This window comes from Marmota monax, unplaced genomic scaffold (genome assembly GCF_021218885.2).
Source record: "Marmota monax isolate L192 unplaced genomic scaffold, Marmota_monax_Labrador192_F-V1.1 WCK01_AAM20220418_F8-fsc00338, whole genome shotgun sequence".
Classification (NCBI taxonomy): domain Eukaryota; kingdom Metazoa; phylum Chordata; class Mammalia; order Rodentia; family Sciuridae; genus Marmota; species Marmota monax.
Genome location: NW_026693035.1, coordinates 447,267 through 570,108, shown reverse-complemented (window position 1 = coordinate 570,108; position 122,842 = coordinate 447,267). Strand labels below are relative to the sequence as shown.

General features: G+C 46.9%; 4 protein-coding genes and 1 non-coding gene across 18 annotated transcripts; 4 read left to right on the top strand and 1 right to left on the bottom strand.

Annotated features, from left to right (window-relative positions):
- The first annotated feature begins 18,938 nt into the window (after nt 1-18,938).
- On the top strand, nt 18,939-30,176 carry Zdhhc4 (zinc finger DHHC-type palmitoyltransferase 4). Of its 5 annotated transcripts, XM_046453812.2 has the most exons (9): nt 18,939-19,035; nt 19,609-19,939; nt 20,422-20,546; nt 21,322-21,395; nt 21,711-21,889; nt 23,966-24,091; nt 26,434-26,678; nt 29,571-29,891; nt 30,053-30,176. In XM_046453812.2, exons 3-8 carry the CDS (start codon nt 20,427-20,429, stop codon nt 29,859-29,861), a joined length of 1,035 nt encoding a protein of 344 aa, XP_046309768.1. In that variant the 5' UTR covers nt 18,939-19,035; nt 19,609-19,939; nt 20,422-20,426; the 3' UTR covers nt 29,862-29,891; nt 30,053-30,176. The 5 variants fall into 5 exon arrangements, with proteins under 5 accessions (XP_046309768.1, XP_046309767.1, XP_046309770.1 ...); XM_046453811.1 differs by lacking the exon at nt 30,053-30,176 and having other exon boundaries at nt 19,609-19,778; nt 29,571-29,935; XM_046453814.1 differs by lacking the exon at nt 30,053-30,176 and having other exon boundaries at nt 19,609-19,912; nt 29,571-29,935.
- Trnaa-agc (transfer RNA alanine (anticodon AGC)) lies at nt 28,455-28,528 on the bottom strand. Its single transcript has one exon. It is a non-coding gene; the product is annotated as a tRNA-Ala (tRNA).
- A 1,059-nt stretch (nt 30,177-31,235) lies between the features above and the next one.
- On the top strand, nt 31,236-44,462 carry Ints15 (integrator complex subunit 15). 4 transcript variants are annotated; one of them, XM_046453808.2, is made up of 7 exons: nt 31,415-31,552; nt 31,710-31,911; nt 32,005-32,226; nt 34,656-34,821; nt 38,884-39,411; nt 40,276-40,315; nt 43,680-44,462. In XM_046453808.2, the coding sequence occupies exons 2-7, from the start codon at nt 31,828-31,830 to the stop codon at nt 43,879-43,881; spliced, it is 1,242 nt and encodes a 413-aa protein (XP_046309764.1). In that variant the 5' UTR covers nt 31,415-31,552; nt 31,710-31,827; the 3' UTR covers nt 43,882-44,462. The 4 variants fall into 4 exon arrangements, with proteins under 4 accessions (XP_058438451.1, XP_046309763.1, XP_046309764.1 ...); XM_046453809.2 differs by having other exon boundaries at nt 31,430-31,522; XM_058582468.1 differs by lacking the exon at nt 31,710-31,911 and having other exon boundaries at nt 31,236-31,522.
- An 11,236-nt stretch (nt 44,463-55,698) lies between these two features.
- On the top strand, nt 55,699-70,431 carry Znf853 (zinc finger protein 853). Of its 6 annotated transcripts, none has more exons than XM_046453794.2 (3): nt 55,699-56,337; nt 56,873-56,990; nt 59,420-63,256. In XM_046453794.2, exons 1-3 carry the CDS (start codon nt 56,326-56,328, stop codon nt 61,858-61,860), a joined length of 2,571 nt encoding a protein of 856 aa, XP_046309750.1. In that variant the 5' UTR covers nt 55,699-56,325; the 3' UTR covers nt 61,861-63,256. The 6 variants fall into 6 exon arrangements, 4 of the variants coding, with proteins under 4 accessions (XP_046309750.1, XP_046309751.1, XP_046309752.1 ...); XM_046453795.2 differs by having other exon boundaries at nt 55,700-56,337; nt 56,868-56,990; XR_006853713.2 differs by lacking the exon at nt 59,420-63,256 and adding an exon at nt 69,573-70,431 and having other exon boundaries at nt 56,321-56,337.
- Nucleotides 70,432-86,071: 15,640 nt separating this feature from the next.
- Nucleotides 86,072-104,213, top strand: Znf316 (zinc finger protein 316). Of its 2 annotated transcripts, none has more exons than XM_046453788.1 (7): nt 86,072-86,185; nt 89,392-89,569; nt 89,870-90,261; nt 90,511-90,620; nt 91,397-91,523; nt 92,004-92,117; nt 98,742-104,213. In XM_046453788.1, the coding sequence occupies exons 2-7, from the start codon at nt 89,556-89,558 to the stop codon at nt 101,069-101,071; spliced, it is 3,087 nt and encodes a 1,028-aa protein (XP_046309744.1). In that variant the 5' UTR covers nt 86,072-86,185; nt 89,392-89,555; the 3' UTR covers nt 101,072-104,213. The 2 variants fall into 2 exon arrangements, with proteins under 2 accessions (XP_046309744.1, XP_046309745.1); XM_046453789.2 differs by lacking the exon at nt 86,072-86,185 and adding an exon at nt 86,435-86,785.
- Nucleotides 104,214-122,842: the final 18,629 nt, after the last annotated feature.

Below are 122,842 nucleotides of genomic sequence, written 5' to 3'. Positions count from 1 at the left end.
GTGCCCCAAGGAGAGCTCTCTACAGCCTTTTCAGACAAGACATGTTGGCCTTGGGAGAGAGACATTCTTTTTCTGGGGCCATTAGCTGCAAGGACATTGCAGGCTTGGGGTTGTTGGCCACATGTTGCCGCCTTATGAAGGATCCGTTCTTATAATATTTGTGAACTCCTGGATTCATTTGCTTGAAATTCACCCAATTTTCATTTGAAAAAAGGACTTGTTAGTGTTTCTGGCTCACAAACTTCTGCTTATTTTTTCCTCCTTTCTTTCTTTTAGCTGCTGGATTTCTGTTGCTTGCAACTGATAAGATAATGAGTAATAGAAATGTGTAAGAAAGAGAAATGAATAGGTATTAGTTGGAAGTGCTGTCTCCTTCCCTCATAACTTTTGGTGGTGCTGCTGGGATTTGTTTTTTGAGTTGGGAGGCTTCTTTTTTTTTTCCTGAGTACTGGGGTTTGAATCCAGGACTGCACATGCTACCATGTGTAGGCCACTCTCTTCACCATTTTTATTTTTTATTTAGAGACAGGGTCTTGCTGTTCTGGGGCTGGCCTGGAACTTGCTGTCCTCATGCCTCAGCCTCCTGAGTATCTGGAATTACAGGCATAGCATCCTGCTGACATGCTCCTTGACCTCCCAGAGAAAGGATGGTGTGGCTGATTTGAGATCTGTGGGTTCTTGACTCGAGACAGGCTCTAGGGAGGTGGTGTCTGTCCTCCAAAACATGTATTGCATGGGCTGGTAACGTATCCTGAGAACGTAGACACAGCCCGACAAGGAAGGACTGTTCTGGATGGAATAGTCTGTGTATTTCTGTCTGTTTAGGGTGGAGATTCCTTATAGGATTCCATGGAGGGCCTCTGGCATTTTAGGTAGTGCATGGGGTGAAGGCTTATTGTTCTGGTCAGTGTCTGAGGGCTCCCTGATGCTGGGACCTTTGAAGGCTTTGAGGGACCTTTGAAACCTGAGCTTCAATGCTATGGTTTCAGATGCCCCTCAGCCCTCTGCAGATGCTTGGAGACATGCCTATTGGAGTCATCTTCTCAGTCTTCCCTCTCCGAGGAAGCAGCCTTCCCCAGAAGGCCTGGGGAACTTCTGGGAAGCTGGTGCTTAGGGAATGGAAGCCCAGGTTTCCAAAAGCATGATTAACTGGGAGAAAATGTCCCTCAGTCACATGCAGAGAGAGTCTGTGCTACCTGGCCATCAGTGGGCATGATGTAAGAACTCACACTGGGGTGGCATCCTGAGGCTGGTAGGATCAGCCCTAAACTGCCAGGCTATGGTGCTGGCCACTAGGTATGGAGCCTTGGGGAAACTCCTCTATCAATTGTTGTCAATGCACTGGACTCCTGGAGACCACTAGGCACAGGACAGGTGGAGGCATCACCATATCTTGGAGGGGCCTGAGGTCAGTTTTTTTTTTACCATGAGAGAAGCAGAGTCCTGCAGGAATCATACCCTTCCAGAAACTAGAATGATGGAGTAGAAAGAGGACCCAGAAACCACTTAGATCCTGGAGGTGAGGGGTTTATAAGCATCCCAGAAAGTGGAGAGTCTGTACCTTGAGTTAGGAAGGTCCCAACCCAAGGTCACCCCTCTGGGAAATGGCAGAGCTTGTCCCTCCCTCCAAAGTTCTTGCTACAATGCCCCCCTCCCATCTCAGACAAAGCTTCAAACCTTTCCAGAGGGCTTAATAAAGAGGGGCTGGCTGGAAACTGAATTTAGGGCCAGGTCCCACACTCCCTACCACTCCACAAGCACAGCTATTCTGACCAGCACAGCCATGCTGGGTGGCAGAGCTTCCTGTCAGAGTCCAGAGCAGGCAACTCCTAACACCTCTGCACCCAGCCTGAGGAGCCCACCAGGCCAAGGAGGCTACCAGCACTCAGACACCCCAAGGCTTCTGAACTAAGTCAAGCCCTCCAGTGTGTTCCCAGTCCTGCAGACTGATTTAAGCCTTCTCTTCCACCTACCCACCCAGAGTCCCCTGTCTGGGCCATTCTCCTTTCCTGAACCCCCTGGATGCAGGAATCCAGGCTCCTGATCAGGCGGACTGGGCTGTATCAGGGCATGAGTGGGAGGCATCTTGGAGGACCCCAACCCAGATTACTGGGTGCCACACCTGCTTCCCCCATGTACGCTCACCTTCCAAGCTGATGACTGCAGTGGTCACGGAGGACAAAGCACAGTGCTCACAGAACACCCAGGGACGCTCGCTTGCTGCTGGCTCTGCTGCTCAGAGCTTTGGCATCTGTTACTGATGCACCCGAGGGGACAGCTGGAGTTTCTAAGGCAAAGTGATCCTCTGAGTAACCTGAGAAGGCCCCCCGTTACCAGGTAGACCAGCAGGACGGCTGGACAGCTTGGCCAGAACACAGGTTGGCCAATCCCTGTTGCACGGTCCTGGGGGACGAGCAACATTCCTCAGGCATAAGAGAAGACTTGCTGAGGTGGGCCTGGGGCTTAACTGCCCACGAAGTCATGGGGATTGGCAGATAGAGCAGGAGGATTAGATTGGGTTGTTTTGAGAGGGCAATATGAGTTGGTTCAGCAGGATCAGTGATGGTGAAGGGGACTAATGAGACCCAGTAGGAAATGGAATCCAGTTCCCCATGGAGAATGTCTCAGTGGGAGCCACACAGACTGTTTATTGGCAGGAGGAGAGACCAGGCCAGAAAAAAATAGTTTGGGTTGGGGAAAAAAGTGTTGACTTAAGTAACTGGAAATGAGTGGAGTCCATAACCTGAAGGCAAAAGAAACTGCACATAGCACTCTAGTCTAGTCAGTATGGTTGTTTCCCATGGAGGTACAGGTTCATGATGCTGAACCACACCACACATACAGACTGGAACTGAACAATGCAGTAAGTGGATGGTGGGTGCCGGGTTCCTCTGTTGAAGTGGAAGGTTACAGACCAGCTAAGGAGGGAAAGCTGGAATGATCCATTTGGTACTGGATGAGAATTAGGGCCATCAATGCTAACTCAGGTTTAACTCACTATATACAGATGGATGCATCTAGAAAGCTTTGTAGATGTAAATACATAGACTGATACATGCACATGTACTTATATGTTCTGTCAGCTGAGAGGACCTAGAAACAAAGACTCCAGTAGTAACCAGCACATCCAGTGCCCAGACCTTGATTTCTAGTATCAGTGTCCAATTAAAGGGGTCCTGGCTTCCTGAAGAAATGGCTGATTATGGAAGTGGGGAACAGGATCTTCTGAGACTAGAGAGTAAGAAGTGTTAAACGCACACAGAGACTAGACTTGTCAGAGGGACAGGGCCACCTGAAATTGTTCTTGATAGCTAAAGCTGGAACAATTTGAGCAACAAAATAAATAGCATAGGCCAGGCGTGGTGGCACATGCCTATAATCCCAGTGACTTGGGGGGCTGAGGCAGGAGGAGCACGATTTCAAGGCCAGCCTCAGCAGGTTAGTGAGACCCTCAGCAACTCAGAGAGACCCTGCCTCAGAATAAAAAGGAGCTGGGGATGTAGTTCAGTGGTAAAGCACCCTTGGGTTCAATCCCCAGTACCAAAATAAATAAATAAATAAATAACATAGCATAGTCATCTCTGGGTACTGATGGGGGGTTGGTAGCAGGACCCCTTCGATACAAAACCCCGCAAATCCTCAAGTCCTTTATATAACATGGTATAATATTTGCATATAACCTGTTCACATAAACCCACATACTTTAAATCATCTCTAGATGACTTATGATACATAACACAATGGAAATACTACATAGATAATTGTTATATTGTATCATTTAGGGTTTAGCAGTGGGGGAGCCTGTACATGTTGAGTGTAGACACAACTTTTTTTTTTTTTTTTGTGGTGCTGGGGATTGAACCCACTCTACCAGCTGAGCTATGTTCCTAGCCCCAGACACAACTTTTTATGTTTATATTTTTGCAGTACTGGGGATTGAACCCAGGCACTCCACTGCTGAACTCCATCCTAGCTGAAGGGAAAACAAGGAATGAGAGACAAGTGAGTGAGAAATGAAAGACAGAGACCAGGCAGAGATACACAGGAGAGTATACTTGTCAGAGCTGACAAAAGCCATCTTTCTATAGTGGAGACAGGCAAAACAGGCTTGGGTTCCAGGATTTTTATGAGGCAGGCTCAGGAATCAGAGCTGGGCAGGTCCTAATGCAGGTGGTTAGGAATTGGGTTGGTAGGAGGGAGTGGTGAGCCTTTCTCAGAAATGCCCTTGGGTGGGAAAGTGAAACTTTTTCCTTAAAGGGGTGGCTGTCACTTAAAATGGCCATCCAGATGTTAAGCAAGGACCTTATACTAGCCCCCTCCCCCCTTTATAAAAAATTTTGAGACAGGGTCTTGCTAAGTTGTCCAGGCTAGCCTTGAACTTGTGATTCTCCTGTCTTAACTTCCAGAGTATCTGGAATTACAGGCAAGCACACCTGCATCCAACTCAGACATGATTTATTTTAATTTTTGGTTTTTTTAGTTGTAGATGGACACAATACCTTTATTTTGTTTATTTATTTATTTTTATGTGGTGCTGAGAATCGAACCCAGTGCCTCACACATGCTAGGCAAGTGCTCCACCACTGAGCCACAATCCCAGCCCCTCAAACACGATTTTTAAAAGTGTTTTCAACCCATGGTTGGTTGAATCTGTGGATGCAGAACCTATGCATATGGCAGGAGGCAGCCATATTGGGGTCTGACCTAAAGTATAAAACAAATCCCCACAAGTCCCTACTAATAGATGATTTATTTGATAAATAAATGAGGGAAGAGACAAATCTCTCCATGTTGAAGAATTTCAAATAATTTACACTGAAGAGGTGGAGCATAACTCTCTACTTGGCTAGTGATTTCCTTTCAGAGTGTCCATATGAAGGGGTTGGAGCAGAAAATGTAGAACTTTACTGACAAACACTACCTTAGGGGATTGATCAAGGTCAATGTCAAGAGTGATAAATCACAGGTGTAGTACACACCCTTGACTTCATGGGATGAGAATGACATTTTGCATCTTCTCTCCCAGCCCATAAGTAGTCTGAGAAAACAGCAGTAAACCCCAATTGAAGGGCCCTAAACAGAATTCTTGACTCTCTAAGACAGACAAGATCATTGAAAGCAAGTGTTTTAGTCAGATTTTTCATCTCTATGATCAAAAGACCTGACAAGAACAACTAAGAGGAGGAAAAGTTTATTTGGGGCTCATGGTTTCAGAGGTCTCAGTCCATGGATGGTTGACTCAATAACTTGGGGCCTGAGGTGAGGCAGAACTTCATGGTGAAAGAGTAGATAGAGGACAGGAAAGCAGCTCAGGACATGGCTGCTAGGAAGCAGAGAGAGGTCCATTCACCAGGGACAAAATACATACCCTCAAGGCACGCCTCCCCCAGTGATCTACCTTCTCCAGTCAACCCCACCTGCTTGCAGTTACCACCCAGTGAATCCATATCAAGGGATTAAGCCACTGATTAGGTGACACCTCCCATAACCAAATCATTTTATCTCTGCACTTTCTTGCATTGTCCACACATGAGCTTCTGGGGGGATACCACCTATCCAAACCATAACAGCAAGAAACTGGCATAGATTGGAGGAAACTAAGGAGACATTTTTACTATCTAGGGGTATTGGTTTCATTGTCTCTGCTCAGCAAAGAACTGTAGAATAGGACACAGAGATAGCAAGCAAGCAGCAGGTATTGCAAAAGCTACAGCGACAGACTTCTCCAAAGAGAAGGAGCCCTGGAGTCAGGAGTCTGATGGGGAAGTTTTGGCTTGTTCTTTTTATGGTCCCTGGAATTTCCTCCTTTCCTGATCTCCTCCCCTGTCTTCGATCTCCTCACTATTATTCATTGGTGCCCTCTGTGTCCATGCATCTATTTTAGTTTTTCTATTGGATCCCCGGCTCAGTAGGACAGAAGTGTCTGACTTGTTCCCTACTTGTATCCACGAGTATTTCATCAACTGGGAAGTTGACCTCATGGGAAGACCTTCTTCATGCTCCTTTGGCTTGGCCCTGGGCCTGACTTCCTCACTTGCCATCTTACCCTGGCTGCCTACATCCTTCTAGATCTCCCTCATCCAGTTTAGTCTCCTGGATGGGACTCTGGAACAGAGAAAGGGCATTAGGGAATAAGTGAGGTACTCTGAGCTAGTTAATAATAATGGATCAATTTTGGTTCATTGGTTGTGACATGAGATGTGTAACATGAGATGACATCATTTGGGGAAATGAAGCGCAGGTACAGGGGAACTTCATCCCATCTTAACCATTCTTCTGAGAATCTAAAACTATTCTAAAATTAAAAGTGTATTTTAGGGCTGGGGTTGTGGCTCAGTGGTAGACCTCTTGCTTAGCATGTGTGAGGCACTGTGTTCCATATTCAGCACCACATATAAATAAATAAATAAAGGCCCATCAACAACTAATAAATTTTTTTTAAAGTGTATTTTAGGGGCTGGGGTTGTAGCTCAATAGTAGAGCGCTTGCCTAGCATGTGTGAGGCACTGGGTTGGATCCTCAGCACCATATAAAAATAAATAAAGACATTGTGTCCATCTACAACCAAAAAAAAAATTTAAATGTATTTTTAAAATTCTTTTCAGAGGGGTACTATGGCATGTATATGTAATCCCAGCTATTTGGGAGGCTGAGTCAGAAGGATCACTTGAGCTCAGGTTCAAAGTCAGTCTGGGTGACACAGAGAGACCCCAGCTCAAAAAAAAAAAGTGTAAAAAATGCTCTTCTCAGGGTGTGGGGGAGGAGTACCAGATAGACTACAAGGTATTTGTAATAAGCTTCATGTTTTTCACACTTGTTTTAGCCAGAGGTACTCTCCAAAGGGTACACACCAAGGTTATTCTGTGTGTGTGTGTGTGTGTGTGTGTTTGTGTTTGTGTGTGTGTGCATGAGTTTGTGTTTGTGTGCACATGTGTGAGAAAGAGAAAGAGATGGAGAGAGGGATTTGTCCATATGTTTTCTTTCATCTCACATACATTATCACCTCTTTGCTGGGAGCGAACAGTATATCTTCATGGGAAAAAAAATAAACACAAGTGAACAAAAGTGATCTCAGAGCAGTATTGCAGCATCTGATATTGTAGTAGAATACATTGTAGAGCATATCTCCAAATCTTAACAGGCTGCATAATTGTTGTGCTGCATGGTAATTAGACACAGACAGTGGCAGGCACATGGGTGACTTGGCAGGTTCTTTTGTCTTTTTGCAATAACAAACGGATGTTTCTCCAGTATTGAAAAAAAAAATGGAATCACCTGACACCGCTGCTGGTAATGTGAAATGGTGCAACCATTATGGAAAACTGTTTGGAAGTTTCTTAAAAAGTTAAACACATGACAACTTCCCCCACTCCACTCCATCTCAGTCTCTTTGATCTACTGTAATAAAAATACCACAGTACTCTATAAATAATGGAAATTAACTGCCCACAGTTCTGGAGGCTGGGAAGTCCGAGATCAAGGCAACTTGTATGTGATCTCACATGGCAGAAAAGACAAGCCTCCCAAAAGTCCCCCCTCTTGGGCTGGGGTTGTGGCTTAGTGATAAAGTGCTTGCCTTACAAGTGTGAGGCACCGGGTTTAATTCTCAGCACTGCATATAAATAAATGAATAAAGTAAAGGCCCACCAACAACTAAAAAAAAATGTTTTTTCAAAAAAGATCCCCCTCTTAAGAAAGTCACATTAGGAGGCTGTGGTTGTAGCTCAGCAACAGAGCCTAGTGCGAGGCCCTGGGTTCAATCCTCAGCACCACATAAAAATAAATAAATAAAATAGAGGTACTATACTCAACTACAATTAAAAAATAAATATTTAGAAAAAAGAAAATCACATGAGGGATTAAGCTTCAATTTATGAATTTGGCGGGGCACAAACTTGCAGACCAGAGCACCACCCATTCCATCTGTTTTTGCTTGGCCTGCCATAACAAAATACTACTGACTGGGTGGCTTGAATGTCAGACATTTATTTGATTATGAAGACTGGAAGATCATGATTAAAGAGCTGGCCAGTTAAGTTCCTGGTGAAGGTTCTCTTCCTTGTCTGAAGACTACCTACTTCCTTCTCATGGTCTTCAATGACTTCTTAGTGTACTTTCAGAGAGGGGGAGACAGAGAGAGAAAGAAAGAGAGACAGAATCTTTGGTATCCCTTCTTATAAGGGCACTAATTCTATCAGATTAGGGCCCCATCTTTATGACCTCAATTATCCTTAATTACTTGCTTAGAGGCCCTATCACCAAATACCAGCACATTAGGGTTAAGGCTTTAATGAATGAATTTGGCTGGGAATACACGCAGTCAGACCAGAACACCCCTTCTAGGCATTTATCCAAGAGAAATGAAGACATATGTTCACACAGAGACTTGGACATGAGTGCTTAGAACAGCACTATTCACAGTTACCAGAAAAACTGAAACAATCTAAATATCCACCTGCTGGTGAATGGATAAACAAATTATGGTACATCTATTTAATGGACTGCTACTCAGTAACACAAAGATATGAATGACAACAACATGGTTGAGCCTCAAAAACATGCTAAGTGAGAGAAGCCAGAAACAAAAAGCTCTTGGATCCATTTATATAAAATTCTACCACACGTCAGCTGTGGTAAACTCCTGTAATCCCAGTGATGCAGGAGGATAGCCAAATTTGAGGCCAGCCTCAGCAACTTAGAGAAAACCTGTCTTAAAATTTAAAAAGGACTGCGGTTGTAGCTCAGTGGTAATGTGTTCCTGGGTTCAATCCTCAATACCAAAATAAAATAAAATAAAAACCTACTGGATTCACACCTATCTGTAGTGTCAGAAGTCAGATCAGAGAGGACTAAGGGTGTGGCTTAATGGTAGCGCTCTGATGCTTGAGGCCCTGTAGTTATACTTGACCCCTAGCATTGGAAGAAGAAGTGTGGGGAAGGGAAGGAGGAGAAGTAGGGGAGTGGGGAGGGACAGGGAGAAGGACCAGGAGTCTGGTCAGTGATTGCTGGGTCTGGGGTGGAGGGAGGGATAAATTGCAAAAGGGTGTGAGGAAACTTGGGGATAAAGAATAAAATATCCTGTGTTTTGATAATGGTGGTAATTTACTGGGACACACATGTCAAAACTCATTGAACTGTTCATGTATGCAAATTGTTATATTAAATTACACTTCCAAGCAGGGCCCAGTGGTACACGCCTATAATCCCAGTGGCTCAGGGGGCTGAGGCAGGAGGATCTCAAGTTCAAAGCCAGCCTCAGCAAAAGTGAGCTGAGTGTCCCTGAGTTCAATCCCTGGTACCAAAAAGAAAAAAAAAAAAAAAAGGGCTAGGGTTCTGGCTTAGTGGTTAAATGCCCCTGGGTTCAATCCCCAGTACAACAAACAAAGCAAAACAACAACAAAAACTTATATTATACTTCCATAAAGTTGATTTTTTAAAAACTTGAATTCTAGGAGGAGTATATTCCTAATCTGTAGCCAATGGGGATGAGGAAAGTATCAGATGATAGACATTTATTTTACTTATTTATTTTTATGTGGTGCTGAGGATGGAACCCAGTGCCTCATACATGCTAGGCAAGCGCTCTACCACTGAGCCACAACTCCAGACTCAATCTTGTGCCAGACGAATTTCAAACATTTTTTTTTTTTATCTCATTCAATTGTCAAAACTCTCCCAACAAAGCCCAAACTGTTAGTCCAGTTTAGAGATGAGAAAACAGAGATTCAGAGAGATCAAAGGACTTGTCCCGGGCCACACAAGCTCATGAGTGTCTGAGGCTGTATTTGTGCCTGGCTCCAAAGTTCATGGATTGCCCAGAACTCCTTGCTACTGTGAAAAAAATGAGAAATATATAAGGTGGTTCCTGCCCCCAAAGACCTTTGTAATTTCTTGAGCAATAGGAGCTTTTGAGAAAGAGTCCCTAAATCCCTTGGAATTTCCTGTGTGATAGAAGCATCTTTTGTTCTAATGAGATGACTCCTGGTGGGCTCCTGAGTAGCTTCAGGATGGGGGCTGGTTGCCAGAGGAACTAGCCAGCTGATTAGAGGGTTGGAACCTTTTGCCGAGGAGAAGAGCTGACAATTGAGTTCATCACTGATGGCCAAAGATGCAATCTCACCATGCCAACAGAATGGAGCCTCCATAGACAACCTAAAGGAAGGCTTCAGAGTTTTATGAGTTGGCGGACAAGAACACATGCTCATGCTGGGAGGATGGTAAACCCTGATTCCCTGGGGACAGAAGCCGTCCTTCTTGGGACACTTCCGAAACTGGATCTCCTTGCTTGGCTGTTCATTTGTACCTTTTTTTTTTCCCCCGTGTGTGTGTGTGTTAGAAAAAATGTGTGAGTTGTTCTGGTGGATGACACATAATAATTGCACAAAATTATGGGCATTGATCTCCTTCAAAATATCCTTTGTAATAAACTGGCAATGATAAGTGTCCCCCCAAGTTCTATGAGCTGTTCTTGCAAATTAAGTGAACTCTGGGAAAGAGTCATGGGAATCTATAGTTTATAGCCAGTTGATCAGAAGTCTAGGTGCTGACATGGCACTTGCAATTGGACTCTGAGGTGGGGCTGTCTTGTGGGACTGAGCTCTTAACCTGTGGGATCTGACTTTAACTCCAAGCAGTGTTCAAATTGAATTGCATCAGGGGACACCCAGCTGGTGTCTGCTGGAGAATTGCTCGGTATAGGAAAACCCCAGACACCTGGTGTTAATGGTCAATGTTGAGTATTGTATTGATGTGAGTGAGAGTGGGCAAAACAGTGCAGTTGTCCCATCTCTTACAGCCACCTGGTAGCCCCCAGAGGGGACTCTGAGTCAGGTAGGTAGTCTTCTATTGACTGCAGAAGAAAGTACATGCTGAGCTGCCATTGGGCGCTCCTCCATGTTCTGCCATCTTGCCAGCAGGTGGAGGGAGGAAGGGAGGGAGGGAGGGAGGGAGGCCAAGCCAGCAGGGTTATTTGCAAGTATGGAGAAAGGAACCCCTGGAGACACTAGGTGGGTGCTATGGAGAAAGGTGGGCATCTCATACTCAAACACCAGCAAATCTTGGGAGGCTCAACCCTCTACTTTCAAACTATAACCAGAAAACACCCACTTCTCTCAATTCTCCCCTCACCAGTGTAGTGCCAACTGCCACCATCTCTGTCATGGACTGGTTCCTTGATTTCCTCACTGGCATCCCCTTGCCCCCTGCAGTCTGTTGTCAACACAGCTGCCAGAACTAGCCTGAGCCTGACTGTAAAGGAAAATTCAGATCCTGGCTGTTCAGTTAAGACCCTCCCCATTCCTTGAATCCTCCAGTAACCCACTGGGCCCCATCCAGTCCAGCCCTTTGTATATCTCTGAATATCCCTCACCACGCCACCCCTTGTTTGCTTATTCCTTGCACAGGCCAGGCAGGTTCCCACCTCAGGGTCTTTGCACTGGCTTTTCCCTCTGCCTAGACTGTTTCTGCCGACATCTGCAAGTCTCTCTCCCCTCCCATCTCACAGTCTTGGTTTATAGGTCTCCTGTTCCTGCAGCCTCCCCTCAGCCTCCCATCCTCCCTTTCTCTGCTTCTGTTCCTTCGCAGCACTTGATGCTGCAGGTCATGCCAACCACATGTCCTACTGTCTTATAGTAGAGCATGGGCTCCAGTAGGGCCAGGATTTCTGCCTGTTTGCTCCTTGCTATACTGTAGGACCTAGAATAGTGCTTAGCACATCATGGGTGCATGATAAATATTTATCCAATAGATACATTAACAAATTCCTCATTGAGGCCCTACACGTCCCAACAGAAGGGAGTGGATCCTCCCTTATGGGGGATGGATCCAGGCGGCCTTAAGTCATCTTAAGGAAATCTCAAAAACAGACCCCATCCCCGTGTGAAACATGGTAAGCATTGTTTTTTGACTATTATTATAATCACTAGATGCATACTAGGTTGAGCTACACCCCCAGCCTGCAAAGTGTGTTTCAAAACAAACTTTTTGCTTGGAGGCTAAGGTGGGAGGACCATTTGAGCCCAAGAGTTTGAAACCAGGTTGGGAAACAGAGTAAGATCTCCATCTCAACAAAACAAAACAAACAAACAAAAACATAAACAAAAAGTTAAAAAAATTTTTTTTTGATTGAGAGTATTTTTAGTTTTACATTCACCTCTTGTAGGACATCTTGGTTGCTTTCAGTTTAAGGCAATTTGGAATAAATCTGCTATAAACATTCACATGTAGGCTTTTTATAGACATAAATTTTAAAATCAACAAATCAAGTAAATACCTGGGAGAATGGCTGCTGGATCATATGGTATAGCTGAGTTTGGCTTTGTAAGAGACTTTCAAACTCTCTCCAAAGTGGTTGCACCATTTTACATTCCTATCAACTGCTCTGCATCTTTGTAGGCAATTAGCATTATTAGTGTTTTTTGGGGATGGGGGTGGTGGTGGTTAGGCATTCTAATAGGTATGTAGTAGTATCTTATTGATGCTCATTGATTTTTTTTTAAAATTTTGGCACAAGGGACTAAAATCTGGGGTACTTTACCTCTGAGTTTCATCCCCAGCCCTTTTTTATTTTGAGGCACGGTTTCATTAAGTTGCTTAGGGCCTTATTAAGTTGCTGGCCACCATCTTTTTAAAAAAATTTTTATTAGTTATTGATGGACCTTTATTTATTTATATGTTTACATGTGGTGCTGAGGATCGAATCCAGTGACTCACACATGTTAGGCAAGTGCTCTACCACTGAGCCACAATCCCAGCCCACTGGCCACCATCTTGTGATCCTCTTACTCAGCCTCCCGAGTTGCTGGGATTATAGGTGTGTACCACTGAGCACAGCTATTTATTTAATTATTTATTTTTAATTAAATATGAGGTCTCACTATGTTTCCAGGCTGACCTTGAACTTCTGGAATCAAGCAATCTTCCTGCCTCAGCCTCTCCCTTCCTAGTAGTTGGGACTACAGGCATGCCATCATGCCTGGCTCATGGATATTTAAATTTGTCTTTTCCTAATGATGCTGAGCTCCTTTTCATGTGCCTATTTGTCATCTGTCTTCTTTAATGAGGTGTCTGTTCACATATTTTGTCTATTTAAAATTTTTAAATTGTTGAGTATTGAGAGAGAGAGAGAGAGAGAGAGAGAGAGAGAGAGAGTGTATGTATGTGTGTGTGTGTGTTGGAGAGACGTCCTTCATCCAGTATGTGATTTGCAATTATTTTCTCTTAGTAGGTGACTTGTCTTTTCATTCTCTTAACAGTGTTATCCATAGAGCAAAGGTTATCAATTTTAACAAACTCAAGGTCATGTAAATTCCCTCCTAATATTTTTTTTTCTTGCAAACTCTGGAAAATACCCAACTAACCATGGTACTCTGTTAAGAATGTCTTGTAGTTGGTCAGAGAAGGGTCTTTTTTTTTAGTTTTTAATATACTGAGGTACAACCCCAGCCATTTTTATTTTTTATTTTGAAACAGGATCTCCCTAAGTTGCCCAGGTTGACCTTGAACTTGGGATCCTCCTGCCTCAGCTGTCCAAGCTGATGGGATTACAAGTGTGCTCCACCATGCCCAACTTGAGAAGTGTTTTTTTTCCCTCCTTAAATTACCCACAGAAATATGACCAGGAACATCACAAAATGGACCCTTCTTGTTATGGGCCAAGGTGTGTCCAAATTCATGTGTTGAAGCCCAGAGTCCTGGTACCTCAGCATGTCACTGTATTTATGGACAGGACTTTTAAACAGACCATTAAGTTAACATGAGGTCTTATGGGTTGGCCCTAATCTAATAAGATTGGTATTCTTATAAGAAGGGGAAATTTGGACACAGGCACACATGGGGGAAAACCATAAGGAGACACAGAGAAGATGGCCATTTGCAAGCCAAGGAGAAGGGCCTCAGAAGGAACTAGTATGCCAACACCTTGATCTCAAACTGTGGCCTCCAGAACAGGGAGGAAGTAAATTTCTGTCATGTAAGGGACTCAGTCTGTGGTATTTTGTTATGATGGCCTCAGCAGACTAATGGCCTGCCATAGTAAAATTTTATCTGAATATGGCTAAAGGCCCTTCATTCAGGATGTGTTGAGGGCACTGGAAAGAGACTGTCTGAGGAAAGCGAATGAAAGCAGACAGAGATTGATTGGGAAAACCCAGACGTTGGCTTAAAACTGGCTGGTGTCTCTCCTCTCCCTGCCAAGTCTCCCCCGACATATCCAGCCACTCAGGGATGAGGAGATGGAGTCTAAAGTGAGGATTTATATATTGCAGTCATGTACTCCTGCCCAGATCTCTGTATGTCTGCATTGTACCCTTACAACCTTGATGACAAGGGTAGGGTGGGTGTGACAGTCTGCAGGAGTGGGGGAAGGGGTTGTTCCAGATGATTGTCCATCCCCATGACTGAGCTGAGGTTGACCAATGGCATAATGGCATTTCGAGGGCAGGCTTGATGGGTGGCACTGGGCTGTGCTATCGCTTTCACTACCACCAACTTGGGTAGTGTATTAGCATCATAATGATAGCTGTTGTAACAAACAGCCTCCAATCTCAGTGATTTCATATAACCAAGTTTCATTTATCACCTACCTCACAGTCCGGTGCTGGTCCATGAACCTTGATGTTGGCCTCTCTGAGCATCTAACTTCCTCCATAGAGTGGGATCAGCTCCTGGCTTACCTTGTGTTTCTTACTTGAATTCTCCCTTTGTCTTGTTCTGCCCTCCACTCACTTTAAAGTTGTTTTATCTTATTTTCTGTGTCTGTGCAAGACACCCCCAATCATGCCTGGACAAAGTGATGTAAATAAATGTAGCAAACAACATTGCTCCTCCTGACTCCTGTGGTCAAGGTAGCTTTAGAACCTGGTAGGTTAGTCTACAGTCATCATCGGGGCAGGATGGCAGGCTACCTTGCAGTCCCCTGGGGACATTTCTTGGAGTCCATGGGTGGCTCCTACTAGCCCCTCCCATTGCTCTCACCTGTTTGCACCTCCCTGGAGAGATCAGAGTGGATTTCTTCTGTTTGGCTTCCACAGTGCCCCTCTCCCCTGGTTCTCCTACTTCTTTGACAATTTGAACTTGGTCTTCTTTGCCATCCTCTTTTCCTGTACTCTGTGGGCTTGGAGCACCTCCACCTCTTCTCTCTTTACATTCTCTTGCTCCTAAGGAATTGCATCCTCTGGGGGTGACCTTGGACCACTGTGCGACTGCAGCTTTGTGGATAAAATTTCTTTCCCCTGCCTTTGAAGGCACATTTCCTTGAATCTGCACCAGGAGGTGGCTGCCAGGAAGGGATTTTATTAATAGATTTGCCTTTGAGTCTGGGAAGAGAAGGACACCTAACAAGTTACTGCTGGGCCCCAGAGCTTTCCACATTTTCGATGTTGTGCCTTTATCCATACAGGGCTTAATCTTAACTTTGGGAGACATTTTTTGACATATTTCTCTCATCGTTCCAGACATCACAACTTGTTAGATGCCCAATTATCAATGGCCTATGCAGAATGCATGCTTCTTCCTAGTATCATCCAGGCCTTTCTGAAATTCTCCTATTCCCTGAGCAGCTCATGTGCTGTGGGAGAAACTATCTTCCCTGCAGATACAGCAGGGGACCTTGTTCAACTCACATTAAGTGGCATATTCCATTTTCTGACTCTATCATTGGTTCAGGAGTAAACCTTTTTGACCCAAGACAGTCCAGTCAAAGTTAATCTGAGCACTCCTATCTGGAATGCTAGGGTAGACATCCTCCCATTCTCCCTTCATTGGATATGAGTATGGAAGCATGAAGTCACAATGGTGACTGGCGGCTATTTTACCACCAGGAGGAAGGCTGGTTTGGAGATGGAGTTGATACTCCACTGGCAGAGTGAGGAACAAAAACAGCTCTGTTCTTGATGATGTCATTAAGTACTGACTCAGACCATTCCTGAAGTCACCCTGTCTCTTGGCATTCCTGTGGCAGAGGACAATAAGTCTTATTTGTTATTTAGTCCAGATTGAGTTGGGCTTACTATTACTGATAACACAAAGTGTCTTGATATGCCAAATATCTTGCACCAGAATTACTTTCTGCTTTGTTTTTCTGTGTTGATCATATTTGTTAATGTTGAGGATTGCATCTACAATATTATGGTCAATATTTATTGAATTTCCTTTAGGTGCATTATCTTATTTAACCCTCGTAACAACCCTTTGAGGTAGATTCTCTTATCCTGACTTTAAAATGAAGAAACCAAGGCTCAGAGAGGTGGAGAAACTGGTTTAAAGCCACATGGGCAGAAGAAAAAGGTCCTTGACTGGAAGTCAGGAAGCCTGATGACCAAAGAACACTGAGCTGTGCCAGTTCAGACCAGTTCAGAAATAAGTCAGGCAGTGGAGATTCTGCCCTGACCACTCCCTTCCAGAGGTGCCTGAGCACAGTGCTTTAAGGGACAGAAATCACAGTAGCAATGGCAAGTGGGAATTCTAAAGTGTGAATTGGGTACCCATATGATGTGCTCCAAGTCAGTTAACAGCGACACTTGTCGCGCCACCTACTGGCCAGAGCACTTTTTCTTTTAGTATTAGCTAAGACACAGATTTCTTTCCAGTGTGATTTACCCTTTTTCTTTCATTCAACACATTGAGTATCTACTATGATCTAGGCACTAAAATAGTTACTACTGACATAATAGTAAGCCAACACAATCCAGTTCTTGCCCTTCAACAAAAATACTTTCCTTGCAATTCTTTTTTCTTCTTTGTTTCTCTGTTGCAAAATTCTCACCACTAACAAATCACTGTAAAGGAGCAGCGCTAAAGTCCTGTATCCCATTTCCAAAGTATTGGAAAAGTCATTCCCTTGGGGAGAAGAGAGCATGGTGTAAAAGGTGATTGATCCTGTCAACTGATCTTGCAGCAGGTAAAAAACTGATACCACAGGTTCAGTTTCAGGGGCTGACAGGAAGGTTCAGGAATGCTCCTAAGAGGGATTATTTGCCACATGCATCAAAGGTGATACAATCCTTCCTATCACACTTGAATTAAATTTTTTGTTTTAGGCTTGGTGTGTTTTCTTCTATTCTACTTATGAAATACAGGCCTTAATATTTGTGATTGGAAGTTTTGAAGAACAGAAAGGAAAAATAAAATGCTAGAAGTACATGATTTTCAGGAACTGACCAACCACTGAGAGATTCATCTTAAGTTTTTGTTTGCTTTTATTTTTGCAGTTCTAGGGATCGAACCCAGGGCCTTGCACATGCTAGGTGAGCACTAGCCCAAGAGAGGGGTTGGGAAGCTATCAGTCTGGGGATGTAACTTGGTGGTAGTGCTTGCCTAGCATGTGTGAGGCCCTGGATTTGGTTCTTAGCACTGAAAAATAAATTAAAAATCAACAAATAAAAGCTGTAAATATGGGCTGGGGATATAGCTCACTTGGTAGAGTGCTTGCCTTGCATGCACAAGGCCCTGGGTTCAATCCCCAGCACCCTCCCCCCCCCCAAATAAAAAGACTGTAAATATGCTAGTTGTAAACTACCCATAACATTAAAAAGTATAAAATAATACAATGTCCAACAATAAGAAAATGTTAAGTTCATTATACTGTAACTGAGTAATAAACAAAACTACTTTGTTAGATGAAAAATACTTGTGATAAACTATAAATAAAAAATCAAAGTTCAAAATTGTGCACACTGATTACAACTATGTAAACCTTATAAGTGAATAAAATTCATATTTTTGTAAGTAAATAGAAATACTCAGTAATAAAGTAGAAGTACTATATATACATATATGTATATACACACGTGTGTGTGTATATATATATATATACACACACACACACACACATGTATTTGTTTTAGATAGTTTCGACTCTTTCACGGGAAGAATATATTGTATTACTTGAATACATTTTTTTTTAAATTAAAGGAAGGCAGCACAGCACAAAATACAATAGGTGATCAGATCAAGATTCAAAGTCTGAACTGAAGCCATCCAGAGAAAAGAAAAAGGGATAAAAAATAAAGTTCTGCATTTATGAGCAAAAATGAAAAAAATTTTTTTAAACCACCAGATATTAGCTCAGTGTTAACCAACAGGGTGAAATCAGCTGGAGACACGGATGAAATCCAGCCCGAACTCTGGATGTGAGATTAAGCTTTATCCATTACTTGGTCAAGGCCTTGAATATAATGTATTCAATAGGTGCGCAGCTTGGTAAATTTTTTCTTAAAAAAAAAAAAGTAGAAGTGTGGGGGGGAGGAAATTAAATAGCTGGGTCAGGCAGCAAAGACAAACAGGAAAAGAGCTTTGAGCCCAGTGTTTGGAGACCAGATATTTCTCCTCAAAGGAAGAACCATCCTGGCTCAGGTTTTCAAAGGTATCAAGAATAGACGGTTCTCAGCGGATTTGGAAGCTAAGGAACACTCCACAGGGGCCTTCTCCATGCTATGTTTGGAAGCAGCTCTTCTCGCCCCAAGACTGACTATCATCAAAACAGCCTTCTCTTTCATCCTCAAGGCTTCCGGTCAAGCACTAGTCACTGCCTCCAGGGGGAGGATGCTCAGAGCTGTACAGAGAGCAGAAGCAGGGATGCTCGAGGAGCGGACTATGACCCAGGCGGTCACATAGTGTGCCTTCTGCGGTGGAAGATGCTGGAATGGTTCGGAAAGATCCTAACGGTGATGCTGGCTATGAGCAAGCAGTCCGCCGCGAAGGCACGGTAATAGGACAGGAGTCTCCAAAGCGCGGCCGCTCTGGGCCCCCTGCTCGGCTAGGACCCGGGCCACGGTTGCGGCGGCCCGGCCCGATTCCCAGCCGCGGTATCCTCCCGAGTCAGACCCACCACGGTCCTCTAGTAAATCTGCAGACAGTTTCCAAAAATCCCACTTCCTGGCGGCACCAAATCCCGCAACCCCACAACCCACGGCCTCCGGCTCCTACTTCCGCCGGAAGTAAGCCTTGTGGGGCGGGGGCGCTGCGATGACGTCACCGGTTTGCCGGAAGTCTCCTGAGGGCGCCGGCTTGGTCCCGGCTTTGTGGTGGAGGCTGGGGGTAAGGTTGCTTCTGCGGGGTTGTCACCCCTGCTTGCTCAGGGTCTTCGGTCCCCATTTTTGAGCCTTCCCCCTCTCCCTGGTGTGTGAGAGTGCCTCAGTGCTATCTCCATCCCGCCCGGGCGCCCCTGTGTCTCCTCCAACCGCTGCTCCCTGCGTTCCTCCAAGTCAGCTGTCACCTGCTCCCTTTCCCGGGCCTCACCTGTCCTTGCCCGGCCTGCTACAATTCGCTTCCGAGCCTGCTGCCACCTGCCTCCCCCTACCCCCTACGCAGGTTCCGGCATCCGGGGAAAGCTCGGGCCAGGCCTGGGAGCCTCGGATAGAGAGTTCTTGGCCTCGCTCTGCCTGGCCTCCGGCGTGGGTGCCTCAAGGGTAGGGATAACGAGGGGTAGACCCAAGGCTCCCGGCCTATTTTTTCCTAATTAGCTGTTTCTTCAGAAGTCATTATAAGTCGTTCACGCCTCGGGGGGCTCAACATCCCCTACTTGCAAATCCTTTTCCACAATGCATTCCGCTGCCAACTCCAACACTTATCTCAATATGCGAATATTGAACCCATCTGTCGTCTCTGCAGTCCGATCCGACCTCCTGAAGGAACCACGGCTCCTGCAGTTTTGGATGCTGCCTGTTGTACCAGGGGCACACCACTTGCGAAGCGGATCTGCCACCTTAAGTCTCCGTGGATGTTTGGAAAGAGGAATGCCCGAGCCACCAGCTGATAAAGCATACAACCAACAGAAATATGTAGGCGGGAGACTTTGAATTACTTCATGAGTGCGAATTGCTGCTTTTCGTTCCTTGTCATATCATGAACAATTTCTAGTTTGATTATCTCAAGTTTCAATCCCGGTCCAGAATCCTGTCTGCGAAGAGCCAAAGTAACCACTTCCAGTTTCTTAATACAGGTCCATATATTGTTTCCTATGTGTGATCCCTGAGAGTTGTGGTCACTGATCTGAAGGGGTACTTCATAGAACATGATGCCTGGTGCTGGGTGTAGGCCCCCTGACTTCCTCCAGGAGCTACCTGTTTGGATGATGTTGTCATCAGATTTTGGGGAGTACTTTCTGTATCAGTATCTATATGAATATTTAAGGAAGTAAAAGAAAGATTTGTTATTGTGGGAAAGGAAGGTGTACCCACATTTTTCTTCACTTTATCTTGGAATTTGCAGGCAGGAAATGCCCCAAAGGCAGGCCACAGTGTTCATCTTGAAAAAGAGAGCTCAGGATGATCTAAGAGGCCCCAGTGAAAGTAGTAGGGCTCTGTGGCATGTGCCTGAGGGCAGGGAATTCTGTTTTGAGAACTGGAGTTGATGTCTGAGAATGTGTACCATAATGTAAATCCCTCAGTAGTAACTAGTCATACTCTTTCTGTTCCTTTACAGCCACCATGATGGACTTCCTGATTCTCTTCTTGTTCTACTTGGTGTTCATGCTGGTTAGTGTTGTTATGGTCTGCATTTGCTCCAAAACCCACCGTTTGAAAGGTCTGGTCCAGGGAGGAGCACAGGTAACACTCAAATTTGAACATTGCCCTAATCTAAAGGACTTACTGGTTTCTCAACAGGACAAGAAAGAGATGCCATTTAAATTCATTGGTTTATTTAGTCTTTCATTTATGGAAGTTTTAGTGTATTCCACAGTTTATCTGTTTTGTTTTTGTTACTGCTGAAAGTAATCTTGTGATGATGCTCTGAGATAAGATAGCATTCTTAAGTTTGGCTCTTAAATTCTGGATGTGATGCCTGTAATTGGGCATAGACATGAGCAGAATTCTTCTGGAGGTACTTGATAGGTGAAACTGAGGATGTGTGCTCTGAAAGCTGAGCTTCTGTCTGCCTTCTCTCCATTAAGGGTCAAAGTGAGCAAAATTGGGGCAAGCTGCTCATGGGAAGAGGTTGATGTGGGAGGGACCTAGGCTACTGGTGATCTGGGGGTGGACTGAATCCAGGGCAGGGGAAGGAGCAGCCTTCACATCAGCATTTCCTGAACCTCTGCTTACCTTTCTTTCCATGAAGGTATACCTGACAGGTATCATCTTTGGGATCAGGGTAGGAGTGAAAGAATTGGCATCATAAGGCAAGCCAGTAGAAGGAAGCCCTGCGCGCGCGCTCGCTCGCTCGCTCACTCACTCTCTCTCTCTCTCTTTTAAAAATTCTCTTTTAAGTTGTTTTACTACCTATAGGAGGAAACAAGTTGCCAGTTGTATGTGGAGTATTGAAATTGTGGGAATGGGGGTGGTGGTGAGAAATGAAATTGAACTTTTTTTAATTTTTAAATTTTAGATATGTTCCTGTATAATTCCAGAATGCATTCAGAGAGCCGTGAGAAAATTGCTTCATTACCTCTTCCATACACGGTATTTACAGTTCAGAGTTCAAATGGGATCCTCTGTTTTTGTCTTGATTATTAATTGTTGCTAATCTGTAGCTACAGGAAGCTCCTGTGGTTTCCAGCATGGGAAGGATGCTGGGTTCAGAGCCTCTCTACTCATGGATAATCTGCCTTCTGTCTCTGGGATATTAATATCTACTTTAAAATACATATTTAAAGAGTGGAATGGTTTCTTAGTTAATTTTTAAAGGACATGGTTGGCCCTTGGTTAGTTTTTTTCCTTTTGTACAGTTTCTTAATGGAGCAACCCTATGAATAAGCTGTGCTTGTTTCCTTTCAGCAACCATGCCTTCATTATCCTGCACCTGGTCTTGCAAGGGACAGTTTATACTGAATATACCTGGGAAATATTTGGCTACTGTCAAGAGCTGGAATTCTCTCTGTATTACCTTCTTCTGCCGTATCTGTTGCTAATTATATGCCTGATTTTCTTCACCCTAACTTGTTTAACCAATCCTGGTAAGTTGAGGCTCTTAGCATACAGACTGAGACAGCTCAACTATTTTACTGATAGTGCTGCAAACAAGTAGTGGTTTCTCTGAGAAGTTTGCAAAGGATTTTGTGTGTCATGGGTTTATTAACTTTATATTTCCAGTTTTTTCTTTTTCCTCCTTGTACCAGGGATTGAACCAAGGGGTGCTTAACCACTGAGCCACATCCCTAGCCCTTTTTATTTATTTATTTATTTATTTATCTATCTATTTATTTATTTATTTTTATGTGGTGCCTAGGATGGAACCCAGTGCCTTACACATGCCAGGTAAGCACTCTGCCACTGAGCCATAACCCCAGCCCTCCCAGCCCTTTTAAAATATTTTATTTAGAGACAGGGTTGCTAAGTGCCTCACTAAGTTGCTGAGGCTGGCTTTGAACTTACAGTATTACTGCCTCAACCTCCCAAGTCACTGGGATTACAGGAATGCACCATAGCACCTGGCATATTTCCAGTTTTTTATTTTGTCATTGACCGAAGGGTTACTTAGAACTCTTTATATATATCTTATTTTTGGTTGATTGTATATGTGTAGAACATAGGTTTAGTATGATAATGTTCCCTTTTAAAAATTTTTTGAGACTTGCATTATGCTTGGGTATGTGGTCAGTTTTCGTAATGATCCATATGTGCTTGAAAAAAGTTTGTATTTTCTAAGTTTTTGGCTTTTTTGTTTGTTTGTTTGTTTTAGTTGTTGATGGACCTTTATTTTATTTGCTTATTTGTATGTGGTGCTGGGAATTGAATGGAGTACCTCACATATACGAGGCAAGCGCTCTACTGCTGAATACAACTCCAGCCCCTGTTTTGTTTTTTTGTACTGAGGATTGAACCCAGGAATGCTTTACCATTAAATGGTGTCCCCAGTTCTTTTTATTTTATTTTTCTAAATTTTGAGACAGGGTCTTGCTAAGTTTTTGTGTGCCTCACTAAGTTGCTGAGGCTGGCCTCCAACTTGTGATCCTTCTATCTCAGCCTCCCAAGTCACTGGGATTATAGGTATGTACCACTGTATTCAACAAGAGTCGTATTATATCAGGTTTGTTAATTATGTTCAAAACTTTTATATCCATACTAGTGTTTTTAAATTAGTTTCTCAGAGCAATGTTATCTCATTCTGATGGCTTTTCTTCATAGTTTGTTAAATATTTTAAAACTATTATGCACATATATATTCTTACTAAATACATTGTCATGTTTAGAGTTGGTATTATCCTTTCCTTGTGGATAATACTTCACAATCTTTCAGTCTTTTTTTTCATAATAAATCAAGCCTCTTTATCACAGCTAATGCTCTATGCTCTCAAGTCTCTTTTGTCTGGTTTTAATTTTATTACACTGTGCTTAGTAATTTTTTTTCTGTCCTATTGTTTTACTTTTATACTTTAAGGTCCTTGAAACACCAAATGTCCATTAAGTGATGAATGTGAAAAGATGTGATAAACCCATTTAATGGACTATTATTCAGCCATAAAAAAGACTAGAAGCTGTGGTGGGAGCCAGTGGTAGAGCACTTGCTTACCATAAGAGAAGCCCTGGGTTCCATCTGCAGCACTGCAAAGCAGAACAAGAATGAAGTATAGATTCAGGCTCTAACTTGTCTGAACCATAAAAACATGCTGATGAAAGAAGCCAGACACACACACACACACACACACACACACAAAAAAAAACCCATAAATTATATGATTTCATTTATATGAAGATCCAAAAAAGGAAATCCATAGAGAAAGAAAATAGATTAGCAGTTTCTAGGGCCTGGGGACCTTAGAAGTAGGCAGTGACTGCTAATGGGTTTCTTTTTCAGGTGATCGTATTCTAAAATTGATTATGATAATGATTGTATAACTCTGAATATATTAAAAACCAGTGAGTTGTATACTTTGAATTGAATCTATGGATTATATGTCAAAGCAGATATAAAAAATGAATTACCTAAAATATTAAATATAGCAGTTTTAGTTCTGTTGTATTGGGACAGGCTTTGTGACTATCCCACCTACATATTGCTTGAAACTAGCATTCGTCCTTATCTTTTTCAGGCACCATAACAAAAGAAAATGAATTATTATTTCTTCAAGTTTATGAATTTGATGAAGTTATGTTTCCAAAGAATGCAAGGTGTTCTACTTGTGACTTAAGGAAACCAGCTCGATCCAAGCACTGCAGTGAGTATGGCTATTGGGCTCCAGTGGACCCTCCCAAGTGCATGCATGGGCTTTATCTGTAAGGTGGTATTTCATGAGTCTAAAAAGACAGCCATTTGATTCCTACATGTGGGTTGTCTGCTTCTGTTGGAGGCCAGATCGTGGTTTTTTCCAGATGACTTGAGGGTAAGGTTGTATGTTTTTGCACAGTGGCCATCCTCAGCCCTAGGCATAATAGCTCTCTTTTGCTATGGGAGAGATGCTTTTATGGTCTGCTGTGTGCAGATTTTAGCCCTAGCTAAGCCTAGTATTCTAGGGAATGCCTAAGGTTCTAGGCTGTTTCCTATCTGACAAAAATATTACATGAGTCACATATGTGGTTTAAAATTTTCTAGTAGCCTTATTGCAAAAGAAGCAATTACTTAATCACATATTTTATTTAAACCCATGTCCTGAAATATCTTTTTTTTTTTTTTTTTTTTTTTGGTGGCCCTGGGGATTGAACCCAGACCTCATACATGTCATGCAGGTGCTCTACCGCTAAGCTCTACCTCAGCCCCAGGCCTAAAATACAATTTTGTTCATTGTACTATCATGTGTAACAAATTAAAAAATTTTAAAAAATAATAAAATACAATTTTAATGTGTAATCAATGTAAAAATATTCATGAGGTAATTTATGTTTTTCCTTTTTGTTTTTTGGTACTGGGGGTTGAACCTAGGAGTGCTTTACCACTGAGCTACATCCCCAGCACCTTCTTCCCCTCCCACCCGTTTTTTTGTTTTGTTTTTTTTGTATTGGAGATTGAACTCAGGGGCCCTGAACCACTGAGCCACATCCTCAGCCCTTTTTTCATATTTTATTTAGAGACAGGGCCTCATTAAGTTGCTGGGACAGTTTTTTTTTTTTTTTTTTTTTTTTAGTATTTTTAGGTGGACACAATAGCTTTACTTTATTTTTATGTGGTGCTGAGGATGGAACCCAGTACCTCACGCATGCCAGGTGAGCGTGCTACCACTTGAGCCACATCCCCAACCGCTGGGGCAGACTTTGAACTCATGATCCTACAACTGCTGGGCTTACAGGTGTGATCTGCCACGCCCAGCATCAGTCCGTTTTTAAATTTATTTATTATTTTTTAAAAGATTTTTGTTGTTGTTGTTGTTGATAGACTTTTATTTTATTTATTTATATGTGGTGCTGAGATGAACTCATTGCCTCACATATGCCGGGTAAGTGCTCTGCCACTGAGCCACAACCCCAGCCCTTTAAATTTATTTTTTATTTTAATTTTTTCCCAGTACTGGAGTTCTAATCCACGGGTGCTTTACCACTTGAGCTTTGTCTCCTGTCCTTTTTACTTTTTTTATTTTCCTGAGGCAGGGTCTTGCTAAATGGATGAGGCTGCCCTCAAACTTGTAATCCTCCTGCCTAGCTTTTCCAGCTGCTAAGATTAGGCAGGGCCACTGCACCTAGCTGTGTTCTTTTTTTCATACTAAGTCTTTGAAATCTGGTGTATTTTACTTTTATAGCACATATCCATTCAGGTACTAAGTTCTCATTGGAAGTTCTTGACCTGTATTTAGATTTCATAAAATTTATAGTTGAAAGAGTAGACTTAAACACTTATACTATATCCAGACACTCTTAAAAGTTTTCCAATAAGTGAATTAAGTACCAAAACATTTTATTTTACTGTGAAAATCTACATTGACTAAATGGTTCATCTTTATCAGAAGAACTGACTTGATTTTAAAGCAAAGCCATCAGTTGTTTTTGTTTTTTTTTAGTGGATCTTTTACTTTATTTTTTTATTTATATGCGGTGCCGAGGATCAAGCCCAGAGCCTCACACATGCCAGCCAAGTGCTCTACCATTGAGCCACAATTCAGCCCAAAGCCATCAGTTTTAAAATTATATTTGGGGCTAGGGATGTGGCCCAGTGGTAGAATGCTTACCTGTCAAACACAAAGCCCTGGGTTTGATTCCCCAGCACTGCAAAAATAAATAAAACTATACCTGTTCATGTTAAGTAAGTTCACCACCTCTCATGTTACCTCAGAATTATTCACACTGAATTCAAAATAGTATTGTATAAATTGCAAACAACTGTAAAATTGTCAATATTGACAAAGTATTCTTTCATATTTTTCTTTTAACTATATTGCAGTGCTCCATACCCACATGTGGCTAGTGGCTACTGTAGTGGACTCTATGGTTCTAAAAGCTTGGTGATAGCAACTGCCACTGCCCCACCTTCCTCCACACACTCTTATTGCCATTGGTCACTTTGTAAAAGTGCACATGGTGTCATGTCTCATCAAGGACAAACTCAGTCTGTGGCTCCCTCTTCTCCATGCAGGTGTGTGTAATTGGTGTGTGCACCGTTTTGACCATCACTGTGTTTGGGTGAACACCTGCATCGGGGCCTGGAATACCAGGTACTTCCTCATCTACCTTTTGACGTTGACTGCGTCAGCTGCCATCATGGCCATTATAAGCACCATGTTTCTGGTCTGCCTGGTGACAATGTCAGACCTCTACCAGGAAACTTACATCGATGACCTTGGACATTCCCAGGCTGTGGACACAACCTTTCTTATTCAGGTAATTATGCAGTGGCTCTCTGAATTCTGGTTTCAGAATTGTAAAAATGATGTTTCTTTTCCCAGTGAAAATACGAAGATGTTGTTTTTCTTTAAAAATTGATACAGCCAGTTTCAGTAGCGTATGCCTATAATCCCAGCAGCTCAGGAGGCTGAGGATGGAGGATAGAAAGTTCAAAGCCAGCCTCAACAACTTAAGAAAGGCCTTAAGCAACTTAGCAAGACTATGTGTCAAAATAAAAATGGGCTGGGGATGTGATTCAGTTAAGTGCCCCTGGGTTCAATCCCTAGTACCAAAAAAAAAAAAAGTTACATAAAATCTCATACCATAAAATCCACTCTTCAAAATATATCAGTGGTTTTAGTATATTCACAGAGTTTTACACCCATTACCACTATATCATTTCAGAACATTTCATTATCCCCAAAAGAAACACCCTCTTCTGTCTTCCCCTAGACCCTGGCATCTGTAAATCTACTTTCTGTCTTCATAAATTTGTTTTCTGGACATTTCATATACATGGCCTTTTTGACTGACTTCTTTTTAGTAGCATAATATTTTCAAGGTTCATCCATGTTGTAGCATAAATCTGTACTTCATTTCTTTTTATGGCTGAATAATATTACATTGTAGATATACCACATTTTATTTATTCATAAGTTGATGGATATTTGGGTGTTTCCACATTGAGGCTATTTTTTGAAAAATGCTTCTGTACAAGTTTTTATGTGGAGATAATTTATATGAATATATTGCTGGGTCATATAGTACCATTTAAAGAACTGACTCTTTTTCAAAGTGTCTGTACCATTTTACATTCCCAGAAGTTGAGTATGAAGGTTCTAGTTTCTTCACTTTTTATTATCTGTCTTTAAAAAAAAATGAAAAAACTTTTTTTTTTTGTTTGTTTGTTTGTTTTGAAAAGGAGCTCTCACTGAGTTATAGAGGTTGACCTTGAACTCTAGAGCCTCCTGCCTAAGTGCCACCTGAGTAACTGGGATCACAAGTGCATGTAGTCACACCTGTCTTTTTTTACTGTAGCCATCTTGATGGACATTGAAGTGGTATCTCATTGCAGTTTGATTTGCCCTTCTCTAATGACTAATGATGTTGAGTATCTTTTCATGTATTTGTTGGCCATTTGTATATCTTCTTTGAAGAAATATCTACTTAAAACCTTTACCCATTTAAAAATTTTGCCTTTTTATTATTGTAAGAATTCTTTATTCTAGGACAGAGGTTATGGCTCAGGGGTAGAGTGCTAGCCTAGCATGCATGAGGCTCTGGGTTCAATCCTCAGCACCACATAAAAATAAAATAAAGATATTGTGTCCACCTAAACAACTAAAAAAATAAATATTTTTTAAAAAGAGTTCTTTATTCTAGACTATTATCAGGTATATGAATAGATTATCAAATATTTCTTCCTGTTCATGGGTTGTCTTTTCACTTTTTTGACAGTTTTTGTTGTTGTTTTGAAAAAGGTTTTATATTAATGAAGCTCAATGTATCTTTGTTTTTTTCCTTTGGGGTGGGGTGCTGTGTATTGAACCCAGAGGCACTCAACCAGTGAGCCACGTCCCCAGCCAATTTTTGTATTTTATTTAGAGATGGGGTTGCTGAGTTGCTTAGGGCCTTGCTGAGTTGCTTAGGGCCTTGTTAAGTTGCTGAGGCTGGCTTTGAATTCACAATCCTCCTGCCTCAGTGTCCCAAGCTGCTGGGATTACAGGCATGGGACATCCTGCCTGGCCCCAGCCATATTTTTTATTTATTTTTTTATGGTGCTGGGGATTGAACCCAGGGCCTTGTGCATGCTAGGCAAACACTCTACCAACTGAGCTATATCCCCAGCCCTGACCCCAGCCATTTTTTAAAGATTTATTTTATTTTGAGACAGTTTCTTAGTATGTTATCCAAGCTGGCTTTGAACTTGGATCCTCCTGTCTCAGAAAAGTGAGAGTTATCCATTCCCCCAGTCCCAGTTGCACTTCCCAGAGGCAAACACTTTGAAAATTGGTATGTATATTTTTAGGCCTTTTTCTGTTTATTTGTTTGGCTATATACCTTCACAGAGTCAGTTGTTTTACTGAGTGTCTTTACACAAAAAAGATTACAATTTGGCCAGGTGGAGTGGCACATGCCTGTAATCCCAGCAACTCAGGAGGCAGAGATAGGAGGATCAAAAGTTAGAGGCCAGCCTGGGCAACTTAGTGAGACCCTGTCTCAAATGAAAAGGGTTGGGGATGTAGCTCAGTGATAGAGCACCACTGGGTTCAATCCAGTGGTGAAAAAAAAAAAAAGATTAAAATGTGATCCTTGAACTTTGCCTTTCTCATTGGGCAATAAATATATCATAATCTTTTCAAAATCAGTACATAGAAATTACCTTGGTTTTCAATGACTCTTTATTATTCCATAGTGGTAACTATCCCAGAGTTTATTTTGCTCTTCCTTGTAGAGGAATATTAATGTTTCTTTTGGGAAGACAGGCTGTTAGAATCAGTACCATAGTGAATATTCTAGTACATGTATTTTTGCGGTCAGATTGTTTTCAGATAGACATTGGTTTCTCTTGTTCATCTGGGTTTTATTTTGGTTCATGAACTAAGGTCTGTGTTTGTAAATTTTCAATTGCCACAGCTCCATTTCCTGGATAGTCTTTCCCTCAGTATGAATACTTGATTCATTCCAGAGTAAATGCTTGCACATCAGGGTGATTCCTGGGCTATTTGTGGGTGCTGATTATGGCTCAGTGGGTTATATTTAGACACATGTAGATGAGTTGAGGTTGTGGCTCTGTTGTGTTCATGGACCAGATCTGGGCTAGTGGGTGCTGACCTTCATGGATGTCACCGTTTTCTTCCTAACATTCTGCATCTTCTTTGCCCTTAGTACCTGTTCCTGACATTTCCAAGGATTGTCTCCTTGCTCGGCTTTGTTACGGTGCTGAGCTTCCTCCTGGGGGGCTACCTGTGCTTTGCTCTGTACCTGGCAGCCACCAACCAGACCACAAATGAGTGGTACAAAGGTGACTGGGCCTGGTGCCAACTCTGTCCTGTGGTGGTCCGGCCCCCATCAGCAGAGCCTCAAATCTACCAGAACATTCATTCCCACGGGCTTTGGAGCAACCTCCGAGAAATCTTTCTACCTGCTGTTCCATATTATGAGAGGAAGAAGAAATAAGAATGGAAAGAATACTCCTGCCTTTTAGATGTACACACCTTTATTTATACATATGGATACTTATTTTCTCAGCATTGTTTTGTTTTCTGCTGTGATTATTAAGCAGCTGTTGTGGTCTGTGCTGTGTGTATACATGGGCTTTCAGGGGGGAAGGGAAAACTCATGTTTATTGAGTGCCTGATCTTTGCCAGCTGCTGTGGCAGATATCTTGTTTGCTCATCTTATGCTGGCACTGAGCACCTCCGGTCCCAGTGTCAGGGTCAAGAGATGACTTCTCTGAGGTTCCAGGTGACAATGAGACCTCTCTACAGTCTAGGTATGTGAACAAGGAGGGGATGTACAGCCTTGCACCCAGGTGTGCAGGGGTCTCAGTGACTCAGTGTCTTGGGATTATGCCTAGTTGTGCCCTCTCTTATGCCCTCCCCTAGTCTGTCCCTCCCAGCCAGGGCATTTTCTTGCTTTATTCACATCCTCACTCAGACCTGCCTTCAGCCAGCACATAGGCCTTTACTCACATTCCTGTACTTGTGGCCTCCGGCCTTGCTCTCCACTGGCTTCTGGCCATATTCAAGCTTTTGTTGCCTTGTTTTAAAATTCCAAAAGTAAAACGGTGACTAGTTCAATGCAAAGAGATGGATGCCAGAAAAGAGGTTCATATAAAGTGCTGATGGGTTTTAGGGTGAGAGGTTTTTCAGAAGCAGGAGGCAGTTGGGCTAGACTTTGCAAGCCACCCAAATGCCAGGCTACACCTAGAAGCCAGCAGCTACAGAGGCCAGGCGTCTAGAGAGGACTGGGGAATAGAGACCCTGGGGCCAGAAGGAGTGGTAGGAGACAAAGGGTAGGGGAATGCCTTTACCAGCATCACCTGTCCTGGCAGCCAGTGGGTTCAGAAAAGATGAAACTTTAATGGCTGGGGCAGGGAGAAACCCAAGTCCACTGGCCCCCAACCCAAAGCCCTGTACTACTGCCCTATCCTTGCTGGTGGAAAGCACTTTTCCACGAAGAGCAGGAGGACTCCTGGAAAAGTTTCAAGACGCACTCTCGGGAGGGTGTGGCGGCTCTTACCACGCGCTCACGACCGGAGGCGGTCTCCAAAGGGGCGGGGTCTGCCTCCGCTGCGCGGCGCCCCTCCCGCCTACTGCCCGGGCTGCGCCACCAGGGGGCGCCCTCTGGAGCGTGCGCGGCCGCAGCCTTCACGTGGCCCCTGCGGGCCGCCGTCGTTGCCCGGCATTCCGCCGCCGTTCGGCTGCGCAGCGACGGCTCCCTCGGCTCTGTGCGGCCCGGCAATCGGACCCCGTTCGCCCGCTGGCCACCGGTGGCGGGAGCGATGGCCCCCTGAGCGGGCCGGCAGAAGGTAGTGGCGGGCGGGCGGGCGCCGCTGCTCGGCCCGGGTCGGGGCGGAGGCCGGGTCGCGCCTCTTTGTCTCCACAGGCGGCAGCGCGTCCCCGGCTGCCGGGCGGAAGTGGGACGCGCGGGTGCTGGGCCACAGCCACCGCACCATGAGCGACATCCGCCACTCGCTGCTGCGCCGCGACGCCCTGAGCGCAGCTAAGGAGGTGCTGTACCACCTGGACATCTACTTCAGCAGTCAGCTGCAGAGCGCGCCGCTGCCCATCGTGGACAAGGGCCCCGTGGAGCTGCTGGAGGAGTTCGTGTTCCAGGTGCCCAAGGAGCGCGGCGCGCAGCCCAAGGTGCCTGCCCGATCGTGCCCTTCCCCTCGGTGACAAGCAGTTGCCAGGCTGCTGGGTTCTCGCCCTTGGCCTTGCTCCTGCAGCGGCCCCCCACCCCCAACCCAGCCCCCTACCCTGCAGTCCTGCAGCATTGCTCAACCGCGTGCCTGTTTTGCAGGCGTGTGACAGTCCGGCTCAGAAGTGTTCTGGGATGAGACTTCGGGGACTGTCCGCTTACCTCGCTAAAGGCCTGTTACCTAGAGTCTAAAACTGTGTGGCCTCCGAGATGATACTTGATGAGATATGACTTTTTCCTGAGCTTGGCAGTAGCGTTCCGCTCCCCAGGACCCGGGATTCAGAGGGGCGAAAAATATCCTGGGGTAACTAATGGTAGTTCCTGGTTTCTCACCGGGTGAACTAACGGGTATGTGAAAGCCACATTTCTTATAGCTTGTCCCGGGTTTGTTTTACAGAGACTGAATTCACTTCAGGAGCTTCAGCTTCTTGAAATCATGTGCAATTATTTCCAGGAGCAAACCAAGGACTCTGTGCGGCAGATTATTTTCTCATCACTTTTCAGCCCTCAGGGGAACAAAGCCGATGACAGCCGGATGAGCCTGTTGGGAAAACTGGTGTCCATGGCGGTGGCTGTGTGTCGAGTTCCAGTGTTGGAGTGTGCAGCCTCCTGGCTCCAGGTACGCTCTCCAGAGTTCCTAAAATCTTCTTCAGAACAAGTGAAAAATCATTCTTAGGGGAAAATTATAAATTAAAATAACGTACAGTCTCAAAAAAAATTTTTTTTTTTTTTTTTAAGATCATTAAATGTTAAGTTGTACAAATGTTTACCTGTTGTTTACTATCAGGGTCATTAATTTAACTGAATCACTGGGGAGGTCTTTTCACACATATCATGTTCTTAATCATTACTGCCCTGGATACTCATAGCTGTATTCCTATCCTGTTTTTATTTTCAAAGCATGACAATTCTTGGGGACATAATAGTTTGTAATGGCAAGTTAATTTTTTTTCTTAATGAAGAAAAAAAGGCCTCGTCTTTAGAACAAGTGAAAAATCATTCTTAGGGGAAATTTTTTTTTCAATGTGTTTTTTTGTTGTTGTTGTTTTTTGTTTGTTTGTTTTAGTTTTATTGATTTTTACTTTTTAAAATACAGGACAGTGGAATGCATTACAATTCTTATTACACATATAGAGTACAATTTTTCATAGCTTTGTATATAGAGTATGTTCACACCAATTCATGCCTTTATACATGTACTTTTTTTTTGCATCACAATTCTTATTACACATATATACCACAATTTTTCATATCTGTTTATATATAAAGTATGTTGACACCCAATTCGAGTCTTCATACATATACTTTGGATAATGATGTCCATCACATTCCACTGCCCTTGCTAATCCCCTACCCCTCCCTTTCCCTCCCACCCCTCTTCCCTATCTAGAATTTATCTAATCGTCCCATGCTCCTCTTAGAGGAAAATTATAAATGAAAATAGTATTATGGAGTCTCAAAAAAGGGATTTTTTTTTTTTAATATCACTATATGTTAAGTTGTACAAATGTTTACCCACTGTTAGAAGGTAGTACTTTTCTGTAGTCAGTAAACAGGTGAATTGTTTTGCCTAGCTCTAGGGTGACATCACATAGTTGATAACCCTTCAAATGGACATATCAAAGGAAAAAGTATATATTTACAATAGGTTTAGTGCTAGGTGATATTTTGGGAAATTCATTTGTTTTGCTTTTTTTGCTTCTCAAGGTCTAAAAAATTAATAATCTACTTAGTTATTGACCAAATTTTTGACTAATCTATTCCTTAGCCAAGTTAACAATTTATCAGTTTCATAAACCTGCTTTATTCCCAATACTTGAAAATAAAAAAACTTTTGAGGTGCTGGGGATTGAATCCAGGTTCTTGCCCATGCAAGGCAAGTGCTCTACCACTGAGGCACATCTCAGCCCCAAAATCTGTTTTTTTCCCAATTTAATTAATAGTTTTTCTTATAATCTTGTTTATGCATAAAATTTGGCTAACAAAATCATATTATTTGTAGTACACTAGAGAATCTCAGTGAAGTTTATACCTTAATTCTCGCCAGTCCAATTTCTGGGGCATCCAAATTAATCATTAATATTATATTTAATCTCAGGATTCCCTTTATCCCTTGACAATCTATTGAAACCAAGTTTAGCATCTTCTAGTTTTTCATTGATGTCTTTTGATGATGATGTGCTGGCATTTTGATAAAATGAAAGCAGATGTCAACAAAAAGATCTTGGTGGTTTGGGTCAGGGTTGCTACCTGGGGTTAGGGGCTTTAGCTTTCTCTTGAGGCCAGGTGGAGATATCAGTGTTCTTAGTGGCAGAGGACAGGCCAAATAAACAATCTGACCATGCTGTCTCCTTAGAGTTTCTGCTGTAGGCCCAGTTAGTGCCCTGGAGCTGCTGCATAATGAGCAGCTGCTAAATGTGACCAGAGCTACTGATAGACACATACCTGGAGGGAGAATGCCGGGGGAGAGTGGTGATATAGGATTCAACAGTATTGTAGAAATACGTCAAAAAGAAGAGGATTATAAGAGGAATATGCAAATTGCTGCTCTAAACAGACATTTTAATCATGTGGGTTCTCAGACTCATAAATCTTTTCAAAGTGGTAGCAGCTGTGAATTTTTACCTGCGTTGTGTCACCTGGAACATTTAACATTGTAAGAGTTGTCATTTCTTCACCTGAGGTCAAGTGATCTTTCCTAAGTAAACTTTGAAGCAAGATCCAGCAAATGTTTTTGGCAAACATTTTAGTCTTTGCAGATCATATTATCTCTGTCGCAGCTGTTCAGTTCTGTTCAGCCCTTGTAGTGGAAGAGCAGCCTTAAACAGTGGACAAACAAATGATCATGGCCACATCTTGGTAAAACTTAATTCACAAAGGTGGGTAGAGGGGCAGATTTGGTCTGTGGACTTTACATTACTAAAAGAAGCTGTTAACATTTCTCCTGGAAGTGGTTCTGCTAGTTTTGGTGGTCTTCAGCATTTGTACATAGTTGCTGCCTGCTGGGTCACCACACGTGTAGTTACGTGGCCTGTGTCTTCTTTCCAGCGGACACCTGTGGTCTACTGTGTAAGACTTGCCAGGGCTCTCGTGGATGACTACTGCTGTTTGGTGCCAGGCTCCGTACAGACACTGAAACAGATATTCAGTGCCAGCCCTCGATTCTGCTGTCAGTTCATAACATCTGTCACTGCGCTCTATGACTTGTCATCAGGTAAAAAAGTTATACAGTAAAAAAAAGTTATACAGGTTATTGCCATCAGAGAAGCTTCAACTAATTGCCAGTTTTCTTTTCCAGTGAATGCTTTGGCTTTTTTTTTTTTTTCTCTCAGAAATGTACTTCTTTATTTTGGGCCTAAAACTAAAACTCTGGACAGCTGGACCTATGAGTTTCCTCAGTATCCCCATTGCCTGAGTTGGAATGGGTAGAAGTGGCAAATAGCTCAAATGCCAGGGTCTGAAGTCGGTGAAATGTGGCCTGCCTCTTTATCCCCTACTTTTTATTTTGAAAAATTCAGAAAGTTGCAATATTAATACAACAAACACTCATATACTTCTCACCTAGATTCAACTATGAACATTTTGCCATGTATTAGCTTTGTCCCAACGCACACATACACATAATTTTTTCTGAACTAGTAAGAATTTATTGCTGATATCATATACCAAATATGTAAACACATATCTTCTAAAGAATAAGAACATTATCTTATACAACCATGTTAACATTATCATACCTGAGAAATTTAATGCCAGTGGAATTCTCCTGTGATATAGCCTATATGCAAATTTTCCTACTTGTCTCAATGTTTTTATAGTTTTGTTTTTTTTTTTTACTTAGAGGGATCGAGAAAATTCAGGAGCCAGTCAGGGGTCACACATTGAATGTAGTTGGCATTTATCCTTAGGTTCTTTAAATCTAGACAAGCTTCCCAGCATTTAAAAGTAATTTCTTATTACCTTGACATGCTCAGGCATGTTGTTTTGCTGAATGCCCCTTAATTTGGACATACATGATTATTTCCTTATGAAAAGTTTGAGGCTGCACCTCTTTGACAACAGTTCTACCTAGGTGATGAGATGTCTTCAGTGTTTTGTGCTGGAAGGTACACATGCTAGTTCTACTCTTTTTTTTTTTTTTCTAGTTCTACTCTTAGTGAAGTTTTTGAGATGGTAGAAGTCCTCTTAATAGCCACAGAATAGTGTTTGGCTTTGACTGGGAGAAGCCCATGTCCCTTATCCCTGTCTAATAGCAGAGCTCCCTGGTCAGATGTCCAGTTTAAAAAAAAAAAAAAAAAGTTGACTAGCTGTGGTCAGATTGGGGTGGGAGACTCAGATCCCTACCTACTTGGCTCTGTTGCCCACTTTTTCTCCCATGGGTGAGTTCTAAGAAATTTGGGGCTTTCTCATGCACCAGGTTCTTCTACAACTAGTCCCCATGCAACCCCTGCAGTATTGTTTGGTTCCCAGGCAGGGGCTATGCCTATTATTTTTCCATTTGGAAAAGTTATGGTCCCTCATGGGTGGCTCTCTGTGTAGAGCCAGGTTCAACGCCTGCTTTTCTGCTGTATTCCAAATTCTTTCTTCTTTGCCTTTTGCTCTTGCTCAGAGAGTTGACAATAGTTTTTTATCCTGATCTCATAGCTAAAACAGCAGAATGAGAACTTTTTTTTTTTTTTTGGTACTGGGGATTGAACTCAGGGCCACTCAACCACTGAGCCACATCCCCAGCCCTTTTTTGTATTTTATTTAGAGACAGGGTCTCACTGAGTTGCTTAGCACCTTGCTTTTTGCAGAGACTGGCTTTAAACTCATGATCCTCCTGCCTCAGCCTCCTGAACTGCTGAGATTACAAGTGTGCACCACCACGCCCGGATGCCTGGTCAGAATAAGAACTTTTGATGATACTTCCCCTATTCTTTTTAGTTCAGTATTGGTCTTCACCAGCTCTCTGACTATATTTAAACCTCCTTTTATTTGTAACTTTTTTCCTTGTTTTTAAACAGTTTAATTATTTAGAATGTTCACATGGAAATAGTATAAACTATTTATATATATATATCATATTCCTATGCTAATTCCATACTCGTTTTTTTAAAATATTTTTTTAGTTGTTGATAGATCTTTATTTATTTGTATGTGGTGCTGAGAATCGAACTCAGTGCCTCATACATGCCAGGCAAGTGCGCTACCGCTGAGCTACAACCACAGCCCCTGCCCCTGATTCCATACTCTTTAAGAGCAGTTTGCCAGCAGGTCGCAGTGGTGCACACCTGTAATCCCAGTGGTTCAGGAGGCTGAGGCAGGAGGATTGCAAATTCAAAGCCAGCCTCATCAACTTAGCAAGGCCCTAAGCAACTTAACGAGACCCTGTTTCTAAATATTTAAAAAGGGCTGGGGATGTGACTCCATGTCCCTGGGTTTATCCCCCAATACCAAGGGATTTTTAAAAAGGCAGTTTTCCTATGGAGTTGTAAATAGGTCTCTTATAGAGTAGTGCTGTGCATCTAGGGTAGAATTTTCCCTAACTTGGTCCTGCAAAGGTTTCCTAAGAGCTGTTATTAGCTGGGAGCTGTGTTCAGGTTTTCGGTCTTCCAGTGGGAGAGACTTAATTCAAATCCAGTTCATAGCATTGTAGTTGGTGTTTCATGTCATCAGTTATTTCAGGCCAATGGGACAGAAATTATTCTTAACACTGGGAATGAATGAATTAACATGTGGAATAAGATATAATGTTTAGGGAATACCACTGACAGGGTGTATCTAAGACATGGTGTTTTTCTTGTAAGCCGACATAGAAGTCTGGTGTGTCAGTGATTCCTCAAGCCACTCATCACAATCGTGGTCCTGGAGGGCCAGACCTGAGACTGCTGTCCAAATGGTGATTGGTGCTGTTCTTTGGTGCTCCTGCTAACAAGAATATTCTGAGGGCGTTTGTGTCTTCCTACCACACACACACAAAGAAGCTCACCTAACCGTGCAGAGCCTCTTCTTGTTGAGAGCAAGAACCAGTCTCTGAGGAGGAAAGTGTGGAGTTTTAGGATTGAGTCACTAAGTATGCATATTTACATGTGTGCCCATGGCACACATCCACGCATGTACACACTGACTTCAGGCCATTGGACACCTCGCTTTGACCTGGGGCATACAGCAGAGGAGCGGGCACGAACCTGGAGTTGTCCAGACAGAAACATTTCAGGGAATCAAGCACACAAGAATGCCAAGTGAGGGTTGGAGACAACAGTGCTCCTTGCTGCTGCTGTCAGTTCACCACAGAAGGGGCAGTCCCTTTATTCCAAACAGTTATAGGAACAATCTTAGGAATAAAAAACCAGCTTCCAGAGAAAAAAATAACTGGAAATCTTATCCTTCAACGTGACTTACTTCACACCGTCTCCTCTTTCATGCTTGGCCCGAAAGGGGTTCTGTCATCCTTAGTTTTCCCTTGAGTTGTGGGGTGTGCTGTCCCAGAGAGGAGGCTGGGGGCATAGCCAGCCTGAAGGTATAATATGCCAATCCCGGGATGGGCAGTGTAGTCTAGTGGTCTAAGAGAGGCTACCTGAAATCAGATCTGAGCCTACCACATCCTTTTGAGTCCTGAGAAATTATTTAACATCACTGTCTCAATTTCCTCATCCTTTGTGTGGGGGTGACAGTTTTGTGAGGCTTAAATGGGTTAAACTCTCCTCATTATTATTGTTCTTGGTCTAGGCCCTGGAATGTGCTGGGTCTCAGGGATCACAGAAGGCCAAACTTTTGCTTTTTTAGACTAGCTTTGGAGTTGGGGTGGTTGTTGGTAGTGGACAGAAGACTGACGGGACTCTGAGCTGCTCTCGGAGGGGCACCATAGCCATTACTGTACAGTAGAGGAGATGATGAGTGTAGGGAAGAACCCTGCTCACAAGGGAAGGAATGGAGTGTAGTGGTAATTTTGGACATAAAAAGTGTGGAATTTTATTTAACTTGACACCCAGGAGGATATTTCTTCAAACCATAATGGAGCTGTATGAAATTGTTGACTTACAAGTGTTATTTCAGCCTCTATATTGGCCAGAGGGTCCTGGGCACTGGGGTTGTAACATTGGCTAAGATAGGAGTCCCAGCCCTCATTGGCGGATGTTCTAGGAAAGGAGACAGAAAATAGATAAACTAGGCAGTAATGATCTGAACACCAGGCAGGAAGACCATGAACTTAGGGATTCGTCTTCCCTTGTCCACTTGCCACTCCTGTCTCCAACATCAAGAACACTTCTGACTCAGCGGTCTTTGTTTGCAGATGATCTCATTCCACCTTTGGACTTGCTTGAAATGATTGTCAACTGGATTTTTGAGGACCCAAGGTTGATTCTCATCACTTTTTTAAATACTCCAATTGCAGCCAATCTACCAATAGGATTTTTAGAGCTCACCCCACTCATTGGATTGATCCGCTGGTGCGTAAAGGCCCCTCTGGCTTACAAAAGAAAGAAGAAGCCTTGCTTATCCAATGGCCACGTCAATAACAAGGTTGCAAAGGACTCGGGTGTGGGGATAGACAGAGACTCCCACCTTTTGTACTCAAAACTCCACCTCAGCGTCCTACAGGTTCTCATTACGCTCCAACTGCACTTAACTGAGAAGAATCTCTATGGGCGCCTGGGACTGATCCTGTTTGACCACATGGTCCCACTGGTAGAGGAGATCAACAGACTGGCAGATGAACTAAACCCCCTCAACGCTTCTCAGGAGATTGAGCTCTCGCTGGACAGGCTGGCACAGGCTTTGCAGGTGGCCATGGCTTCAGGAGCCCTGCTGTGCACGAGAGGTGGGTGCCTTCCCTGCCCAGGCCTCCTGGGAGTGGCAACAGCATCACCCAGGCAGAAAGAAGATAGGGCTCCTAGACAGACACTATTTTTGACTGTTTTAGGACTTCTTTTTTTTTTCTTAGTGGATGCAGGGGAGGAAGGTAAAAATCTCAGAGCATCTCAGTGGTACTGTGTCACTCTGCTCTCCCTGCACCCCCCCATCAGAGTGTTAATTTGCCAGACATGACATCTGGGCATCACCTGGCTCTTTTGACCCAGAACTGGGGACTCCTGGAGAGGATTGATCATTTTTCCTCTTGAGGATTCTTCTTTCTTCTTTTTTCTTAAGGCATAATTGACATAAGTAAAATGCACAGATATAAGTGCAAAGTTAGAGGTGCTTTTAGCAAATGTATGTGTTTACGTAACTTCTGCCCTGTCAAGATGTGCATTCCCATTGCTGTTTTGAGGATTCCTGAATTCTTTTGCATTTCAGTGCTTGAACTCTCCCTGGAGATTGACCTGGTACCAGTGACCCACTTGAGTACACTTTTTAGCTGTTAATGCACTCACAAGAGTTGCCTGTGTCCCCAGCTGATGGTGATGAGTTTACTGTTTTACCACTGCTCCTGTGCCTTGGGTGTCTGCCTGCCTCTAGGTTCTTTCCCAGCCACCTGACAAATTGCTAACAAACCTTTCTTCTATTTTGGGCCTATTTGTTAAAGCAAAAACTGAAAGAAAAGAGGGGCCAGTTTCTACAGATGCTGGAAACATGGAGTATCAGTCTCTATTTGCTGCCTTGTTAGCATCCTTGAAAAGTACCTCAGCCAACAGTTCACCTTCTCTCCCGTCTGCTTCTTAATAATGTGTCTCCTTAATTTCAGATGACCTGAGAACCCTGTGCTCCAGGCTGCCTCATAACAAGTAGGTGTCCTCCAAGACTTCTAGCTGGGCTAGCTTTGCTGGGGCAGAGAGGGAGGATGGCAGATGGCAAAGCAGAGTGGACCCATTTGTCCTGCATTCCTTAGGGAGAGGTGGTCTTCAGGGTCCAGAGCATGTCTCTGTAAGGAAAGACATCCTTTAGGACCTAGTGGTAAGTGGGGAATATAAATGTTAGCCTAACCCTCATGAGAGGAGTCCTAAGTAGAGTGTAAACATGAAACATGCCCCCTTTTTTAAATTTTGTGGTGCTGTAGATTGAACTCAGGACCTGCCTGGCACATATTAGAAAAGTGTTCTACTACTAAGCTACACGCCCAACCCCTTCCCGCAAGAAGGCCACTTTTGGCCAGGTATGTGTACCTTACACACAGGTACCACTGTGCCTGACCTAAAGTCGCCTTCTTGCAGGAGTCAAGAGAAGGCACTCTAGGTGTCACTCAGCTTATTAAATCACTGAGCTTCTATTTGGTAGTGAGGGTGGTATTCTGGCACTCCATTGGTGACATTTTGACTTACCCAATCCTTCAAAGGACCATAGTAGAGTACAGTGTTAGTAATGTCAGGGCTTGGGCTTCTAGCAGCAGGGACCTACCTAGTTTCTGAGTGATGCTGCTAGATTTGCTGTGACATTTGGGCACTCTTCATCTGTCTCTGAGCTTGGTCTTTCCTTTGTCAAATGGGGCAGGACTCATCCCTGCCTTGCTAGGGTAAAATGAGGTGGTGTTTGTAAATTTCACATTGTCCCTACCCCATGGGACTCTCTCCACAACCGCAGTCAGAATGAAAAGGCATAATGTCACACGGATTCTTTTAGAATCCTGGCCCTGCTACTTCCTGTCTTTATGACATTGGTCAAGTTCCTGCCTTCTGCTGCCTCAGTCTTCTCATCTGTAAAACCACAATAATTATAGTTCGTGTTTCCAGTCCCCCTTGCCTTACCCCACCTGAAGCCTTAGAGTTTTATAAGGTTTGAATGAGTAAAAACAGAAAGTAATTGGAACAGTATTTGATGTATGGCATCTAGTGTTACCTGCTTTCACTCTCACTGTTCCTTTAGTAACTTAGAACTTTTACTTCTATGAATTTATCCTTAGAAAAGAAGCTAAAAGGTATGTGTACAAAACTGTTTCAAAAAAATTCAGTATTAGTAGCAGACAGCTGGTAGCAGCTTAACTGTCCACAGCACAGGGAGACTTGGTAAGTTAGTTGTGATGTGTCACAAGGGTAGAACATTATGTATCCACTTAAAATAGTAATTGTGAGGACTGTGCAGGGAAATGTTTGCAGTTGAAGACAGAACTACTTGGCACAAGGACAGATTTATAGAGGTGAAAACAACTGGGTTAAGTTGGTAAAATCATTAATGCTCTTCTTTCTTTAGATCATCAGATTGGTCCTTAACAGGGAATTGCTGGGCTCTGGGACTGGCTTTGGCAGGCAGTGTGAACAGGGAAACAGGGCAGTGCTGCTCCACTGTGACTATCATGGCCACCTAGGGCCTGCCCCGCCCGCTCTTTAGAGACATGCATAACTGGAGGCCAAGGGTCAGCTGCATGCTGAGGAAGTACAGCCTGGTACCATGGTGGGGACCCTGTTATCCAGCCCAGACTGTTGTCTTCGTGCAGGGGCAATTAGCCTGAATGGAGGTGAGGTGATCATATAAGTAATAAAGTGAGGAGGACATAGCAGCTCACTTTTCCAACAACAGGCTCCCTAAGGCCAGCTTTCCCTCAGAAGGCCCCACTGCTCCTTTTCTTTTTTATGAACTCCAAGAAAATTCCTTGGAATTTCACATGAAATACTTTGAATTCTGGTGGTCTCTTTCTGTTAATTGATTTTCCAACTAGCCCAGAAACTTCTGGAACCACTTTTAATCTCTGGCAGGGAGTATATATTCAAACATACAACTCCCATTCTGTCTGTAGTACTTACTGGGTTTATAAATTTTGGATCAAGTTTCTTACTCTAGTTATAAAAAAGTAGTAGCGTAAATGAAAAGGGGATCAGAATAGCATTGGGCCACCAAGCTACACCAGCTCTTTTCATGCCCAAGACCCTCCTGTGGTCTAGCAGGTTGGGTTTGGTGATGAAAAAGACTGGTGTAGACCCTCTAGACATAGGACCCAGCTAAGCCAAGGTCCTGGGGTGACATTAGGAGAAGAGCAAGTAGAGCAGAGTGTCAGTAGCAAAACTGGAGGTCCTGGAGGCTAGGGGAAAGGCTGGATAGGATGCCTATGTCCTAGGTGTGGAAAGCCCTGATGGGGAGAAGTCCTGGGGAGTCGCTTACTTGAAGCTAATAATAGGAGGATGGAGTAGGCTGAGGTGGGGGAAACTGGAGGGGGTGAATGAAACTGTAGATCCTGCTGATCATCCTGTGGGTCATGGGCTAGAAAGGATAAGCCAAGGAGAAATGAATCTCAGAAGGACCCAGTGTTGAAAACTGATGCTGACTTCTCAAAGAGGATCTCTAGAACGTGGAGGCTGTGGAAAGGGAAAGGTCTTTCCTGAAGAGGGGCAGGTCCAGGTACTTCAGTGGGTTGGTCCTGAATGGAGGGGAGCTGGGGTTGTTGGTGAGACGTAATTGTTCAGAGACCCAGGGCGAGGTTGGGTAGTTAGGCTATGACCTTGGCATGGCAGATCTCCTGAGCAGGATGGTCTGCCCCTCCACAGCTGGGGAAATGGGTTCCTCAGGTTAGTAGGGGCTGGGCCAGGCCTAGGCTGTGTCTCAGCGGGTGCTGTGCTGGACTCTTGATTTCAGTATCATTTGAAAGACCGGCTTTTGTGGGACTTATGCTTGGACTTCAATTAGGACTCATTCATTAAGAATGACTTTGAGAAAACTATGGCCTCCTGTCCTGATCGCCAGGGTATCTCAGTTATAGTCACTGTAAGCGGAGGGCAGCTGAGACTGAAATGGAAGCTGACCTGTGGTAGGCCCCAAGCTCCAAGGGCAGAGAAGCTGCAGATGTCACATCAAGAGCTTTCATGTAAACCAAGGGTTCGGGGTGTAGACTGCTCCCTCCATATGTTGTTGCTGGGGGTTCTGGCTTTCCCTCTTCTGGTCCCTCCTCTCAGGCTCTGCCTGTATCCCAGGCTAAATCTTGCCACCCCTAGTTAATTTCCCAGCTCTTCCCTAGCTACCAGCCCCTTCCCTACTGCTGTGCTCACTGGTCACCTACTGAGAAACCCATATGACTGTCTTCATTGGTGTCTGTTCTGCCCTGTGGACATGTGAGGTGCCACTGTGCCTGGGCACTGGGTGCAGGGGATTGACTAAGCCTCAAAGTACATGTATTCAGAACCTTGCCCTGGAATCTGCAGTCCTAACACTTCTCCTTGTTTGCAGCCTGCTCCAGCTGGTGATCTCGGGCCCAGTGCAACAGTCGCCGCATGCAGCGCTCCCTCCTGGGTTCTACCCTCATATCCACACGCCCCCGCTGGGCTACGGGGCCGTGCCGGCCCATCCTGCTGCCCACCCTGCCCTGCCCACACACCCCGGACATACGTTCATCTCAGGAGTGACATTTCCATTCAGGCCCATGCGCTAGGCCAGCCCCTCCTGAGCCACCATGCAGCAGTGTGCCTTCTGCACCTGAGTTGAGGAAGCCCTCAGAAGAGGGTAGTGGTCCCAAAAAGAGGACCCTGGGGAGGCAACAGGTGGCCCCTCCTGGCTGTCAGACCGTCTTGGTTCGGAAGTTCCAAGTGGTAGCAGTCCAGGTGCCTACCTGGTCACATTCTTAAAAATCCAGATTGGATGGATGAAAGGAAAAATGTACAGACCTCTGCCGAGAGTGCTGGGAGTGTTTTTAAGTATGCCAGTTCCATGAGCTTTGGTTCACTTGCGTGTCATTCAGACATGGAGCCTGTGCCAGGAGGAGCACCGATGGGGAAGCTGCACCTGCAAGTCCACTTGTCTGGTCTCTCTGTGCAAACGTGACATGGCTGCCAAAAACACAGGCTTGTGCTGCAGCTCCATGAGCTCATAGCTGGAACGGTGTGACCCAAGCTTGTGTGTGGCTCAGGGACACCTGTAGGGATTTCCCGCCATCTTGGAAAGAAACTTCTCTGGTTTATCAGGTGTCTCTGAATTTTCCTTTCATATGTTCAAATAAAATTTTTCTAAACAGTTTTGTAGACTTTATGGAATTTTTGTTTCATTATTGTGTTTTTTGGGCTTGTGTCTGTGTATGTTGCTTTGAACTGAACCCCAGGCCCTGCACATGCTAGGCAGGCATTTACCACTGAGCTATATCCCAGCCCTTATTAAGTTATTTTAATAACTTACTAAATGTAAGCAGCGGGAGGTTTTCACCCCAGGCTGCAGTGATTGTGGTAAAAAGGTTGAGCACAAGTCTTTAGCCACTTTTGACTGAAACACTGTCTCCACCCTGAGCTGGGCCTCTGGGCTCAGCAGGCATTTGTCAGGTTCATGTTCTCTTCCCTCAGGTACAAAATAACAGCCCTCAGGAATTTTTTTCCCCCTAGCATACCATTAGAAAGTATCTGCTTTGAATTTTCATTAATTGGGGGAGGAAGAAAGGCTCAGTGACCATGTCACCATTTCTCTTCTAGCCTGAAAGCAAGAAGTGACATATTGTAACAGCAAACAATGGACCAGGAGAGGACAGATTAACTTGTATGGAAGAAAAGTAATCTTATTTACTCTTCTATTCTTGGTTGAAGGCCATGGCCTGGAAGACCAAACAAAACCAGGTGGCCTAACTCTGTGTGTGTGTGTGTGTTTAAAATCTGGAGTTCAAGGCATCCACCAAGGTCAGGAACATGAACTGAGGCAGTTGCATGTAAGAGCCATCCTTGGTTGGCGAGGCCACATGTTCCTTCTCGGGGACAAGAACTCACAGCTTTCCCTGGGCCCCTGGGATGTCAACCACAGCCAGGGCAAGGAACCAGCCAGCAAGGTGAAGCCCATCTGCAATCTGTTTTCACATTGCTTTAAAGAGCCGTGAACTATAAAGGAAATTTTCCTTGAGTTTGATTTCATTATCCCTGATGGAACATATTTCATCTTTATGTGTAAATCTGATATTAGACCAGGAACTGGAGGAGAGTGTCTGCTTCTGTCTCTTGGGAGGAGACATCCATGAAACAAGTGATTAGCTCTGGGCCCATTCTTCGTATTTTGCTGTTACCAAGTGTTTCAGAAAAAGGTTGAAAATCAGCCCTCAGTCACTCCCGTGTTCCAGACAGTCTGTGTAGTGCAACCTTCACCAAATGTTTCCAGGGGCTAGATGTGCCTTCATTCTTGGATGCAAGATGGTTCTTGCCAAAATAAAAAGGAAAAAAAAAAAAATTAAGAAAGCCAGAGTTCCTCTGGTGGCCATCCTGGCAAGGAGTACTTAACCTACTGGAAATGGGGATAGAAGCTGACCGTTCACATGTTGACCAGTTCTTGCTCTCTTCCTTATTAATAATGAAAAAGGATTTCTCCTGTTGAGTATTTTGTGCCAGGCCCTTGCTAAAAGTGTTTTGCATATATTAAAAATTTATATACTAAACAAAAATTGGTATATGAGAAAATATCTGCAATGTATCAGTGTATCTCCAGAATATACAAAGAACTACAAATTAATCCAAAGGCATTTAGAGGGCTGGGGTTGTGGCTCAGTGGTAGAGTGCTCGCCTAGCACGTGTGAGGCCCTGGGTTCGATCCTCAGTACCACATAAAAATAAGTAAATAGAGGTTTAAAAAAAGGCATTTAGAAAGAAGGAATGAAAGACGTGAACAGAAAATTAGTAGATGAGGAAATTAAAAAGGCCAATAAATATGAACAGATTATCTATATAAATATAAATGGTAACCAGGAAAATGTAATTATAGTGTCATGTCATTTTTTCACTTGCCCACTTGAGCAAAGCAGAAAGTGTAGCTAGAGGTGTGGGGAAACAATTATCACATGGTGGTAGAGTAAATTGGTTTTTCCCATTCCTGAGAAATTAAAAAATAAAGTGACCCTATGATTCAGCAATTCCAGAAGCAAAGAATAACGTTCAAGGATGTTTTCTATAGCATGTTTTTTTAAAGTAGCAGTTTTATTGAGATATAATTCACATACCCAGTTGACCCATTTAAAATGTACAGTTCAGTATTTAGTATATTGTAGTTGTGCAACCATTACCACTGGGTATTTCAGAACACTTTGTCATCCCCAGAGGAAACCCCAAACCCTCGAGCATTCACTGCCCATTCCCCCTAGACTTTGGCAAGCAAAACCAATCTACTTTCTGTCTATGGGGTTTGCCTTCTCAGGATATTACAAATGGAATGTTGTATGTAGATAACAGTGACTTGGAGTCTGAGGCAGGACGATCACAAATTTGACGGCAGTCTGGGCAACCCGAAGGGGTCCCATTGTATGTATATAACACATTTATCTATCAGTTGATTTCTACCTTTTGGTTTTTATGAATATCGGTCTTATGAATAGTTGGGTATAAGTTAGTTCCCTTAGGAAAAATTCATTTTCTCTCTCTCTCTCTCTCTCTCTCTCTCTCTCTCTCTCTCTCTCTCTCTCTCGTGTAGTCCCTGCCCCCGCAGTGTTGGGGATTGAATCCAGGAGCTTGTGCATGCCAGGCAAGCACTTTACCACTGTGCTACCGTCTCAGCCCTTTTTAAATTTTTGAGACAGGACCCCATCGGGTTGCCCAGACTCCCAAGTCACTGGAATAGCATGCATGTACTACCACACCCAGCACCGGTGGTACCATGCCACTACCAATGTGGCTGTATAGTTCCACAATGGGCACTGGCTCATGGTGAGACTGGGAGAGAAAAAAGGAGAAAAATGCAGATATTCTCCCACTCATCTGCTCCAAGGACCACTTTCCCCAGAAGACTGGTTCTATTGTAGTTTTGCTATTTTCCCCTGCTGCTATGCAGTTCTTGGTTTCAGCCACCCAGGCCAAGGCCAATAGACCAAGAAAAAGACCAACAGCCAGGAGATGGGTCTGCCATCAGGCTTTCTTTATGTTTTGGCTTTTCCTTCCAATCTGCCATTATTACTTATTTTTTAGGCATTTACTTCCCCCTCCCCTCCAGTACTGCTCAGGGGCACTCGGTCACTAAGCTACACCACTAGCCCTTTTTATTTTTAATTTGGAGACAGAGTCTCATTAAGTTGCTGAACTGGCCTTGAACTTGTGATCCTCCTGTCTCATCAAATACACTGTTGTTCTATTTGTTTTAATTCCAAGTATCTGGAATTACGGGCATGACCCATTCTGCCCAGCATTTCAGGCATTTACTTTTTGTGTATTCAAAGTTTTCAGTTATAATTAGCAGGAGAGGAAAGTGAATCCCCTCTTTCCTCCTCTGAAACCTCCTATAGATGTGATTTACTTTTTCCTTGGGCCTGGGGATTGTCTGAGAGACACAGTCAGTTACAGATCCTTGTGCACGAGGCTTGGGATTTATTTCTGGTGATACCATCTCATAAAATCAAAGGTGATTGCTAATTAATTTCATTTCTGGTATCACAGTGATAAAGTCAAGGTAGCCTAATTTCTGCAGCTCAGACTCCTTGAGCCCTGAATGCCTCTATCTCAACAGCATGTGTTGACTGCTCAGCTTAGTGTGGCTAACTAGCTGCCTCCCCTTTCCCAAGTTCTGGTGGCCTTAGCCCAAGAGCTGGATGAGGAATCCCTTGCTGGGGAAATGTCTACAGTGGATCCCAAGATTCCTTCAGTATCACAGGGCTCGTTCCCAAGCTGCAGACAGTGCTGTGGCATAGAGCCCTCAGCTCTTGGCTTTCTTATATACTGCCTTAGAGTGACAGCTTGCCCTCCCAGGGTACCCAGTTTAATTCTAGACACAGACATATAAAGTCCCTCCCTGCCCCTTGTCCTAGCTAATGACAACTTTGAAGAACCATCCTGGCTTCAGTGGTCCTCATGGGGTCAGCCAGGCCCTCTACCGTGGCTGCATCACTGTCCAAAGCCTCCCTCTCTCCAGTGCTCCTTCTATCTTTCCCTTCCAGTTCATAAATGCTGGTTTTAAGGCTTCTCCATCATAAGTTTCCTGCATGCTAACCTCCATCCTAAAATCAGCTTTCCAGGGAACAAACCTGCAACAGCCATTCTTCACCAACAGGTATCCCCAAGCTTCATGAAGTGTTTTCTTTGGGGATACCCCTGGTTTTATGAACCATAGCCAGTAAGCACCATGGATCAGGCCATCCTTGAGAACTGATTTCCTTCCCACCCATATGATGCCTACTATCTTCTGTCTCCCACTCTACTCCTGGAGGTTTAGTGCTATCTCCTGGCTTCAGCCAGCAGGGCATCCTTCCATCCTATCTCAGACTAAGAAGTGCATTTCAATGACCTGCAGGCCACCACACCTGGCAATAACGTTCTCTCTGTGATCCTGATGTCTCCATTACTAAGCTGTTTCCCAAATCAGGGGGCAAGTCCTCAGCCCTTATGGGGGAAATAGTTGAAGAGGGACATGGGGTGTGGCAGATGCCTGTGATTCATCCAGTCCAGCATTCCAGTCCCAAGTCTCTGGATTCTTCCTTAATCCCAGACCAACAGTGTGTTCCAGTCACAGACCCATATTTGGTTCAGGTTGGCATTCGCTCCCTGAAAAATGCTGGCACCATGCCCTGCAGGCAAGCTGGTACAAAATACAGACTCCTGATAGCACATGGTCCTTGCAGTCAGCTTGACCCAACTTACACTGTGCTCCCTGGGCTGTTTCGCCACACTTCTTCAACCAGTCTCAGCTTTTAAGAGCTGTAAGTTGATATGTTCTTGCCATTTCTTCTGAGTTCTAAGTGTTCCTCTTCTCCCTACCTTGATTCTGAGTTGGCCCTTGGGGCTATGCTGAGGAAAAGTTCTGTTCCTTTAGGGAACATCGTGGTGGCAGGAGGGGAACAGTCAGCTCTCCCTTGCAGGGATGTAGTTTTTTTGGGCTTCTGGGTATTTCAGAGGAATTGTAAGATGTCTGGTTCCTGGTTCTTATATTCCTTCCAAAGTCACTGTGCCATGGTCAGCATCCCCAACTTTCCTGATTAACACCCCAACATGAATGTGAAGCCTAGGTCAGAGCTATGAGTCTATGATGAATCATGCTCCCCCAGCCCCAAACTCAGATTGTTGAAGTCCTCACCTCTTAGTACCTTATTTGTAAATAGAGTCATTGCACATGCAATTACTTGGTTCCAGATGAAGCCTTTATGGTGGGGTCTAATCCGATATGACTAGGGGAAATTTGGACACACACACACAATGGGTGAAGATGGAGGCAGAGACTGGAGCAATGCCTGCATAATTCAAGTGATAACAAAAATCACCAGAAACTAGAGGGAAGCATAGAACTCTCTTGCAGCCCTCAATGGAACCAGCCCTGATGAAACCTTGATTTTATACTTCTAGCCTCAGAACTATGAGACAATAAATTCTGTAGTTTAAGCCACCCAGTTTGTGATACCGTCTTAAGGGAGTGTTTGAAAATAGAGTCCTTGTGGAGCTCCCTTCCAGTGACCCAGGATTTGACTTTAGACCCAGGTTTTTCACAAGTTTTAGCCTGAGGCTGCAAGGACTTCAAAGTGCTCTCACAGCAGCTGAACTCAGTGGTGCATGCCTCTGATCCCAGACACTTCAGGAAGTTGAGGTAAGTTTGAGGCCAGCCTGGGCAGCTTAGTGAGACTCTGTCTCAAAGTCAAACCTTTTTAAAAAAGGCTGGGGAGTCAGCTCAGTGGCAGAGTGCTTGCACCTATGTAAAGCCCTGGGTACCATGTGCTGGGGGGAAACTCTCAGAGGAACCAAGGAAAGGCCCAGCTCAATATGGACAAAAGAACACTGAGATTTTTTTTTTTTTTTTGGTGAGGGAACTAACACCATCATATGGAACCACCCTACACTGTCACCCGATATCCCTTATGGCCTTTGAATTGACCCAGAGCTTTAACACAGAGGACATGTGGCCTCAGGTGATCCTAATTGATACCTTAATCAATTGTTTAATGGAACACCTTTCCCCATTCTAGAATGTGCATGGAGAGCTCCTTACCTCTCCCCCATGTTGACTCAATAACCAGCACCAGATATCCCACATTTTCCTGGGAGGACTATGCCTAAATGCCCCTTCAAGGACCAGTTTCTGCATGCGTTAGAATTCTCTGCAAGTAACAGAAACAAATCTTGAGTGAATTAGGCAAGGAAAATAAGTTTCCTGAAAAAGTTCAAGGGCAGTTCACAGTAAGTGGGGGAACCTGCAGAACACTGGTCTTTTCAGCACTGGGGACCCAAAGGACTGTCTCCTTAAGGTGCCTCCACTAGGTAGTTCAACCCAGCAACTTTTGGTCTGACATATCTCTGCTCCAGATTCGTAGTGGTGGGAGAGGGTGGTCTGCTTAGTGTGGGCCAGATGTCCACCTCTGTGGACTGGGGGTAGGAGATGGCTCTTATGATGAGTAGTTTTTGCTATATTAGTAGATGTAACATGACAATTTGATTTCACCGATTAGTTTATTCAACAAACACTCATTGGGTACTCCTTGACTTGTGTATCTGGTATCTCATGAGGGAGACAGACTCTAATCAGATTGCAAAATTAGAATCATGAAATGTGTATTAGTTCATTGTGGCTGCTACCAAAACCAAAAAATGCCAGAAATTGGGCAGCTTATACAAACAACAGAAATTTATTTCTCATGGTTCTGGAGGCTGGAGAGTCCAAGATCAAGGTGTGTAGATTGAGTCTGGTGAAGGCCCGCTTCCAGATTCATAGACTACTATCCTCTTACTGTGTCCCCACAAGGTGGAAAGAGACTGAGGGCCCTTCTGGGCCTCTGTTACAAGGGCACTAATCCCATTTGAGAGGGTTCTGCTCCCATGAGCTAATCACCTCCCAAAGGATCCAACTTTTAATGCCATCACCATGGAAGTTAGAATTTCAACACACAAATTTGGAGGAATACAAAATTCAATCTGTAGCAAAGTGCTGCAGGTACATGGTGCTCCAAGAACAGAAACCGGGGAGTTGTCTGAGGAATCATACCCAAAATTTGTGCACTGGGTCACCACCAGGGCATGATTTGATATACATACTAGATAGGAGAGCCAGTGCTGCTCAGTACTGTCTGTCACTCTCCCCAGAGCATATTACAAACCTGTGTCACCTCCAGTAAGCCTCCCACAGCCCCACAGCCACAGTCCAGGTGCAGATCTGAGTCTGTTGCATTCCACTTCCCCTCAGGGTCTTCCTCTTGGCCCACTGGTTTTCCTTCTCACATGTAAAGAACAGGAGTCAAATGGCACACGATACCCCCTTTAGCAATGCTGGAAGCTAAAATCAAGCCATGCAAGTGCCAATAATCTGTGCCCAGTCAAGTGGGAGAGTACAGACTTTTCAGACAGTGTTCTTCAGAGAATTACCTCACACAATGGTGGAGACTGAGAAATACCAAGATCTGCGGTTGGTAAGTGGAGATCCAGAAGAGCCAGTGTCTAGTTATAGTTCAAGTGTGAGGGCTGAGAACCTGCAGAGTCAAAACTCTAGTGTGAAAGATGGCAAATTCAAGGACCAAGAAAAAACAAAAAGTTTCAGTTCATGAAAGACTATGTTTCAGCTTGGTCAGCAGGAGAGGTTCTTCCTCTGCCTGTTTGTTCCATTCAGGTCTTCAGTTGATTGGTGAGGCCCACTCACATTAGGGGAAACAATCCATCTTACTCAATCTCCTGATTAAATTGTTAATCTAATCCAGAAACCCCCTCAAAGTCACTCCTAGAGTAATGTTTGGCCGGATGTCTGGGCACCCCATGGCCCAATCCAGTTGATACATAAAATTAATCATCACATGGTTCCCAAAGAGGTACTCACCAGATACCTTTTCTTAATAAGAGCACTAAAGAAGTCAGGTGTGTGTAATTCCAGCTACTTAGAGGGCTGAGGCAGGAAGATTGATGGGTTCAACCCCAGCCTGGGCAACACAGCAAGACCCCATCAGAAGAAGGAAGAGTAGGAGGGAAAGGAGGAGGAGAAGGAGGAAAAGGAGGAGGAGAAGGAGGAAAAGGAGGAGAAGGAGGAGGAAAAAGGAGGAGAAGGAGGAAAATCTACTTCCCAATCTACTACCAGTGGTAGCTCCAGCATTATTCTCAGTAGCTTAGCCCCCAAATGTCCACATTTCCAAATGGGCCGCCAATGGCCCTACTCTACAGACTCATTGAATGTGCCAGTTATTTATCCATTGCCTCTTGATTTGGCTTCCTGCTCTCCTCAATATGGCAGGAGACTGGAAGACTGCAAACTACATTTCCAGGATTCCCTGGCTAGCTGACTTCTGGCTAGATTCTGAGAGATCAGAAGTCTGGCTGGGACGTAGGACAATTCTTGCTTCTGGTGGCACCTTCAGTGATGGCTGGTGAGTGTGGGCTTCTAGGTTCTTGCTTCATTTTCACATTTCCAACCATGCTGCCGCCGCTCCCAACATACAGCAATTACTTGAATAGCTCTGTGACTCCCTACAGTATCACTTTTCCTCTTTGCTCCTCTTGTCCTAGGGATACTAATTTCCAGTATTCTCATCTTCCCCTTGGTAGTACTGCAACCCTTTTAACATATTTTTAGCCATCTGTGTTCAGTGTTCTGTGTAATTACTTAAGAGTTCTTCTGTTTTCCTGGCTGGACTTTTCTAGGCTCAGCCAGACTGAGGTTCCACTACCTGGTGGCTCCAGGTAGAAGATTCCAACAAACCTGCTATTACTTTAGACACCAGTTGCAAGTGCCGAGTCCACTCTTAACCATCTGGCTGCATATTTGGAAGTTCCCATGACCAGCTCAGGTTTAATAATTCACTAGAGCAACACACAGAACTCAGAAAAGCACAATGTTATGATCATAGTTTCACTTTAAAGAATATAAACCAGTACCAGCCATGGTCTATGAGGTGACCTATAAGGCAAGGCCTGAAAGGGACCTGAATATAGTGCTTCCATATTCTCACCCTCTGGCACATTGCTGTTGACCACCAGCCAGGAATCTTGACCTCCAGAATTTTGTTTTGTTTTGTTTTTTTGTGTGGGTGGGAGGTTTCATTACCTAGGCATATGCATTGAATCATTGGCCACATGATTAAAGTAAAATGTCAGTCCCAATTTCTCACCAGGGGTCACGTTGATATCACATAGCTCAACACCTCAACCTCTAACATGAAAGACAGAGTGTCTTTCTGGTGTGATTGGCCCCCATCCCAAAGTTCCTAAAGGCCTTCCAGGGGTCGCCTCTTTGGCATAAAGCTCATCCCCAAGAACAGAGGGTAACAACAAACAAATTCTTTATTATACAACAACAGGAGGAGAGGGAAAGTGTGCCCATGGATATGTGGTTTAGATTTGTCTTCAGCTTCTAATGGATACTGTCTAAGATGGAAAAATCAAGTAATAACATTATAAGCATGTTATTTAAAAACATGGCAAAAGTACAGGAAAAATGGGAATGGAAGCAGAAGGGAGGAGAGGTTTGTGTTGCTATTGCTAAAAGCCTTATAGAATTGTTGGACTTATTCAACTGGGTATGTATATCACCTTTGATAAAAAGTAAAGAAACAAAAAAGAAGAAAAATGTGGCTGTTGGATCAGGTGCTCAGGAATGGACAGGAGAAATACTCACAGAGAGAAAACGGTTGTTGCTTCCTTCTGACCCCCTTACTGCATGTTATAATTATGCAGAGGTGAACATGAACCTACAGAAGGACGCACAGTCCACAGAGAAGGGGTAGACCAACCAAGAGGAGGAGAGAACCAGGTGTTTTTCTTTCAGCAGCCCAGTAGAAGGTCAGTGTGGCCTAGAGGAACTCTGGACAGGAGAAGATGAGGGATTTAGACATGAAGGTTACAGGGAGGTGTCTGGGTGGAGTGATGGGGCAGAGGAGAAGGAGGAATGGTCAGAGAAGAGATAGGTGGGGTTTCATGATTGAAGATGGGAGAGCCCTGACGATGTGTAAATGCTATTGGAAAGAATCCAGCAGAGGGAGAGGCTTAAAGATAGGAGGAGTGAGGTGGTCCTGGGGAATCTGCAGTCTCCTAGGCAGAGGAGGAAGCAGATAGCTCTGCCTTCCCTCACCCTGGGCCCTCCCAGGGGAGGGAAGTGTGCAACCACCCTTTATCCACATCCTCCTTGTTGACTCACTTGTGCTTGCACCTCTGGCTGACAGGTATTACCCTGTCTCAAATTATTTAGTTGCACGAGGTCCCCATAAGCCCAGGTTATTGTGCCTTGGAAGCCAGGTTCTTATTGCTGCACTTGTTCCCCCAATGAATCCAATGTGAGCCTCTGTCCTCTGGAGCTGTGAGCACAAGGTTTTCAGGCAAGAGCCACTGGACAAACCCCAAACTCCCATGCCTGTGGGTACTGGGAAGAATCCACATGTGCAATAGTGTTGTAAGTAGGGAGCCAGGAAGGTAGGCAGGACTATGACTCCAAGACAGCCCTTGACTCTCTCCAGTGAGGCATTCCCACTCCACTCCAGGAAAGGCTTTCGGTTACCAGCTCTTTGGGTTTTTCTAGAGATGTGAGCGGCACAATCTTCAAGTGAATTCTCTAGATTGGAGAGGTCTGTGTTCTGAGGACAGGAAAATAAAGTGAGGGGATATGGAGATGATCAGGTCAGGACTCCCTGTGAGGAGACCCAAAACCCACAGAGGAAGCAGCCTGGCATGACAGGAAAGAAAAAGAAGCCACAAAGATCATGACCCAACACAGTTGGGGAGAAGGGTCTGGAGGAGGGCAGAGGGTGGGAGAGGTAGGAGGGCCTGACCACAGGGATCTTGTGATTAGAGAAAGGGAGCAAAGACACAGAGAAGGATGAGCCAGCTCTGCCAGTTCAAAGGGTGGTCCTGATGGTCCATTGGGTCCATTTGTATTACAGCTGTTTATCTGCCTGCCTGTCCTAGCCAAATCAGGGTCCAGGAGAAGGGGTCCAAAGTGTGAACCTGGTCTGCCTCTCTGGGGACCTAGGCCAGGATGGGACCTCCTCATTAACTGAGTTCTTCTAATTAAGTGTTAATTAGCCATGATTTGTACCCTTGCCAGGGGTGTCCTGAGGCCATGCCTGCCCTTCAGTGGGTAGCAGGGGCCTGGCTGGGAGCCCCCTTTCCCCGCATCCATGCAGCGACAGTGTCCAACGTTGGAGCGCGGATACGCGCACCAGGGATGCTGCACAGCGCGCGCTGCGCTCGGCACCAAGCGGCCCGGGACGCACACAGGGCCGCGCATCTTATCCCCCCCGCCCGGGTGAGTGGCCGGGCCGGGAAGGGTTAAGCCCACCGAGCTGGTGGCGGCCTAGAGCGGCGGCGGCAGCGGCGGCGGCGGCTGCGGGGGCCGGGGCGCGGGGGCGCAGCGGGCAGCAGGGGCGGGGGACAGGATGCGGATGCCGGGGGGACTTCCTGTGCCGGCCCCCGCGCCCCCGCCCCGGCCCGGCCAGCTGCCCGCACGGACGCACGCACTGGCGGGCGGGCGAGCGAACGGGGACCCGGCCCGGCCGTGGCGCCCGCCCCCCGCCCCGGCCAGCGCGGCCCGGTTCAGGCCGCCCTCGGGCTCTGGGCACCTGTGGCCAGCGGCCGTCCAGGACCTGTGTTGCCCGTCCCCAGCCAACCCAAGACCCCGCCATCCTGCAGCGCCAACCTAGGGCTTTGGCCCCGGCCCTGCTGCGCGCGATGGTCCCGCAGGGCCAGCCTTGAGTCCCGCGCGGAATTCGGGGCTCTGCCTCCCGTCCTCGCCCCCGCCCGAGAGTCTCCACTAACTTCTGCCCGGGAACTCCACTCTGCCCCTTGTCTTGGCCCAGGGCGACCTGGGCATCTCTGACAGCGCAAACCCTGCCGAGTGCCCAGAAAGGCCCCGGGGTGGCAGGCGCCTCCCAGGCTCTTTCTGGATGGAGGCGCCTCCGGAAGGAGCCGGCTGAATGCTGTGGCCTTCACCTTGCAGCCTCTGCTGACCACACCTCCCCTAGTGCAGAGGCTGCAGCCAGCAGGAAATGCTGTACCAGGTGAGGCCCAGGGGAATTCACGCTGGGTGCCCAGACGCCCTTCTTAGGAGGGTTGGGCTGGCTTTGACAGGCCAGAGGGAGCTGGAGGCAATCTGGGTGGGGAAGGGAGGCCTGGATGTGGGGCCACCTCTGCAAGGAGGCCACCTCTGAGGAGCACAGACAGGCAGGCCGCCCTGCCATGGCTTACAGTGCTCTGGACACCTGCCTTTCCAGAGAGCTGGTGAGCTCCCAGAGCAGTCTGTGACACTGGAGTCCCTGGAGACCAACAGGCCCATGTTTGAAGCGGTCAGGGAACGTGACTTAGATGGTCCAAGAGGACCCCTAATGCTTCTTCTGTGGCTCTAGCTCCCAGCCTTTGTGAGTGGCTAATCCCCACAGTTGTGTCTCAATTAGGAGCAGCCTGATCAGGTGAAGATGGAATCCTGTGAATAATAGTCAGAAGAAGCTGGCCTGCCAGCTGTTCTGCACAGCAACAGGGACCAGGAGCTGCAACCACCTCCTATCTGAACAGCTTCTTTCCTTCTTCTCAGCACAGCCGGCTCCCGGGGACCCCGGTGTGACCACCAGGATGGAGGTGGGGCCAGCCACAGAGACCTTAGTGTTGGAGCTGCGCTGTCTTGAGGATGGGGGTCCAGGGCCTGCTGCCCTCTCAGGTGAGTGCTGGAGGCAGAGGCCCCTAGCAGGGACCTTCTGACAGAGCCCCAGGTATGCTGGTACAGAGATGCCCCAGGTATGCCAGTGCAGAGATGCCCCAGGGCAGCCATCCCCCTGCACTGCTTCACACCTGCTAGCTTCCATGCCTTGAATAACAACTGCAGGTTTGTCCTGGAATTTTCTCGGACATCTCTATCAGGCTGCTCTCTTGTTATCGAGGGGTACCCTGGAAGTACTGATGGCCTCTGCCCTGACCCCCACATATTTGCTGGCCTGAACCTGCTGCTCAGTTGCCCCAGCAGCCCAGTGACTCCACTGTCCTGCTGTGTGTGGGGCCACCCTGCACCCTGCTCTGGTTCCCAAAAGGAGTTGAGGAGCAGAAAGCCATTCCTCCTCTGCAGCTTGTGCCTCAGATGCTCGCTCCCTTCCCTGAGGTTTCTCTCCTTGTCCCCTTCTCCTGACCTCTGCTTCCCTATGTTTTTCTCTACCTGATGCTCAGAGGCAAAAATGTGGCTTCACCAAATCTTCCAAGAGCTCTCCCTCTGGGACCCATCTGGGTGAGCCTTCTATGGTGGCCATACTCATGAGACTGTTTCCTGTTGGGTGCTTTAAGGAGCTGAGTAGGGCCTGGGGCAATGGGGACAAGTACACTAAACAGGGACTCTTCTGACTTATACATTGAACTGACAAAAAATCTTATGAGGTTATACATGTCAGGCAACATGTAACTACATATTTACTAAAGTGTCTCTATTAAAGGTGAAAAAAAATGCTGCCCTAGGAAGTCACAGTGGCTAAGTAGCTAAGCTAGAAAGGAGGAGAGTCACACAGAGGTGTGATCTGTGGCTTCCAGAGGAGGTGGGAGAAGGGGGTGTCTAAGAGACTTCAGTCCTGCTATAGGGACAGGTTTTCATGGCTGTCTTCATCCATCATCAGAGAACCCCCAATTGGTGTGAGTGTCTATAAAAAGGCTGTCATTGACCTATTATACTAAGCAAGGGTTGTTAGAAATATTTTTCTAAAAGGAATTATATATATGCAAATATCCTCTGTTTTTATTAAATATAAAATATGTAAATATCCTATGTTTTTATTAAATCAGTATATTCCTGGAAAAGTGGCCAGAAAGTAAAATTTATTTATTTATTTAAGTTGTAGATGGACGATAAATAAATAAATAAATAAAATTTATTTTTATGTGGTGCTGAGGATTGAACCCAGGGCCTCACGCATGCAAGGCAAGGGCTCTGCCACTGAGCTCCAACCCCAGCCCTCAGAAAGTAAAATTTTATCAATCAAACCATTGCTTTCCATTTCATGATTGAAAATATGATGCTGTAGGAAGAACACGTGTTGAAATCTGTCTGAGGTGGAGAAAGCTCCTTGACTCACACTTATAAAGAAGAATTAGGATTTTCTGATAGCACAACAGTAATATTCAGAACGAGAAGCTGAATGTGGACATTGTGCTGAAGGCAGAACATAGCCAGTGTGGCTCCTGTGTGTGCAAGATTTCCTCTGCGCCTCGCACAACACTGGGGCTCTACATTTATCCCAGTTCTCACTGTGTTTCTGAGGGTATATCTCTTTTTGCAAAAGGAGAAACTGAGGTTCCCAGCAGTTAATTAATTGGCCAGCCTCTGTGTTGACTTGGGGCTCTTAGTTCTTTCCATTCCTTTCTATTTGGTCTTTAGGTGCTTCAAATGGAGCTAGTTGTATCCTGAGTATTTCCGAACTGTTGTTACTTCATAGACTAATTCCTAACCTGTTGGGAGAGGTAATTTTCAAGCACCTGCCGGGTTCTGGGGAACATGCAGAGCCTTTGAGTCTGTAGGAAGTTGAACAGTTGAACTGAAAGAATTAGGTTCTCAAATGAGGACTTCCCACCTGAAACCTGATAGTCTCTCTGATACTTTGGTGATTTCTAGAAACTACTTGTGGTAGTCCTTCTAGGCAGCTTTACAGAAATGTTTTATTATTTACAGAGAAGGCAAGTTTCATTTATTTAAGATGTGACCATCACTGAGGTCAGAGTTGAGCATGAGCTGGGCTGTTGGAATGGCTGCTGGGATTTCCACTGGACAGTGAAGTGCAAGGGACTCCTGAGGGAATGATGTTGGGAGCCCCAGGCACCCATGCTAATATTGGTGCCAAGATCTAATCATGGAGCTTGTGTGAAGGGAGGCCCAGAGGAGGGGTGGGGGTGGGGTCTAGAGTATAGTGACCAATGGTCACTTGGACATCCCCCACCCCTGGCATTTCAGTTTCTGTCATGCTGCTATTATCAATTGATCTAACATTTTTGGGTCCCTGCTGAGAACTTGTTAGTGTGTCCTTGAGTGACTGTATATGGGCAGGTCCTAGAGGGCTAGACTAGAGAGCTTCCTATAGATCCTTCTCTCCTAGCTTCCTGCCATTTCCACTACAGGTGGCAGCGGTGGGAGTGAGAGTCAGGAGGAGGAAGAGGCTCAGGAGGGGCACAGTGGCCCACAACAGCCATCAGTGTTAGCCCCAATAGGGGCCAGTAACATTGCTGAAGAAGCCCAGCCGGGACAACAAGAGCTGCTACTGCAACAGCTAGAGCAGCAGCCAGAGCTGCAAGAACAGCCCCAGCAGGAGCAGCCTCAACAGCAGCAACCACAGAAGCAACTATTAGAACATCAGCCAGAAATGCAACAGCAGCAGCAACAGAAGGATGGGCAACGGCATCTGCCTCAACTACAGCTGGAGCTACAGGAAAACCACCAATCTGTGCAACACCAAGAACTGAAACCACAAGTGCAGGTAATACAACAACAGGGACAGGTACCAGAGCAAGTGCAAGAGCAACAGTTACAGCAGGAAGTGCAAAAGCAACAACTTTTGCAACAGCAGCAAGAACAGTTACAGCAACAAGTACAAGAACAGCAGCTGTTACAACAGCAACAGGCACTGTTACAGGAACAGCACGTGCAAGAGCAACTATTGTTACAGCAGCAACAGGCACAGTTACAGCAGCAAGTACAAGAGCAACAGCTCTTACAGCAGCAACAGGAACAGTTACAGCATCAAGTACAAGAGCAACAGCTCTTACAGCAGCAACAGGCACAGTTACAGCAACAGGCACAGTTACAGCAGCAAGTACAAGAGCAACAGCTCTTACAGCAACAACAGGCACAGTTACAGCAGCAAGTACAAGAGCAACAGCTCTTACAGCAGCAACAGGCACAGTTACAGCAGCAAGTACAAGAGCAACAGCTGTTACCGCAGCAACAGGAACAGTTACAGCAGCAAGTGCAAGAGCAACAACAGTTACAGCAGCAACAGGCACAGTTACAGCAGCAAGTGCAAGAGCAACAGCTCTTACAGCAACAAAAGGAACAGTTACAGCAGCAAGTGCAAGAGCAACAGCTCTTACAGCAGCAACAGGAACAGTTGCAGCAGCAAGTGCAAGAGCAACAGCTCTTACAGCAGCAACAGGCACAGTTACAGCAGCAGCAAGTACAAGAGCAACAACAGTTACAGCAGCAGCAACTGCTACAACAGCAGCAACTGTTACAACAGCAGGAACAATTACAGCAGCAACAGTTCCAACAGCATCAGGAACAGCTACAGCAGCAGCAACTACTGTTGCTACAGCAGCAGGAACAGTTACAACAACAGTTGTTGCAGCACCAACAACAGGCACAGTTACAGCAGCAGCTCCTGCAGCAGCAGCAGGCACAGATACAGCAGCAGCTATTGCTGCAGCAGCAGGAGCAGTTACAGCAGCAGCAACAGCAACAGCTATTGCAACAGCATCAGGAACAGCTACAGCAGCAGCAGCCTCCTCCACTGGAGCCAGAGGAGGAGGAAGAGGTGGAACTGGAGCTCATGCCAGTGGACCTGGGGTCAGAGCAGGAGCTGGAGCAGCAGCGGCAGGAGCTAGAGCGGCAGCAGGAACTGGAGCGGCAGGAGGAGCAGCGGCAGCTGCAACTCAAACTGCAGGAGCAGTTGCAGCAGCTGGAGCAACAGTTGGAGCAGCAGCAGCTAGAGCAGGAGCAGCTGGAGCAGCAGGAGGTACAGCTGGAGCTCACCCCCGTGGAGCTGGGCACCCAGCAGCAGGAGGTGCAACTGGAGCTGACCCCTGTGCAGCCTGAACTGCAGCTGGAGCTGGTTCCCGCTGCAGGGAGCAGCGCGGCGACTGTCCCAGGGGCTCCAGCGGCTGTTGTGGTGGCCCCCCCAGGCTACGTGGTGCTGCAAGAGCTCATGGTGTTGCCCGCCGTGGCCACGTCAACAGTGGTGGCCATCCCGGGCCCAGCGGGCAGCGCCGCGCTCACTCCAGCACGGCAGCGGCGGCGACGGCGCGCGCGGGACCGGCCGACCATCTGTGGAGAGTGCGGCAAGGGCTTCAGCCGCAGCACGGACCTAGTGAGGCACCAGGCCACGCACACCGGCGAGCGGCCGCACCGCTGTGGTGAGTGCGGCAAGGGCTTCTCGCAGCACTCCAACCTGGTGACACACCAGCGCATCCACACGGGCGAGAAGCCCTACGCCTGCTCGTATTGCTCCAAGCGCTTCAGCGAGAGCTCAGCTCTTGTGCAGCACCAGCGCACGCACACTGGCGAGAGGCCCTACGCCTGTGGCGACTGCGGCAAGCGCTTCAGTGTCTCCTCCAATCTGCTGCGTCACCGGCGCACACACTCGGGCGAGCGGCCCTATGTGTGCGAGGACTGTGGCGAGCGCTTCCGCCACAAGGTGCAGATTCGCCGCCACGAGCGCCAGCTGCATGGAGCTGGCCGCTCGCGTGGCCTTGGCTTGCTGCGGGCCTCGAGGCCGGCGCCGTCTACTGGCCCATCGCGCGCCCAGCAGGCCTCCGGGGCCACAGCATCCACCAACAAGGCTTCATGATGCGGGTGCGCATCTCTGCAACAGAAGGCAGAGGGCCAGGAGCAGGAAGGGGTCAGCCTTGAAGCACGGGGCATCCAGGGCGGGGAGGGTGCTCTTTCAAGCACCCTCCATATGAGTGGAGGGTGAGAAGCCCCACATGGAGTGGGATGGACACCTCGACCCCAGTTCGTGGTCATGACCCCAGTACAACGTCTCCCGGATCATCCTGGAATATCCTTGGGAACGAAAAGACTACCATCATCCCCCATATTCCCTGAGAAGTGCCAGGTTCAGAGATCCACCCCCAGAAATCATCCACAAGAGAACAGCCACTGTGGCTAAAACAGCACTTGGGGAAACCCATGAGCGAGAGGGCTGCCAAAAATTTTCCCCTGGGAAAATTGGACTTAGTAGAAACAAGAACAGCCTGAGAACACTCCCCAGGACAACTGAGGATGTTTGACATGGACCAAACACTCACCAGGGAATAAAATAAATCTAGTGAGGCACACACGGAAAATAATGGATCCTGGTGAAAATTATTTAAAGGAGAAAAAAAAACAGGGAAAAAATAAACTTACCTGCACTATGTAGGAAACTGATCAAGGCATTGAATTGTCCTCAGTGGCATTTGCCTTGAAAATACTTGCCAGTATGAAAATCTATTGGGCTGGATACAATTCTGATGAAAATACCTGTTTTCATAAACACAGGGTCACGGTGTCTATGGGGTCAATGTGCAAATAAGTGCCAGGAAGTCCTGCTCTGGGTGGAAGGTAAAACCTTTCCCCCCTGGGGAACCCAGAATTGGAGCAGGTGTTAGAGGCAGGTTCTAGGCCTCTGCTGCAATGTCTCAATCCACTGGAGGCCCTTTAATATTCCCTGGAATAGAGAAGCCTGTAGCTGAAACAGAGCGCATTCTGGGAGGGCTCTCCAAGGTCTGGAAGAAGCCTCCCCAGGAAAGATCTCCAAGATAGCCCCACCCAGCCAAGCTGCTCAGATGCTGCCCAGAGGTTGACTCCTTGAGACCTGGGAGCAGAGATTTCTTGGATCAGGATAAGGGAGGGGCACCTGAACAGACCTTGCCTTCTGGCCCCAGGATGTGTGAAGAATGTTGGGGACAAAGATTAGGAGGAACAGAAAGGTTATTAACCATGTTTACCAAATCGTCCAGGACAGGGGCTGTATGAGCAGTAGCAATTGCTGATTCCTCATAGGAAGGTGAGCTGGTGGAGGATGTCACTGGCCACCTCTGGGCTTGAGGCTCTTCCTGGCCAACCTGACTTCCCACGTGGCTGCTTAGTTCCTGCCCCTCTCTCCCCTCCCTGCTTCTCCTTTACTAACACAGCCTGCCACATTTTACACATGTGTTGGTAAGTGAGAAACAAAACATAAAAAATAAAGTGAAGAAACACAGTGTCCTGTCTTTGTGATTTCACCTCTGGATTTTGTGTCTCCCCTCAGGTCTTCATTTCTAAGGAAAAACTGCCTGGGTATTCTAGAGCAGGAACTTAGTATTCATTCTCTTTGCCCAATACTCACCTCAGACCCTTCCTTCCACCTGTGTCCCTTGGCCAGAGAATGGGCCTATTCAGTAAAACCCTCATTGGAAGAGCCAATTTCAGCATTTTGTAAGGACAAGCTTTATATCAATTCAGTCCAGTTGCCGTGTGGAGTGCTGGGATGATGGTGAGAGCTCACTATTGGATGGCCACTTGGAGAGGGGTCATGAGACTGGGGGTCCCCTCTCAGTCCTGAGAGTCTTTAATTCTAAGACTTAACCAGTCAGATGCTCTCAGAGTTTTTGGTCATTCTTGTGTCTCACTGGCTCCCCGATTTCATCTCCAACAGTACACATCCTCAACTCTTTTTTTTGGAAGATGACCTTTGGGCTTCTGGAATCCCTTGATTCTATCTATGTAGGAAAGCTAGCTGTCCCTTTGAATTGCCTTCTCTTTGGGGGCCCTTAGCCCATTAAGATGGTATGGGGGGACAAGCCAAGCTCTTCTGCTTCTGGTCAGGATGGCAGGGAGGAGTGACTCACATGAAGTTTGCTGGCAGGATCTGATCAAAGGATACCATGTTGGGAAAATTGTTATTGCAAAGCCTGGAACTGGTAGGTTTTGCTGGGTACAGTTAATTCCATGATGGAGGGGAAATGAGAGGTTTGAGTCCACAGGTGTCATTTAAAGGCACATAAGGACATGAAGAAGGCCTCTATGCAATATTTAAAGAAACCCTATGTGCAAGGCCCTGGTTCAATCCCCATCTCCATAAAATAGAAAAAAATCCTCATTTCCTTCAGCTAATGGCAGGTTCCTAAAGACCAGACACAGGGCCTATTGCAAGAGGTTGCAGGAGCAGAGAAACTTCACAGAGGCCTGAACCAGACTCACATCAGGGCCCTGATATAGAAAGAGTGGGCTCCTTTGGCTTGGATTGATGAGCCCTGGGTCATGTGTTTGAGGTCAGTGAGTCCTGCAATTCCCCCACCCAGTGGGCCTGCAGATGTGGCCATTTTCCTTTGCATTTGTGTCCCTTGCCTTGTCTGAAGACCTTGCAGAGGTCTCATTGAGGTAGATGCCTTTCAGGGTGATGCTTACGTTTCTTAAGGCCTGCCCCACCACTCTTCCTGGTGATGAGACCTATAACGGGTTTCTAGCTCTAGTGTGGTCTGGCTTGGGGAGGACCAATTCTGTAAAAGGAGAGACAAAATTATTCACCAAGGGAGATGTAAGATCTGGCTGTTATATACCTGCAGGAACCAAGAAAGCATGCCCAAATGGATACTCCCCTCATGAAGGAGCAAAGGAATGTGCAGGGGAGAGGCACTGGCCTCACCAGGAAGCTCAGCAGGGGCTGTTTCCTGTAGATAGATCAGGACTGACACTGGAGGTGCAGTCATGGAGCTGGACTCCCTCATGTCAGTGGGTATAGCAGAATCTTGGGCTAGCAGGGGGCCAGCTGTAGTGCTTAACCACCAAGGGAAAGATGGACATGACTAATGAAGTAGGAAGTAAGGTTGGAATGGCAACCAGAAGGCTCAGATGTAACGGAGGTGTCTATGGTGGTGAGTAGTGACCATGGTGTTCCCAGGGAGTGGAGAAATGATCAGTCAACTAGGGTATTGATATCTATCTATCTATCTATCTATCTATATATCTATATCTATATATCTATATCTATATCTATCTATCTATCTATCTATCTATCTATCTATATATATATATATATATATATCCCACAAAAAAAAGTCAAGTGGTGCCCTTGAAGGCCACTGTTAGTTTCCCTAAAGGAAAGTCATGATCTCTGATCTTTTTCCTAGTTTCTAGATCTGAGCCAGTTTCTTAGATCCAGAGAAGCCAGGGCCTTAAGGAAGGACTTTATGATTCCACTGCATTTGGTGTATATGGACAGCAATGATTTTCTCAGCCCTCTTCCAAATGGACCTAGAGCCACTTACCCAAGTAAAATTCACCAAGGGGATGGGACACCCAGATCTTTCCACCAGGGGCCCTGACCTCATCAGGGTGACGATCTGAGTCACCCCCTCAGACCAGTCCCCTAAACCCAGTAGAAGTGCCAAAGGCAGAGCATCTAGAACAAAGTTATTGGGCAGATGAGGAGTATCAGTTATGGCCTCAGGGCCATCTACAGCTTCGGCAGGGACTAGGGCATACAGACTGCCCCTTCTTTGATATGTGTTCCTCATGTGGAGTGGAATCGACATGAGATTGAGTGGTTGTATATGAGGCAAACAGTGGTCTGGAGCCAACATTGATTGTCAGCCCACATCTTTTTGGATGGACCCTCTGGATGGATGTGTGGGTTCCCCCTACCCCTGGCCTGACTTCAGGGAGCTCAGCTCCCAGCAGCCAACACCTGAAGCTCTTCCCCTCATGCAGCACCAGAAGTGCCTGAGAGTCGATCTCCCCGCAGTAGGCCTGAACAAACTGGAGTGTGGGCCTGGGAAAGCCAGCTACCTCGCCTGAGGTCGGGACAACATGAGGGTATTACTTCTGCTCTGGTACAAGATCAGGTTCCCTTGGCAAGACTGCCCGAGCCTCTCCCCCTTCCTACCCTGTGTCCCCATCTCTTACTACCCTTCCCTGGTTGAGTTATCTTGATTAACTGCTTGCAGAAACGGTCTTCTTGGGTCTACTTTTGGAGAATGTGACTTAAAATGGGGTAGATGGGCAAAGTCTGGTCTTAGGAGAGAGAGGAAGAGCCTGGCTTGCTGCAGGTGAAAGACAGGCTGGCTCCAGGTGTGGTGAGCATTCACTGAAGAGTCCCCAGTGGGAGAGAAAGACACAGACAAATAACCATGGGCATGGAGCAACTGATGGTTGTGGGGAGCCAGGGAGCCTCCTGGGAGAATCTAGACTGGCCAGAGGTGTTTGCAGGTGAGAACTTAGGGATTGGAGAGGAGATGGAATTCACACATGTGCCGAGAGTCAGAGAAGGACCTGGAGTGGTTAGGGACAGTGTTTCTGGACAGCTGGAAGGTGGGCTCTGGGAGAGAGGGAACAGAATGAAGGGGCGAGCTAAGCAGGAGCTAGGTTTTGTGGTAGCACATGATTTTCAAGCCAAAGGGGTAGTGTTCAATCCTGTTGGTAATTCCTATATTTTTCTCATTTGCATATTATTTGTATTATATCCATCTTTGTGACTGCTGACTTAATTATTTTCCTTAAATGATTAATGCTGTTATTGGATGATTGATTGATTGATTGGGGGCAGGGATTGAACACAGGGGAACTTAACCACTCAGTTACATTCCCAGCCCTGTTTAATTTTTTATTGTGAGTTAGGAAGGGTCTTGCTAAAATGCTTAGGACCTTACTAAGTTGCTGAGGCTGGCTTTGAAGTCTTGATCCTCCTGCCTCAGCCTCCCAAGTTACTGGGATTACAGATGTGCAACACCATGCCTAGTGATATTGTTCTTAATAGATACGTTTAAAATAGAAACTGTTTCATTATAAAGGGAAGGCCACTGGGGTAGCCTAAGCCAACTGTTTCCCAGAATTCCCTTTTAGAGTTCTAGTTAAGGTCAGCCACATTGGGGTGCTTGCTGTGGGCAAAGAGAATACAGACTAGTTGTGGAAAAATATAATAATAAATGTCAGCTATGACCAAGTGACCAGTTGCAGAAATGAGGGCTGTAATTTTTACATCCTTATTTTTATATGAATCAATTGTTTATATTTTAATCAATTTTTATCTTTCTCCCATTTCCCAAACATATAACACAAAATGTACTAATCATGGCTAACTTTGTTTTTATTTATTTACTTATTTTTTAAGATGGAGTTTCACTATGTTGTCCAGGCTGGCCTGAAATTCCTGGGCTCAAGGAATCCCCCTGACTCAGCCTTCCAAATAGATGGAACTATAAGCATATAGTTCCACACCTGAACAACTTTACATGTCAGTATTTAAGTTAAAGAAAATTTATTTGTGTTGGGTGGTCCACACCTGTAATCCTACCAACTTGGGAGGCTGAGGCAGGAGGATAGCAAAGCCAGCCTCAGCAAATTAGTGAGAAACTGTCTCAAAATAAAAACAACCATAAAAGGGTTTGGGGATGTAGCTCAGTGGTAAAGTGCTCCTGGGTTCAATCCCCAATACCAACATTTTTTTTTTTTTAATTTAAGGGATTAAATTAAATTAGAAGCTGGATGATATTACCCAGTGATAAATAATGGAGCTTTGTATTTCCTTGGGGGAAAGAGTCGGTGTGGTTTGGGTCACATGAAGGTGGTTGTACCATGTTAGGTGGGCTGTTGTCTTTATTTGGAGGTTATGTTTTCAAAGGTTTTTTTGTCCGGGGGAGGACGGGCAGTACTGTGGATTGAAGCCAGGGATGCTCTACCACAGAGCAACATCCTCAGCCCTTAATTTATTTTGAGACAGGGTCTCACTAAGTTTCCTTGGCTGGCCTTGAATTGCAATCCTCCTGGCATAGCCTCCTGAGTAGCTGGGATTACAGATGTATGCCTGTCTGGGTTTCAACATATATTGGACTTACTAGTGATTGCCTGGTGCTCTATTTCCATCCTAATTCTCTACCTTTTACTTTAAAAATCCCCTGTTGCTGGGCATGAGCTAAGTAATTTGAGGCCCACCTGGGCAACATAGACCCCATCTTATAAAAAATATATATATAAGCAACTATGTGGTGAGTTCCACAGAAAAAAGCAATCTAATTGCACTTAACGATTAGAGAGCATGCATCTGACTCTACTTCCCAGTGAGCTGACATACACATTCCTCATGTCAGCAAGAGCTGCTGTTGCATCCTCACTGGAAAAAGCCACGGAATGCTGGGAACTTACAAGGTTTCTGCAGAGTGTCCTGGCTTCTGCAGATTCCACCTGCAGGGAGACCCTCAGGGCAGTGCCACTGGGGGCTCCACTTGTAAAGGCTCCTCCTCTGTCCTGGAAGTTTGCACAGATATCTTCTTCTCACTTTCTCTCCCTGGGGGACACCTGGACCCAAAGCAGCCAGGGGCTTCCAGTAGCAGTAGCCATGCAGGCGACTCCAGGGTCGCAATAGTTTCCTTAATCACATGGACAAAACCCCTAAGAAACTCAGCTGGGAGCCATCTTGGAGCCATTCCTTTTCCATCTTCTCTGCTCAGTTGCTAAACATGGGCAAGTTCCAGGGTTCATTCTATGTCTGTTCCTTCCCTGTCCACACCCTGACCCCAGGTGCCTCTGCTCTTCTTACAGCCTCTTTAAATACCATCCATTTGCCCCAAACTCCTAACTTTCTGTCTCTAGTCTGATGCCTCCCCAAGGCTTCTCAGCATCTCGTCCATCTCTTTTTGGCATCTCTACTCCAATAGCATCTTAGCATAAGTAAGCCTGCTCTCATGCTCTGCCCCCAAGGTGCCTCCTGAGTCCTGAAACCCAGCCAGGGTGTGAAGTGGGAAGTCCCATGAATCAGGCCCTGCTCAAGGGTCCCCTGTCTCTGGCCCCTCTTTCTTCACCCTGGCCTCCCACCTCTGCTTTTCTCTTCTAACCACATCCCAGCCCCCAGTTCTTCCCACCTCCACCTCCAACTCCCATTAGCAGTCTGGGCAGCAGGCACAGGAACTGGTGATCCTCTTCCACACTCCAGAGAGACAGGAACCGCCTCCTTTGAGCCAACTCTCATCTACCTTTGCCTAGAATAACTGTCATGGACAGATCCATAATGAGGCCATGGAATGGCCTAGTCCAGCACCTGGGCTGCCTGCCCTTCCCATCTGCCCCAGCCAGTCTGTCCCCAGGACTGAGCTGCATCCTGAGTTCTTGTCCATGTGGTCCACTCTTCCAGGCCACTGAGTCTGCCCTAGATTCCTCTTTGAGGAGAATTCCAAGTTGCAGACATATATCAGTGGCAGAGAAGTCAGAGGGTGACAGGGCTGAAAATGGGGACAGAAGTGAATGACTATGAGTTGGAGGGAGACCTGGGTCATGAGTCAAAATCTTAGCACTTGGAGGCTGGGCAGCTGGGCTGGGAGAGGCCTCCAGTCACAGTCACCCCCATCCCCATCCCCTGACCATGGCAGCAGTGGTTCCTTGAGCATAACCTACACGGCCAGGGGGCACTGGGAAATTGTAGGAATACACAGAAGCAAGATCACCTAACATTGTGTCACATGGTGTTACCATCGTTATGTGGGTTCCCCTACAATCATTGCCATCTAAATTATGATTTCCTCTTTGTGTTTTCCATTTTCTCTCTAGCATTTCCATGTTTTACTATCACATGAATCCTGGGATCACACAGCATCCTCTGACTTCCAGAAGTTCTCCACCCAAGGAAGCAGCTTGTCTTTGCTAATGCAGACACAAAGCCCTGTGCACAGCAACCAGAACTCTGCAGTCCGCAGTCCGCTTGCACCTGAAAGGAAGCCGGGAGGGAGTTTGCCCTCATGGCCCTGTCCTCCTCTTGAATGCTGACTCTCACAACTGACTCCACCCCTTAGTGCCTCCCAGAATAGGGGATGGAACCCAAGCTTCATGCATGCTAGGCAGGTACTCTACCACTAAGTCACACCCCTGGAACAAATTTTGAAGGGTGAAGGATGAAGGCCGTGTGAAGCAAGCCTTTGTACAAATTCTAAACATGGGTCGGCACCCCCGCCCCCACCGCCCTGGCAAGGGCTCCCCTTAAGCCCTCCCACCTGCAGTTTTAGCTGCATCAAGGGGTTCTTTGACTTGGGCCAAACTTTGCCACTGTCATCTTTCCATCCTCACGCATCATAGATCTTTAGATCACGTTTCTGCCTTCTGTGCTGGTGGCAGCTTAGGCCTGCTGAATCCATATGGGCTGGGAAATATAAAAGCAAAATGCTGAGATAAGGAAGAAAGAAAAGGAAGAAAGAAGGCCGGGGCTCGAGGCTGGCTCACCAGTGAAAAACACACAGGTTTTCTGTTTTCAAAAACTCATAATTTGGGGCTGGGGTTCTAGCTCAGTGGTAGGGCGCTTGCCTAGCAAGTGTGAGGCCCTGGGTTCGACCCTCAGCACCACATAAGAATAAATACATAAAATAAAGGCATTATGTCCAACTACAACTAAAAAAATAAATAACTCACAAATTTACCAAGAGTATAATCAGTCCTAATTTTTCATATAATTATCATATCTATAAGAGTTTGTGAAAGTGTGTGGGTTTGTGTGTGCGCGCGCACTCGCGCACGCACCCAGGTGGAGGTCTTCCCTCTCCTCTAGAATGTGTTCAGTAATAACAATGACAAAAGGGCTTTCTTGCAACTAGGTAGATATGTCTTGGGCTGACCCTTGGGCCATATTTGTGCCATGCTACAGTAGGTACAAAGGTTTATGACAAAGTATGGATATTCCTCGTCTCACTCTCCCCTGCCCCTCTCCTTTTCAATTAATTCAATTATTTCTTATTTCTAAGATTCATATCATAATTTCTAAGTGGAGGGTGTGGTGGTGTGTGTCTAGTTTCAGCACCAGGGAGGCTAAGGCAGGAGGAGCACTGAGCCCAGGAGTTTGATCCAGGCTGGGTGACATAGTGGGCACTGGAGGCTGGCAGTGAGGGGTCTGCCTTCCCACACAATGATCGTCAGGAAGCTCATTCTGTGCACCAGCCTTCCTGTGGCTCCAAGTGGAACACAGCAGAATTCCAAATGTGGCTGAGGCCAAGGACATCTGTGTTCATACATGCAGGATCTGAGTAGAACTCAAGTCTGCCTAATTCTGGTCCCAGCTGCAGACATATGCTACCCTCTAGCACCCGTCCACCCCTTAGCTGGGCAGAACTCCCTTCCACTCTGCTCCCCGGACTTACTCGGTTGTTTCCTCCCACAGGAAGCCCTCCTGGGATGCTCCCAGGCTCTCAAACTACAGAGCAGCAAGGAGCCTGGCATGAAGGGTGGGTCCCTACTCCACTCCCAGGGGCCCATAGTGCCGCTCTGGGGAAAAAGAGTGGAAATCAGTAAGGTTTTAAAAACAGGTTTAATTCAGGACCTATTGCAACAGGGACAAAGAGACTTCATTATAGAACCCAGATCAGTTTTGAATACGATAGGGAAGGAGCTAGGGTGGGGGCAGGTGTCAGTCAGAGAGGGGTTTCTGCTGACAGTGACTAATGATGCTTGTGAAGGCAGATCAGGCTGATGGGACTTCAGCCAGGGATGGTAGAAGATGTGAGATTTGATCAGACGCTGAGGGGGGATTCTGGTTGGACTGACTTTGCAAGATTTTTGCTATAACTGGGCAACATAAGGATGGCGCGGAAGCTAGAGGGCTTGTTGAGAAGCTCCTTAGAGGAGTCTGAAGTCTGGTCAAGGAGAGAATCTTTGTCCCCAGCCTCTTGGGCCTCCCCTGTCTACAGTTCAGACACTCCCTGCCTATTCCTTGCAGGGACCTGGACTTGGTCCAGCCTTGCCTGGAGGGTGCTTCTGTCATCTGTCTGCACCCAGGCCAGTAGAGGGCTGTCTTCTCCACCTTTCTGCCCCCTGACATCCCCAGTCCCAGTGACCACCCACTCCTACCATGCCCTGCAGCTGCCTGGCCTGAAGATTGTGATGGACTTGGAAGTGGAATGACATAGGCAGGAAGAAGGGTCTCCCTCTGGAAGGACAATGGAGGAGTGGTGGTGTCTCCAAGTGGTGTTGGGGATCACAGCACCAGAATCCCAAGAGGATCCGCTTCCTGCTGAACAATTTCCATTCCCATAGCTTAATTCTGTCACTTTGTCACTATCCACCTAGGTTACCTCAATAGTCTTTGGATGGCTTCCTACCACTTCCCTATCCATGATGGCAAATCATGACCCTCCCCTACCTGCTACCTTGGAGTCCCCAGGAAATGCTTCAAGCTTGTACCTGAGGTCCTTGCTCAGGCCAAGTGTCCCCTACCCTATTATGTCCCAGTCTCTGGCCATCTTTCAGGCTTGGCTACCTGTCCCATGAAGGAGTATGGACCCTCACCTCTGCTATCAATTCCTGGCCCATGGCTCTCGGGCCATACCTCAGTCAGGATTCTGGCACCCAGACTCGACGTCCTGCATCCCTCATTGCTATGCCCTCACCCCCACCCTAGAACAGTGGGTGACACCACACAGGAGCTCAAGCTGAGGCTGGAGGGGCAGCTGCTTCCCTCCTGCCCTAGCTCACCTCTGCACCCCTCCCTGTGTCCTCTGGGGAGGAAAAGGTGCCACAGCCAGTGTGGGCATCTGTTTTCCTTGTTCCTGCTTTCTCCTGCTCTCATGAGGTGCACAGGTCTGGGCAGGACTTGTCCCCAGGCAGACTGCCAACTCCCTCTCCTCCAGCTCCATAAACAGCTGGTAGCACGTGGACATGAGCCCATCGCCCTCCTTTCTTCCTCCCCAGAAGGTGCATTGTGCCCTTTCAGTTTTCCATGGGTGGTACTAGTTCCCTTCCCTTCCTTATGTTTTTAGCTCACTGGGTGCCCAGGAGGGAGGCAGGTGATTGGAGGCCTTGGGCAGATCTACATTCGTGCCCATCATGTCAAAAAGAGGCATTCAGTTCCACCCCAGTCCTCAATCATCCACTGTAGGGAATACTATAATGCCTCGTCTACTTTACAATTGTCATCAAAACACTATTCACTGCCAGGCAGGTTCTTACCTTTGAGTTCTGAGGACTCCATGGTAAATTCAGATGCCCTGAATCCCATTCTTGAGCATGGGGGCAGGGCCTGAGCCGAGTCTGGACTGATGTGCTTAATCGCCACACACTATCCTGGAGCACAATGAGCACTTTTGCTCTTGCAGGTCCCCTCCCTGATGATACCCACCCCACCATCGACTTTCCCATTTTTCTTCCCACTTTCTTCAGCTCTGCTGCTCCACAGGGGGCTGATGTATCTTTCTGCACATGATTCTTAAGAGTGGGGTGAGTCACATAGCTCCCATCTGAAGGCCTCTGCCTACCCTTCTCCCACCCACTTGGCTTGCAGACCTGAGAACCCCAGGAGTGAGCACAGGGCCTGGCATATGGTAGATGTGCCAGGCATGTGGGCTGTGTGTAAAACTGTCTTCATGGAAGTTGGCACAGTTGTGCATGCCTATGATCCAATGACTCAGGAGGCTGAGGCAGGAGGTTGCAGTTTTGAGGCCAGCCTCGGCAAATTACTAAGACCCTGTCTCAAAAAAAAAAAAAAAAAGTACTCGTGGAGACAGAGCACACCCCCCACCCACACATGTGAACATGTCCTAAAAAGTGTGAGTCTGTAAGCTGGGAGTCCAGGGATAAGGTTTCAGACCTTGGTGGGAAGGAGGAAGGGGTACAGTCTTGGACTCCGAGAACCCACATGAAGAGGCAGCCAGAAGCCCCAGTGGGCAAGACTTGCCTGGGACTGAGATTCTGAGCAGCAGGGTCACTGTGCGTTCAGAAGCATCAAAGCTGCACAAGAGCCTCGAGAAGACACTGTGGAGTAAACGGGGGGGGGGGGGGGGAGGGGCTAAGGCTAGAACCTGGGTCTCCCATGAAGAAAGGATAGATGGCCTGGCAGGGTTATGCACAGGGTCAGTTCCTGTAGGCACCTGGTGCCAGAAGGCTCAGGGCCCATTGACTTCAGGACATGGGTGACCCAAGCATGGCCCACTTGGGACAGCTGAACATTGCCCTAGATAGGTGTAAAGACTTTGGGATGAAGGGAGCCAATCTGAGGCTCACTAGCATCTGATCCAGACCCAGGGATTATAGACCTGATACGAGGGGCCCGGTGGGGCTGAAGGAGGGAGGAGGGATGACTTTTACTTATTTTGACCGTAAAAACACTGATCCCAGGTCTTTTACTAAGCAGTTGATGTTTAATTCTCACAAAATGTTGGGTGGCCCACCAGAGCACTCTTTGCTCTGGAAGTCACAAGTGTAGAGCAAGGAACATGGATGGTAAGCCTAACTTTGGTCTGGGATATGCTGAGTTTGATGGACAGTGGGGCCTTTGCCTGTCTTCATCCCTCAGTGTCATGAGTTAAGTGAGTTTTGGAGATTCTGCCTATCCAGGTGATACCACTGGTTATTGGTGATGAGTTCTGCTCCCTCCATGTTTAAGTTTGAACACTAGAGGAGCATGCCGAGACAAGCATATAAGCTGGGTTTATTTCAAAAGGGGTTGTTGGGTGTGTGGGAGACTCCCCGCTGAAGTTAAGTTTCCCTCTCGAGAGAACATCATGGAATCCCTTACCCTTCCCCCTCCTCTCCGAAGAGCGCCAAGCCAAAAAGTGCCAAATTCAAAACTTTTCTCTACCAATCCCCGCAGGACACAGTGTCCTCTCACTGTTCCTGAGTCACCCTGCCAATCAGCACCTGCCACATCACCTACGCAACCCTTCTTAAGCCGAAGCTTGCAAGCTCACGCTCTCTGCCCTCCTCTTCTCCTCTCTCTGCCTCTCCTTTTCTTCCCCTTTGGGCAGCCCCCCAATAAAATCTCTTGGTTGAATCTCCATCTGGGGTGAGTCACTCGCCTTTCATTGGTGCCCTTACTCGGATGGGACTCCTCTGCTTTTAAGCAGGACCTCCATCCCGCCAGAGATCACCACCTAAGCGGAGACCAACCTGTGCCCATCTTCTTGATCGCCTCCTTTACATCCACCATTGGCCTACAAATTGGTGAGTCCCCCTCTCCGGACACCTAAACCTGCTGAGGCTCGGTAACAGGGAACTGGCCGTTGATCGTCCTGCAGCCCCTGTGGTGTCTCGTGGGGAGGAATACACCCCACCCAGACCTTCATGGTCGCAGTGGTCCTCTTGGAGTCCTCCCCTTCCAACAGGCTTCGGCCTGCTTGAGAACTTGCAAACCCCCTCCCCTCCTCGAGCTTAGGTCTCCTTCTCCCCACCCTTGGTCTGAAAGCCTGGTGCCAGGTGGCGCATAGCCCCCATGGCCCTCCGGGAGGGCCCCTCACCAGAGGATTGCGGTGACGACCGTATCCTCAGCCTGAGGTCTCAGTCTGATATTTGGCTCAAGTGGGACGTCTCTCTAGTCAACATATTGCACCCTTCCTCATAGCCCCAAGGGGGGCACCTCCTCCCTGCTGGCCAACTCCCCTCTCAAATGCCTCCTCGGCAATTTGGACACCCTCAGCCTAATCCCGGAGATCAATCCCAAGAAATTGATAAAATTCTCTACTCAGGATTGGCCCAATTATCCCTTAGATAACCAAAACCATTGGCCCCCTTATGGGTCCTTAGACCCTGCCATTTTGTGGGATCTCTATAATTACTGTGTGTGATCGGAAAAATGGGCAGAGATTTTTATATATTCAGGCTCTCTTCCTCCTTCGCTCAAATCCATCTCCCTGTACCTCTTGCAACCCAAAGCATGTTCTCTTGGCCTATAAACCCTCCTCTCTTTCTGCCTCCTCATCCATGGATTTCGATCCAGCCAACAAGCCATTGCCATTAACGTCACTCAAACCCCTCCCCTCCTCCTCTTCCCTGGTCAGCACCAGTCCTCACCCCTTCGGCTCCTCCTCCTTTGGGCCCAGCCCCACTTCCCTCTTCAGTCCTCCCTCACTGATTCCCCAATTATGGCTTCTTTGAGAGAGGTTGCTGGTGCAGACGGGATTGTTAGGGTCCACGTGCCCTTCTCCATAGCAGACCTTTCACAGATTGAAAAAACGCTTGGGTTCCTACACCACCAACTCTGCCTCATACATAAAGGAGTTTCAGTGCTTACTCCAAGCCTACAGTCTCACTTTTCATGTCATTTACATGATCCTGGCCAATACCCTTCTCCCAGGGGAACACAGGCAGGTCTGGGAACAAGCCTGTAATTATGCTGATGAGGTCCATCAAACCACCCTGGCCCACCCACTAGATGCCCAGGCAGTTCCTGACCAGGACTCTAATTGGGACTACAACACCACCTCAAGATTAGCCCTGAGGAACCAACTTTCCACCTGCCTAGTGGCTCAGATGGGTGGCTCAGAAGGTGGTAAATTTTGAAGAAATCATTCAGGACAAAATCAAGAACCCTTCTACCTTCCTAGATAGACTGACTAAGGCTCTCCAGCAATATACTAATTTAGACCCTGAAACCCCTAATGGGGGACAGCTCCTAATGACCTACTTCTTTTCCCAGAGCTACCCCAACATTTGGGCAAAACTTAAAAAACTGGAATGGGGACCCTTGACCCCTCAGACTGAAGTCCTGGCCACAGCCTTTAAGGTGTACCACGACTGGGATGAGAAGGCCAGAAAGCAAAACTCCCAGATGCTGGCACAGGCTCTGCAGGGACCTACCCCACAGACCCCTTCATTTTTGGCCAAACGCCCACCACCCAAGATGGTCCCTGGGCCCCGTTTTAAGTGTGGGAACAGAGAGACACTGGGCACAAGAGCGCCCAAATCCCAGGCTGCCTACGCATCCATGCCTAAATGCCATTTAAGGGGTCATTGGGCCATGGACTGCCCCGGCCCCCCAAGGGGAACCAGATAAGCCCCAAGCCCAGACCTGGATCTTTTGGGGCTGGCCATGGACGACTGAAGGGGCCTTGGGACTCCCTCCACGACGACCACCATCACCTTTCAGGAGCCCAGAGTCACTATTATGGTGGATGGACGCCTGATTAACTTTCCTTTTAGACACAGGGGCCATTTATTCAGACTTGAGGGAGTTTTGGGGACCCACTGTACCATTCTTTTTCCCCATTGTTGGGGTAGGGGGACAAACAATCCTTCCCCTTAAAACCCCCATGCTCTCCTGTAGGTTTTACTACCATCCTTTCTTCCACCAGTTTTTGGTAATGTCCCAATGCCCCACCCCCCTACTGGGAAGGGACATCTCAGCCAAATTCCATGCCTCCATCACACTCCATCCCAGCCTTTCTTTTATCCCCGCCCTTGCAGAAGCAGCCCACATGTCCATAGGCTCCCCTCCTTCGCTCCCTCCAGAGGTAAACCCTCAAGTTTGGGATACTTCCACCCCCTCTCTGGCTCACTGTGTTCCTGTCAGAATTCATCTTAAGGACCTTCAGCATTTCCCTTGTCAACCTCAATAACCTCTTGCAACTAGCAGTCTTCGGGGCCTACAGCCCATTATTAAGGACTTATAGTGCAAGGGCCTAATAAGACCTACCCACTCCCCTTACAACACTCCATTTTTGGCTGTAAAGAAAACTAATGGACAGTACCACCTTGCACAAGACCTGTGAATCATCAACCAGGCAGTTAGACCCATCACCCTCTGGTGCCAACCCCCTACCCATCTTCTCTTCCATTCCTTACTCTTCTTCCTACTTCTTAGTCATCAGCCTAAAGGATGCTTTCTTCACCATTCCCCTTGCTCAGGATTCTCAGGACATCTTTGCCTTCACCTGAACCAACCCTAAGACACATCATTCCCAGCAGCTTACTTGGACAGTCCTCCCTCAAGGTTTCAGAGATAGTCCACATATCTTTGGCAAAGCCCTGGCACAAGACCTTTGGGGTCTTACTCTTCCCCACTCCACCCTTCTGCAGTATGTGGATGACTTACTCCTCTACAGTCCTTCCCTACCTGTCTCCAAGAACAACACTGTCTCCCTCCTTAATTTCTTCTCCAAAAAGGGTTACTGAGTCTCTCCTCAAAAGGTCCAGCTCTCTCTACTAGCAGTTACCTACTTAGGAGTCCAAGTGTCTCAGGGAAAAAAGGCCATCACCCTGGACCGGGAACAGTTAATTCGAAATTTGCCCGCCCCACTCACCAAGGAAGATATTCTCCCTTTCCTGGGGCTGGGGGGGATACTTCTGAGCCTGGATCCCCAATTTTTCTCTTGTAGCTGCTCCATTATACAATATAGCCAAGGAAAAATCATTGGCAACCACCCCTAAGGCCATCCAAGTCCCATTCCACAAACTTCCGCAGGCTTCCTCGAGCCCCCCCCCCCCGCCCCCACACCCCACTTACCTGATATGCATAGACCCTTTGTTCTATATGACCATGAAAACAAGGGCCTAGCCCTAGGGGTGCTAGGCCAGCAACAGAGACCAACGTTTGCTCCAGTAGCCTACCTATCCAAACTGAACCCTATGGCTTGGGGATGGGCCCCCTGTCTCAGAGCTCTGGCAGCCACCTATGTCCTAATCCAGAAGGACAAAAAAACTTACTTTCGGAGGGGAAATCATCATCTCTTCACCCCACCACTTGAAGGAATTATTGACCTATAAGGGCTTAAAAACTCTTCCCCCTTGCCGTGTTCTCTCTCTTGGTATCTTTTATACGTGACCCTACCATTTCTTTCCAGGCTTGCTCGTCTTTACACCCCATGTATCTCCTCCCTGACTCTATGGACCCACCACTCCATCAGTGGACTGAGTCCATGGAGAACCTTCTCCCATGTCCCTCCCACATTAAGGAGGAAACACTAACAAATCCCACCCACACCTGATTCATGGATGGAAGTTCTTTCCCAACAGAGAATGGCAGGCAGGTAGGATATGCCATCGTCTCCCTCTCAGAGGTCATAGAAGCCAAACCTCTACCACCCCACATGACTAACCAGCAGGCAGAACTCATGGCGGTCACCCGTGCCTTTCAACTAGTCGCAAATTGTTCCCTCACTCTTTATACTGATTCCAAGTATGTCTTTCATATGCTCCTTTCACATTCAGCCATATGGAAAGAGAGGGGACTATTGACCACCAAAGGCACCTCCATAACCAGTTCAAGATTCACCATTGATCTTCTCAGGGCATCTACGCTTCCTTCAGAGATTGGGATTGTTCATTGTTGATCCCGTCAGTCTGACTCCTTCCTCATCACTATGGGTAATTCTAAAGCGGACCAAGCTGCCCGGAAGGCAGCCATGTTACCATGCCCCACTATTGCTGTCATAACTTCAAGCACCCCCCACCCCATCCCCATCTAAACAGGACCTCTTCACCTACTTACATTCTCTGTTCCATACTAGCCCTCAGAACCTCAAGCTCTCCCTACAGACGTTCTTCCCACTCACCTTGGAAGATGCTAGCTTCATCCACGATCTCACCACTAAATGCACCATTTGTCAAAGAACCAATCCTAATACCCCTCTAGAGACAGGCTCCTTTCCCATCCACCAGGCTTGAGGACAATTTCTAGGAGCCAACTGACAATTGGATTTCACACACATGTCAAGAGGTATCTCTATCTCCTTGTCCTTGTAGATACCTTCTCAGGATGGGTGGAAGCTTTTCCTTCCACCAACAAAAGGGCATCCATGGTCACCTGTTTTGCTCTCGGATATCATCCCAAGATTTGGCGTCCTTACTCCTTGCAATCAGATAATGGCCCCGGGTTTACCTCTCAAATCACACAACACATTGCTGGGGCTCTCCATATTCCCTGGAATCTACACATCCCTATCATCCCACCTCTTCAGGCAAGGTAGAACGTGTTAACCGCACCCTAAAGGAGGCCCTCACCAAGCTCTCCCTTGAACTACATCTCGACTGGGTCAAACTTTGCCCAGTCGCCCTGTTTCACCTTTGGGCGCTCCTCAAAAGCCCAACTTAAACATCTCCTTTTGAGGTGATGTATGGACGCCCACCCTACCACCTGGGGTGACTCCTTCACCCTGCATTCTTCCAGAACATCTCAGTCATCCTCTTCTTAGTTTTATCCAAACCCAGATTTGGAAACACCAGGAAACTCTATTACCTGATCCCTCCAGGTCACATGTCTCTTTCCCCTTAACCCCAGGTGACTGGGTATGTTTCTCTCCTCCTTCTGGTGACATGCCTACCCTGACACCTAAATGGAAGGGCCCCCTAGGGGTTATCTTGCGCATTCCCACCGATGCCCGCCTACAGGAGTCCCCAGGCAAACTGACTTCATGGATTCACATTTCCAGGCTGAAACCGGCCCCACCTCCGACCGAGGTAGCCCAAGCTGACCGTCCACCACTGTCCTCCCACAAATACATCTGCTCCACCACATCTGAGAATCTTTTAAAGCTACACATCTCATGCCTGAGGGTTCATTTCCCCGTTCCCGAGGAGGACCTTCCTCAACCTGAGAAACCCTCACAACAACATGCCTCACTCCAGTTCCACCCTTCTCTTTGCCACTCTCCTGGCATCCACTTCCCTCACACCTACTTCATCTGCTTCGTCAGACATCCCAGATTGCTCCAATAATTGGGATTTTCTTGTTTTGTGCCTTTCTTGTTTTGTGTATTATAAATTCCTGCAGAATCAAATAGGCAAAATATCTAATCAGACCTTTAACCAGCCTCTTCTCAGGGATTACCAGCTACTTGCTACCTCGGCGGACACCTATCCCTTATGTGAAGGCCTCACCAACGGCTGACAGAACTTCACCATCGTGGACATGGAGCTACAAAACGTAACTCGACTGGGGAACCTCACTAGCCTGTCAACCAAGGGTTTCTAGGCCCATTCGCTCTTGTATGCCTCCTCCTGACCGCTGGTCTTTTCTCAGCCAGTCCCTCTCATTGGACTTCTGGCCCGAAGCTAATGTGGTGTTTTCTCTCCCCTCTTCTTCTCCTTGCCTTCGGGTATCTTTGGTGTTTTTAGGCTCATCATGTGGCGCACCTGGTTCGTGGAGGCCCTCCGACAGGACAGCTGGCTGATTCCCCCCATTTGCAGGGACAAGGATTGGATTGAGACTATCTATGACCTAAGGCTTCGAGGAACTTTCATCAATTTCAGCCCCAAGGAAATTCACATTTTCAGCGCCCTGGCCTTTACAGCTATGCTTCTCTTGTCCCCACACCCTGACCATCCCTCCCTTCCTTCACATTGTCCCTCTCCAGCAGGAAGTAGCCAGAGGACCTCATCGCCCTACTCCCAACACAAAAACAAAAAGGGAGGAATGTTGGGTGTGTGGGAGACTCCCTGCTGAAGTTTCCGTCTCAAGAGAACATCACCCCTCCCCCTCCTCTCCGAAGGGGGCCAAGCCAAAGAGCACCAAATTCAAAAGTTTTCTCGACCAGTCCCTGCAGGACATAGTGTCTGCTTACTGTTCCTGAGTCACCCTGCCAATCAGCACCCGCCACATCACCTATGCAACCCTTCTTAAACAGAAGCTTGCAAGCTCAAGCTCTCTGCCCTCCTCCTCTCCTCTCTCTGCTTCTCCTTTTCTTCCCCTTCAGGCAGCACCCTTCCCCAATAAAATCTCTTGGTTGAATCTCCATCTCGGCTGAGTCACTCACCTTTCAGGGGTAAAGCAGACTTCCCCCAGGAGGGAGAAGGGGGCCATAGCTGGTATCCTGGTATCCCCAGAAGCAAGGGTGTTTTGCCTTTTTATATGCCCTGGGCTTCCTTTGTTCTCCTGCTCTCTTCCCCTTATCTCTGGCCTTGCTGAATACATGGCTGGGCCCAGGAGATGCTCAGTGGGATGGCCAAAAGGTGAGAAGTAGGTGGATGGGGGAAGGGCCAGATGGAGCACCCCAGGACACATTAATCAACCACTGTATGGGAGGGGCAATTCCTGGGACAGGTTACCTTAGCAACAGGTTGGAGCAGGGGCAAGTTCTTTTTTTTTTTTTTTTTTAACATTTCTTCCTTAGGTGTAGGTGGACACAACACAATGCCTTTATTTTTATGTGGTGCTGAGGATGGAACCCTGGTCCCCCTGGTGCTAGGCAAGCGCTCCACAGAGCCACAATCCCAGCCTGGGGCAGGTTCTTAATAAGGGTGGAGGAAAGGCTCTGAAGGAATCAACATTTCAATCCCTCAGGGGCCAGTCTCCAACTTCCAAGACTCAAACTGGCCTCCTTGATCCGACCTGACTGCCTGTCTAATTCTGGCTTCACTGGCAGCACATGAAAATGAGGCACTTTTCCTGATCATTTGTAATTTCCAGTGTGTAGACTACTGGTCAATCTACAAACTGACTTGAGAGAGACACTCCCACCGGAGTGATGGAAAAGAAGTCTCCCGCGTCTGAGAAAAACTGTTCATTTTCCTAAGGACGTCTCCCTAAACTTGAGCTGCATTACGGTCCAGAAAACTGTCTCTCATCACCCTCCTTTGCCAAAGTTATTTCTGGCCTTCTTTGGCAAAGTGCTAGGGTCCCAGTTTGCCCTATGTTTGAGAACTTTGGAGGATTCAGACTTAAGGGCATTACTGCTTTCCATCCTTCCAATATAACTTCTGATTATGATGAAAGAAAAAATTATATATGTCTTCACCTTTTGTGTCTATTTGTTGTCCTGTAGACTAAAGGAATCTCTGGAAGGTAAGCGGGAGATCTACTGATTGTTAAGTGCATAACAAATACCCTTTTCCTGGTGGAGTTTATGGAAGGGGTTGGTTAAAATAGAGCACCTCCCTCTTGTAGCATTAAAAAACAAAAACATTGAGTTCATCTGAGGACAGGAACAGTCATGCGAGATTTTAAATAGGCTTGTGAAGGCTAACTATGTGAACAAAGGGAATCTGGGTACTTTTTACTAATCGTCCCATGCCTTTATTTCAGTCCTACAATCTGAATGGCTAATGTCTGATTCAGGAGGCACCCTGGAGGAACAGGTGCAGGGGTGGAGTGCACGAGTGTTGTGCGGCTTATACAAAGGCGAGTTGTTATTAGCCTTTCCTCTCAGTGACTCTTATCAACCAGTCACCCTGGATACTTAGGGCGATAGGAGTGGGGTTGGAGAAGGAACATTTGAATTTCACCCAAGAGTGGCCCAGGCTAGAATTTTGCAGTCGCTCCTGTCCTTTTATCCATCTCCGAGCATCCAAGGGTAGACCAGATCTAGAGATGCTGTGTACTTATGCCAATCGCTCTCAGGCCTGGGCAGAAAAGTAGGAAGTGGCTTTGGCAGGACCCAACATGCCTGCTCTGCACAGAACAGGTGATTGGGAGCCGCCTAGGTCAGGAAACCTTACACCCAAGTCTTGAAGAGTGGCAGCTGTACTAACTGCATTTAAGTAGCCAACAGGTACCCACTAGCATCCTCCAGAAAGAAAGAGATGCACCTCAAACAGATGTAGGGTGCATGGAGAGGAGCTTACCTTGGTGTAGATCTTGGTGTGACCTCCAAATATGATACTGCCAGTCACCAGTGATGAGTTCTCCTCTCTCACATGTTAAAAGTTTAAACATTAGAGAAGCACACCGAGGCAAGCATATAAAGCAGGGCTTATTTCAAAAGCGGTAACACAGTCTTCTCCTGGGAGGGAGAAGGGGGCCATAGCTGGTATCCTGGTATCCTAAGAAGTGAGACATTCTGCTTTTTTTTTTTTTTTTTTTTTTTTTTACATATCATAGGCTTCCTTGGTTCTCCTACTCTCTTCCCCTTATCTCTCCTTCCTGAGTACATATGACTGGGCCCAGGAGATGCTTGGTGGGATAGCCAAAAGGTGAGCCCAAAAGGTGAGAAGCAGATGGACTGGGGAAGGGCCAGATGGAGCACCCCAGGACACATTAATTAACAACTTTATAACTCCCTGTAGGGAGGGGCAATTCCTGGGACAGGTTACCTTAGCAATAGGTTGGAGTAGGGGCAGATTACCTTGATAAGGCCTATCTGCCTGTCTAATTCTGGCTCAAGAGATAGGAGGAAGAAGGGAAGACCCTCAGAGAGCAGGATGAAATGCAAGGTCCAAGGGCCTGTGGAGTGGGGGAGTCTGGTAGACTCTGCCTTTGAAAATCTCTGCGAAGAAGGGCAGGGGAGAAATTGAGTCTTAAGTAAGGATCAGGTCAGGACTGACCAAGGTGAGAACTGACAGAAGCTGGAGGGATGTGGGCTCTTGCCCAACAGGGTGGAAGGTTCCAAGGCAGGAATTCAGCGATGGATTCTCTAACTGCCTTCCCCTCATTTGTTTTCTACTCTGCTCTGGAACCTGAAGACTGAACTCTGAGGGCTGTGTCCCCTAGCCATAGGGCAGCACTGGCAGGTGACAGGGTGCAAGAGGTAGGACTGGGCTTTCTCCTTGCCCAATCCCCCAACGTCCCTCAATAGTCACAACTGCTACCTGGTGACCCCATGTCCACACCTCCAGTTCTCCCCTGACTCAACAACATCCTACTCTATCCTCTCCTTCAAGCATAAGGGTGGCAAAGGCTGCCAGACTGTGGTGCCTCCATATTCCATTGCTTCCTTTTACCTGGTGATGCCACTGCTCTTGGTTAATTGTTAATTATCCTACTTCCCCTTGTTTGGAACTCTCCTGGGGTGAAGGTTGCTTCCTCTTGAACTTGACAAGTCAGGTAGGGTGGGGAAAGGGTTTAAGCCGGCAGTACAGGTTCAAAAGCTTAGATACCCATAAGACCAGATAGAGGGTGCCACCTGGAGAAAGGTGGTGGGGAATGGTGGGTGCCAAGAATGGCGGTGCCCAGCAAAGTATAGGCCCTATATTGCCTGAACTTGGGAGTTTTCTCTTTGTTGTTTTTTTGGTACCAGGGATTGAACTGAGCCACATCCCCAGCCCTATTTTGTATTTTATTTAGAGACAGGGTCTCAATGTGTTGCTTAGCACCTTGCCATTGCTGAAGCTGGCTTTGAACTCACAATCCTCCTGCCTCAGCTTCCCCAGCCGCTGGGATTACAGGTGTGTGCCACAGCCCAGCCACTTTGTTTGTAAAATGGAAGTCAATTATAAATTGTTAATTGTTAATTTAAAAACATCATGAGCCAAGTAGTCATAGCAAGGAATCAGATTCAGTTGGAAAGTGGCTAGGTATGCTCTGGGAAGGGCAGGGCTTTGGGGCTGCTACACTCCTCCCTTTCTGAGAGAGGTCTGAATGCTTCTCAAGTTCCAGAAGCTCACCAGCCAGGGGCTGAGGTTCTCGAGTGGACATAAATTATGTCAGGCAGGAGTGAAGCTCCTCTGTTCCCCAGCGGTTGCTGCCCTGCCTCGAGGGTCCAAGGCGGGGCTCATCACCGAATGTACTAAGAATATTGGTACACGGCGGGGCTCATCACCGAATGTACTAAGAATATTGGTACACGGGAGCGGGGAAAGGAGGTTAGTCCACACCATTCCAGGCTGAAAAGAGCCCCTAATCTCTGTAGGAGCCAGAGCTCACCATCAGACTCCAGCTCTGAGGCAGACTTTGGGATAGAGTGAAATGCTTGCTGAATCCAGGTTTTGGGATCCCCACACCTATTATGACTTCGGCCTCCTCGTGGGCTGCCCTCTATTTCCCATGGTCCTGACCACATGTTCCTTCAAGTGTAGCCTCCGCAACCCCAGGAGCTTCCTGCATACTGATGCCACGATTCATTGGACCCTTTAGTCCCTGACCCACAGCCCCTCACACTGACACTAGTGGCCTAGGAAGGGGGTGTAATGGACCTGTGGGCACCTGGTCCATCTGTTCCAGTCCTGCTCTTCCATCGCTCAAGAGATCGACTATCCCTGCCTTTGTCAGGGTCTACCAACACGCACGCCAACCCGACGGCCCCACAGGGGTCAGCGCCTTCCTTCCCAATCGCGGAGTCCCGGGAGTGTCCCCTGGACTTGTGGGACGGGCCCAGCGCGGGTCCGGGCACCCAGCAGGGGCTCCCTGGATATTGGATGGATGAGGCTGGCCGGGTTGGACACGCAGAAGATGCTCGGAGAGTTGGACCTCGTGGGTGTACCCAGGGGTGGCACTGGGGTTTCGCGCTGGCGAAGTCGTGGGTGCCCCGGAGCCTCTAAAGCGCGCACCGCCCCCGCGCCCGGCCAGAGCAGAGCAGCACCGGCTCCTCAGGATCCCCGACCGCGCGCCGGAGAGCTCCGCGTGACCGGAAGTGCCTCCTCAGTGGGCACGGACGGGGCGGGGCCAGCGGGCGGCACTTCCGGTGCCCACGCGCCGCCGCCGCCGCCGCCGCTGCCGCCGCTGCCGCCGCGCAGCTCGCGGCCGTCACTTTGTGTAGAGCGGCCCGGGCGGCCCGCAGGCCCTGGCTCCGCGACCGGCCCGCGCTCGGCCGGCCCGGCGCGCGGTGAGTGGGTCGCGCGGGCGGCCGTGGCGCGGGCGGCGCGGGCTGGTCGGCTCGTGCTGGGGGCGGCAAGGGGCGGGCCGCGCTCCCTCGAAGCCCGGCGCTGGAGGCCTGGCGGGGCCGTGGGGCGGCCGCGGCGCTCGGGGCCAGGGCCTGGCGGGGCCGCAGCCGCAGCCGCGCGACCGACCTTCCTCTGCAGCGCCCACGCCCCGCGAGGCCCGCGGACCCTCGCCCGGGCCTGCGCATCACGGGCGGGCCCCTACCCCCAGGGCAGGTCCAGGCAGGCACCACGGAGGGGGCGGGCTGAGGAGGACACGCGCGACACCTCAGGAGGTATCCACGCCTCCTCCGATGTGGTGGCGAAGGCTGGGCCGCGGCCGCCCCCGCCCCCGGGGACACACCCATCCAGGAGGGGCTGTCATAGGAATGGCTTCTGCGGGAGATGTAGGTCCGATTAGCCCCCTGGAGGGCGGGGTTGGAAGCAACTTGTTCTGGTGCCCCAGCCTGCTTTGTGACCTTGGGGGGGTGGGCGTCTCTGATCTTTCCCTGATCTGCAAATGGAGGCCGGCTGGGCTGCTATGCTAAGTCATCCGTTGCCAGTAGGTGGGTAGGGGACCTCATTCCCCAGGGTGGGTAGGTGTGGGAGGGTATCCGATGGAATCTGGGGTGTCCCTGTGGCCACAGAGGTGGGAGTGGGGCTGGCTTTTGGTGGAAGTCAAGATGAACTGGGGTAAGGGGAGGTATAGGTACCCAGAGGACCAGCCCCCTACCTCTTCCTGTGTAGAGTAACATTGACACTTGGTTTGGCCCAACAAGTATTGGCAGGTCTGGGGAACTGGCTGGCTTGGCCAGGGGCCTCGGATGGTGCCCATGTATACACCTGCATCAGTAGCAAGGAGGTGGGGGTTGCTAAAATCCATGGACAGACGATGAGGTTGGTGGCAGCCATCTTCCTGACAGATCAGAAGACCTCATGGGCCCCAACATCAGTGTGGCTACCCAGAGGGAAAGAGGTTGACTAGTACAAGTGCACCATGCATCTCCCACACGTGGATTTCCTTGGCTCTGGGACTTTTGTGGAGTTTTTTTTTTTTAAACAGTTTTCAAACTTTTCTCCTTCTTGCAGGAGGCATCACCCCCAATTCTAAAAGTCTATGGCAACATATGCTAGGGTGCAGGGCCCTAGTGGAACTGAGTGACCAAGAAATGAAGCTTTTTATCTGACCTTTGTGGCTTCTGACCTGGGATCAGAGGTCAAGGAGAAGTGAGCAAAATGAGTTTCCAGAGGGCTGGTGGGCTGGAGGAGGAGGAGGTGAGAGTGTGGGTCTGAGGAGACAGGGAGTAACCAGGGCAGAGCTGCAGGAGTGTAAACTGACCCACCCCCGAGTTCCACTCTGTTCTGAATCCTGGGTCAGGGCACAAGGGGTGTCTGGCTCTGCTGGGCACCAGGCTTGTCTGCTCAGGGTCCCTAGACATCTGCAAGAGTTGGATTTCTCTTTCCTCTGGTCACCAGTGGATGGACTTCTTGGGAGAAGGAACTTTACCTGCTATCCTCTTTGTAGGCAGAGACTCTGCTGCTTCTGAGGTGTGTTCTATCTCAGAGAACCTCCCCTCCCCCAGTGTGGTTAACCTGTTCTGGAACATGACAGTAAGCTCAAACACCGAGCTTTAAAAATTCTGTTTTATCACATTAATGATAGATTTTGGGGTCACTTCCTCAGTAAATACTGGAGTGCTTATTCTGTCTGGAATGGTGGGATTCAGAGAGGAGCAAAGGGAGCTCCTACTGTTCCTCAGTTGACTGCTCTCAGGTAAAGAAAATGTGGGTGCTGCCAGGGACAAGAACAGAACTGTGCTCAACAGTGGCCCAGGGTACAAGATCATCAGAGAAGGGGGAAGAGAGTTCTAAGAAAAGAGGGTGGCACATGTAAAAGTCCTGAGGTGGTGAGTGTGGGACCTGTGTATTCCCAAGCCACGGGCTCTCTTCTTTTGTTGGGTCTCCATATATAACGACCTGGCCTGGAGGAGTCTGAAGTTGTTGCTCCAGGTGGTGATCTGGTAGGAGATGCTGTGCTGGTGCTTATATACTTAGCTTGATTTTACCACCTGAGACCTAAGTGAGAAAAGCCCTCTCTGGGTGTGAGGTGGGTGGCATTTGGGAAACCACTGCTGAGTGTTCTCAGTGTGAGCGCCTACCAGGGCAAGATATGCACATGTGGTCCTATGTTTTAGGCAACTTTCAACACCAGGGAGCCAGAGAGATGAGGGCTGGGTTCTAGGAGAAGCAGGACGCTGGACTGGCCCTCTAGTGTCTAGTTCTGAGACCTGGGTGGGTGGGGTAGAGATTTTGAATCTAGTGTGGGGGAACCAGTGAAGAGGGAGTACAACCATCAGGAGAGAGATGGTCTTTAGATGCTAGGGGACCCAGCCCCCAGACTTCAGCAGACCTGCACAGATACTGTGGCCATTGAACTATGGGTTTTAAAACAGCTGTTCAAAGCAGTTTGGAAAACGAGTAGATGCTGCTGGAATAAAAGGGAAAGGATATGGAGTAAGAGTCAGTCTCTGAGCAGTTTTCCCATGTGTGCCTATGGAACAGTGTTCTCGTGACTCTGGGCAATTTTACACAGTGTGGTTTAGGTGTTTTGCTGCTGGATGAGCTGGGGTGGACCCAATGTCTAGTGTGGCCATGTGGCCTGATATTTTGGGATCTTTCTGGGACTCATGCCTTCATCCCCCTCAGGATTCTGGGTTGGACTAGGTTGCTTTGAAAATGGCCCTGTTCAGATCTCAGACACTGAAGAGGCAGGTGCTGAGTGACAGACCCAGTCTCAGGTTCATACCCTAAAAGGAGCCACAGAAACCAATTTATCCAAACTGTGACTGTCCTCACCTGGTGAATGTGCAACTGTAAAGGAGGAGTGGTCCCAGGGCTCCCAAATTCCCATCTCCCTGAGCAAACCCACCTATGACATCTGTGGGAAAGCAGAATCTTGGCCTCTGGGGTTTTGGCATTTTATTCCTTAAGATTTTGTGACACCTAAGCTTAAAGAATAGGGGGTCACAGAACATTTTGTATTGCCTGTGCTGGCCCACTGATGAGTCTAACTCCATGGCCCACTTAACCTTTCCCAAATGTCTTGGACAGTGAGAGGAAAGGACAAAGGAGAGGGCAATGCCTACTCATGGCCCTTTATCTCCCACAACAGGACAGAGTCTGAACTGCTGGCTTCTCGCTGCTGATCTCACCTTTCACCTGAAGAGGCCAGTGAATCCCTCATCCTCTCCTCCCACCCATTGAGTCTCCCAAGTGTCCACAATCTGGTTGTGCTTGGGCCCCGCCTCTGACATTCTCTGCTGGCCTGGTTCATGTATGCTGAAGACTGGGTAAGTATCTGTTCTCTGTATCAGAGGGGCTGTTTCTTGTAGACCACCCTTGGGCTGTGTTGCCTGGATTCAATGCTTCTCATCCTTGAGGATAAAGACTTAGGATAAATACTTGACTCACTCCAAAACTGGTAGTAGCTCATACCAAATGGTGAGAAAGTGGAGGCCATGTTTCAGGGGCTATTCAGGCAGCCTTTCTGGGTGCAGAATGTGCTGATTGCTCAGCATAAGATGGTAGGTAGAGCCCCGATTCTCCCTCAGCTCTAGTGACTTCACCTACATCTCCTGCCTTTATTTCAGACTTCGTGAAGACTTGCTCCCAGGGAAGATGGCAGCTCTTCATACAACTCCAGATTCCCCAGCTACCCAGCTGGAGAGGGTAGAGGATGGGTCAGAGTGTGATTTTGACCAGGAGGAGGAAGAGGAAGAAGAAAAGGGGAAAGAGGTGGAGGAGGAGGAGGAGGAAGAAATAGTAGTGGAAGAGGAAGAAGAGGAGGACATGGCAGAGGTGGTGGAGGAGGAGCAGGTGCAGGAGGTGGCAGAGGTGGAGGTGGAGGCAGAATTGGAGGAAGAAGATGACGATGACAACGACACGGAGGAGGTGATGGCAGAGGAGCAGAGTCCGGGGTTGGGGACCCCTGAGTGTCTTAGCCATGGTGGTGATGCCAAGTCCCCAGTTCTTCAGGAAGAGGGTAAGAAAAAGCCAATCCTTGGGGGTGGAAGTGAAAAGGGCTGGTGTGGGCCATGCCAGGGACTTGGCCGTGCCAGAGAGTGCTCTGGGGCCCCCTAGGGTAGAGCTGGAGCTGGAGTGGCAGGGGCTAGGTTTTGAAATGTGGGAGTAGCTAGAAGCTCTAGCCTTGCTTGCTGACTAGGCAGCAGTTGACTGAGTGACCAGACCAGGTGCTCATGGACAGCTGACCCCTAAGAGGTTTTCCCCACAGCCCTGCAGGCTTCCCAGGTTACTGCTCAGGATGAGGATCTGGAGGAAGAAGAGGAGGAGGAGGAGGAGGAAGAAGAAGATGAGGATGATTTTCTTACAGCTGGGTCTCAGGTGAGCTTCTCTCACTCACCTGGAACTTGGGTAACCTGGGCAGGGTTTCCTCAGGTGGGCTTTACACGTTAAGTCCTGAAGACCTCAGAGCAGTGGCAGTGGGATCCTCAGGTAGGGCCCAGGCTCTCGCCAGGACAGGGCTGCAGGTCTCAGGCCCAGGGGATATGGTTCTGTTTTCCTAGGGTATGGCCCTTTCTAGGCTACTGGGTTGTCTTGAATGTTTCAGTAGGCATTCGCTTACCTGCACTGTGCATGGTGACTTCAGAGGCCTGGCTGTTCCCCAAAGTCAGATAGCTCCCTTTACCTGGAGTACCTGTCTCCTACTGAGGTTCTGCTTTCCTGCTGCCCAGTGAGATCAATCACTGGTGCCCACATGGTTTAGTTGGTGCCACTTGTCTGCTCAAGAGTGGACCTTCACACTGTTGATGTTGCCACAGAATTTGCTTGTGAATAGGGGCTACAGGGCTTGTTGTCTCCTCACCTTGATGTGAGTCTCGTTTTTGTACCCTGTGAGCTGGATCCTCCACCCTCTCTGAACCCAAGTCCCTGGTCTCTAGATGGGATCAGGACCCTACCTTCCAGGGCCAGGGTGTAGCCTGAAAGCCTTTAGTATTTCTGGGCATCTGTAGACCCAGTAATGCATGGGATGCTGACTATGTCCCATTGAGATCCATGTTTTAGGGCTTTAGTATGTTCTCTCTGACTTTATCATGTGGGCTGTGTGGGGGCTCCCTCAGCTTCTAACCAGGGCAGTGTCTGGGGCTGTTTTTTCCCAGGGACTAGTGACCTTTGAAGATGTGGCTGTATACTTCTCTCTGGAGGAGTGGGAGAGGCTGGATGCAGACCAGCGGAGCCTCTACCAGGAAGTGATGCAGGAGAACTATGGGATCTTGGTGTCCTTAGGTAAGGAAGGCCTTCTGTTCCTTATAGGCAGCCTCCTTACAATGACTACAAGGGGCTTAGTTGTCTGAGGGGGTGCTTCTTGAGACTCAGGGTCTTGGAGCAGGGAGGTGCTGGGTCTAGCCTACTCCCAGGAACCTCGGGACCACTGTGGCCTCTGGTAGAGGTCAGTTGGGTGTCTGAGCCAGGGCACTGTGTATTATGGAGCTGCCAATCCTGCTCTGGGCACTGTGCTTCTTGGCCCTAGAAGCTTTGACGGGGGAAGGCAGGTGAGGGCATCCTGCAGGTGAAGGAATATGGGGCAGGGCTTGGTGGGAGGAGAGGAGGTTGGTGAGGGCAACCAACGAATGGAGGTATGCACAATCTCCTCCAACAGTGTGAGGTAGGGAGGGCTGGTCTTGGAAAGGATGGAGGAAAGGAGAGGGTCTGTTCATAGATAGGAACAGCTGCTCTGCAGCTGCCATCTGTTTCTCTCCTGGGCAGGATACCCAATCCCCAAGCCAGATCTGATCTTCCACCTAGAACAAGGGGAAGAACCTTGGGTCCCAGATAGCCCTCACCCTGAGGAGGGAGATATCGTCACTGGTGTCTACACAGGTGAGTATGAGATGGAATTTTGTGGGGTTTCTGCCAACACAGCTGCTCAGAGCTGATGTCTTTACCTTAGGTCTCTGCAGACCTGGTATCTGGTTCCTCTGCTGCCTTTGACAGTTTCAGTGCTGACTGTTGGAGTGTGGGGTGGGTTCCATGGAGATAGAGCGCTCACTATGTACTAAGCTCTGCTCATGTCTCTTGGGTCCTCTTGGTTCAATTCCACGGAAGCCCAATAGCTGGAAGGTTCTTAGAGAACCTTAAAAATGATCCCTCTCCCTACCATGGAACCTGGGATTATTATTGTTATTTTTAATGTTTTTTACTTTTGGTACTTGAAGACAGTGGTCAGGACTTCGGCTCAGAGCTGAGGCTATGTTCTAGGAGCCTAGCAGAATGTTAGTGCAGCCTTTCTAATGCTGAGACTTTCGTCAGTCCTCTGGCTTCTCCACCCATTTAACCATTTCTGCAAAAAAGTCCCCCTCAGCCTTCTCTGTCCTTGCCAAAAGTCTAGGCAGACTTCTGTTCTGGGTGGGCAGCTTGGGGCCTTCTGGAGAAGAGATTTTGGAGTGGTGTGTAAAGAAGACGTTTGGGGTGGTAAGTTTCTCTGGAGGCCTTGGACCTAGCTCTGGCTCCATTCCTTCAACTCTCTGAGCCCTCCTTTATTCATCTGGAGAATAAAGAATATGAACCAAGCCCATGGTTTCCAACCTGAGCATTGGAACTCTTGGTTGTGTTGAGGTCCAGTGGAATCACAGTCACTTTCAGTGTTCAAAGTGTGCAGTGGAGGCTTTTGCCCCATGGGCATCTGTGGCTTGAGCTGCGGGTATGTCAGCACAGGAAAGGCTCTGAGTAGACCTGGAACAGCCATACAGGTGTTATACAGAAAAACACACTGTAGTAACATTACACATGTCCTTATCAGAGCATCCTCACTTGCAGTGTCATCTTTGTGACAGCTCTGGGCTGTGCAGGCCAAGGAGGGCTTGTCAGCCTCCCTTTAGACAAGGAAATTGATTTTTCAAGAGGTAGTGAGGCCTTGGGCTCTGTCTGCAGTACCCCTTCACTGCCAGGTACCCTTCTCCTGAGTCTCCAGGTTCTTGGGACCCTCTTGGGATCTTTCCTGGGCTTCAGAATTGGAAGGGTTCCTTCTGGCAAAAAACAGTGCTGCTTCTCTGGGATGAAGGGTTTGCTTCCTCATTTCTAGGCCAGTGCTTGGTAAGAACAGGCTCTGTGTCTCATTCATCCACCTGTGTCCATGGCATTCAGAATGGGTGTGGTGAGATTGATGGCAGCTTCCAGCAGCCTCCAGGTGCTGTGCCAGCCAGACCAAGCCTGGCACCTTGGGGATCCCAGAAGGCCAGCTGATGACTCTCACCCTCTCGGCAGCTGGCTTCTGCCCCTCTTCTGAAAGTGAAGGACAGAAGAGAAATACAAGACCCAGGATTGAACCAGCTTAATCATTACTCAGGAAAGGACAGAGATGAAGTTTAAAAGGCAGAAGAGGTAGAGACACACACTAAGGTGAGAAAATCCAGTGATCAGCAAATACTGTCCAGCTGTTCTGGAGTCTGAATATGGCTGCCCCCAATAGACAGGCACAGCTGTTCCCCTCCCTCACCCACAGCAGGCAGAGACTGGCCCCAGGCTACTGGGGGTTCTGCTCACACAGCTGTGAGCACCTAAGGAGACCTCAGAGGCCAGTCCATTAGGTTTCACATAGCCATGCCCCAGAGGGGACCTTGGCTATCACTGAACTCCCCTTTCTTTCTTCCAGCCAGGCAGCTTGGGTCTTATCTTGCCCTAGACCCCTGGGCTTGGTGCAGAGGAAGGAAAGGAGTGCGGGGACACCCTGGCAAAGAGGCAGCCTTTTTAGTGCCTGGAACAAGGGGCTGGTTCAGGTTTCCAGGTGCTGGAGACTCTGACTGGGGTGGGGATAGGAGGGTGTAGTGAGAGGAAGGTAGGCCTGTCCCCTGACCTGGGAGTGCTTTTGTTTTCTGAAATCGTTTTGAGGTGGGCCAGGCCTTGGTACCATAACCACACATAATCTGCGAAGGAATTGAGGCCATAGAGGTCACTGGCATTTCTCAGGTCACTCACCAGTGACAAGGAATGGCCTATCAGAGGAAGACTACTTGCTCACAGGCCTGTCGCCCTGGCCAAGAGCACAGATCCCAGTTGGAAGCCTGGCTGCCTTCCCAAGCTTGAGCTGATGAGCTAGGCTGAGGCTGATGTCTCTGATGTCCTCCCCCAACTAGGAGGGGAGGCTGCTGATGCCCACCAACCTGGGCATTTCATCCTCATGTACCTTCTTCCTCGTGCTACTTCTGACAGTGGCAGGGGCTCTTGAGCCCAGCTTGAGTTTCTGTGTCTGGATAAAGTTTTGCAGGGTGGGGGTGGGGGTGAGCAAGAGCAGGTACTGATCTTATTCAGGGAATTTGGGAAGGGTTATCTGAAGGACAGAAGCCCATAGCTTTGACTTTTCCCAAGGCCAGACCAGCTTAGGCCAGGAGATAGGTTTCCTGGCCAGTGTGTTTGGGTGTTCTGAGTGTCCCTTAGCCACCTCTGTAGCAGCTGGAGGCATATTCCCTTGCCCTGTGCCCAGAGCACTTCCTGGAGGTGTCTGGGGGTTTCTGCCATTGGGTCACCAGACATCAGAGCGTGAGAGCCAGCTTCTTGCAGCTAGTGCAGGGCCTGGGCAGAGCAAGGGAGCCTGCTGCTGTCTGGGTTCTGGGTAAATCTTGGTCTTCATGAAGTGCAGGATCACCTTTACTGTCTTCAGAGGTCTCCAGGCCTGCAGAGTACCAAGTGCTAGTGACAGGGTAGCTCCAAGACAGCTCATACCCCAGCCCTGGAGCCTCTCCTATCCCTTTGCCACCTTGCCCTGTTGGAGAGGAGAACTTGCCTGCCCAGGTGCAGAGGGCTAGTTAGTAACCTGTCTGGAGTTAGGGATTGGGGCCCAGCCTTCTAGCGATCTGTAGCCATGTGTGCCTGGCAGTAGAAAAGAGACACAGCCTAACAGCCCAATATTTGAGAGAACAGAGTCTCAACAACAGGGAAGATAGAGAATAAACAGCAAGGGGGAAGCCTTGGAGAATCAACAGTGACACATGGCATGGGTGGCACCTGTGTCCAGTTGTAATGCCTATGTAGCATGGCTACATGTACTTTATAGCTGTTTACTTTTTTAACCCTTGCAGCATTACCTCAAAATGAGATTACAGATGAGGAAACTGAAGTTACATGACTTGCCCCAGGTCCCACGTACAAATGGGTTTGGGACCCCAGCAGAGTTGGTTCCCTTGGCTGCCCCTCAAGAGACAGCAGGGGAGATGTGGTAAAGGGGCATCAACCTATAGGAGAAGACCTGCCATGGAGCATGAAGTGGTGAGACAATGCTAAGATCTGTAAGAACCCAGTGTGTTCAGCTTTGAAGGGGAGCCCAACATTGTCCAATAGGACTTTTTTTAGGGGGGAGGGGAGTTCAACTTGGGGGCGCTCAACCACTAAGCCACATCCCCAGCCCTTTTTTTGTATTTTACTTAGAAACAGGGTCTCACTGAGTTGCTGAGCCCCTTAAGCTGCTGGGATCACAGGCGAGTGCCACCATGCCCAGCTCCAGCAGGACTTTTTAGAAAGCATCCATGACTAGATGTTAGGAGGAAGGTGGGAGAAATGATGGTGACAACCCACAGTCCTGGGGTTTTCATTCATTCTCTTGACATCCACCTGCGAAGGGGCCTTCTTTAGATTGCCTGCCCCAGCTCCTGTCACCTAATACTTCCTGGTAGGCCAGAAACCTGTTTTCACTGTGTTTGACATAGATTATGAAAGTGTCCTTGTGGCCAAGCTCTGATAGGTTCTCCCTTCCTAGATAGCTGACTTTGATTCCTGATCTGCTGGTGCATTTTATGTGTAAATCCTGTGGTCCCTCAGGCTCTTCCCAGAGGCCTAGCTAATTATCACCCAAGGTCAGATCCTGGGAGCAGGTGTTAGGTGCAAGAAGGTGAAGTGCCAGCTCCAATCCGCAGAGCTTCTCTACTCTCTCCTGTAGTTCTGGAGGAAGTAGCCATGCTCAATCCTCAGGGTCATTGTTGGAATCACTGCCTGTCTCACTGTCCTCCAGCTATTGAGGAACACACCCCATATACTTTTTTATTTGAGTGACTTGTCTGCCCCTTTTGGGGTCTGACAAGTAGAGCTGATGAGTCCTCACCTGGATCTATAAAGAGCTTTTGGGTCTTAAAGCTAGAAAACACCCTGCAAACTCTGTCCCTGGAGTGACTGTTACACTGGACTTCCCCATTCCAGGGCCAAAACCTCTAGACCTTATGCCACTTTAACAGCAGAAAATAAAGAGAACAGAGCCTGGTCTTGGGGTCTGCTAGTCTTGGGATTCCCCAGGTTCCCTCCCAATGGCCTGATACTTCCTGAGATCTCCGGTGCAGCCAGCTTCAACTTTCCTGGGATTCAGGTGCCCTTCCCCCTGCTCACTGGGTGTGAGTGGTGGCCTGCAACACCTTGCTGAGCGTTTAGGTATGGCCTCACCACTTGTCCTTGCTGTTGGACAAGTACCCATGCCAGCTCCAGAGGTAATGGTGAGCTCCCCCAAGTATCTGTCAGGATTGGTCCACTCTACAGAGCCAGGTGGGGTGGGTGGGTAGGGGCTCATCTTCCTGGACCAGCAGGCATTCCTCTTGTTCTTGGACTCTGGGGAAAGGTGCTATTAGAGAACCCTCCCTGTTCCTGGCAGTGAGGTGGTTCTCGCTGGCCCTGGTGTCCAGCTCTTTAAGGCTTATTAATGCAGCAAAAGGTCATTGATCCTCAATAGGTTCTGATGGTGGACTAATCCATGCAGAAATCTGCCAAGAAATTGTATTTGTTCAAGTGTGAATTTTCCCTGTTAGGGGGCTCTAATTAGAAACTACTCAAGACTCTTATCAGAGCCAAAGGGAAAAGGCTTTTGATCTGACTGGCCCAGATTGCCTGTCCTCCAGCAGCTCATCCCTGCCCTAAGGTGTGTGTGCTCCAGCCTTCTCAGATTTGGGGAAGAGTTGCTGCCAAAGAAGAGCACCCAGTGAAAAGGAACAGGGACTTTTTTTTTTTTTTTTTTTTTTTGCCATGCAGGACACACTTGTCATTCAGTGGGCATAAGTGGCAGTTAGTGGTGAACTAAGGCTAATGATAAACTTTTAAAGCTTATGTTTACTACAATAGCACAGTATTACTAACTGTAGAAAAATTAGTATGAAAAATAATATAACCCATTTTCTTGTCCCTTGTATGATCCATGCATGCTTTTTTTTTTTTCACAACTGCAGTCAGGCCTGTGCCAGTCTCTGGCTTCACTGCACCTGGCAGTGTGCTGTGCTTTCCCATGAGACTGTAGGTCACCATAGAGAATGTCATACAGAACAAGGACCTGGCATGGTGTAGCATTTGATGTGAGGGAGCCAGCCTAGGCTTCTGAGAATCCATAGGCTCTGACCATCTCAAGGGTACACTTAGCAGTCCAGGCTCCCCCAGCCAGGTGACAGCTAAAATGGGCCAGAGTCTTAGCTGTAGACCCAAGTGGGCTGTAATGAGTTTCCTAGGCCCTGGCTATTGAAGCTTGAATCTTCCAGTAGCTGGGATCTGAAGGGCACAGTACAGTGTACAGGAGAGCAGGTATGCAGTTGCTCTGAATACCTGGCGCTGCCACAGGCCAGGCAGTTTCCTGTATGTCTCTAGTATGAATTAATGCTGATCCATACACAAGTTCCCCCTGTACATCATGGTGGCAGGCTGCCAGCACTGATTGATTTCATAAAAAGGAGACTACAGACTTGACTCCAGAAGGGTAGAAGGGAACGGTTGGGGTGCAGCTCTGTAAAGGAAGGGCAAGTAGCTGAAACTTGGGGTTCTCACAGTGTGCCCATAGTCCCAGTAGGCTTGGGGTTTCCCAAATGCACAGCAATTCAGGAAACCCAAGCTGAAGAAGGGTGGCTCACAGGGTAAGATGGGTTCTAAAGGGGAAAGGGATTCAAGAACCTGTGTGCAACACGTTCTGCTTTGGGAGAGGGAGGGAAGCCCCCTGGCTGCTGTGGGAGAGGGAGGGATGCTGAGCAAACCTTAGGTGCCTGTAAAGGTAGGTTCTGAGCACACTGAGGGTGCTGAAACCTCCAGGCTGCACTGCCCTCTGCTAAGCCAGCTAGGGAGGGGGCTGGCTTGGAAAACAATCCATGTCTCTTCTTTTTTGGGAACAGGATCCATTATGGGCTTAGCCTTGGGACTCAAAAGAACCTGCAAACAAGCTCACCACTTTGCAGTCTCAGGTCCTTCATAGGGTGGCAAGCCCTGGACGTTGCTCCAGAGGTGGAACTCTGACCTTTTTGGGAGGGATCCCCACATGGGATGCCCCACACCCAGAAAGTCCCCAACTGTGTGTGTGGCTTTATTGCCTCTGGAGCGGCCAGGATTGGTGGGGCAAGAATAATCTCTCACTTGGATGAGTGGAGATGCCTGTCCACGACTAGAAGGAAGCCCCATGTCTGAAAAACTTGGAGTCCCTTGGAGGCCATGATTTCTCAGGGCAGGCGCTCTGTCACATTCTCTTACCCCTCACTTCTGGTTTAACTTTATCGCCTTCAGGAGCCTGGTTCTGGAATGACGATATAGAGGACCACGAGGAGGAAGATGATGAGGACTTCCTGGCAGAGATGGCGGAGGAGGAGAACGAGCCACCAGGGCTATGGTCAGCGGCCTATGGCGTGGGGGATGTCCCTGGGACGTGGGGCCCTGACGACTCGGATTCAGCCCAGACTCCAGAGGAGTGGGGGCCGGACCCAGGCAGCCTCGGGGTCCTGGCGGAGGAATGTGAAGCAAAGCCCTTCCTACCTGGCCGGGAGCCAGGCGCGAACCTTCTGGCTCCCTGGTCGTTCTCCACTGCAGTGGCTGCTCCCACAGGGCGGCCTGAGACCACTTGCGATGTATGTGGCAAAGTATTCCCACACCGGTCGCGGCTGGCCAAGCACCAGCGCTACCACGCGGCTGTAAAGCCCTTTGGCTGCGACGAGTGTGGCAAGGGCTTTGTGTACCGCTCACACTTGGCCATCCATCAGCGCACACACACTGGCGAGAAGCCCTTCCCCTGCCCGGACTGCGGCAAGCGCTTTGTTTACAAGTCGCACTTGGTGACGCACCGGCGCATCCACACTGGCGAGCGGCCTTATCGATGCGCCTTCTGTGGCGCGGGCTTCGGACGCCGCTCTTACCTGGTGACACACCAGCGCACACACACGGGCGAGCGGCCCTACCCGTGCCCACACTGCGGTCGCAGCTTCAGTCAGAGCTCCGCACTCGCGCGGCACCAGGCTGTCCACACTGCCGACAGGCCTCACTGCTGCCCTGACTGCGGCCAGGCTTTCCGCCTGCGTGCCGACTTTCAGCGCCATCGGCGTGGCGGAGGCTGTACAGAACCCAGTGGTGACGGCCCGCGACAGGAGTCCAGCGAGGTGGCTGTCACAGTGGGACCTGAGGAGCAGGAAGCTGGGCCAGAGGAGCCTGAGGAGCCTGAGGCCGTTGAAACAGATGGAGACCCCGAATCGGAGGCCAGAGAGGAGGTGGCGGCGACAGCGGAGGCGCCTGCTCCGGAGAGCAAGAAAGACCCCGAGCCAGACAGGCGGTTCCTGGAGATGGGCAATGGCCTGGGGGAGGGCGAAGGCCCTTCCTCGCACCCACTTGGTTTCCACTTTCCTGTGCACCCCAAGTCTTGGCTCCACCCTGATGGCTTTCCCATCCTTGGCCTCCCAAACTTTGGAGAACGGCTACCGGCAGACGGGCGTCCCTTGCAGGGACCTTTGGGAACCCCACTGTCCCTAGTGGAGGGCACGGGGCTGGCCTGCGACCCTTTTGGTGGTGGCAGTGCTGGAGGCGGTGGTGGTGGACTGCGTACCTTTGGGCCCGCAGTTGGAGGGCTACTGGCAGAGCCGGCGCCCGCTGCGTTGGCAGAGGAGGAGAGCCCGTGGATCTGCTCGGACTGTGGCAAGACGTTCGGGCGCCGCGCCGCACTAGCCAAGCACCAGCGCTACCACGCGGGCGAGCGGCCTCACCGCTGCGCTGACTGCGGCAAGAGTTTCGTGTATGGCTCGCATCTGGCGCGTCACCGGCGCACGCACACAGGAGAGCGGCCCTTTCCATGCCCGGAGTGCGGGGCTCGCTTTGCCCGCGGCTCACACCTTGCAGCGCATGTGCGCGGCCACACTGGCGAGAAACCTTTTGTGTGTGGTGTGTGTGGTGCTGGCTTCAGTCGCCGCGCTCACCTGACGGCGCATGGGCGAGCACACACGGGCGAGCGACCCTATGCGTGCGGCGAGTGCGGCCGGCGCTTTGGGCAGAGTGCCGCGCTGACACGGCACCAGTGGGCACACGCAGAGGAGAAGCCGCACCGCTGCCCCGACTGCGGCAAAGGCTTTGGCCACAGCTCGGACTTCAAGCGGCACCGGCGCACGCACACAGGAGAGAAGCCCTTCCGTTGCGCCGACTGTGGCCGCGGCTTCGCACAGCGTTCCAACCTGGCCAAGCACCGGCGTGGCCACACTGGTGAGCGGCCTTTCCCGTGCCCCGAGTGCGGCAAGCGCTTCTCACAGCGCTCGGTGCTCGTGACCCACCAGCGTACGCATACAGGCGAGCGACCCTACGCCTGTGCCAACTGCGGCCGCCGCTTCTCGCAGAGCTCACACCTGCTTACTCACATGAAGACGCACCGTGGTGCGACTGGTGCGCCAGGGCAGGCAGCAGCGGCGGCCCCGGCGCCTAAGGCCGAGGCACCCACCAAGGGACTCTTGAGTGCTAATGCGAGTTCCGGGTCAGGGGAGCGCAGTAGCACCTTGCTGGAGTTCGCTGGTGGGACGAGCTTCGGCTCGGAGCCTGCGACTGCATTTGCGGGGCCCTCGGGTACCTATGAGGAAAGCATCATGTGAGGGGCCCAAGGCAGGAGGAAGTGCAACCCTCTAGGTCACCGGCCCCTCTCCTGGGCGGCTCGGGCGCAGGCTGCTGCGGGCCTGCCCCTTACCCTTCTGGCCTGGGAGTGGGGCCGAGGGTTCCAGTCCTGCGTGTGGTGCCTTCCTTCAGCCCTGGGTGTACTGCCTTCCGCCCCACCGCCTCGAGTTTCTTTCCGCCAGGCCCCAGAGGAGGGCGCCGTTGCCCTGGAGCACGAATGGCTGTGTGGGGCGTGCTCTGGAGAGCGCAGCAGCGAGTGGAGGCCGCCAGGGCTGGGATCTGCCATCCCTGACAAAGACTGCAACATCTCTGGGTCTATGCTGCCAGGCAGGGCAGTAGGGATGGTGGGCGAGGCTATTTATTTTACTGGGATTCCAATTTGGGTGGCCCAGGTAAGTGACTTAGGAGTTTGTAACTGGGTTTTACATCGAGGTCGGAGAAGCCCTTGTGTTGGGGAGGGTGGGCTGGTCGAAGTAAGAGCATCCGGCTGCTGGGGTGGGTCAGTGTCAGGTCCTGGCTTCTGGTGGGTTCAGCTGAGATCTTCTTTCATTCCTTAGTGGGAGATTCAGGGACCTTTCAGTGTTTTGTGTGTATCAGAAAGTTTTAAGAACTGCGTGGGTGACAAAAGGAAGCCTTATAGGTTTCCAAAGAACGGTGTTCCTCAATAATCCAGGAAGGAAATGGAAAAGCTTTGATTCTGTCAACTGTGGATATTTATTTCTGTCTCTTGTATGGCCTGAAGAATGTGGGAGGACAAAAAGCCAGAAACCAAATTTGTGGCCAGGGCTGATGGGTTATAGATATTCGCAGGGTCCCCAGAGAGTTTGAAGCCTTATTCTCTAAAGTTGTTCACTCGCCTCACTCCACCATCACTGAGATCAGCCAGGCGTAGCCTTGGGTGGGTTTTGATCTCAGTTTCCCAAGTAAGTCCTTTGGTCCTCCCACCTCTGGCAGCTGGAGATGGCACACTCAGACATCCTTGGGACACCCCATTCAGGCTCTTACACACCTGGGTCCTGACTTTCAATTCTCCGAGCTGCCACGTCTCCTGGAGCGGGGGGATACATGGAGACCTGCCCTTCTGAGCTCAGTGCTCATTTATATTAAAGCACTGAGATTGGTCCAAGGACCTTCCCCATGTCCTATACTTAGGGCCCTACAACCTTCACATGTCCCTTTGACTTTGCTTCAGTCATTCTACACTAGAAACGAGTAGTGTTTCTGTCTAGATTCACATTTCACAGATGGGTCAGTGGAAGCACTGAGGGTTTGGTGGCTTGCACAGTGGCTGCCCACAGGGTGGGGACCTGAGCCCCTAGCTCAGTGATAAACTAAGCACCCCCCTATGCAAGGCCCCTGCCTGGTGGATGCCTCACCCTCTAGACTGGACTGTTGGAAGCCACTGGGCAGCAGCTGAGGCACTTCTCATGTGAGGCCCCCTCCCTTTGTGCTTTTTGGGCCAGTGTGATTGGGGCCAGAGAACTGAGATTTTTAAAGTGACTGCATTCCCTTAGACCTAGTTCCTTCTGTTTTAGTGTAGACAGGCCTCAGGGGCTGAGAGCCAGCAGCCAGGCTGCTAGGGGCTGGGTGGGGTAGGAGGCGTCGTAGTTGGTGGGAGGGAAAGGGCCTGGGTGGTGGTGGTAAGAACTAGCCTGGCCGGAGTGAGGTGGTGGGGTGGGGTGGTGAGGAGGATAGGGGTCCCAGGGAGGGACCTAAGCAATGGCCTCTCTGTTCCAGGTTTCTTCTCTCCCCATGTCTTCTGGGACATGAGCCTCAGGAAGGGTCAAAGGCTGGGGGAGGTAGGGGTTGGGGGTGTCTCTGACCTTGCCCTAGTGGCCAGGGCCTGGCACTGTGCCCGTCCCTCCTGAGCCCCAGCTGCTTCTGCCCTGCCTGAGCTGTCTGCAGGAAGACCTAGCTTTAATAAAGAGTGGAGAAACAAGCTTTCTGCCTGGACTCTGTGCGTTGCCGCTCCTTGGTGCCCATCAGGGATGCTCCATGAGGCCTCAGGCCCATTTTATTTCTGCAAACATTTTTTAGTTTTCTTTTAAGAAACTAGAATTGGTCCCAGGATGGCACATGAGGATCTGCTCAAGATGAATTTGGCCCTGTGTTGCCTGTACACAAGTCTTGCTGGGGCTCCCCTACACAGCCACACACTTGTAATACATACACCTATCATGGAGCATTACTGAGTTTGCGGTTGTTTTGGACAGCCTCCCAGTGATCAAAGAAAGGGGCTAGGACCCCTTCCTGGTGGTCGAGACCCATGCCTGAGCCTTTCCTCCAGCCACAGCTCTGCCTTCCAGGTTCCATTATCATAGGCTAGGTGTATCCTTAGGTCCCCAAAACACCTTCCTTGTTTATTCTCACCACACAGTATCCCAGTGATCAGATTGTACTTTCCCTATGGACTTGAAAAAACAGAAGCTATGAAATGAGTTTTATTTACATGCCTGTGATTTAGAAAGTCAGGCATGATGGTGCACACCTGTAATCCAAGCTACACAGGAGGCTGAGATAGAAGGATCACAAGTCCGAGGCCAGCCTGTGTAACATAGTGAAGATCTGGTCTCAGGACAAAATAAAAACCCAAAATATGATTTGGAGGTATCAGAACAGAGCAACCTAGTATGTCAATTGGGGGGAAAAAGGCTTTTGCATGGTAGATGAATGCCAAATCCTAGTTAAAAATGGATAGGTTTTTGAATTTCAAAGTCCATTTTGAAAAGCTAAATATTTTCAATAAAGCTTACAACAGATTGTCTAATCAAATACCTTTTTAATTTATGAGGGGAGGATACCAATCTAATGATCATAGAAAAACAGTAGACACCCTTTGTTATAAGGAGGAGTGGAGCCTCAGTGACCTGTGAAATGTGACCTGCTAAAATGACACCGCCACCTCTGCCGTTCTCTGTTGCTGCTTCTCTCTTGCCCCTTTTCCCCAGCCACCTTCTTTTTCTGGTTCCTTTTTTCCTGACTTTTCTACTGTATCTCTTCAAACATTTCTTTCTCTCTCACACTCTTTTTCTTTCTCCTAACTGGTTACATATGGAATACAGTATTTTGAAATTTTGGGTTATATCTACTAAATAAAAATTTATGGTCCTTGTTCATTATTAATTTTTTCCAGATTATGAAACACATGCTAGTTGTAGAAATTTCATTAGTACAAAAAGTCAAGTACAGCTGGGTGAGGTGGCACACACCTGTAATCCCAGTGGCTTGAGAGGCTGAGACAGGAGGATCGCAGGTTCAAGGCCAGCCTCAGCAACTGCCAGGCGCTAAGCAATTCAGTGAGACCCTGTCTCTAAATAAAATACAAAATAGGGCTGGATATGTGGCTCAGTGGTTGAGTGTTCCTGAGTTCAATCTCTAGTAGTAAAAAAAGAAAGAAAAAGTATACCTTCTTCATTTACTGAGAGGCAATCACACATGCTGAGCTGATTTCTTCTGTGTATGTGGAAATAGCTTAAAATTAGAAACATTTTATGTATTTTCTGGCAGCTTGCTTTTATTTTTTCCATTTAAAACTATCTCACGGACATTCTTTTCTTACCCAACAGAGAGCTACCCCATTCATTTTACCCATTTTATCAGCCTTTCATCCCAAGGATGTACCTAATTTAACTACTCCTTGATTAGTGGGTATTTGGTTGTTTCCGGCTTTCCATAACTTCAATGCTGCAGCGTGGGTTGTTTCTATTATTATTTTTTTTTGGTGTCTGGAATTGAACTTGGGGGCACTCAAACACTGAGCTACAACCCCAGCCCTATTTTGTATTTTTATTTAGAGACAGGATCTTACTGAGTTGCTTAGTGCCTCACTTTTGCTGAGGCTGGCTTTGAACTTGAGGTCGTCCTGCCTGAGCCTCAGGAGCCTCTGGGATTACAGGTGTGTGTCACCCTGCCTGGCAGGGGTTATTTGCATATATCTTTGTGAACTTATGTAAACTGTAAATTTATAGGTTTATATGAGCTCAAACCTTAGAAATGATACTGCTGGGCCAAAGAACATGCATAAATTAAGTTTTTGGATAAAGCTAAATTTCTACCAAAAAGGGTTAAGTCCAGCCTAGGAGGGCACTGCAAATGCGCTAGTGGCTCCTGGCCTCCCTGACTGTGGGCACCAACAATGATTTTAATTTTTGATTTGTTCTCCATTTTATAGAGAGATGAGTAGCTTTAATTATTCCTTTTTAACAAATAAGTTATTGTTAAGACTCACGGTCTTTGCTGTTGTATTTCTGTGGCTGCCGACATAAAATATCCCCACCCAGTCTAGAGTCGTTTATCTCCCATCATGGTTCTCGCTATTTCTGTGTTGGTGTCCTGTGCTTCCTGCTGCAGCATCTCCCTCAGTTCCAAAGGGGACCCTGAATCAGATGATGGGCCAATAGAAAGTCCCATTTCCTTCTGTTCACCTCTTATTAATTCAGCAAAATCCCTGAACCCTTACCTAAGGAGAGTACCATGGTGGAGTTCCACAGAATGGCCATTCAGGGAGCATGTTTAATGCCCTCAAGCCCAAGTCCATGAAAACATTCTCATTCTCTAGCAATTTCAAAACTTCTGATTAGCAATCCAGTAAGAAACCCATTTTACATCATTGTGAACTAATGAATGTGTAGACATGTGCACACATGGACACACTTAATAAACCAATGATATTTTGGTGGAATTTTTATTCCACCTCAACTTATTTCATCTTTAATATATAAAGTGCTCATCTCAACTCATAAATCAGGACATGCATTGTGAAGACCATAGGTTGAATTTCTTTTCTTAACTGCAGCCCATCAACCCCCTTTCTGAGTGGCAGCTCTGGGAAGACAGGCTGGCTCCTGCATCAAAAGCTGTGGTCCAGAAGCCCTAATCTGTCTGCATCTAAGGATGTCCTGGCTGGGAAAGGGGTGGCCAGGACAGCATGCCTCTCCATAGGCCCAGAGGCTCCTCCTTCCTCCAGAGGCTCAGTATCGGGGTGGCTGCTAGGAATTCAGGGTTCACTCTTCCCTATTGTCCTTCTCCCCATTAGGTTCCCTTCAAAGGAAGAAATACCAGGAGAGGCAATAACACCTGCTCAGTGCCTGTGTCCCAGGCACTGTCCTGAAACTTTATGTTCATTAATTCCATTTAATCCTCATAAGAAATCTATTGATTACATTCTCACTTTTTAGATGAGGAAACTACAGGCATAGAAAGGCTCTGTCACCTGCCCAAGGCTTGCATGGTGTGACTCTAGCATGCCTATGGGCACTTCTGAAGGTGCTTTAGGGGTGGCCGTGCAAAGGCCAGGCATGGTATCAGAGCACACACAGGAGCCTGTGCAGCTGGGCTGCTTGCTGCAGGTTTGTGGCTCTAGCTCTGGACAGTGGTAGAAGAAGGGGGTTAGAATCTGTGTCTTGCCCATTGTATCAGTTAACTTCTGTTGCGTTATAAAAAAACGCTCTCCCAACACATACCCACGTGGTGTTTAACACAACAATTTTGTTATGCCTCTGGTTATTCAGGGGCTCAGGAATTCAGATGACCACAGCATGGATGGCTTTTCTCTGCTCCTTGACTTCTGGGACCTCGGCTGGTAAGGGACTTCTCAGTTGGAATCACTGCCTGGAACTTGCGGCAGGAATTTAGGACTGCCCACTGGCATATTCACAGGTAGCTTCCCTGTGTGGTGTTGTTTCTTCACAGCATGGTGGCCTTGGAGTGGGTGGATTTCTTATATGGCAGTCCTGAGATCAGGGAAGTTCCCACAAATAAAGCAGAGGCTTCATGGACCTTTTTGACTTCATCTTAGAGTCACAGACTGATACTCCCACCATGTTCTACTGCTTGAATATGATTTAAGGGAAGGGACACAGACCCTCCAGTGATCATTGGCAGGAATGCCCAAGAATTTCATGGTTGTTGTTATTTCTCTTTTTGGGGGATTGGGGGCTGGGGATTGAACTCAGGGACACTTGACCACTAAGCCATATCCCCACCCTATTTTGTATTTTATTTAGAGACAGAGTCTCTCTAAGATGCTTAGTGCCTTGCTCTTGCTGAGGCTGGTTTTGAACATGAGATCCTCCTGCCTCAGCCTCCAAAGCCCCTGGGATTACAGGTGTGTGCTGCAGTGCCAGTGCCTGGCCCATGGTTATTATTTTTAACTGCCATATCTGTCGTTCCTCAAATGGGTGTTAGCTGCCTAAAATAAACTGATCTTCATTTGGGTTTTTAGGGGGCCCTCAGCAGAATGGCTGGCTCCTCCTTTATCAGGAAGAGGCAACCCCAAACCACCACATATTTGGAGGAATCCTGCTGTACAGAAGTGAACCACCGAAGCACACAGAAGAGTGATAGGAGAGGAAGTAGAGATAATTCAGGAAACAGAAGAGAACCCTAGAAACTAGGAAATTAATCTTCCAAGATTTATTAAGACATTGTAAAAATAGGGACTGAGTGTTGGAAAAAATGGAAATGAGAACAAGAAACAAAACTTAGAAAATAAATATAAAGAAAAGAAAGACAATGGAAAAGACAAAGTTTAGAAGGTAATGTTTGTCTCTTAGACTGCAGAGTAAACAAAGGAAAGAGGCAGAGATAATGACAGGATTAACACAAGGATTTCCACACTTGTCTAATAGGAATTCCAGGAAGAATGAAAAATGGACATGTAGGCTGGGGAATGAATACAGGAAAACTCAGGCTTGATGGACAAAGTTCTGAACAACAAAAGTGTCATGAAGTGTTAGTGGGTTGGGGGAAGATCAGTACCTAGACACATTCTCTTGAAAATCCAGAACAATGGGAGAGAAGATTCTTCAAGCTTCTAGAGAGGACACAATCAGTCAACTGCAGAGGAACAGGGTAAGACTGGCCTTATATTCACCATTAGCACAACATGGAACAAAATGTCCAACCTTCTTAGGGAAATTAATCTTCTTTCTGAGATTTAGTATAAAAATTTTCAGACATAAGCAAAATTGGAAGGAACATAGCCAGGTGCAGTGGCGCACGCCTGTAATCCCAGCATGAAGAAGAAGAAGAAGGAGAAGGAGAAGGAGGGGGAGGGGGAGATGGAGGAGGAGGAGGTGCTGGAGGAGGTGCTGGAGGAGGTGCTGGAGGAGGAGGAAGTGATGGAGGAGATGCTGGAGGAGGAGGAGATGCTGGAGGAGGTGATGGAGGAGATGCTGGAGGAGGAGGAGGAGGTGATGGAAGAGATGCTGGAGGAGGAGGTGATGGAGGAGATGCTGGAGGAGGAGGAGGTGATGGAGGAGATGCTGGAGGAGGAGGAGGTGATGGAGGAGATGCTGGAGGAGGAGGAGGTCCTGTAGAAGCAGGAGATTCTGGAGGAGGAGGAGATGCTGGAGGAGCAGGAGATGCTGGAGGAGGAGGAGATGCTAGAGGAGCAGGAGATGCTGGAGGAGGAGGAGATGCTGGAGGAACAGGAGATGCTGGAGGAACAGGAGATGCTGGAGGAGGAGGAGATGCTGGAGGAGAAGGAGATGCTGGAGGAACAGGAGATGCTGGAGGAACAGGAGATGCTGGAGGAGGAGGAGATGCTGGAGGAGCAGGAGATGCTGGAGGAGCAGGAGATGCTGGAGGAGCAGGAGATGCTGGAGGAGCAGGAGATGCTGGAGGAGGAGGAGATTCTGGAGGAGGAGGAGATGCTGGAGGAGGAGGAGATGCTGGAGGAGCAGGAGATGCTGGAGGAGGAGGAGCTGCTGGAGGAGCAGGAGACGCTGGAGGAGGAGGAGATGCTGGAGGAGCAGGAGATGCTGGAGGAGGAGGGGATGCTGGAGGAGGAGGAGATGCTGGAGGAGGAGGAGATGCTGGAGACGAGGAGATGCTGGAGGAGGAGGAGATGCTGGAGACGAGGAGATGCTGGAGGAGGAGGAGATGCTGGAGACGAGGAGATGCTGGAGGAGGAGGAGATGCTGGAGGAGCAGGAGATGCTGGAGGAGGAGGAGATGGAGATGATAAAGGAGCAGAGCTGTAGTGAAAGGTGGGTCAAAAGAGAAAAAGGGACCTTGACTGGGAACAGCTAAAGTCAGAACATCCCAGGGCCATGAAGTGTGCTTCACCACCAGTTGTGCTGGGGGATGGGGGAATCAGGATCCTGCTCCTACTCTGGGACACAGTGTGATTATTGGTGCCACCTTCCACATCTGACAGTCAAAGAAGCCCCATGAGGCTCCACACAGTCTTTGTTTTGTAATTTCTTTTTTTAAACTTTGACATTTTAATTCTCCCATCTTACAAAAAAATTTCATGTTTATTTTAATTGACACCCAATAATTTTTACATATTTATGGGGTACAGTGTGGTATTTCAATACATGTATATCATGTGCATATCAGATCAGGGTGATTGGCTTATCTAACCTCAGATATATATCCTTTTCTTTTGGGTAAACATTAAAAAGCCTCTCTATTAACTATTTTGATATATTCAATTAGTCATTGTCAAACACGATGTCTTGTTAGGCTGTAGAACCCTAGGAGTTATCCTCCTAGCCAAGTGCAGTTCTTAATCATCCCCTCTCTATCCCTCCTTCTCTCACCTTCACTTATCTTTGAACATCCTGAACACACTGAAGTTCTTACCATATTACTCCATCAACTTAATTTCAATCTGAAGCAAGTTCATGCTTTCAATGGTAAATGTGCCGACTGTTTTTCTTGGCATTAGGTGTCTTCAGTTTTTTTGTTTGTTTGTTTGTTTGGGGGTAGTACTGGGGATTGAACTCAGGGGCACTCAACCACTGAGTCACATCCCCAGCCCTATTTTGTATTTTATTTAGAGACAGAGTCTCACTGAGTTGCTTAGGGTCTTGCTGTTGCTGAGGATGGCTTTGAACTTGTGATCCTCCTGACTCAGCCTCCCAAGTTGCAGGGATTACAGGCATGCATCCAGGTAGATGTCTTTGGTTTTTAAAAAGTTCACTGTGAGAACACAATGAAGGGGCTTGGGTTGTGGATCAGTGGTGGAGCGCTCCCCTAGCACATGTGAGGCTCTGGGTTCGACCCTCAGCACCACATAAAAATAAATAAAACCAAAGTATTGTGTCCAATTATAGCTAATTTTTTTAAATGAACACAGTGAACAACACATCTTTTAAGAGATATTCTCAGAGTCATGTTTTCAAAAAGTCTGTGTAAATTGTTTATAATTGTCCTTAAATGAGATAGTAAGAAATGGTGTCATGGGGAGCCACTTCAGAAAACACTCTAAGTCTGAATTCAAGTAAAAGAGAGCTTTGTTTACCTGGCCAGGGACTGTCACCTACCCATAGAGTCTGAAGGTATGTGGGAGAACAGCAGCTTCCTGGTCTGTTTTTTGAGAATGTATGGACAAAAAACACAACTCAGTGGCTTTCTTACCGTCATGTAAGCAAGCCAAGCACAGTAATTGAAACAATAGTAAGCAGAACCTGTGAGCCCTAAGCAGGACCAGAATTTTCCAGTTAGCAAGTAAGCAAGCACAGAAGCTAGAATAAAGCAATCAGCTTTGCAATTCAGTTGACCACATTCCTGGGTTCAAGCAGATGCTAGACAACCGTATCCTGGGTTTGAGTAGGGGTCAGTGGGGGCGAGAATCTATGTCAAAGTCATGTAGACCCACAAGTGTACTCAAATCCAGGATGTAGCTCACCATGACCACCGCTGCATCCTGAGTAGGGTACAATTTTTGGGGTACAAAGTACATAAAACAATTTTTATAAGAAAACAGCTTTCATTTCAGTTCCTCAGAAACAGCTCTTGTAACAGATTTTTATAGAAGGCAGCAAATTGGAGTCTTAGGCCTGTCTATGACAGTTCTTGCTTCATAATTGTCTTATCTCATTTATCAAAATCATATCTGTAATCTATTTTTTACTAATCTATAATCTATAACTTACATTCTTACCAATTTTATTGATTATCTTACACAACAATGGCTGTAAAGGACCATTAAAAACAAAAAATAAAAAACATCCAATCGCTCAGTTCACAGTTTGGTAGAGTCCAGTTCCCTCTGAGAACACAGCACACAAGGCATTCTCAGAATCATGGTTCCAAAGTTTTCTTCATTGTTTGGGAATTTACTTTGCAGGCTCATTTTGAGTAGGACTTTGCATATTTTTTTTTTTGTTGTTGTTGTTTGTTTGCTAGTTTGGGGTTTCTTTCTCTCTTCCCCTGCCCATTTTGTCACTTCTGTGGATAACATGCTCTATGATGCTGTTCCAAGAAGAAGTTGGCATACTGCAGACCGAGGCTAGGAGGCAGCATGCAGCGGGCTGGCCGGGAAGTGGGCTCTCAGTTGCCTTGCATCTCTTGGTCTGGGATATCTTGCACAATTGGCATAAAGGCTAGAGAGACAGGCTGAGCTCCCAGGAAACCAGTCTCTAGCTGCAGGTGAGCAGCTCTATTTCTAGCTAGGGTTCTTCTCTCCCCAGGAACCCTTAATGAGCCTTTTCCTCTCCAGAATGGAGCTGCAGCTACTGCAATTCAGTTCTATACCCAGAGCCCACAAGGCCTTCAGTTCTAACCACTCACGTTGTTACTGCTCAGTTTTGATCTGCTGAAACGTTTGCCTTACTTTTGGAGCCTGTAATTGTCTATTCAAAAATTTTCACCTTTTGCTGCTGTGTGATTGAAGTAAAGGGATATGATATCCTGAATGCCAATTGCCACACTCTCTTGCCCAAGTTTATAATTTTAATTATTTTTCTTTTGCTTTTACTAGGTGTACAGGCCATATCTATTTTCCCCTTCTTTTTCTCTAACACAAAAATCTCCATATTTCTGGTGAGACTGATTATATTTCCCAATCTTCCTTCCAGGTAGAAGTGGACAATTTTATATAAGGAAAAAAAAAATCACAATGTGGTGTTTCATTGTGAGGTATGCATTTTTCCCCCCTTGACTCTTCTTTTTCTTATGCCTGGAATGCAGATGAGATAGATAGAGGTCAACAGCCATTTTTGGAAAATGAGGGAACTTCAAGGATGGAAAGCTACATGCTGGTGAAAATTGTTGAATAGAAAAAACGGCAGGAGCTGGATCCTATGACTCCGGAAAGTCTTGTAAAAGCCATGGACTGATAATCTGTAGACATCTCATCCTTAATTTGTTAAGCCAGTGGGAGCAAGCACATCCCACCTCCAAAAAGGCCAGGAGACCATGACTTAGGGCTGGGCAGTTAGTTCTGAACTTGGGCAAATCATGAGGTTTGAACAGACTTTCTAGTAAGGGCTGTGGTCATCTTTTGTAGAACACTCAAAACATGACCCTGCTACTGAGGCACACAGAGGCAATCATGGCATAGTGACCAGGGCAGGGTTTGTTTCTCTAGGTAGTAATTCTCCTGAATGCAAATAGGAAAACCTAATTTGGGCTGATGTATGAAGAAAAGCAATTCGGTGGAAGGAAATGCACAATTGGCATAAAGGCTAGAGAGACAGGCTTAGAAACTGGGAAAGATCCAAGGTGGGCGAGGCAGTGGGGACAGCGCTGAGGTCCTGCCCCACAAGCTATCCATTTGGGATGACTAAATGCCCCTGCTCAGCTGATGCTCAATAACACATCTGCTGCTGGGCTCCTGCCGTCCGGTGTCATTTCTCCACTGATTCTTTGCACTTTCGTTATTCCCTGGATATTCAAGGTCCCAGCCAGAGGCATCTGGTCGGAGTCCAGCTCCAACAGGGGGTCTCAGGAGACGAATGGATGGTGAGGAGTCGTCGAAAGGGGGTGGAGAAACAATACAGACACCAAAGTGAAAGTGCTGAATCCCAATCTTTACTTGTGAAGTTAATCATATATACTTTTCATTTTGGCAGGCTCACAGTACTTTGTGGTTACAAAACAGGAATCACTATTCAAAGAAACAAAGTATTACATAGCTACAATTAGAATAGAAGAATGTATCTTGGCTTATGCATAAGCAAGCATTTTTCCTTTCAGTTCGTGTTTTGCTTTGAGCTGTTTCTGCTTAGTTAACTTTTAATTATAGTTAGAAATGTCCCAGACTATCGGCCTATACCTTGACTATTCTTTCTTGACTTACTGACTGGAGCCAGTGCCACGGATACGGCAAGTGGTTAACTTGTTATTAATTTTAATCAAACAAGAGTAAGAACACAAACCATTGTGCACAGGAACAAGAACAAGTTGCCCAGTACCAAGCACTAATCTGTCTTCTTAACACTAATTCTTCTTCTCTAGATTTTAATTTAATTTCTCAGAAACTTCCTTGACAGGAATACAGGGAGTTTTTCATTAAACATTAACAATTTACGCTCCACAGCTGAATCATTGCATTTAGAGTGAACAGATTTATTCTTTAAAAGTAGTTGCATTAATTGGGAAAGTCATGTTTTTTCCTTCATACTTAAAGGTCATATGAGAAGTTGCAACTATACTTATTAAAGGAATACAAAAACAAACCAGCCCATTCCCAGAAACATACTGCGCTCCTCCAGAGGATGGATGCCTTGCACCATCCACCTCAGTAGGGCCTTGCCATTTCCTGAGTCAGGAGAGGGGTGCAGCATTTCCCCCTTTTTTATTTTTTAATTTGAGATGTTCGACTTGGATGGAGATGCTTCTGATTGATTTCCAGACAAGTCTGAAGAGGACTGGAAGAATGAGATAAACAAGAACAATGAATAAGAAGCCAAAACCAATATTAATCATATATGACCGCCAAGTACTATTGGAAATAGTTTTTTGTACATTATTGAATAAATCTGCAGCAAAGTCAGCTGTAGAGTCAGTAGATAAATAAGCCTTATATCTTTTACTTGTTGTTGTAAATCTTATATATTGGGGCCTATTTCAGTTTTATTCCAGATCCCTAATAAATGAGTTTGTACTTGATTCCATCCATATTGAGTTTGATTATATTTTAAGGGAGTAACACAGATCCATTTGAAATTAGCACGACATTTGGTTGTCATTTGAGTTTTTATAGTTTGAATCTGGTTTCCTACATATAATAAAGCTTCCTCTAAGGCATTAATTCGGGCCTCCAATTTCTTATCTATTTTTTCTTGAATAGCTAATGCTAATGAAACATTATGAGATAAATCATTAACATGATGAGCAGTATGAATTTCTTTAACTAAAGCTGTAGTAGATAAAGCTAAAGAAGTAATAATTCCTATTAATGCTGTAATTCCTAAAATTAATGCTGCAACAAATCGCTTAGGTCTAATTAATTCATTAAATTTTTTAAGAATTTGTGACCCTTCATCATCATACCAATCATCATTAAGAAGGACAGGAATCATTACATAGGAAGGCTGATGTATAATTATAAAGGTAGTATAGTTTTTTGGAAAATTAGTATGTATACAATTAGTTAACACACATTGATCACAGGAAATAGAATAGACACTATTATTATGATTAATTGTCAAGGTATTATTATTTACCTACTAAAATAGCATGAGGAGCATTAATGCAAGCATGAATATTGAAAGGTTCTGGAGTTTTACCAGGTCTGGTTAAAAGAACCATATTAGTAGTTGCAATTAATCTAAAGAGATCTGGGAAGTATGAAATCTTTCCAATAGGGAGCTCACTCTGAAATATGGGAGTGACCCAACCAGGTGAGAACCATCTATGAATAGGAGAACTTGTATACATTCCTTCAGTATGATTAAATTTTTGAGACTTAGTCTTAAAATAATTTTTATAATCAAAATGAGGGGCAGAAGCAGACCAATCATAGATCTTAACATCTGAAGACTTAGGCTGAAAGACTTGTGCCCTTTGCATAAACCCACATTGAAACCAATGAGGAAATTCTTCCCAAGGATCAATCATATTATTCCAATAAAAATCTTTTTTGTTATTTTTTAATCCACATGGATCAATGGCTTCAGGTAATGTCTTATTAACATAGGTTTCATTAACTATATAATATCCTAAAGAAACCATTTCGAGGACCAAAGGCTCCTCTTTTTATTGTCCATGTCTGGGAAGCCAGGAGGGCAATCAGTAAAATATTATCTATAATTAATAGGCATACATCCTTGAGGGATGAATTTATTATCAATAGCAAAGCAAATAGGAGTCTCTTCTATTAAACTCTTGAAATTAATATTATAGGACATCTTATGAGGAATAAGGGAATCAGAAATCCCTCCGAACAAATCAGGATTATCAGTAAACACCTTAATATTAAGTTTTCCCCAATCAGTAACTCTTAAAAGAGGAGGATCAGGAAAATAAGCCGAATAAGATTGATTAGCAGAAATCAGTGATACCTGACAGGATAAGAGTGCTAGCACAGCAAGAAACACTTTTTCAGGAGAGGCAGAGGCACCTTGGCTAACAACCAAGTTTTGTGCCTGACTGGTCAGATGTTTTATTTGACCCCAGGAAGGTAATTTTGATGTCAATGTTGCTCGTGCCTGTCGAGGAGAATGAAGGTGAAGATTAGTCATGTCCTTGGCAAGTTCTTCATCCTGGGTCGATGGCATCCTTGGATATGGCTTGGGGAGGAACCTCCACCTGCGATATTGGGTGAGTCATAATCTCTAGATGAGTCAATCTGGAATCCACAAAGGTGAAGTAGTGTCCTGTGGAAACACACACAATGTTAAGAGAATATCAGGTCCTTTCCACTGTCCAGTAAGAAGATCTTTCCGTTTAACTAAAGGTTTTTGAATTACTGTTTGTTCAGACCAATGACGTTGCATTGGAGTTAATTTAGAATCATTTACATTTAAATGATTAATGACAAATAGAGCATGTTGAAGAATTTGATGAGGAGAGCTATAATGTACTTCCCCCTCTTTTAATTTATTAATTTGAGATTTTTAAGGTCTTATGAGCTCTTTCCACTATGGCTTGTCCTTGTGGGTTATAGGGGATGACGTGGAATGAACTATGTTAAGTGTCTGACACAGATGTTTAAAGGTTTTGGAAATATAAGCAGGAGCATTGTCTGTCTTAATATGAAGAGGTAATCCCATATATGCCAAAAGGTAAAAAGATGTTGGGAAATATCCTTATAAGCTTCTCCAGTATGGGATGTAGCAAAAAAACATGTGAGAAAGTATCCACACAAACATGAACAAAAGATAACTTTCCAAACTCTTGAATATGAGTAATATCCATCTGCCACAATTTGTTGGGTAATAAACCCATAGGGTTGACACCCATCTGTGGAGAAGGAAAGTGAGTAGGACAGATTTGACATTGTTTATCAATTTGTCTAGCTTGTTCTTTAGTTATATGAAACTGTGCTCTAAGAGCAGCAGAATTTTGATAATCTTTAGTAGCTTGTTCAATAACGTTATAAACAGTCCTAGTTAATAAATCAGCTTTAGCATTTCCTGCCACTAAAGGTCCAGGTAAGTTAGAATGTCCTCTAATATGTCCAATAAAAAATTCATAGGATCTCTGTAATATTAATTTTTGTAACTTTTGTAATATATTAACAATTGATGAATGAGAGGACAAAGAAGATGTTTCTATGGCTGGAAAAAGATTAACTATATATTGGGAATCAGTATAAAGATTAAAAGGCTATGTAACCTTTTCTTTTTTTTTTAAATATTTTTATATGTATGGGCCTTTATTTTATTCATTTATTTATATGTGGTTCTGAGGATTGAACCCAGTGCCTCACACATGCTAGGCAAGCACTCTACCACTGAGCCACAGCCTCAGCCTAACCTTTTCAAAAGCAGTTATAATAGCAATTAATTCCATCCTTTGAGCAGAGGTTTCAGTTGTTTGTTGGACAATTGGCTCTTGGTCATCTATAATAGTAACAGCTATTCCATTAGAGGATCCATCTGTAAAAATTAGAGAAGCCTGATCGAGGGGCACATGAGAAAAGTTTTTAGGAATAATAGTATTTACCTTAGTCATAAAATGTAGTAATGGGTGGTTAGGCAAATGAAACAATATTTCTCCATAGAATCCCTGTGATGCTATAGGCCATTCATCATTAACATTTAATAAGAAATCTAATTGTTCTTTTTTATATGGAATAATAATGGAGGATGGATCTCATCCAAAGAGCTCTCTACTTCAAAGTCTACCTTTACAAATTAATGATGACACCTGGGTGGGATATGAAATATTAATCTTTTTTGGAGTAGAAGGCAAATGAATCCATTCTAAAGGATCATCCTGCCATAGGCATCCAGTAGGAGTGTGTGAAGTCTGTAAGATTATTAACATCCAGGGCTTATTATAGTCTATTTGTTGTAAATAATGATCTGAAATAGCCTTTTCAACCTTAAATAAAGCCTTCTTTCCCTCAGGAGATAATTGTCTAGGTGAATTTGGATTTGAATGTCCCTGTAAAATTTCAAATAAAGGTTTAAGGTCAGCAGTGGTTAATTTTAAGTAAGGCCTAATCCAATTTATATCCCCAAGAAGTTTTTGAAAATCATTTAAAGTACGTAAAGAATGAACCCTAATTTGTATTTTTTGAGAAGTTATATTGTTGGAATTAATTAATCTTCCTAGGTAAGAAAAAGGAGCCTGAGTTTGAATTTTATCAGGAGCAATTTTTAATCCCCAGTCTTGTAAACTTGTAATCATAAAATTAAGTATTTGTTGGAGTATCAAATAATCAGCATGAGCTAATAAAATATCATCCATATAATGATATATCCAGATGGAAACTTATTTCTCGTGGAGACTAAGACTGCATCAACAAACTTTTGACATAAGGTGGGGCTATTTTTCATTTCCTGAGGCAAAACTTTCCATTGAAATCTTTGATAAGATCTTTGTAAATTAGAAGATGGTAAATTAAAAGCAAAATGTTTATAATCCTGTTTGATTAAAGGAGTTGTAAAGAAGCAATCTTATAAGTCTATCACCACTATGTTATGATCTTTAGGTACAGCAGTAGGAGATGGGAGACCCAGTTGTAAGACTCCCATAGTTTCCATAGTTTTATTTACAGCTCTAAGGAGGCTCTGGAGACACAGAAACTAACAAATTGGGTGGCCAATCAGAGTTATGATATCGAGCTGCAGCCTCCTCTAAGTCCTCCTGATATTGAGGAGAAAGTTGTTCTTCCTCCTCTTCATCCCCTTGTTCATCATCAGATTGAGAATGTTGAGGGGATGTAGTTTTATAATCTCTAGATGTAGCAGCAGCCCCAATTAAGGGGGTTTGTTCAAATTCGGTCACTTTAGGAGCCAAACAAACTGCCTCATGAGTTGGATCCAAAGCGTCTTTAAAAACATTCCATAATGCAAAAGCATCGACAGGAATCTTTTCTGGCCCATGATGATCATAGTAAACCTTCATCTCTTTACCTAGTTTTTTTCCATGTTTCTAAATTTAAGGTTCCTTCCTCAGGGAACCAAGGAGAGCATTCTTGAATAGAATGAAAAAAATGTCTTAACTGCTTAGAAGAAACTGAAATGCCCCGTTTTTGGAGCATATGCTTAGCTATATCAATAAAGAGTCCTCTTTCTTTAGACTCATTATGGCCCATGACTTCTCAAAATAAGTTCTCTGATTACTTACCCTTCACTTACTTAGCACCTCGCTAAGGGGTCTGCAGCACCCTAGGTAAGAATCCTATCCTCACCCGAAAACTTCTCAATGAAATGAATGCATCAGACTTACGGATTACCGATTGTCCCTGTTCAGGGGGCGCCAGATGTCGGAGTCCAGCTCCAACAGGGGGTCTCAGGAGACGAATGGATGGTGAGGAGTCGGCGAAAGAGGGGTGGAGAAGCAACACAGACACCAAAGTGAAGGTGCTGAATCCCAATCTTTACTTGTGAAGTTGATCATATATACTTTTCATTTTGGCAGGCTCACAGTATTTTGTGGTTACAAAACAGGAATCACTATTCAAAGAAACAAAGTATTACATAGCTACAATTAGAATAGAAGAATGTATCTTGGCTTATGCATAAGCAAGCATTTTTCCTTTCAGTTCGTGTTTTGCTTTGAGCTGTTTCTGCTTAGTTAACTTTTAATTATAGTTAGAAATGTCCCAGACTATCGGCCTATACCTTGACTATTCTTTCTTGACTTACTGACTGGAGCCAGTGCCACGGATACTGCAAGTAGTTAACTTGTTATTAATTTTAATCAAACAAGAGTAAGAGCACAAACCATTGTGCACAGGAACAAGAACAAGTTGCCCAGTACCAAGCACTATCTGTCTTCTTAACACTAATTCTTCTTCTCTAGATTTTAATTTAATTTCTCAGAAACTTCCTTGACAGGAATACAGGGAGTTTTTCATTAAACATTAACAATTTACGCTCCACAGCTGAATCATTGCATTTAGAGTGAACAGATTTATTCTTTAAAAGTAGTTGCATTAATTGGGAAAGTCATGTTTTTTCCTTCATACTTAAAGGTCATATGAGAAGTTGCAACTATACTTATTAGAGGAATACAAAAACAAACCAGCCCATTCCCAGAAACATACTGCGCTCCTCCAGAGGATGGATGCCTTGCACCATCCACCTCAGTAGGGCCTTGCCATTTCCTGAGTCAGAGGAGGGGTGCAGCACATCTGATTGGCTGAGCTTGGGTCATGGGCACATTTCCCAGCTACCAGGAGGTGGGGTGTCCCTGGCTGTGACATCTATAGTGTAATGTGGACACTGGCTTCCATTAACACCCACAATAAAGGACCCTAAGAGTCAAAAACCATGAGTAACAACTGCTCTACCCTGTTGCCACTGACAGACCTGCAGAGCCTTTGGCATCTGTCCCTGACCACGGGAGCTGTGGCGTATTTACACCCACTGCCAGGCTGGATCAGGCAGAGAACATGCAGAGATGGGACGGGTCTCCACAGATGCCTTTCCAGGCCTTTCTCCTTCTCCACCCTCTACATTTTTCTCATGCAAGTCCTGAGGATGTCTCTTTCCGGATTTCTGTTCTCTGGTATCCTGGGCTTTGCTCACTACCTCATCTTGGCATCTCTTCCTGGTTTCTCCATCACAAACCTGAGCAGCAATAGTTTGGAACTTGAATGGCCCCCAAAGCTCCTCGTGTTAAAGATTAGACCTCTGGGATGGTGCTATTGGGAAGTGTTGGAATCTTGAGGAGGTGGGGCCTCCTGGGAGGTCCTTAAGTCACTGGAGTGTGCCCCAAAGGGGACTGTGGGACCCTAGTCCTTTCCTTTCCCTTTTGTTTCCTGGTCATGCGGTGCATAGCTTGCTCCCTGACCTTGCTCTCCAGAACTCCCACCAGGAGCTTGAAAGCAATGGGGTCTGCCTGATTATGGACTGAAACCCCCAAAACTGTGAGTCAAAATAACCCTTTTCTCTTATACATTAAGTGTCTCAGGTATTTTGCTGTAGTGGCAGGAGGTTAACGAACACATGACCCTTTACAACCCCAATGCACATTGGCTTGGCTTTAGCGTCCTTTCAGAGAATTCCCTTCCAGGTGATCAGCCCATCTCAGAGGGCCAGCTATTGCCCTGCTCATTATACCCCTTATTGCAGGTCAGATGAAAATCATCACTGGGACCAACCAGGCCCTCCTGATCCACTCTGCCCAGATGCCAATTATCATACCCTGTCTCCTCCAAGAGTTCTTTTCAGGTGGTGATAACAATATTTTGGCAGGCGACCAATATTATCACGTCCATTCATGGAGCTGGTGGCCAAATACTGGGCAGTCTGCAAGAAATTGAGTGTCTCCATGATTGAGTCAGCGAGTGCAGTTCTGTCCCAAACTGTGCACAAACGTATCTAACTGGCAGAGCCTCACCAGAATCAGAACCCTAGCCACGAGGAATCTGGAAGACATGGGACTTAGCTTCCCAGTCACAGCATCCCAGTAGAGCATGCTGGAAGGAAATGAGGGTGGGTTTTGTGTCTACCCCCAAAACCTCAGTCCCTGCCATCAACAGGTAATCTCAAAGGAGGAAGGCTTGTTGACCCCAGGATTTCTGTGATGTGGCCGCCTAGTCCCCAGCGTTGAGTTATGTCAGCGAGGAATAGACCACAGGTGAACCTATCTGTCAATGACCGGCAAACACTGTAATTTCTATTCACATAAGGTCTTAACTGGACAGTTCTGGGTCTGCTGTATGAATCATCTCAGGAGGTGCCCATCACCCCAAAGAAATTTGGTGACTTAGGGCACGTTTTCTGGAACTATCAGACACTTAGGATTCTTTCAGGAGGATGGCATCACAATATACCTCCCTTCTTCTCCTAGTCATTATCAACTACTTCATCAGAGACTGTTTTCAGTGTCCTGGGCCCTTGCAGTAGAAGCACACACAGATTCTTTTATTTTTAAAATCAAAGCAACATTTACATAATATTTACATTACATTACATTTGAAAGTGCGAAGTACTGTCATCTGGTACACTCACAATATTGTACAACCACCACCTCCATCTAGAACCACATTATCATCACCCCTAAAAGAAATCCTGTGTCCGTTAAGTGGTCACTCCTCATCTGTTCTCCTCTCAGAACTTGGCAGCCACAGATCTGCCTTTTCTTGGTGTGGATTTGCCTCTTCTGAGCATTGTCATTCATACAAAATCATATAATATGTGACATTGGTGCCAGTATGGTCACTTAGCATAATGTTTTCAAAGTTCATCCACACTGAAGTGTATGTATGTTGGCATTTCCTTTTTGTGGTTGAATAATAATACTCCACTGTGTGCACACAGCCCAATCTATTTAGCCATTTATCTGTTGATGGATGTTTGGCTGTTCCCCCTAGGACTATTGTGAATAATGCAATTTTGACGCATTCACGTCCTTATTTGAGTAGCTGTTTCAAGTCTGTGGCATAGATGTCTGGGAGTGGAACTGCTAAATGATGTAGTAATTCTGTTTACCTTATCAATCAAATAATTGTCAACCTAAATTAAAAAAAAAAACAAGCAGAGAAACTTGTATGTTTTTCATCTTAAATGTCCCCTAAAGTCTCAAGTTTTAAAGGCTTGGTCCCCAACATGTCCATACTGGGAGGTGGTGGAAGTTTTTTAAGAGTGGGACCCAGTGGGAGGTCTTCAGGTCATTGAGGGTGTGCCCTGGAAGGGGATAGCGAGACCCCAGCCCCTCTCTCTTCCTCATTTAGTGTTGCCATCATGAAGTGAGTGGTTTTCCCTTGCCTCAAGCTTCCTCCATCCTGCGTCTCCACTGATCCAAAGCAATGGGTCAATCAATCATGGATTGGATAGTTTAAAACTGTGAGCCATAAGAAAACCTTTCTCTTTATAAGTTGATCATTTCAGGCATTTGTTATATCACAATGGAATGTTGACTAACAGAGAGGTACTCCAAGGGACATTGAGATTTATTTGGAAATAGCAGAGCATCGCCATGGGAATATACATGCTGTAGTGAACTATTTGTACTTGAAAGGTTGAGGCAAGGGGAGATTTTAAGAGACAAAAATGAGGAGGATTGCATCAGATATTTTGAAACAATTGACTTTGGCTTTAATAATTAGTAACGAGTGGTGTTGGCCTGAGGTTGGACAGTTGCTGGGCAGATGTCCTTGTAGAAGTACTTTCTGTAAAAGGTTGGCATGGTCTCTAGGTGAGCTTGTGGTTCTTGCAGGGTCTCACTAAGTCGCCCAGGCTGGCCTGGTACCATTATTAAGTATCAGGAAGCCATGCACAAGAACTCTTCCTGCACATCCTCCTGGATTTCTTTAATCTGTTGTTATTATTGTTCAGGTTGACACAAGTGACTCCATTTTGATTCTGACAACTTTCACCAACTGTATTCCAATATAGCTACACCTTCTCACCTTCCCACCAGCACTGTATGAGGCTTCCAATTTCTTCACAT

Excerpts from the sequence above, each read along its gene's own strand:
- Zdhhc4 (XM_046453812.2), top strand. The coding sequence starts at position 20,427 with ATGATGGACTTCCTGATTCTCTTCTTGTTCTACTTGGTGTTCATGCTG. Across the intron at positions 20,547-21,321 it reads TGGTCCAGGGAGGAGCACAG|ATATGTTCCTGTATAATTCC; the intron begins GTAACACTCAAA and ends TTTAAATTTTAG. Across the intron at positions 26,679-29,570 it reads ACACAACCTTTCTTATTCAG|TACCTGTTCCTGACATTTCC; the intron begins GTAATTATGCAG and ends CTTTGCCCTTAG.
- Ints15 (XM_046453807.2), top strand. The coding sequence starts at position 31,361 with ATGAGCGACATCCGCCACTCGCTGCTGCGCCGCGACGCCCTGAGCGCA. Across the intron at positions 32,227-34,655 it reads GTGCAGCCTCCTGGCTCCAG|CGGACACCTGTGGTCTACTG; the intron begins GTACGCTCTCCA and ends TCTTCTTTCCAG. Across the intron at positions 34,822-38,883 it reads GCTCTATGACTTGTCATCAG|ATGATCTCATTCCACCTTTG; the intron begins GTAAAAAAGTTA and ends CTTTGTTTGCAG.
- Znf853 (XM_046453794.2), top strand. Across the intron at positions 56,991-59,419 it reads AGGGCCTGCTGCCCTCTCAG|GTGGCAGCGGTGGGAGTGAG; the intron begins GTGAGTGCTGGA and ends TTTCCACTACAG.
- Znf316 (XM_046453788.1), top strand. Across the intron at positions 90,621-91,396 it reads TTCTTACAGCTGGGTCTCAG|GGACTAGTGACCTTTGAAGA; the intron begins GTGAGCTTCTCT and ends GTTTTTTCCCAG. Across the intron at positions 91,524-92,003 it reads TGGGATCTTGGTGTCCTTAG|GATACCCAATCCCCAAGCCA; the intron begins GTAAGGAAGGCC and ends TCTCCTGGGCAG.